This window comes from Epinephelus lanceolatus, chromosome 18, assembly GCF_041903045.1.
Source record: "Epinephelus lanceolatus isolate andai-2023 chromosome 18, ASM4190304v1, whole genome shotgun sequence".
NCBI lineage: Eukaryota > Metazoa > Chordata > Actinopteri > Perciformes > Serranidae > Epinephelus > Epinephelus lanceolatus.
The window spans coordinates 33,161,961-33,306,139 of NC_135751.1; the positions used below are offsets into that span (position 1 = coordinate 33,161,961).

The following is a 144,179-nucleotide window of genomic DNA, read 5'->3' on the forward strand; positions in this document are numbered from 1 at the left end:
GCTCATTTTACAAAGCTGTGCATTTGAGCGTGCTGATGCTGCTGATAGAGGAGAGGAGAGGAGAGGAGAGGAGAGGAGAGGAGAGGAGAGGAGAGGAGAGGAGAGCGATGGAGCCTAAAGGGGCTGTAAGTGGAAAGGTTAGAAGAGAGAGAGCAAGCCTGAGGAGAAATCAATAGACCAAACGTTGACATAACCTTCTACTGATCCTATATTAACCACACCCTGGTGGCCTGTATTTGGGAACGCACACACACGCACATGAACACACACTCACAAGGTCGAGTGCACTCTGTGATGTATCATCTGGGAGTTCACAAGGGACTGTTAAAAGTTAAAAGGGAACATGTGTTGTAGCTCAGTGACTGCTGAGTGTGTGTGTGTGTGTGTGTGTCACTGCTCCTTCCCCTCTGTGCACTTACTGTAAAACATGGATAGTGCTGTAATTACAGTTGCTCCTCCATCTCTCTCATCTATCCCCTCCATCTGCCCTCTGCTTTCTTCTTGTCCTTCCTTTGACCATTCTCTCCTTGTTATTCTACATATTTGTCTTCCTCCATTCATCACACACTCTCATTTACCATCCTTTCTTTATCTTTTCCCATTCCACGTATTTGCAAAATCATTTAAAAGCAGCCTTTGCATTAAAACAACTGGTTAACTATTCACACATGGCCTTGCTTTAACCTCAATACCTAATGCCTCGCACATGTTGATATATTATTGAGCAGCAGCATCAATATGTTGCATTTCCATACTACAGTTTACATGAAGCTCACACACTTTAAATCATGCATGCCTTCAGTGTTTGCTCCTATTCACAGGTGTAGTCACACACACCCACACACACTGCTCCCAAAACTCTGTACAACCGTCTGGCAATATGCCACATGCTCCGATGACGGCAGAGGAAGTGTGTGAATCTCAGGGTGCATTCTTAATGCATAAGTGTTTGTTCGTAATAATATATGTATACTCATGAATTTAAGATAGGTGCGGGAGCTTAAATCACACATGATAAAAGAGTTAAGTGTTTTCTTATGGCATGGGGCCTCACAAATGTTTTACAAAATGCAAACGCACAATATGACCTCTGTGAATACACACACACTAACATAGCTAAAGTAGGTTAGGTGACAGGAGGTTTAAAATAACACCCCTGATACATGGCACTGCAGCTGATGTGAATTAAGCCTGTTCTGTACGCAGTTTTTCCCGTTTCCACTGTGAAAAGTTGTGGATGGTACCAATGGAACCGTTCCGTACTGTCCCCATGTTTGGTCCCCCTCTGTTGGAGTACCTAGCACATAGATCTGGTACTAAAAGGTGGAGCTGTGAACACTGCAGTCTGTTGATTGTTGGTGTATAGAGGACGGTCACTCTGCTCAGAGATGTGGCTGGTTTTGAGGCTCATGTAACCACTGTTCATACTGTGGAGAGTTTTACATATATTAGTAAACTGTAACTATAAAATGAAAGGATGTTTTGCTGCCTCTCACAGCAGCTGGAGTCTGAGAAAAAAGAACTTAATTCACAGAGCCGACTGCCGACGACTTTTAAGGTGGAACGTTCACTTGTAATGTTACTCAGTGCGAGTTAACGACGTGAATCGATCAACACATCTTAAAGGGCCAGTGTGTAATATTTGGCATGGTTTATTGTCAATCTGAATCTGAATCTGAATATTCTACCCATTAATATGTTTATACAAGTGTATGATCGCTATAAAATAAAATTCGTTTGGTTTTCATAGCCTTATAATTATGCTTTTATATATATATATATATATATATATATATATATACAGTACAGGCCAAAAGTTTGGACACACCTTCTCATTCAATGCGTTTTCTTTATTTTCATGACTATTTACATTGTAGATTCTCACTGAAGGCATCAAAACTATGAATGAACACATGTGGAGTTATGTACTTAACAAAAAAAGGTGAAATAACTGAAAACATGTTTTATATTCTAGTTTCTTCAAAATAGCCACCCTTTGCTCTGATTACTGCTTTGCACACTCTTGGCATTCTCTCCATGAGCTTCAAGAGGTAGTCACCTGAAATGGTTTTCCAACAGTCTTGAAGGAGTTCCCAGAGGTGTTTAGCACTTGTTGGCCCCTTTGCCTTCACTCTGCGGTCCAGCTCACCCCAAACCATCTGGATTGGGTTCAGGTCCGGTGACTGTGGAGGCCAGGTCATCTGCCGCAGCACTCCATCACTCTCCTTCTTGGTCAAATAGCCCTTACACAGCCTGGAGGTGTGTTTGGGGTCATTGTCCTGTTGAAAAATAAATGATCGTCCAACTTAACGCAAACCGGATGGGATGGCATGTCGCTGCAGGATGCTGTGGTAGCCATGCTGGTTCAGTGTGCCTTCAATTTTGAATAAATCCCCAACAGTGTCACCAGCAAAACACCCCCACACCATCACACCTCCTCCTCCATGCTTCACAGTGGGAACCAGGCATGTGGAATCCATCCGTTCACCTTTTCTGCGTCTCACAAAGACACGGCGGTTGGAACCAAAGATCTCAAATTTGGACTCATCAGACCAAAGCACAGATTTCCACTGGTCTAATGTCCATTCCTTGTGTTTCTTGGCCCAAACAAATCTCTTCTGCTTGTTGCCTCTCCTTAGCAGTGGTTTCCTAGCAGCTATTTGACCATGAAGGCCTGATTGGCACAGTCTCCTCTTAACAGTTGTTCTAGAGATGGGTCTGCTGCTAGAACTCTGTGTGGCATTCATCTGGTCTCTGATCTGAGCTGCTGTTAACTTGCCATTTCTGAGGCTGGTGACTCGGATGAACTTATCCTCAGAAGCAGAGGTGACTCTTGGTCTTCCTTTCCTGGGTCGGTCCTCATGTGTGCCAGTTTCGTTGTAGCGCTTGATGGTTTTTGCGACTCCACTTGGGGACACATTTAAAGTTTTTGCAATTTTCCGGACTGACTGACCTTCATTTCTTAAAGTAATGATGGCCACTCGTTTTTCTTTAGTTAGCTGATTGGTTCTTGCCATAATATGAATTTTAACAGTTGTCCAATAGGGCTGTCGGCTGTGTATTAACCTGACTTCTGCACAACACAACTGATGGTCCCAACCCCATTGATAAAGCAAGAAATTCCACTAATTAACCCTGATAAGGCACACCTGTGAAGTGGAAACCATTTCAGGTGACTACCTCTTGAAGCTCATGGAGAGAATGCCAAGAGTGTGCAAAGCAGTAATCAGAGCAAAGGGTGGCTATTTTGAAGAAACTAGAATATAAAACATGTTTTCAGTTATTTCACCTTTTTTTGTTAAGTACATAACTCCACATGTGTTCATTCATAGTTTTGATGCCTTCAGTGAGAATCTACAATGTAAATAGTCATGAAAATAAAGAAAACGCATTGAATGAGAAGGTGTGTCCAAACTTTTGGCCTGTACTGTATATATATATATATAGTAAGGGCCTTGCTTTAGAGAGATCGCCATCTTGCGCTGCCATGTATGTATGGCAGACCAAGTGGACAATCCAGCCAGCCAGAGAACGCGTTTCGCGTGTATAAATGAACCAACGAAGACAGCGGAAGGAAGGAAGAAGGAGGAGGAGGAAACAGCAGAGAGTGTTAGTAGCTCGTTGATAGAGAGTAGTGAAAAATTTTTTTAGTTATAAAGTTTGCCAATGGACCACACTTACCACGCAACAGGAGAGAATGAACCTGAACCGTCATCTGCGAGGAAAAGAAGACGTAATTTCACTCCTTGTGATGCACTCTCTGCAGCGCTTTTCCTCCTGATGATCTATCTCCCCAACGATGGCAGCAGTAGCACCGAATCCCATTCTGTGCATTCAGCCTCTCTTCTCGCCCGCTCAGCATCAAACACATGGAGTTCCTCATCTGTATGCTCCGGCTCAAACAGGTATGGCTCTGGGTCTGTGTCCGCTACAAGAAACTCTTCAAAATCGCGTTCAAAGTCGTCCATTGCAGCTACTATAGTCCGGAGATATTGCTAGGCTAAATAAACAGCTGAGCACTGTTTACCGGCTACGCTGTCAGTCAGTGTGCGGGCTGGAGATTGGTGGAGCAGAGAGGGGAGGGGGGTCCCCACTTAGAATCGTAAACGAGTATGTGTGTAAAGTTAGAAGTGTGTCTGTTACACCAGAAGAGTCAGAGTTTGGGACGGAGTGGAGTGTTACCGGAGTTTCTGGAGTGCTCAAATAAACGGGCCTTTTTCCCGAACGCTCCTCTGGTCTCCTGCTCGTGAGGGATTCATTACAATATTGTAACATGGTTTAGAGTTCTAAATAAACATTCACCTCGTCGCTAGATAGACCTACTCCTGAAAAACTCGTGCGCAAGGCTTTATGTCCCTACGAGGCCACCGTCATTTACCCGACGGGAGGGGTGAGCGAGTGAGCCCTGCAATCTAGAATTTGACCACTGATGTCACTGTTTCCAACGGTTTTTAACCCATTTTACACACTGACCCTTTAAATTTCACTGTGACAACTTTGACCATTACTTTAGTTTTTATATGACATACACTTTTAGTAATGAGTGGATCTTCAAGTTTTATATGTATAATTTTTGACCAGGTTATGTGAACTGCAAATATTCTAATCCTCACTCGAAGAAAAAAATGCATCATGGAGCGTTGTTCCTGTGGGCTATGGCAACACTAAACCCCTGAGAAGGACTAAATGCACAGACTCTGTATTTTTAAATATTTTAAATATTAAATATATATATGGAGAGAGACTGTTTTATTTTGCTCTGAAAATGTCGGCATGCAGCCTTGTGCTGTGGACAACAAACGAGACGTAGACTTCCATCTGTGTCACCGGTAATGAGGAAATAAATGTGAAAGGCGAGGCTTAAAAAGTGTCCTTACTTTCCTCACATTCACTGTGTCTTTATGTTGTTTATAAAGTGTCCACCATTCAATCTTGTTACCGTTAGCGACGGGATCTTTTGTGCAGTATTTGTAAGAAAAAATCAGCACCAACATCCTCCTACCAGCAGTGTGATTTCAGCAGCAGTCCTACAGACTTGAGGATTTTGCATTGCTTCAGGGGATTTGGGCCAAAATTCTGTATGTCTATATGTGGTAAGAGCTGCTGTAGCAATTTAGAGACCAGGACCTCACTATCTGCCAAGTATAATAAATACACGGGAATGTGTGTTGGTGACATTGCTGCAGGAACAAAAATGACAAGTCACAGTGACATCTCTGACACGTTGCACAGGAACAACAGCACTAAGTGTCCAGTGGATGGGGACAGCAGTCTATAAATATCACCCTACATTTTTACATTTAGCATGCCGTCAATATTGTGCATAACGGTGTGGTAAAGGTGGCAGCTTCAGCAGATTCTGACAGTTGCTGGGTAGAAGACAGGTGTGTGAACAAATGTGCTCCATTTTGATGACATATAGCTCCTTTGGAGATAAAATGGAATTGTTGTAGATCAGTGAACACCCTAGTGAGGCTGCCAGACTATCACAGGGCTGACATATAGAGACAGACAACCATTCACACTCACATTCACACCTATGGACAATTTAGGACTTTGGACTGTGGGAGGAAGCCGGAGTACCCAGAGAAAACCCATGATGACACGAGGAGAACATAAAAACTCCACACAGAAGGCTCCAGCTGGCCAGCAGCCTCTTGTTGGGAGGCGACAGTGCTAACCACTGCACCACTGTGCCGCCTCTCAGTAACTCAAATAACGATTAAATGATTTTAACCCTTTGAAACTTAAAGCAACATCACTTTTCTTGTGCTGCTTTCAGACGCCTTTCACACGTATTCAAACCTTTGAACTTTGAGCAAATTGGTGCAATATCTTTCAAAAACATGAGGGAAAAAGGCAATGAGCAACTTGGCATAAATGTTCCATACATTTGAAAAAAATGATTGATTTGGAAAATTTTCATTATTATACATTTAAAATTATGTTCCATTATAATAATGATTATAATTTTTAAGGTCTTTCTCTAGGTCATTTCCTTGTTTGCATATTGTACATTTGTTTTTCCATTTGTTTTTTTGTTTTTTTACTAATTTCTTGCTAATTTTTTGGGTAATTTCAGCTTTTGTTGCTCATAGCCTTCTTCCCATGCTTTTGAAAGAACCCAAGCCAATTTGCTCTGGTTTCAAAGGGTTAAAAAATAATCTATCAGTGACACAATAATATAAAAAGATCAATAAAACTAAAACCTGCGGTATTTAGTTTTTTGTTGTTGTTTTTTTGGCCACTTGGGGGCAGTACAACAAGCTTTATAGAAAACATTGACATATTATCATCTCCTAATAATTGTGTGTTGGAAAACAGTGCCTATTTACACATCCATCAGACCTGAAGCAACATTTGCATCCTGTTTTTTTAGCCTGTTGTATACAAATGACAATTTGTATATCAGTTACTCACCCTGGGTTACGCTGAACTCATAAAGAAAGTTTCATTTTTCTTGCTTCCCTTTGGTGACCAAGAATCTAAAATCGAAGTCTAATCTAAGTCTCATTAATCTAGTCATATGGTCAGTACCTCCCAAACAGACAGCTCTTTCCAATGGAAAATTAAACTGAGACTCAACTGATAAAAACAGTAATTTTCACTGAACACAGGAGCTGCCTGTCTATCACTGCCTTGATTCGTAGCTTTGGTGAATCCTAACTAATGCTTTAAAACACCAAAGTCACACAGTAACACAAACTTACTGATCACTCTTTTTTAGCTCTGGTTTGGTCTCTACAAACTCCTGAAGGAAATATTTGTTCTTTAACCGCTCAATTCTCCACTATGTCCACCAGCGAGTGAAACAAAACAGTGAAATTGCGGCTGTAAAATCAAAACAAGCTAAAATATGTTAAAATACTAAGAAGAGGAGAGAAGAACTGCAGGGTCTGGTGAACACCGTCAGTGAGTTTGGCACTACAAGCGATCCCTGTCACATTAGACAGTCATTTGATCAGTATAAAAATTCTGATTAGAGCAGCCTTACAAACGGATATTAGAAATCACAAAACAGCAGGAGAAGCACAGGTGTTAGTCACAACATTAACAAAAGCTCTGTTAAAGTGTCCCAGTAAACTGTGACAGTGAGCCAGCATGAACAACACCAGGACATGCCAAAATGTTTTCAGAAAATCAGTGTTGCGGTGCCACCCACACTGTTTGAATGATAAATGATCTCCCACAGGAGCAGACACGCCCTTGCAATTAGTACAGAAGATGTCACCAACCTCTGTTTGCCATTTAAAGTGTCCCCTTTCTGGTGATGAAAGCTGGTGGCACTGTCTGTGTGTGGTTTTCCGTGACATGTTAGATGGCATTCTTAAAAAGATCAGGGGCACTGTCCCCTCACTGCACTGCACATGAACTTGATACATAGTGAGAGCCAGTGTTTGGTGACATTACTGTTGCGTAGCACTTTCTGGAAGACCGCTGCTTTTAATTACCAACAGCTGCAAGAACCTTTTATAATGAGGGGCTCTCTCAGACCTAATTACTCTGCTTTACTGTTGCACATACGAGCTGGCACACACACATGCAACCACACATCTCTCTACTTCAGACCAATTAAAGATTCAACACTTAGCCCCAGTTTCTATCTCTCCTGTTTCCTGCTCGCTCTTCCTCTCTGGTGATTTCATCTAATTGGTCGTCTTGGGTTCTGTGTTGTTCTGTGAGAACCTACTATTTGTTTTGGTTTCTAATATTTAATTTTTAGGTTTATCACGTATTTACCTACTGTCTTGTGACACCCTGCAGGCTCTAACGTTAAGCAGCGTCTGAAATTCATGACTCACCCAGTATGTGTTGGCTTTTCCCTAAATCTCATTTTACGTCCTTGGTGGTCTAGACAGGTTTGTTTTCCTCTAAATTTGGCCTCTAATTCAATGTGGCTGGTTCAAGTCAGCAAGACCAGCTGTCTCATTAGCCTATTGTTGTTTGTACAAATGGTCGGGCCCTAATGAATTGATGTGAATTTGTGGCCACAGTCAAGCTGCAATAAGGCACTAATTATAATATATATCCGGGGGGGACACATCTCCCCCAATATTCTAATATGCTCAAAATTTTGGTTCCACCTGCAAAATGTCCCTCAAAGAGACACATATTGATCAGGAAGAGACTCGAAATAACCACAAAGAAAGAAAACGACTACAATAGACAGTTGAGTGAAACTCTTTTTTCGAGAAGTGTTGAATTCTGCTGACAGAGATATCTCCAGCTGTACTGGCACAACTGCTAACATGACTAGCGCGCATGCTACAGAACAGCTAGCAAAAGTGTGGTCGCAATAACTGTGCACAGGGCAGTAATGTAATCTGAACACAAATGGTCAGTTGGAGATGCATGCTGGGCACAGGTGTTAACAGTGATGTATCTCGGATGTCCACTTGTGTTCGGATCACTGAAACACATGTTAATACCAGGTCTGAACTACTACTACTACTACTACAACTACAAAGAGATACAAAACAACTACAAAGAGGCACAGTTTGCCCACAAAGATACACAGAACAACTACAGAGAGGCACAAAATGAGCACAGAGACATCAAACAACTACAAAGAGGCACAATTTGCCCACGAAGAGACACAAAACAACTACAAAGAGGCACAAAATGAGCACAAAGAGACATCAAACAACTACAAAGAGGCACAATATAACCACAAAGCAACACAAAACAAATACAAAGAGGGACAAAATGACCACAAAGAGACACAAAACAACTAACAATTGTCAAATGAGCACAAAGAGACAAAAACAACTACAAAGAGGCACAAAATGGGCACAAAATGGCACAAAACAACTACAAAGAGGCATAAAATGAGCATAGAAAAATCAAACAACTACAAAGAGGTACAAAATTACCACAAAGAGACATAAAACAACTACAAAGAGGCACAAAATGAGCACAAAGGGACATCAAACAACTACAAAGAGGCACAATATAACCACAAAGAGACACAAAACAAATACAAAGAGGGACAAAATGACCACAAAGAGACACAAAACAACTACAAAGCGGCACAAAATGGGCACAAATGGCACAGAACAACTACAAAGAGGCATAAAATGAGCATAGAGACATAAAACAACTACAAAGAGGCACAAAATGAGCACAAAGGGACATCAAACAACTACAAAGAGGCACAAAATGAAGAGGCACAAAATGAGCACAAAGGGACATCAAACAACTACAAAGAGGTACAAAATTACCACAAAGAGACATGAAACAACTACAAAGAGGTACAAAATTACCACAAAGAGACATAAAACAACTACAAAGAGGCACAAAATGAGCACAAAGGGACATCAAACAACTACAAAGAGGCACAATATAACCACAAAGAGACACAAAACAAATACAAAGAGGCACAAAATGAGCACAAAGGGACATCAAACAACTACAAAGAGGTACAAAATGAGCACAAAGAGACACCAAACAACTACAAAGAGGCACAAAATGAGCACAAAGGGACATCAAACAACTACAAAGAGGCACAAAATGAAGAGGCACAAAATGAGCACAAAGGGACATCAAACAACTACAAAGAGGTACAAAATTACCACAAAGAGACACAAAACAACTACAAAGAGGCACAAAATGAGCACAAAGGGACATCAAACAACTACAAAGAGGCACAATATAACCACAAAGAGACACAAAACAAATACAAAGAGGGACAAAATGACCACAAAGAGACACAAAACAACTACAAAGGGGCACAAAATGGGCACAAATGGCACAGAACAACTACAAAGAGGCATAAAATGAGCATAGAGACATAAAACAACTACAAAGAGGCAAAAAATGAGCACAAAGGGACATCAAACAACTACAAAGAGGCACAAAATGAAGAGGCACAAAATGAGCACAAAGGGACATCAAACAACTACAAAGAGGTACAAAATGAGCACAAAGAGACACCAAACAACTACAAAGAGGCACAAAATGAGCACAAAGGGACATCAAACAACTACAAAGAGGTACAAAATGAAGAGGCACAAAATGAGCACAAAGGGACATCAAACAACTACAAAGAGGTACAAAATTACCACAAAGAGACACAAAACAACTACAAAGAGGCACAAAATGAGCACAAAGGGACATTAAACAACTACAAAGAGGTGCAATATAACCACAAAGAGACACAAAACAAATACAAAGAGGGACAAAATGACCACAAAGATACACAAAACAACTACAAAGAGGCACAAAATGGGCACAAAATGGCACAAAACAACTACAAAGAGGCATAAAATGAGCACAGAGACATAAAACAACTACAAAGAGGCACACAATGACCACAAAGAGATACAAAACCACAAAATGATGCATAACAACTACAAAGAGGCCTTAAGCCACAACAAAAGGAGGCTAAACGTCTATACAATCTGTGTGTCTTGCTCCAATATAGGAGCGGCGGGCCTTTTGCGTGTCTGTGCTCAGGGGCCCACTGTCTCATAATCCACCCATGCCCCATAATGATGACTCCATGGCTACAGCCTTAAGGTGCAATATCACCTGCACTAAATGTGGATGTAAATTCATATAATCTTTGTACAGGGTCACCACACAACAGGAAGGAATCACTCCTCTTGTTGTGTTATCATAAAATGTTGAGGCCTGTGATTCAGTCAGTGATTACTTAAATGCATGCAGTCAATACTCATTGCATAAACAACAATCAAAATGTCATGCAAACATGAATATAAAGCCTTAACAGAGTTAGCATTTGCCCATTTCAACTATTTTTCTAAAGCCGGATAGTTTTTGTGTTGTCTCTTCTGTGACAAGTATCGACTCACTGATATTTTTTATGCCTGCTGAAGGTCAGTTCATTCATACTCATGCATAAATTCGGCCCTCTAAATGTTAGCTTATCCCCCTGATATTTAAGGCTCTAATGGACTGTTCGACTCAGACATTGTCAGGATGAGCGTTGGGTCTGCTGTGCAGTAGTCTGCTGTGCTTGACCTTTTAACTCCCCTCTCACAATTATTAGAAATACAGATACATGCAGAGAGGGAAAAAGGAAATAACTAGGAAATAAAGTAATTCACAAAAGCAGGACACACTTGAGGAGTTCCTTCAAACCAAAGTTTATGATATTGTCTACAACATTTCTTTTAAACATTTGATACAAGCCAACAGGTGGGTGTTGTTTCACATAAGCACATTCTTTACTAATGGTCTTTTCTTCCTACTAGCAATCACACTGGAGGAGAGCTTAAGAGATAATTGATCTACTGTCCAGTATCCCCAGGAATTGTATTTCATTAAAACTTTCCACACCTCATGATTTACATGCAATGCCAGTCTAAGTTCATGCACTCTACTTCAATTATCCATCTACTGGGTCACAACGTTGATCTTTAAGTTGTGACATACTGTCTTACTCAGGGAAATCGCCGCTGCACTTAAATAAAAATGACCAAAGTCACACAAAAATGTCAGTTACAGTATCATTAGGTTATATAACGTGACAGATTTTCCTGTAAAATACAAGCGGCAACCTCCAGGGCTGAAAAATGTAGCCAACGCAGAAGTACCCAAAACTGCAGTTCCTCTAATGGCCACCTGAGGCTGGCTCCCAGTGCGAGTCAATCCCCATAGACCCTCATGTTACAACTACAGTCTAAGGTAAAATAGAGTATGTGAGAGGTGTAGACACACAAGAGGAATTTAAAGCAAATCCTTCACATTTCAGGGCTGTACTCAACCAAAGAAAACTTCTCTTCAACCAATGGACAGGTCGATGGGGTAAAAAGATGTGCATGTTATCTCTAGATTAACGAAATCTGCCACAATACACTGAGTGCACTCTACCTGGTAGCACAGTGTGTCCCAGAATAAAGGAATACTACTTCACACATCTATTTCCAAACAGGTGTGTAGAAGAGGGACGAGGAGAGCACAACTTGCAGAAAAACTCCCGTACACAATCTGACTTGCAAAAATAAGGATTTTAATGCTGCAACACTTCAGTAACTAGACGGCATCAGGCAAACAGTTTGTGCATTGTGTTCACCAAAGCATTTTTTTTTTCTGTCACAGTGCTTGAAATTAACACTTCCCCTGGGCAACTAAACTCTGTGTTCAGACAAGTGGAATGTCCCAAGGGAAAAATAAATGTGTTATCTGACAATACGCTGCTACTCCTGAGCTTTGTGCACCAGTCCACCTCACCACTTGATGCTGAACAGAACTTTTGAGACGTAAAATGCTGAACTGGTCTTTATCACCAGCTGTCCAATCACCATGGAGAAGGGGAGGGACAAATACCACAAATACCAACCATCACAAAAGGACAAATACAAGTGCCGTTTACAGCGGGAAAAATAAATGGACCTGCATTTGTATAGCGCCTTTCTAGTCATCCGACCACTCAAAGCGAGTCACATTCACCCATTCACACACACATTCATATGTATGTTGTTTAAGCGTACTTCAACATGCAGACGGGAGGAGCCAGGAATAGAACCACTGATCTTCCGATTGGTGGATGACCCCCGACTCCACCTCTGAGCCACAGCTGCCATTGGTGGACACACACCATTATTAAAGTAACACCAGCCATTGTACGACCAGTGCGAATTTGGTTAGACAAGAGCACATCGACCAACTGACCGAAAGTTGACAGCACTACAGATTTTACTGGCTCACTCAAAGTGGGCATGGCTTAGTGACAGTGGTAGCAGACTGTTAACTTCAACCTCCACCTTCCTCACCAGTGTTGGTAGATCAGCAGGTGGAGGAGGTGAGGAAGAATTGATACATTAGAACATAAACCATGCTCTTTTGCAAATGTAGACAAAGTTTTCGCCATCTGACACCCAAACTCCTCTGACCCATGATATCACTCTGCTAGCTACAACCCATAAGCTAGCTATCAAATGATCAGTAGTGGGGTTTCCATCCAAATGTATCGAAATTTTTGAGCGAATTTTGTGAAAATACGCAAAAGAAAATGCGAATTTATGCCTGTTTCCATTCGTTATTGTTTTGCAATTATTGGGAGTCAACAGAGCAGTAGGTGGCGCTTCTCGTGAAAAATGAACAAAATAAAAACATCCCCGTAGAAGAAGAGTGCACCATGAGATGATGTCATAAGAGAGCATCTTATGCCCACTGTAAACAACAACACACTCAACTGACACTCAACAACTGACCATAGACAGATTCCTGACAAACCTGTGGGCTCTTGGGAGAACTCTGGTTAGCATTTTGTCAGCGTTCACAGCGTACCTAACCATCTTGAAGAAGAGACGACAAAGAAGAAGTTTAATGTTAAGAGTACTGTTATAAATAGCTGATAGGAGACCACCGTGTCGTTCTCCGTGTGTATGGGAACGTAGGCATGTGAAGGACTTTTGGGAAGTAGTCGTCCAGCAGCATTTCACTCACAAACTCTGGTTGAAACATTTCCGTATGTCAAGGGCCACATTTGAGGATCTGTGTGCCGGTACGTCATCGTTTATTCGCAAAACATGTTTCCATAGCAAAAACTCTCATTTTGCTTTTATCGATACGCTGACAAATCCACCCTCTCCAAGTGTAAAAACTTTTTTGCGAATTTTCGGCCTTTTTTCGAATTTCTGGCGTTTCCATCCAATTTTTTTTTTCGCAATTTTTGAAAATGCGAATAAAAATAGGTGGATGGACACCCCACTAGTTAGCTGGTCAAACTAAATCAAAAATATTGTAACATTTTCTTGGAGAGAAAAAAGAGGGACATGTATTTAGCATTCATGTAAATGGTTTCCATCACAACACATCAAAGTTATTATGGAAGCATGAGAGGCAAAATAATAAAAGAAGGTTGCAGATCAACTGCTGCATTTTGGTACAGTGTTCTTCCCTCGGACCAACACCTAGCAACTACCATGTGACAGTATTTGTTCCTATATTGGTGTTGGAGAAAAGAATGTGGTTACTATATTTGTATCATGGTACTTTTAAGAACATTCGCTTCACTTAGTGAATCTGGATCTCTCCCAGTTCCACCACCTCCTTTCCACTATTGATTGTCCTTCATCTGCTCAGCATTGCATTTAAGCTACACTTAAGGCACCTAAACGGTTCAGAAATCTCACTTCTGTGGGTTGTGGTTTTTAAGGAAAAAAAAAAAAAAAGTCTGACGCTGCATTCTGCCATGGCCTCAGGAGTGGGATGAGAAATATCCCAATTAATCAGTATAGGGGGAGAAAAAAAGAAAAGAAAAATAAACCCTTGAGTCAGGTCCACTCCACGTCCCCTTTAATCAAATCCACCCCAACTTCCCTTTAATCACAGCACTTTTCTCTAATGCTAAATACTAAATAAAGCCTGGAGGGCACAAGGGGGCGAGAAAATCCCCGGGAGATGTTCTGTCATCAGTTGAGCGTGGTACTGGAGTGGAAAATTAACCTCTTCATTCACCTGACGCAGAAATGGAGCGAGGAAGAGCCATAGGTCCATCAAGCACGGACAGTACATCCTGTCATTTGTATGTATTGCTGCACCAGACCAAGTTAGAAACCACGTGACTGTGCATTTTGTTTGAGCTCACTCTCCCCCCCCCCCCCCAAATAAGCCTCAGCCTTACTCCTCTCTCTTTTTCTCTCTTGCACAGAATGAAAAAAAAAAGATAAATAAACCATATTTGTTGATTAGCCGACATCTTGTTCTGTCTGTATACATCTTGTCTCTATCACTGCGATAGAGTTCCTCTTTCCAAGAAATTTGAAAGCAAGAGAGGATCTCTGCAAAACTGACGTGTGTTAAGACTCCAGATACTCAGGCCTTTGGTCCTCTGTGAGGCTTTACTCCATCTCAATGATGAAAGCTCTGGCAATTGGCTTTTCGTAGCAAAAATCCTCCCTTTCCCTTTCACACACACACACACGGACACACACTTGCCACCAGCGTCCTCATTAGGGCTTCCTGCCACTTCAGCACTTCGTATCCTGTCTGGTTTTAGCAGAGCCAATTTAAATGTCTTGCTTGTAGATTTGAATCATTTATGGGTGATGTTTGGCATTTTTGAGCCATTCCAGGATTTCCATGTAGCTCAGTAAATGTATGTGGTGATCGTAAGATGTATGTCTGACTGGTTTTGACTCTGCTTTCCTGCTTAGTCCTCTTAAACTGCTGTCTCTGCATCACGTAAGTAAGAGAGGTGTAACTGTTACTTTTTAGACAATGCCGTATCTCAGCATTCGTGTCACCAAGACACATGATTGTGATTGCAAAGTTTGTAGTCAGGCCTTTCCATCTCTGTGTCCCTGCTTACGCAGTGGAAACTGTGTGACAAATGACAAGTTCATAAATGGATGGAGTTGGGCTCTCATTACATTATCAATACATCACAGGAGGACTGACACCAAAATCATTCTAATGTCTGTGAGGAACAACTTTGTACAAGCAAATGTTAAAAGAGCACTGCAGTGATTCAGTCCAGATTTACATAATGTTGGGGTACTCATGAAAGGCGGATTGGCAAACAGCCATGTCTTTTAAACTCTATGCCAGCAGACTGTAATGCAGGGTTTCCATCAAGACTGGCTTATGCACCCATGTGATGTCACTAGAGTTGTTTTCTCTGACTTTGCTTCTTTTTTTTTGGTAAGTCTGTAATCTCAGATTCCTAATATCCACACAGTATTACACGAGACAGATTTTTTTTAAATCGCAGACTATGTTTTTCTTCCTCCTTCTAGTGTTCTTAATGGCATCTGAACAAAAACAAATGATCAGAGTCGAGGAATCTATAACGCAGCTGTCAATATGTCAATCACCGCTAGGCAGCAGCGAATCAAGATTCTGTTATCGCATTGCCTATGGACCCTTTTAGAGCTGACGTCACAATGACGGTTTGTTAGCTGGAGGCAAAACACGACTCTCCACCACAGGGCTGTAGCCTACACAGGAGTCTTAAAATGTCATCTCGTTGTGTTATTGGGAGCCAGAATAGGAGTCATGGCTCAAAACTGAAATTTCAATTCTGTCAAATCATCCATCCACTGAGTGAGAGCATACAGGTTCTCGTTGGTCAGTGTTTACTTATTCAAGTAATATTCGCAGTCCCGGAGAGTGAGTGACCTGACATGCTGCGTCATTAATTCAGTCTGATGCTCTACACTAAAATGAGAGTCCTGTTGGTCGAAGAAACAGAGCGTTATATTTCTGTATGAATTAACGAGCTGTTAAATTAATCACACATTCACTCCACTCAGTGCTCTGCTGCCCAGAAAGCACTCTGCTACTCCAAGAGTGCGGTGCTCTGGGTAACCAAATGGTACATTAAAACAGTGCTCTGAATACAAACAGTCCAGTTTGTGCCAGAGTGCACTCTGACACTTAAAATGAATATTTCAGAAAGCATCACTCTTATCATCTTCCTCCATTGTCTAAAACAAGCCAACAGAACTTGCTAGCTAGCGTTAACTAATGTCTGTGGAGAACTGTTTTGCCTTCAGCTAAGCCCCGCCCACCAAAAAACGACACTGTTTACTAACAGTAAAAGGGTCTATGCGCCGCCTCCGATGTTGTCAGAAACATATTTTGGTGTACTGTTTGGCTGTAAATTGAGTTTGCTTCGCCAACTGAGCGTTGTTTGGTTTTGGTACAACTGTTTTCAAAACACCGCCTGGGACACAGGCTCCTTCATTTTACAGCTAAACTGTACACTAAAATATGTTTCTGAAGACATTTGAGGTGAGAAATAGGCAATGCCATATTTTTCGCATTTGATCAGCGCTGCCTAGCTTGACCTCAGTTCAAAAGCAGTGATTGACAGCTGTGTTAGAGAATCCTCGGCTGTGACTGGTTGTTTTTGTTCAGGCGAGGTAGATTCTTGCAAATGCCATCAGAAGCACTTGGAGGAGACAGAGACAATAAAATATATTTTTGTGTAAGTTATCAGCTACTGCTTTTTGGTAAATTAGGTTAATAAACAACTTTTTAAGTTACTATTTTGCTAGCTTATACAAAAGGTGACGAGGCAGTCCAATGCAAAATGACAAGAAAGTGCATCCCACAGACGACAGTCCTGTCCCATACAGGACGTTAGGGGCTGCCCCAAGGGTGAAATGACAAGTTGTTAGGTTGTCATAGGTGTACTCATGGGTGTGTCAGTACATTGTGACATCACTGCTGGTTATGGTTACTGGTTCAACAGAGCACACTTCTGACCAGACCCAACTGTGACGCTAGGTGTTATCAGAGGTGAAACAGGTTTGAAATTTTCAAACTGGAGAATGCAACAGACCCCCGCTTTGCAGCCTGGTGTTGAGTTACTGGTTAGCCCTGCCATAACTGATTTTTTCTGCCCACTTTAGGATACTGAAAGTGAACTCTATACAAAAAATTACATATATTCAAATCATAAGGTTGATATGGCAAACTTGTTAGCAGAAGCATCAGCACTCATTTGTGTTTCTGACCACATGATGAATTTAAGTTCAATATTCACTCTCTTTCAGCTCTGTTTTTGGTCTCCACTAACCCACTGATGTAATATCTGGCTCTTTAGCTGCTAAATGCTTCACTATTTTCACCGGCTTGTCACTTACTCAGTCTGTCTGTTATTTGGTGGTGGGCATGTAGCATACAATTGATTGTTAGAGTGAACCAAAACAGTAAAGTTGCGAGCCGAAAAAACAAAACAATGCGATGAAAGCATACAGTGTATAAAATAATGGATGTAGCCCCCATGACATCACTCAGTTTGTGGACTCCTGTTTTTAAGCCTCGAGTTTGGCATGTTGGCCGTCGCCATCTTGGTTTTTCATAACCTTAACACTAGCTGCTAGCTTAGTTAGCATTGTGCGTTTATGGCTATAATTAACTGCGGTAATATTAATGCTAATGCTAATGTTTCAAAACAGGCTGCAAAAACAGGCTTAAAACCATTAAAACAACATTTCCAGTGGGACTACTTACCAGAAAAACTGGTGTTCGATTCTAGGAGGGTCTTAGTACAACCAAATCCTGAGCAAGATTTTTTTTTAGGCAACCAAAACCTTACAGTTAACTTTCAAGAACTGAAAACACACTGAAATAGCAGCAGCTACGGCTACAACTTTAGTTTGAATCTGGGGTTCCACCATGGCTAAGTTGCCTACTCAGTGTTGTCGTAGTAGGAACTTGTCAACGGATGGCTCTCACCTGTCACTCAAAGCCGACACGCCCTTAATTATGCAGAATTTTAAGCCTTAATAGAATTGAAACGAGTGATTAATTCATTCATTAATTTTCCGTAACCGCTTATCCTGTTAGGGGTCACTGGGGACAGCTGACACAGGGCAAGAGGTAGGGTACACCCTGGACAGGTCACCAGACTATCACAGGGCTGACACATAGAGACAGACAACCATTCACACTCACATTCACACCTACGGACAATTTAGAGTAACCAATTAACCTGCATGTCTTTGGACTGTGGGAGGAAGCTGGAGTACCTGGAGAAAACCCACGCTGACATGAGGAGAACATGCAAACTCAGGTTTTGAACCCAAGGTGGGGGATTCAAACAAGGAACCTTTTTGCTTCCTCACTCTTGGAGCAGGGCCTCAACTGCTGTTTCTAGCACTTCTGCGTTTGCTTCATTTTTCAGCCCTAGAGGTTGAAAGGCGGCTAGAAAATGCTATGAAGCCCACCCTTACACATACAAGAACTCATGTGATTATTGTTGATGTAAAAATATTGATTCTTACAGTTTTAATGAGCCAGTTAATGTGTGTATCTAATATGAATAAAAATCCACTGAACGTACACATGTTCAAGGATCAATACTGTGATGATGTTAAGAGTCAAATAGGCAGAATCGTTGCAGTAACTAATAACTTCTCCTCCTATCTCTATTGCTTTTCTGTCTTTTACCATCTCTCTGCATTTGACTTGAAACTGTCCGTCTCTGTTGCCCGGTATTTTTTCCCTCCCTGTTCCTCCTTTGGGAAATGAATCACTGCTAATGTTTAAGACACTATCTTGGAGTGTACTTAACCTCTGCCCCAACCCTCCACCACTGATTCCTATCCCTCTTTCTTCTCCCTCTCTCCCATTCACACAGTAGAAGTGAGTCATACACAGAACGTAATACACACATTTACAGAAATATGCATACATGCAGACACCCAATGCAAAACTCATTTCTTTCCTACTCTTGATACAGATTATGTCTGGCACGTGTCTCCGTGTATCCACATCACTCTGTTAATATGGGTTTGTGCCTCTGTGCGGATGTGTGTGATACTGCAATTTACAGGGCATAGCTTTAATTTTGTCATCCCTTTGTGAGTGTGTCACCTCGGTTTTTACTGATGTTGTTTGTGTATGTGGGTGGGTCTCTGTCTGAGTGTGTGCGTGTGTGTGTGTGTGTGTGTGGGCTAGTTTAATCTGACGTTGCAAAGTATGTTTGACATTAATGAAATGTTTAATGAAGCCGTGGCCAGAGGGCAGGTGCAAGGAGCCACGTGCACATAAGCACACACACAGACACACACTTACCAAAGCATCTACCGGAGTGCATTCACACACACACACAAGTACAGCCACACATGCACGTACATTTTGCACACACATGCACACAAAAAAGCATTATAAAAAAGGTCCCTGTCACATTAAACAAAGGTGACAGAAAACCACTGTCTCTGACATCCCTTCCTCCATCCCTTCATCCTCCATCCCTTCACCCTGAGGCTTTCAGCCCCAGAAAAGAAGAAAAAAGCATATACTGACCTGTGTTTGTGAGCTTCTGACTTGTTTTCCAAATTTTCATTTTTCAATGTTTTGTGTTTCTCCACAAATGAAGGCGATGGTGTTGGCAGAACTTACGACACGCTTGACACCAAAACTATCTGCACATCTAGCTACCACCAATCACAAGTGAGTTTTGTTGTGCTTTGGGTGAACTGACGCTTCAATTTGAGTCACAGAGCAATTCATGCCCTGAGCCTCTCCCATTCAAATATGTTGCGTTAGCTTGCAGATGTATTTAGCACTTGTTTTAACCTTTCACACCGCCTGGGCTCACAGGGTCAGAATTCTGTGATTTGCAGAGACCTGAGCAGCTGGAGAGCAGCCAGGGCTCCTCAGGCATGGCACCTTTGGTTTGTCTGAATCACCAGTCCACAAATCAGGTCCTCGGGGCCACGGTGCTGCCGCATTTTTTATTCTGCTGAGTTGTTTTCATTTTGGCTGTCTAATCAGGGATGGTTCAACCAGGACAACAGGTTAATGGAATTAGCCACCGCACAGAATTAAAAACCAGCAATGCACTGAACCCTAAATGCCGTGATTGTGTGGCTTTCAGAAAATAATGCATAACAGGCTGAGTTCCTCTATGCTGAGTGCACTTTCTTTTATAGTGGATCAGACTGCTTATATTTGATAACTTGACTTCTATTAGAATATGACAAATTTTTTCTTCAATGCTCAGATGCATTATTATAAATAAAGACTAGAATTACCGCCTTGGGGAGATCTATACAATCAGCACAGTTTCAAGGTGGGCACCCAAGAATAGGTCACCAATTCAGTATCTGACCAAATGTCTCCACTTCTGTTCCTGAGATATGATGCTGCATACGGCCAGAGAAGTGTTTTTGCAGAACATTATGATGCCAAAGTGAAGCTGACCATTGACCTCTTGGATATAAAATGTCACCACTTCATAATTGAATCATACTGTTTGTGTGAAATGTTGTCATAATTTCATATGAATTCTTGTGCTATGGCCAAAAACATGTTTTGTGAGGTCACAGTGACCTTGACCTTTGACCACCAAATTTTAATCGTTCGTTCTTGAGTCCAAGTGAACATTTGTTCTAAGTTTGGGAAACTCCTTTAAGGCCTTCTTGAGATATTGCGTTCACATGAATGGGAAACACGAGGTCACAGTGACCCTGACCTTTGACCACCAGAATCTAATCAGTTCATCATTGAGTCCAAGTGTACGTTTGTGCCAGATTTGAAGAAATTCCCAAAAGGCATTCTTGAGATGTCACATTCATGAGAATGGGATGGATGGACAGACGGACAGACAACCCTGAATACATAATGCTCCCAGCCACAGCTAACTCCAGTGCGTGGCTAAAAGATTTGACATAAATATCCAAAACAGAGTTCCAGTTTATGAAATCATATATACAATCTCCAAATGATGCTTTGTTCTCAAAACTCCTCAAACTGTACAATCAACAAAATCACAAACTAGTGTCTAAATAGAAATTGCTGTAACCAAAAACTAATTTTAGCCAAAGAAACGATACAGCTTCACCCTACATTTGGTGCCTCTTTCTATTTTTTTCTGTACTTATTGAGTTGAAAGTTTTTCATCTCTTCATATATTGTCAGCCAGTGCACGTGGTGACACAGCAAAAAAAAAAAAATCCCCTCATTAAGAATACAATACTGAAAATGAGCAAAAAAGGTTCTCAGGTGAACTCTGTACTAGTGTTAAATGTTCTTGCCAACCCAGTCGCCAGAAAAAAGTTGGCATTGTACATATCTGCAAAACATTGATATGTTTGCTCATTATTATGTAGCAGATACATTACAAATGTATGTTTCCATAATGCTATGGCTAACTTGTGGCTAGGTTTAGGGACAAAAACCTCTTGGTTATGGTTAGGAAAACATCATTCATTCAGTAATTCATTCATTTTCCGTAACCGATTATCCTGTTAGGAGTCATAAGGGGGCTGGAGCCTATCCCAGCTGACATTGGGTGAGAGGAAAGGTACACCCTGGACAGGTCGCCAGACTATCACAGGGCTGACACATAGAGACAGACAACCATTCACACTCACATTCACACCTACAGACAATTTAGAGTCACCAATTAACCTGCATGTCTTTGGACTGTGGGAGGAAGCCGGAGTACCCAAAAAAACCCAAGCTGACATGGGAGGACTTGCAGGACATGAGGGGCTTCTCCACCCTGAACCCCCCTCACCAGACTCGAACCAGAACCCTATTTGCTGTGAGGCAACAATGCTAACCACTGCACCATCATTTCACCCTGGAAATGTTTTGGCTTAGAATACCTGGTTGGGTGGGCACAATCCTAGCAGGAAAAACAGCAATGTTTCAAAAAAAATCAACTGTGTTTCGTGGCACTATCCCTGCTGGAAAAATAGTGATGGGTCGCTACAAAACATCCATGTCTGGGGCCTCAAGAGCTGCTGGAAAAACACAGATGGATCACCACAGACACCTGCATTTAGAGCCTAAAAAGCTGCTGGATAAACACTGATGGGTCAGTTCAAACACCCACGTACAGTAACGCCTAAAAAGCTGATGGAAAAACAAAGATGGGTTGCTACAGAACACTCATGTTCAGAGCCTTAAAAGCTGCTAGAAATACAGACAGGTTGCAACACAACACACTCATGTGGTGCCTAAAATGCTGATGGAAACTCATTGATGGTTCACTACTAAATGCCCACATTTGGAGCCCTAAAAGCCTCTGGAATGACGAAGATAGGGTGATACAAAACACCCACATTTGGAGCCTTTAAAGCTGCTGGATCAACAAAGATAGGGCAACGCAATACACCCACATTTGAAGCCTGTAAAGATGGTAGAAACATAGGTACAGTAAAACAGCCTGTTTTGTTCTTTGTTGGTCTAATGGAAACACACTGATGGGTCACTACTAAATGCGTACATTTGGAGCCTTTAAAGCCTCTGGAATGACAACGATAGGGTGATACAAAACACCCACATTTAGAGCCTTAAAAGCCACTGGAAACACACCAATGGGCTACAAACCACCCACATTTGGAGCCTTTAAAGTCACGGGATCAACAAAGATAGGGCAATGCAATACACCCACATTTGAAGCCTATAAAGATGGTGGAAACATAGGTAAAACAGCCTGTTTTGTTGTTTGTTGGTCTAATGGAAACACACTGATGGGTCACTACTAAATGCCCACATTTGGAGCCTTTATAGCCACTGGAAACACACCAACAGGTCACTACAAACCACCCACATTTGGAGCCCTAAAAGCCACGGGATCAACAAAGATAGGGTGATACAAAACACCTACATTTGGAGCCTTTAAAGCTACTGGTACTACAAAGACAGGGCAATGCAATACACCCACATTTGAAGCCTATAAAGTTGATGGAAACACAGCTAAAACAGCTTCTTTTGTTGTTTGTTGGTCTCGAGCAATGGTCTGCAATGCAGCTTTGCAGGCATCTCACCAAGGTGACACACCATCCACCATCCCCACTGCCTCCTGATTACAGAATCAGCTTATATACTACATAACTTTTATATGCCCCATATGAAATGTGCAAATGTACTGTATTCATGGTTTGCAGAGATGTGCAATGCAGACATTTTCATCCTGTGTCTGGGCTGGTTTTTGCATACTGTGTGAAGAGACCCAGAAAGGATTGCGTCACTGAACATCGCTCATCCAATTTCAATGTGTCCAAATAAATGGTTAGAGCAATCAGGTTGTGATTTGAATGCAGTGCTGCAAGTTCAAGGAAAACAGCCACTGGCTGCACAAAACGTCACCATTAGTTTCCAGATATAGTAATACCCAAAGGAGATTTTCCTTGCCCTCAGATGAGGGTCTAAGCTTGTTTTCATGTATTATTTTCATAATGTGAGCCCTGAGTATAACAGAGAATAAAGGCTATATAAACAGAAATTGCTGGAGGATTGCCAGTTTGAATCCTGTGTGTGCGTGTTTGTGTCTGTGTGTGTGGGGGGGCATCCTTTCCTCTCCCCGCCTGCCCCCGTGTTGTTTAGGTGCCTTTGAGTGAAGCACTTAGCTCTGAACTGCTCCAGCTGAGCAACTTGTTATTAACAGTGAGGTGCAGCTCCCAGGTGTGAATGTGTCTGTCTATGAGTGCGAAAAAAGGCAGGCTACATGCTCAGCAAACCTTGCCTGAGTAAATCAAATTTTAGAAAGAAAAAAGAAAGTTCTAGCAGGGGGGGAAATGTGTTGTGGAAAGAATTAGAAGATTAACATCTTATTTGTCCTTGCAATCAGCAGCGATGTGAGTGCAGCCGTATAGGAAAGTAGAGAAGAGACTGTATAGAGAATTGGTTTTGAATCACGAGGAAATTGCCTATCGCAGTAACTGCATTTACCATGAGACCATCACACACACACAGACACACAGATATACACAAAGACAATAGGAGAGAGGGAGGCAGTCAGAGTGCTGGGAGAACACAAAAAGAGTGAGCGAGATAGCAAAATGGAGCAGGTGGGAGGAAAGAGAGGAGATAAGACGGATAGAACAAAAAGTAGTAAAATGCATGCAGAGAGGAGTCATTAATCTTTGAGATGCCCCTTCCTCTTTTGTTCTAAATTGCCTGCTATTTATAGGCTGTCGTCGGGGCTGCACCCCGGTGTCGAGGATGTTCTCATTGGTCCAGAGAGAGGTCAGAGGTCAAGTGATTTAACTCCAATCGCAGACTGTGTGTCTCCTATGCATGTGTATGTGTGCGAGAGAGAGTGTGAAATGATTTAACTGTGCTCTGAATGTGTGTCTCCTGCGGCTTCATTATCCAAGCTGGAGAATCACACACTGAGGCAGCAGAATCACCTTTTAATGGGACTATTTTCAGCAAAATGGAAAGGAATGAGATAAGGCAACACATACACACACACACACACACACACACACACATATGCACTCAAGTGATAGAAGACATTTACAATCAGCAATAATGCAACACATTCTTTACAGAGGCATCAGGACAACTTTTCAGCTGGTTGTGCTGTTGGTAAAGTAACGAGTGGACACTTTTGCCCCAAAAATACAGCAGAATTTGTCGGATAAAGCCCAGTGGATGGTCATTGTGGATCTTATAAAGGAAGAGATGGATTTAATATATAATATATCAACTTTTAATAAGGGCAGAACACTTCCCACGACCAGTCCAAGACTGGGAAAAAGATTTAGCTGTCTCCTTTGATATCAATTCCTGGTTCTTCTCAATGACCCATAACTCTGAACTGCAATTTACTCAATACAAAGTTCTACATATAGTGCGTTTACATGGACATTTTAATTCCCTTTTCATTCGGAATGAAAGTTCATTCCTATTAAAAGTGATCTTGTAAACACCTAATTCGGAATGAAAATGGCCAATGCGATTGAATATTCATTCCGATGTAAGGGGCTGGAATATTCCGTTTCTAATTCGCACTTGTATACACTCATTCCTCTTTAAGTTCATTCCAGTCTTTCTGCACATGCTTGTTTCCTTGCCCTTCTGACGCGATGACGTATATAGCGTGCGCGCGACAAGATGGCAGACATGGTCCCGTGGAAGCATTATTTTTAATATCTACGTTAGAAGACTTGAAAATCTTGACAAGATTGGATGGTCAGAAATACAAAAACTCTGAGATTTACCTAGCGGTGGCAGAAAAAATTCAGGAAGACGGGTTCGTCGACAGAGACAGAACGAGGACTACAGTATTTCCTTCCGGTAAACATAAACATGTAACATCCACCCCGCCCCCTATCCAATCAGAAACCTTCCCTGCCCTAACAATTGCTAAAAATGCACAATAATTCACTCATGCACACTTTTAATTTGGTAACTACCTCCTTCTACTGCCGGTGACATCGATGCCCCCCTGTACACACACCTACGCATCCCTCAATTATAGAACGGCCAGATCACAACATCTGCCAGACTCTATTTTATTTCTATGCATTTTCTCATTTCTCCCCAGTCAACACATTCATTTCTTACTTTTTAATATGTACATGTATTATAATTTCTATGATTTGTTTCTTTAGAATTATCCTTATTTGGTTTGCTATGTTTTTTACATTCATACCTAGTCAAGCTCTGTATGAATGTTACCATATTTTCTTTTTCTGTCCTTGTGTTTTTGTATACACTTTTTTTTTTTTGCAGTAATAAAAAAGTAAAAAAAAAAGTTGTCCACTTACAAAACTTGACAAGGTGAAGAGAGTTATGGTCCGAAAGCTGCATATACATTACTAGTGATAGTCGTGTAAAAGTACATGGGAGGACAACCTACTGTATTTAACTGTTCCAAATGCTCCCCGTTTTTTTAAATCGACATGGATTTGTGTGACTGAAAGAAATAGTCACATACGTTGTGGCATCTAACAGCCAACCTTTTCTATACTCCTATGAATTAACTAAATATTAAGCAACTTGTATAAAGATATTAGTTTCTTTGTTTTATGTTTATTACTGCACACTCTGCTCATTTTGCTCATCTGGAAACTGTGAAAAGGGTCACATAGAAGACTCATGATTGTTTGCCGATGACTGGAAAAACTTATTGCACAACAACAGTTTTAATCTCCAGCCCATTATTTTATGTATGTTTGAGTGCTTGCAGACACATTTTCAAGACACTTCCTCTGTCTCCCTCCTCTCAGGCACCCAGGAAATGGTGTCTGACCATGACCAAGGCCCTGCTCCTCATAAGTGTAATTTACTTTGAATGATGACACTGCTCAAGTTAAAAGCTGAGCAAGCTTTGATGAGAGATATGGGAGTTCACCAAACCCATTGCACTGATAAGAGTTATAGTTATTTTGTCCCGCCCTAATGTCTGCAACAAAACTAAAAAGGAGGCTGAGGGAGGTGTCAATCACACACATCTATTAACATCCACACAGTCCTGAGAAAAGTTTTAACTAGCCAAAAGAAGTGGAAACACCTGTGTAGGTGAACTGTGTAGGGCCATCAACTTAATGACTCATCAACTCTGTAGGGCTTACAAAGAAAAACAGTATTATACCTAAACTAATAATGAAGTTACAGATCTTTCATTGGGACTACTAGCTACTACTGAAGAAATACCCCAATTACACCTCCATGGTGTGTTCCTTAGAGTAAAGAGGACACTATTTAGGGGTTCAAGCAGGGTTGCTTACTGCATTGTTTTCTCATTATTCTTTCTTCTATTATAATTATTTTCCCCCTCTAAAAGGTGTTCATGCAGCAAAAAACAAAACACCAAAAGTCACCAAAACTGGCAGGTGGGTTGCAAATTCCACCCACTACTCACATATGACACACACTGACCTCAAGGTGACGCTGTATTAATCAAGTTCACATTTTCACAATTATCTCAAAAATGGCTTAGCTGAGAGAATTATTTCATCATTTTAATTATGTAAAAAAATGTCAAATTTGGTGATTAGCTTCTCAAATTTCTCAAAATTCTATTTTCGATATCTAGTCAGTGTTCGCTTGGCCATTCATCGGAAAGCTTAGTCAGGATCATCTTCAGACCTCACTGATCTTAAAGGTCTTGTGTGTAGGATTTAGTGGCATCTAGTGGTGAGGTTGCAGATTGCAGCCAACTGAAACTTCTCCCGTGTGCTAAATGTGCAGCAGAACTGTAGTGGCTGATGCAAAGACGTAAAAAATACCTGTCTAGAGCCAGTGTTTGGTTTGTGCATTCTGAAGCTATGGAAGAAACCAGTGCTGAAGAGTAACTACTTACATATTGTTAGTATGTATCTTTACATCTCCACTGACCAGTGAATACTTGGTCAAGACCCCTGGCGATCATGTTCCAACATGGCAGACAAAATGGCATCAGAAGTGCTAGGCTTACTGATGAATGGACAAGTTAGACTGATTTTAGTTGGCCCAAGGTCAAGTTAAATGTGTCAAGGCACCATTTTAGGTAATAGTATACATGCCACCATCCCATATAAGCTGTGTCTCTCTCTCTCTGTTCACACCTATCACGTAGCTTCTGCATGTAGCCATGTTGATCCAAGCTCGTAATTAAACGTGCATTAAGAAAGAACTCTGTGATCAGCCTTGTCCTTGAATACTCTCACATATAATGGATATAAAGTCTCTCTTTTAGCAAGAGACTGAGGAGATGATGTGAGTGCTTTTTCTGAGTTATGCGAGACAGCTTTTGCTTGAGAGGGGTGAGCCGAGCTTTTAGAGACGTCGTTGTGCTTGGCTTGAGAAGCTGGACGGTGAGTTTTATTTGCGTGTTTCCGACCTGCAGTTATTGCCAGAGGTTTCACGAGGCTCATCCCAGACTGGAGTAGTTTCACAGACAACATTGGTAGCCAAAGTCTGAAGCTGAGAGAGCTCCAAGCCTGGAGCAGCAGTGATGCCGTGAGGTTTTAACAGTTCCAGAATCTCTGCGTTTTAACCTTCATGACGGGCAGCTATCCATGCACTGTGCCGGGTGTTCGACGGTGTAGAGGACTGCTCCAGTAAATCGGCCTCAAACAGTTCAGATTCACAGCCTGACATCATGAAACAAGATGACAGCCTGAAAATTAACAGCAACACCAAATGTATACTCACCATAAGCAGCAGGGGCGGTGACAGATGTACACACAGCTGCAGCATCAAAGGACTGCGAGCAGGAAAAGAGCCATATTTAAAATGAGTAGCAGTAAGATCATAGGAGTTGTTAAAGCAATCCCACTCTCTCTTTCAAGTATACAAGCCAATCAGTTTTGATCAAAATAGCCACAAAGCGTCGTGAAACATGTCTTCACTGAAGGTCATAAGCTACTTCAAATGGTACTGAAATTAGATTCACATACCTCAGAGCGTGAGCATTTAGTGACGACCATGACAAATTACTTTTAAGAAAATCAAGAGCTTTACTTTTTGTCGTCTTTAACCATTTGAAACCTGGAGCGACATTGCTTTTCTTGTGTTGCTTTCAGATGTCTTTCACAAGTATTGAAACGCATGAACCCTGAGCAAATCGGTGCATTTTATTTTAAAAAAAAACATGCCGGAAAAAAAAGGCAATGACCAACTTGATTAGAAATTTTCCAAAAATTGCAAAAAATTAATAGATTTAGAAAATGATTTAAACAAAAAAATAAGCTTGGGAAAAGCTGCATTTATAATTATCATTATCATATATCTAAAGTTATGTTACAGAATTATTATAATTTTTTAAGCTATTTTTTCAGGTCATTTCCTTTGTTTTAAAGTTTCTTTTTTTCCCTATTTTAAAAATTATTTTCTTTTTTTTTTTTTTACTAATTTCTTGCAATTTTTTAGGGGCCATTTCTTCTTTTGTTGCTCATTGCCTTCTTCCCAGGCCAAAATGCTCAGGTTTCATGGGGTTAATATGAAACAAGCATCCAAAATGCTTGAAAATTTGCTTAGCCCCAATTACTGCCATTTGCAGCTATCTAGTTTTTGAATGACATCTTTCTAGGTTGTCTTTCACATCTAAGAAATTGTTGAGAATGATGTATCCTAATCTTGTCAAATGTCCAGTAAGGCTGAGGTCCTAAAGGGAGATATTTCTTTAAACAGTGGGTAAAAATGAATTTCAAGTAGTGAAGGCTGCAAAAGTTTCCAGCTCCCTCATCAGTGTCACAGCTTGGTTCCATGCCAAGCTCGGCCTGCTAGTGTCCTGCAGGGACAGACGTTGTTGCGACAACTGGAGTGCATGTGAAGGCCAATCAGATGAAAACCCCCGGCCCACGTCAGAACCCATGATGTCTGTGCTTCACTTGCAGTAAATTGTTTGTGAGCGGGTGTGTGTGTGTGTGTGTGATTGTGTGTGTGCATGTATGTTGGGTAACAGCATGCCTGCTGGCTGTGGTGTCCATCTTGGCTGTGTCATTGTACGCTGACCTGTCTGTGGTGATGGTTTGTGACACCCCTCTCTCTTCTGCCTGTGTGTGTGTGTGTGTGTGTTCTTTATTTCATGTCACATTAACACTTTTATAGACTTCTCATGCATTAAATTATCTCTCAGTAGTTGAAAGAGGTGTGTGACTGCGCAAATGTGGGCAATCTTAGGCTCACGTGTAAATATCAGTGTGTGTGTGTGTGTGTGTGTGTGTGTGTGTGTGTGTGTGTGTGTGTGTAAGTGTGTTTCCAAGCCCGCAGGACCTGTGGAAAGTGGGAGCTTGTTTGTTTTGTGGTTGTCATTGATTATGTGGACGATGATGTTGCTTTAATTGCATCTATGAAAATGTATCCTGACAGCATGACTGTGTGTGTGTGTGTGTGTGTGTGTGTGTGTGTGTGTGTGTGTGCGTGTGTGTGTGTTTGTGTGTGCTTGCATGCCTGTGGGTATTATTCTTCTTTACACGATGTGGAAACTTTGCTCCTTATTTGACCTCAAAGACTGCAAGGCAAAAACTAGGACACCGCAGTGAGTACACATTAGCTCACACACAAACGCGGACACACACACACACACTCAGCAGATTCTTATGAACACGGCTAAAACAAACGCACATGTTTGATGTGTGAAATCACAGTGCTTTGTAAACAGGTTAAGACAAACCTCCTGGATTTAAAGGGTCCTGCTTTTATTTTCCACACCAGACACAGCAAATCTAAGAGATACTATTTTATGCATCAGGATTCTAAAACTTAATCATACCGAGAAACCAAGAATTCAGCTGCAGACGGTCTTAACACTAATGAATATTTTCTACTTTTTGAGGACATCCAGATGTCTACATCCCAAGGACCTCACACTCAGAGCCAGACCGAGGATATTTTGCGCCCTAGGCAACCTCCCCTTGTCCCCCTAGGGGAAAAAAATCTTTATTATTAGCCAAAACAAACAAGAACAAAAGCGAATGAGAAACACCACAAATATACAACTTCACCTTCTTCTCTCTTTTTTGTACCGCGCCCTAGATGGCTTTTTCGTTTTTATTTCCTTACTCTAATTCTCTACACACACACCCCACTACACCATATCCGTTAATGCTGTAGCACAGGGGTGTCAAACATATGCCCCGGGGGCCAGAACCAGCCCGCCAAAGGGTTCGACCCAGCCCACTAGGTGACTTTGCACACCTTATGTTCATGCACTTGTGAAGACTGAGAGGTTTCAGGAGCAATCTAAACAGTGAGCAGATACTTCATGTAAAATACTGCTTCAGAGGCTTTTCCACCCTGACCAAAATACAGCTCTCTGAAATAACAATAAGTACTTTTTGTGGTCATATTTTAAGTAGCGTTGTGTCGTTTGCGAACAAATCTGTTGAGGGAACGTACTGAACTGAATCACTTCCGGAACTCATTCGTTCATTTCTCAGTTCAGTTGAGCTCAGCAGCGAGTGTGCAGGCCGGGAGTGGAACTGCAGATTCGATCCCTGCGAACGATGAATCACTCATGAGGCGCGAGGCAGCCAGGGTCCAGGGAGGGACTGCCCACCACGTGACGAGTCACTCAGTGAACGAATCACTCAGTGAATGAATCACTCGGTGAACGACGTAACCTCGTTCCCTGAGTGATTCAAATCATTCTTCTCAGCGATAAACTTTCATAGGGACCGTTTTCTCCAAGCTAACGGCTAATGTAGCCAGGAGTCAAGCCACATGACCACAATCACACACCTCCCCATTGTTTGAACAGACTTAGTTTCCAGATAAACAAACTTAAAATGTTAGGCTGGCCAGTAATGAGACTCACCAGTGCAGGGCAGACGCAGCAGCAGCAGTCAGACAGAGTCGGACTACGCAGTACACCGTCAGGGCTCCTCCCGCCAAGCACTGAACAATTCGGTGAACAAATCTTTTGAACGAATCTTTCCAATGAACTGATTCTAGTGATTCAGTAACATCTAAAGAACTGCTTTGCCCGTCACTAATTTTAAGACATTGAACAATATGGTAAAACTGTCAACCAGCAGCTTCAGTACAAAAGAATCTGTATCAGACTTCTGTCTTAAAATGATAAGGGTGGAGCCCTGCTGCTGAGGCACTGACAAAACTTCAGTTTGTAAGGCAGGGGATGAATTAACCTGCGTTTTTAATAGCTTCCACTTCAGTTGGAAGTTATGACAAAAAGTCACATGTAATGAAAGTGAGCATCAGACTGACTGAATGTGGAAAAACTGAGACATACTGTTGAATGTGCATATAATTTATATCTGCTTCAGCTAACGTTTGCTTCACAGAGTGACAGCTGCGAACTCGGGAGGTCCTGATTCAGAGCTTAATGAGAGATTCTACGTGTTGAGTGTTCCACCAGCAGCTGATCATTTACACAAGATTCATAGCTGTTAATGAGGTCTCTGAGAATCATGAGACAAGATCATTTAGACTCAGAAAGCCACAGTGACTCAATTTCCCTGAGCACCACATGATAAGCATGTACTTATGGGGACACCTGAGCAGTAAACCCACATGTGACTTTTTATGTGACTCATATTACTAGGCCGTGGGAAGTAATATACTGCTGTAACAGTCCCCTGGGAAGGCTCTCCACCAGACTTTGGAACCTAGCTGCAGGGGTTTGCTCCCATTCAGCCACAAGAGTGTTAATTCCCAAGGAAGTCAAGTTCTCCCAAAACAAACTTATAACAATCAGCTGACCTTTAAAGCCTAGTTATGAATTAAATTCAAAAGCTACAGTGATTACTTACTTGGTTAGAGGGGGGTTGACAAAATAAAGGGCGTGCCTTTGGCTCCCTACAGACACCAGCAGAAGATGGTACTAACGGAAATTTAAATAGGCTCAAACATGATTTATTTATATATTATTCCCCTCCCCAAATGAAAATACAGGGAAAAAAAAAATCAATAAAAAAAGGTAATCAGAGGAATTTCCGCTTTAACAATTATCTACTTTGTCCAATTTAAGATAATCCAAGTGAGAAGGAAATGTCCAGTATTTGAAATGAAAAACAGGAACCAGGAAAAAGCAATGCACTGCAAAAAATAATCAGGCTGTCCAGGGTGGAATCAAAAAAAGAAACAATCTGGTCCTACTTGTTAGTTTGCTCAGTCCTTTACAGTGCTCCACACACCTGGTCGAGGAATAGAGTGGATAACTATTAAATAGCAAGTGTAAATGCATCCAAGAAGCGTTAGAAAGGGACTGAATTTCAACACATTTTAGCTCGATGTTAAACAGGTGTAAATGCACCTGTATGTATAAGGGGAATTTCACATCAGGGACCCAGGCCCAGATCCGAGTACACCTGACCCCAAAGTCCAGATTAGTGTGAACACTGTATACAGACTGAAAACGTGGTCTTAAGTATGGTTCATGTGTACTCCGGCATGATACGCATCAGGTGTGAACACCAACCATATTAAAACACAGAAGTGGATTTCTATTTCACGTGAGTAGAAGGACTTTTTAACCAATTTTCTAACAGTCCCAATTTAATACTGATGTCTCTGTATCTCACGGCAGTGCAGACCCAGATCTGGCTTTGCTGCTGACTTTGACATGCAGGCAAAGCTACGGCAGGAGGTGGAGAGCCCCACGCCCAACAGCAGCAGCTCCTCAATTCACCTTGCTGCTCTGACGGTCCGACAGTCCCCGGGTCAGCGGTGTCCGTATGGCATAGGGTTCTGCTTGGGCGCAAAAAGATGGAGCCCGAACCTACATGAACCTGCAAAGTTTCTCTCCAAGGTTGACCCATGCCTGAACCACTGCACCAGTTTTGTGCCAGGGCCCAATTAAAAACCTGAATTTCAATTGTAAAGCATGTTATTTCTTATATACACTATATATTTTTTTAATAAGATAACATTTATTACGAGCTAAGGGCTGACGTGTTTCCTCACATCACTTCTCCTTCTCTTTCTTCGTCTCATGCACGACAGGTTCGGCACAGCGGGCTCTAGTGCACATGGCGATTCATGACGATGCAGCATGCAGATGATGATCACTGCTCTTTGCTACGTGTTACACACATCTCTCCCAGTGCTGAGGAGGCAGAAGCAAACACCTCCAAACAAGTCGCCTTGCAGCCCCTCTGTCTTTTCTGTCCCTCTCTCGCGCATGTGCACTATTTCTCTCGCCCCGTTCTCCACTGTAATGCTCTGTCGTTCCGTCAGTTTCCCTTTCTGTCTTGATTCAATCCATTAAAACTCCTGCAATGTACAGCCAGTATCATTAAAAAACAAAAACAAAAAGAAAGCACACAAATTACAAATTACAGCCAGCTGGGGCTGAACATGGTGGGTCTGGGCGGGCCTAGTCGAGCTGAGGCAGAAAATCAGAGCTCTACACTGTAGCACAACAAAGTATCATGTAGATGATGACATAAGTGCACTTGGGTATGGACCAACATTTCTAATGTGAAAGCTGAGAGTCAGGGGAGTGGAGAGGAGGGTGGCAAATGAACTTGGGCACAGTACGAATCAATCACACCGGATATAAAAACGCCCAAAGACACAAATGTAATCTTCACCTTTCCCAGGTGTTATGTGCACCCCTACGATAAGGCCAGCTGAAGTGACACTAAAATACAGGACAAAAGCAGCTTCTGCAGTTTCAACACAAATGGCTTGCAGAAGGTGTAACATGATGTTGCAGCATTTATTTGATCCCTGATAAGTTCAGGCCACTGAATGATCTGTGTAAGTGAGGGAGCGATGCTTTGGCTGTCTACAGAACACGAACCAACTCTAGGCAATTATACAAGTTTGTGACAAAATTAGTCCCTGATTCAGACCAAAGGAGACAACTCTAGGTCTGAAAGCAGCCTTAAACTCTTCTTCCACACTAAATCATTCTCGTTCACACCCTGCAATTTAAGCCCCGCGTGGAGCTTTTGGTTTCTCTCTTCTAAAACAAGTTCTATACACATACACACCAAACAAACACTATCCTGTATGAATGTAAGCAACACACACAAACATGATCAGCAAGCACATGTCATGCATGTATGCATGTACTCGCACGCTTGCACGACTATAGGAGGTACGGCACCGCCCCTGAATGCTCCTGTCTTTACTATCTTCCTTTTATCTTTGATGTCATTATCCAGCCTCCACTGCTCCTCTTACCTCTCTTACCCTCCATTTTCTGAGTGTGTGTGTGTTTCTATATGACAGCAGATACTCCACTTATACCACTACTCATCAAAATGCAATGTGGTCATGTCACTTCTTTCTTCATATTTCTAGATGTGTCTTTGTCCTCCTCACTATTCTGCTATTTCTTCCAACTACTCTCTCATGCTAGAAAGGGTGAGTGACAGGAGGAGCAATGGAAGTTCCTAGCGCGCGCACACACACACACACACACACACACACAACCCCTTGTCAGGCTATAGGTGATTGGTTGCATGTTCTCACAGCGGCTGCTGCTGTCCCTGTTCTTGTAGTTGTTGTTGGAGCTATTATTTTAGCTTTCATTTGGATGGAACCTTCTGGGGATGGTGAGCTGAATCAAATATTCATGACAGCAAAGAAAAGAAACATCAAACTCTACAAGCCTACTTCCAGCACCACAGTGTACACACACACACACACACACACACACTACTGTGTGGTAGGGAATAGAGAATGAGGGAAAAAATAAAACCCTATATGTGCATAACCCCTATATGTCTTAACAGTATAGTCTTCTGTGACTGCTGCTGTTTCTAAGTCTTAAAAGGAGGAAATGCAGGATATTTTCTGTGGATTGACCTCAGGAAAACAAGCATGTTCCTTCCTTCCATAAGTAATAAACTGGAATAATGCTGATGATTCATTCATTCATTTTGTTCACTGTGCTGTCACAGATTGTGTTTTCTTAGCACAACTACAGAACTCAATCACTGGTTTCTCCTCTGTGTATTATCTGTCAGGAACCCAGCTTGACATTTTGATTTCCATGCCCATGTCTCTTTGCTCAGGGAACCTGAAAAAATAAGGCTTTTACATTTACCGTTTTAACTTTTGAAAGCTCACTTTTTGAAATATTAATGCCAAATCTTGTCAAACAAGGATGTTGCATTAACACTCTTAACAGAGTCACCTTCGGAGCCTGCTGCTGCCCACTGCCTCTCGTCTTCCCACTGTTTGTGTTTTACTTTTTCTCAAAGCAGGTAGGGTATTGCAGGATTAAAATAGACCACCAGATGATTCCCTGTAGGCATCTAAAGAGCTCCATTTCTAAAATGAGATACAACTATAACAACTCAGAAGAGGGGATACACAGCCCATTTTGAAAAATAATAAAGCTCACAAAATTAAATGCAATAAAAAGTAACAGATAAATCCAACACGTTCTCACTCCCAACTCATCAAATACCACACTGCAGCTTGCAACCCTACAGTTCAGACTATGATGCTTGAGTTGTTCCTTTTGTAACACCCAAGTTCACTTTCATATAACTACAGGTAAACTTCAATAACGAAGCCAACAGTCAGTGTGGGTCAAAATGCCAGAACAGGCTTTTATTAAATTCAGGGTAGTTGGAGTGTCTTGCTGCAAAGGTTGTGGCGCATCAACCTATAGGCCAGTGCACTGGAAATGTACTATACTTGGATAACCAAAACTAGTCCATACCCATTGGTAGCTTTGTCCCCTTCTACCTATGCCAATCCTCAATGCCTATGTGCAGTTTCACATAGATTGACCACGTCAGTGAGTAGAAAAACATGGGACAGACAGAATGACACACTGACAGTTTCCATGATTATGTACAGCATACCATACCATGACTTAGTCATACCAAAAATTAGAACAAAACCCAAACATTGGCCCACAGGGGGAGCCACAGCGATCAGTTGCATTTTAGCCATGTTTAAGCATTTTTCTGTTGTTATAGCGCCACCCAGTTGCCAATTAGAGTTACATTTCTCCAGTCACCTTGAGGCGTCCTGTTCTACATATCTACCAAGTTTAGTAAAAATCCATATGGCGGTTAGGCCTAGATAAGAAATGAGCTCTCTAGCGCCCCCATTTTGTTTGATGGGGTCAATAATGGAGGGGTCCCCTCAGATTATGTGTGGTCATATGCCTACAAAGTTGCGTGGTGATGGGTGAAACCCTTGAGATGTTATACACCTTTATGTGATGAGCCACGCCCTCCGCAATATTCATTGCCTTATAGAAGCTCAGTTTTAGTAAGTTTTCCAACTTTTGCCAAGAGGGAACTTTAGATATTGGTCCCTAGATTATGTTCACCCAGTTTCATGCAGATCGCTCAAACTTCATAGGAAGAGATCGATTCGAAGTATTTTTCAAAAAATTCAAAATGGCAGAAAATCTCTATAACCAGAAGTTATGGGTTCTTGAGGCAAATGTGTTCCTCATGAGGAGAGGCATCTCTGTGCAAAGTTTCATGTCTCTACGACATACGGGGCATGAGATATGCCCATTCAAAGTTTGCCATTTCAATTGGTTGCTATAGCGCCCCCCTTTGACCAACTGATGTAATATTGCTTCATTCACATCCTCCCATGACCCTCTACCACTGTGCCAAATTTCACATGGATTGACCAAGTCAGTGAGGAGAAAAACGTGGAACAGACACACAGACAGAGTTTTTGTCATTATATAGTAAGACTACACAAAACATAATCACCCAAACCACTACCAGTGCCACACCAAACCTTAAATCATATCACCACAACTCAACAATCAGCACTTTCCCTGTGAACACAACACATGTTAATCCTCATCCAACCACAGGCAAACATTGTTTAATATTAAGAGAAACTCACATCTCTCCTCTCCCTCTACTCCTGGACTGTTAGGAGCCTTTACAAAAAGAAACATTGTTGGCAGACCCATATTTTGTAAATGTCATTTTTGCAATTAAAAATACAACAAATTCAATATTACCACTTAAAAAACCAATACCTCAGGGTGTGTTTGCGCCCCTACACTACCTTAACGATAAAATCGATTTAAAACTGCAAGGTTTGTTCAGCTTACCAGGCAAACATGTGCACAGGAGTTGCCACAGAAGTTTGCCTGGGTCCTAGTGTCTCCCTGCTACACTTAAGCGGGACTGCTTGCCAATTTCTGCTTGATACATGCATAGCGTCCTATCAAAATAAACTTGTAGGTTTCGGTACCAAAATTACTTCATAATGGTTTGGGCTAAAATAAGTAGGTTTTTTACTCATCTGAAAGTGATAGTTCATTTTTTAAAGTGGGGTTGTATGAGGTACTTACCCACAGACAGTGTATTAAATACAATTGATGTCAGACAGCATGTCCCAGTTTGGAAAAGCAGGCTGGAGTGTGACATGGAAGCTAAGCAATGCACTGCTGTGGACAGGGGGTCATTAATAAAAGGTATTTTAGCCACCTTAAATAAGTCCCACGTAAGTTGAGGTGTATGCTACATTGAGAGTATTTTCACCACTTTACCTTTCCATCAGACAGCCCATTTGGACAGGGAAACCATTAACGGCCTCAGTTCCCCATCTATGCTATCGTCAAAGCCACCAGACTCCATTGAGAAAAACAGTAATTTTACCTCACTGTATGCGAGAGCTGCTGGTCTACTGCAGCTTCAGTCAGTTCGTTAGTGTGATTTTGGTGAATCCAAACGAACTCTTTTATACACCAAAGTCACACAACAACACAAACAAAACAACTGATTGAGGCAGTGGTAGACCAGCAGCTGCTGTGTTCAGCAATGTCAAATTACTCTTTTTCTCAATGGAGTCTGGCTTTGAAGAGAGAGAACGGCTTCATTTTCCTGAGCCCCTCCACAGCAGTAGTTGCATAGCTTCCACGTCAGACTTCAGCCTCCTTCTGTCCGCCGTCCACTGAACGTAATATACTGCCTATGGATAAGAATCCTGTTGTGGCAGAAATGAACAAATAACCAGTGAAACGATCAAGTTGTCTTTTGTGTTACTTGATAAAGTGATAAAACAGAAGAATAAGAGTTCTAACAGATTCAGTGTATTTCAACTGAAAGGTCAGAGCTCTGACACACAGATTCAGTCACATAATATAATCAAATCTTAGAAGTGCACAGGAAAAGGGAGGCAAAGGGAGGCAAAGGGAGGCCTCCAGTTAAAGGAGAAGTCCAGTATTTTGTACTTTGAGCCCCATTTCTGGGTTGTTTATGATGAAATATAGTGGTTAAGACCAAAATAGTGAGGATTACTCATTTTCGGAGAATTTGGCTTTCCCCTGCCTGGCTTAACACTGCTGCCTATGGCCATGTGTGAACCTGACCTAAACCACCCTCAACGTTCGTTTTCAAAGCCATGAAACTCACCGAGTGGTCAGTGGTGTTCGTTGATGTTCTGACATAAAAATCATAGCAAACTGTGGTTTCCATCCGTGTTTTCGCTGTTCATCTCGATTGTGGAACTATTTTTTCAGTTGCCTCACACCCGTGTGTAAACTTCCGCTTGATCGTTCATTTGATCCTGAAGTGTTATTCACTCCAGCCCACTTGATGGCCGTAATGCTCCTTTACATGGGTGTCGCCAACCTCCAGGAAACCATTGCAATGTAATGGGACACAGAGAAGAAGCAGAAGAAGAAGGTTAGCATGGATTACACAAAATGTCAAATAAATCATCACGGAAACCACAGTTTGCTACGATTTTTATGTCAGAACATCAACGAACACCACTGACCACTCAGTGAGTTTCATGGCTTTGACAACAACTGCTTAGGGTGGTTTTAGGACAGGTTCACACATGGCCATAGACAGCAGGGGACCAGGCAGGGGAAAGCCAAATTCTCCGCAAATGAGCAATCGTCACTATTTCAGTCTTAGCCACTATATTTCATCATAAACAGCCCAGAAATGGGGTTCAAAGTGCAAAATACCGGACGTCTCCTTTAAGTGATAACTGTCATGAGAGCAGCTACAAAGCAAGCTTCTCATACACAAATGAAAACTATCCAAGGGCACAGTTTGCTTCAGGTATAATGACGCCTTATACACATAAGGAAGCAGAATATTACATGCCTATATACGGCAATGATTAATTTTATTCCTACAAATCTCATATAACCCCACTTCAAAAAAACTCAACTGTCCCTTTAAGTTGGTTAACGAGTATGTCCCATAATGTGCGACATAACATTGCTTTCTTCAGTCCACCGAATGTAAACCAAAATCCGTTTTCACTGCTGACGAGTATGGCCTCTGTCTGTCTGTTTCCCTCTGCATGGATGTCTAAAGTATAAATGTGTGAGAGTGACCTATCCTCATTCATAATTATAAATATGGCCCACAGTATATTACAGCCTAATGAAGCAGCAACGGATCATCAGCAGCAGTGAAAATAAGATTGTAGTGCCAATGGCTCATATGGCTCACTGGGTGGCCGTAAAAAATGTGCCCTGAGAGAGGAGCCTGATGCATGAAGAATTAACCATTTCCTGTTACACACACACACACATACACACACACGCACACACACACACACACACACAAACACATCCCTATACACAAATACACACGCACAAAATACTTTAATTATATTCAAAACCTCTGCACACTCAATTAATGATTTGCAAAACACACACAACACACAATTTTCCCCAAACGACCAATGCTTTTTAACAGATTAGATTTTTCAAAAATAATTACATCCGCTTGTGTTACAGTAAATTGTTCCAGAGGCAGAATGGAGGAGGTGCGAGAACAACACAATAAAAAGAAATTTAAATGAAAATGAGTTGGACGGGAATTACTCAGCAGCTAAATGCTGCATGATGGCTGATGTGTGAAAAGATGAGTTGGCAGAATGTTCAAAAAAAAAAAAGACAATGAAAGCTAATTTGTGAGAAAACACTAAATCGTGTGTGTTAGCATGTCAGCGTATGTGTGTGTGAAGAGACATTGTATGTGTGCATGTGCAGGTAAAAGGTGAAATGAGCCATATGATTTGGGTTTCAGATGCGGTTGCTGTGAATGCTGTATTGCCGATAGTCAGCCTGTTGCTCTAAATAATGCACAAGCGCATGTAAAAATACACAACTGCTCCCCTCTCAAACTCGTCACCTGTCTCCACAGTGTGCACGACATGATCAAGTTATAAACATGAGAGGAAGCGATATATGCCCCATTAAAAAATCATGAGAGCCAACTTTAAAGTACTTCCACTTAAAGTCAGCCACACACAGGCATAAAAGTACAATACACACACACACGCACACACACACACACATACACAGCCCCTATCTGAAACCAGACATGGAAAGTAGTGTCGTGGCAAGTATAAGCTATATAAAAGAAACTCTCTTTTCAAATCCAAGCCAGAGCACTTGGATGTGAAAGCAAATAAGAGATAATGACAGGGAGAAAAATAACATGTAAGAGAGGATAGTTTGTGTGTAAGCAAGTGTGTGTGCGGCTGGGGATCGCGTCGGAGAACCCTGCACACTAAACATGATACATAGACGATGGGCACTTGCTCACACAAAGAATTAGACGAGACCCAAGACTTTTCCTCAACTCCAAAAGAAGTAAAAAGACTAGATAGTAAGTGGGCTAAAGGTGGTTAGCTTAGCTTAGTATAAAGACAAATCTACCTGCACCTTCACTAATTAACTGGGTGAAAATACCTTGTTGATGCCAGAGGTCAGAGGAGAATGGCCAGACTGGTTCAAGATGATAGAAAGGCAACAGTAACTCAAATAACCACTGGTTACAACCAAGGTCTGCAGAAGACCATCTCTGAAGCAACAACACGTCCAACCTTGAAGCAGATGGGCTACAGCAGCAGAAGACCACACCAGGTGCCACTCCTGTCAGCTAACAACAGGAAACTGAGGCTACAATTCACACAGGCTCACCAAAACTGGACAATAGAAGATTGGAAAAACGTTGCCTGGTCTGATGAGTCTGAATTTCTGCTGCCACATTCAGATGGTAGGGTCAGAATTTGGCGTCATGGATCCATCCTGCCTTGTATCAACGGTTCAGGCTGCTGCTGGTGGTGTAATGGTGTGGGGGAGATTTTCTTAGTACCAGCTGAGCATGGTTTAAACACCACAGCCTACCTGAGTATTGTTGCTGACCGTGTCCATCCCTTTATGACCACAGTGTACCCATCTTCTGATGGCTACTTCCAGCAGGATAACGCACCATGTCACAAAGCTCAAATCATCTCAAACTGGTTTCTTGAACATGACAATGAGTTCACTGTACTCCAATGGCCTCCACAGTCACCAGATCTCAGTCCAATAGAGCACCTTTGGGATATGGTGGAACGGGAGATTCTCATCATGGATGTGCAGCCGACAAATCAGCAGCAACTGTGTGATGTCATCATGTCAATATGGACCAACATCTCTGAGGAGTGTTTCCAGCACCTTGTTGGATCTATGACACCAAGATTTAAGGCAGCTCTGAAGGCAGAAGGGGTCCAACCTGGTACTAGCAAGGTGTACCTAATAAAGTGGCTGGGGAGTGTACGTGTTAATGCATTTATTAAAATCACCTTCTGTGGGCAGCCACAAGTGATCGCGGCCCACTAAACAAAACATGACAATATAGTAAAACACTGTTGTAATAATATAAAACACGTCTTCGTAGGTGAAGTTACAAGTGCAGCCCAGTTAACTACTGAGTTTCAGCTCATTAAACCTCCGTTCAGACTTGCCCTGCTTACTGTGATCACCTATGCTGCGTCTTTATACAGCTGAACTCATTTAGCTGTTCTCATTTACATATTTTATTGTCTAGGAAGCATAAATTTAATTGTGGCTCATAAATGCTACCTTAATGTTACCCCAAGGTAAACAGTTATTCCTGTGCTGCTGCACTCAGGTGTCAATCAAATCATTATTTCACGATTGCAAAGTCTACAGCTTAGTAGCAACACCTGCATTGTGTAGTTTGCTTTAACGATTTTTTTGTTTGTTTTTTATAAATGAGCACTTACAGAGAAACCTAAAGGCAACAGACTTGTTTTCTTGACCTCCCTCCCACTCCCACCTGTCACCTTGCTGGGAAGGGTACACGTTTGGGAGTCATTTTCGCAACCCCATTCCTTTCACTTTGCACACAACTGCCACTGCAGGTGTAACCATTTGGAAAAACTGAAGGACTGAATTTATATAACAGGCAGTAAGCAACAGTTGTTATCATGGCATTGCAGAGGGTTTTTTAAGAACCATGAATCAGGAAATCCTGATTGCATAAATAGCATAACCTGACTAGAAATGCCAGATGTTCAACCTCAGGCAGGTACACATGACTGTCTGGTGATGAAAGCAACTACTGTCAACAGCCAAATACAAAGAGGCTGATGAGTAAAGCAGCTGCAGCTTAATATTTGGCCACACCTGTGGCGTTGCTCCAGGGAAGAGAGTGCCGCTTTGTTGGTCTGTTGGTTAGTCCAGCTGATTATCTTTATACATCAGTGGGGTCACAGTGGGCTGGTGCCCAGCGGCAGTGCTGGGTCTAACCTCTCTAGAAAGAGTGGAATTTTAAATGGTACCATTAAAGTCACACAATAACCTGGCAGCTGGCAAGTTTCTGTTTTTGTCATTGAAGTCTGGTGGCTTTGAAGACAGTGACATAATGCCTCTTTCTGGTTTAACAAAGGATATCTTTCTTTTTTTTAATTCCCTTTTTATTTCAAGGTCCATCAGACAGTTTAATCATGCTCAAAGGACTAATAGCCCCATATTTCCAGCAGGGCCTTCTGTAGGACACAGTTACAGCAGAAAGTAACATACAAGTGAGTTACGGTGAAGTTACACAAGCCAAAATGGACTGATCAAGTAGGTATGAACACGGAAAAACTCTTACTCCCGTATTCGTCGTCCTCTGCTTATCCGGGTCCAGGTCGCGGGCCATAGAAAAACTAATACAAAAAAAGAAACTGAACTCCATATATGAACCAGAATGTTGGGGTGTGTTTTCATGATACTCTAATCACTTATCAAACAAAGATTAAAAAGGACAAAAGGACATAAATTCACCTTAAACAAATGAAGAACGTACAGGCTAAATGTACACCATCCAATTTTCCCATCTTTCCAAAAACTTGTCTAGTTGCAGACTAATAGAAGAAGTAATCCTTTCCATCCTAAAGATGTCATATAATGTCAATCCACTCCTCACCTGTTGGTATTGCTGGCTTTAGCCACTTTCTGGGAATAGCTTTCCTGCTAGCCGCACCTATGATCTGAAATAGGTATCTCTCATAAGAGGTAACACTGTCCAAAGGCAAGGTGCCCAAAAATAGGGTCTCTAGTTTAAAGGGAATGTCTACCTGGAATACTGTATGAACCTCCTGCCAGAAAGGAATTAATGATGGAGAAGACCAGAATATGTGATAGGATATCTCACTCTTTAACAGCAATTCAAATGTTTCAATTCAGTTGTTATCTCTTGTGTCCCGGGCCGTTTTTAATGGAACTGGCTAGCATTGTAGATGAGGCTGTAGAGGGCACCTGTGAAGCTGAAGCCATGTATCTGTCTGTGATAATGTTTGCCTGAAAAGCAGGAACCTAATGGCTTGTGATGTTCACTGGTTTTCCACAGTGAGACAGTCATCAGTAGAATGGCACTAAAAAGGGATGGGCATGTGTAGTTTGGATGTCAGTATTCGCTCAACATATAGAGTACTTGCCGTAGGTGTGAATGTGAGTGTGAATGGTTGTCTGTCTCTGTGTGTCAGCGCTGTGATAGTCTGGCGACCTGTCCAGGGTGCACTGCGCCTCTCGCCAATGTCAGCTAGGATAAGCTCCAGTCCCCCCCAGCACCTGATGAGGATAAGCGGTTACGAATGAATGCTTAGGATGGCTGATACTAGATTTCGTACTGGCTAGATCATAGTGTCATACTTCTCGCAACAACATCTGTATAGATTAATCACATCTATAACATAAGATGGCAGCAACGCCTCAATAACGTCAAATTTCATTCAGTATTCTCAAGTTTCATCCCATATATTGGTTACTACACCCCATGTATACCTCCATAGCATGTGATAAGGCTATCACAACCTCTTCACACTATACACAGTTTCCAGATAATCTCAATACTTGTGGTGATGCCCTAACTTTTCTTAGGCTTCTAAAAACTGTTGATACACCCTGACCTTTACAACATATGGGTAAATCAAGATGAGACTATGAATAAATAATATGCATAAATAATTTCAAACAGAAGGTGACTCATGCGTGAAGGATTTGGTCCTGTCTTTTCTAAAAGGGTGCTTAACTTCATTTATTGCTCCTGTGTTTTACTTCACCTGTTCAAAGTTCCCCGTGTCCTTAAGATATATGAGGTAAGGAATGTTCTTATAATTTAATTAAGCTGCATTCTTCCTGAAAAATCATCAACACAATACTGCAGAAACACTGCTTTCACAGAGGCAACCCTGAAATTTTAATGGGAGAATGGAAGTAGGGCATTGTGAGGCCACGTGTCTCCTTCTAATCAAGGTACAAATATGCAGAGGATATGCCTTGAAATGCCATTTATACAAACACACGCACATTGACACAACAAACCAACATGCCTGCTCCATCGGCAGGCCCTGGCATGCCATATCCTGTTAAACATCCCCCTCTAGTGTTGCACAGTTAGAATGCAGCAGCAGTGGCACAAGGTATGAAGTGCAGCAATAGGCCTTTTTCACATAAGACATTTTGACATGTCACAGTGGGAAAAGCACAGGTGTCGAAAATGAAATTAATTATATAAAATACCTCTTAGCTGCTCTGATTTCAGGGTCCTGGTACTTTGCATGCCGGCTCAATATCACTGTCACTGGGACCGTTTTGGAAAGGAGCCATTGTCAGTGTTATTAGCAACACCTGTGCTTTTACTACTATGACAAGTCAAAATGTCTGCTGTGAAAAGGGTCTGTGTGAGATTAGGCGGTGTCCTGTCACCTTCATGTCTGTCCAGGACTACACACACACTACACAGCAACACTGTTGTATTACACATCACACTTCTTTGGCTTCTGTAAAGCCAGCTTGCTATCTAAAATCACACACTGAGGAAACATTAAGCTAGTATTGTTTGGCTCAGTGTGAAAAAGCAAAGCCAGCGTAATGGCGGGTCTTCTTTACAGCAGTATTGCAGAATCTCTGTGTAAAAGGGAATACCGTGTAGACATCCATCCATCCATCCATTTTCATCCACTTATCTGGGGCTGGGTCGCAGGGGCAACAGGTCAAGCAAAGCAGATACAGTAAGATAAGGAAGAACTGTGAGAACTGTGGGAAGAAATGCAGACAAACAAGATCATTTTTACAGAGCGTGAGTCATACAGTGTATGAGTAGACAAATCCTCATTTTGCCAGTGTGAACCTACTCTGATGTACTACGTGGCGTCTCTCTCTTGTTTCAGTTGTTTTATTAACCAGATTTCCTTTTTTTGTGTGTATCTGCTGTGCAAGGACAAGGGGAAACCTTATTATTTTTGGCCAAACTTTTATTATTATTATAACACTTTGACTTCTGTACATAATTTTTTCAAAAAAACATACACACGTGTAAAAAAAGAGAAAAAAAAGAGATGGACTGAGAAGGAAAGATGTGCTTGACATGAAAATTGCTTAAAAAAAACAACAACAAGATCTTTGGTATACTATGGTATTTACAAAGTCACAGTTTATGTTTTATGCTTTCTTAAGATCTTTTCAGATCCTGTAATGACTGTGTGTTGTTTGGAATCTTTAGACCCTTATGTTATAAACTGTATTTTATTCAGTCTTATCACTGACAATGGTAATACAGTATGTACTGCATGTAGCCAGAAGGCAGTATAGCTCTTTTCAGTTGTACATAGGACATCTTCACAAACATTTTTGGTTATTTTAGTTTTAGGAGGTGAATTGACCCGTTGGAAAAACTGAAACCAGGATGGAGCGGTTCACTGAAAGTTGTGTGGACAGTGTACAAGTGGGTCAGTGCATCAGGAAAGACCTCAAAAAAGGACAAAATACCCGCTGGCCAGTCCAGATACACTCCTATGGTACTTTGGTATGTTCTGCGGTCCAGGAAGTTCCGATGGGAATAGTTGTGATAAAAGCAGCCGTCATAACACCAGCACCAAGACTTTTCATTTCGTCCCAAAGAAAATTCACTTGAACAGTCTCCTGCCCTGTCTATACTTTTGTACGCCACTCCAACATCGGCTGAATCACAATCAACCTCCCAGTAATGTCGACCAGTCAGACCCTCTTCACACAGTACTTGACAGCTGTCAAATCTGTCTGGATGATCAGAATATGGCTGTTTCTCATGAACATATGTTGCCTTTTTGTTCTCCTCTGTCAAAATTGCATTCACGCCTGCTGTGTTAGGGTCCAGTGTCAGATCACAGGCATCTGCAATCAAAACAGACGAAATAATTCATTAGTGCAGTGCAATTGCTCCATAAGTGTGGGTCTTGATCTCTGATTGTTTGAGTACCATCAAATTAGAAATGTGCTACATCATGATCAAACCCCACAACATAATATGAAAATGTTCCATCACCAAACTGGAAACAAGGTTGTGTTATATAGCATGTGATGATTTTTAGTCAATAGCCCTATTCGAACGGGATTAGTTTTACAGGTTTTTTAGGTACGTGGGGTAAAGTAATAATTACCAGAGATTTTAGTCCCATCCGAATGCCATGTCAGTAATCATTACCGCACGATGTCAGTAAAGATTACTGCGACTTTTACCTTCTGTAAAAGGGTCCTGGAAGATTACCTCAGGTAATACTAATCCCGTGCAAATAGACCAGCAGTAAATATGCGTGTGTAGATATTTCGTCATATCCTGTTTACAAGTGGTTTTTCGCAGATTTTCAAGCGCGGAGGCTCTTGAAGAAACACTCAGTTTTGCATGTACTTCACAGTCGGACAAGTCCGTGTGAAACCTCAGGTACTGTGGGCCTATGACGAACACGATTCAACTGTGTTCGAGTGTGGTACGCACAGGAAGCAACGTCATACGCACATGACGACAGGAGGGGACGGCGGTACGTGAATGGATTTGCCCCTCCCACTTGTGGTAGTTTTACTGATATTTCTTATCCTGTGCGAATCGGCCATTAATATTACCGACGTCCTGTGGTAAAGTGACATTACCCCACGTGCCTATGTAAAACTAACCCTGTCCGAATAGTGCTAATGACTGCACTATTCATTTGGCATGCTGTTCAGATTGGTTAAGTATTTTTGCAGGTGTGATACATGTTTAAAGTGAAATGCTGTAACTGCAGTGGGGAAGGAAAGCAGACCAGACTGCACAGGATGCTAAGTACCTGATTATCTCCATCAGTCATTCATCACATTTTAAGTTGAGTAACGCAGAGTGGGAAGAACTGCACATCTCTTCTTAAGAAGAGCATATGCCATAGCCACAGAAAATACTCATTCCTGAGTGGCTGAGAAATGTCAGTGGGGACAAACCCAATGTCATTTTTTTCCTGTACATCCAAAGCTTCTATTTAGGTTTCTCCGAATGAAGCTTTGAAGGCTTAAGGCCTGGTTTTTGGACAGTCAGACGTGAACATTTCTAATCAACACAGTACTACCTACCTACCTACACTGCTCACCGAAACATTGTTGTTATTTCTGGCTAACTTGCCACTAACTTGCTTTACATCCTTTGCCTGTTAGCAGGCAGCCAACTCAGCATGAGTATGTATGCAATATCTATTTTAGGAACGACATGGCTAACTTTGTGTCACATGGCTTGTGTATTTGTGCACATGAACATATTCCCCCAATCCCAAATGGATCCCTTACAGACTCATTGACTTAAGCCCTAAGCCCTTACAGACCTAGGACCAATTCCATTTCTTCCCCTTAGCCCTTGTCTTGGCCCTCAGCTAGTCAACGAGTCTGTAAGTGATCCATTTGGGATTGGGGGATTGCTAACCTGTGACTGCATGTTTTGACATTTTATTAACACCTTCATAATGACTATTGTATTTTATCTATGTTTACTTTAGGCCCGTTTCCACTGCAGGAACTTCGGGGAAATTTTATGGGGCCGGGGCCGTTGGTGCGTGTCTCCACCGCAGGAACCACCGCCGAAGGACAGAGTTCCGGAACTTTTACAGGGGCTAAACAAGTCCCTGCCACGGAGTAGGTACTCGGAACGGCCCCGAGAAACTCCTGACTGGGGCTTGGGGATTACTTGGTGCTGATTGGATATACTCAAGGGGGGATGTGACGTTTTGTAATTAATAACATGGTTATCGTAGATTAGCTGGGCTAACCGTAAGCTGTTAGCGGTGTCTGTAATAACTCAATAAACGGTCTGTGAAGAAAATATTTTTTTCAGCGGATATCTTAGTTACAACATGATTGAGCTAGCAAAGCAGTTTTGTGTTGCTATGTGTGGTATTTATTCAGTTTTGGGAAATCACGATGTCTAGAAAGCATCAGCTGACAGGGACAGCTAACAGCAGCAGCAAAGCTAATATCAGGACGTCATCTATTAAAAGCCTCCCGTTGTCGGATACGACATGAAACTACTCCAGTTAGCTCAATCATGTTGTAACTAAGACACCCGCTGGAAAAAATATTTTTGTCACGGACCGTGACCGGAGTTATTACAGACACCGCTAACAGCTAACGGCGTTCCTACGCCCCTACGTCGCCCCGGTCAAAATGGTCGCACAACGATTACGTCACATACAGAGCCCAGTAACTTTACAGGAACCTTCCTCCTACTCCGCTCTTGTGGAGACACGGCGGTTGAGAGGGCCGAGCGAGAGGACGTTCCTGTAGTAGTTCCTGCCCCCCAAATAGTACCAGGAACTTCTTCAGTGGAAACGGGCCTTTTGTATTGCTGCTCCGCATGTCGAATGCATGTTGGCCTGGCTGCCTAGAGAAGACAGGCTGTGTTAGCGCTGTCCACAGAGACAGAGCAACATTTCTTGCTAAACTGTAGCACATCTGAAGACATGAGAACAAAGCTCTTTACAAAAATTAAATGTAAACTCCAAGACATTGATTCACTCTATGACCATACTAAAATGCAACATGGAAAAAACAGTGTCAGTGCCATACGTGCAGCAAGATATGACAGCGTTAAGAGACAACCAACACAACAACATATAGTCCATCTCATCACAGATCACACTCTGCCTTTTAATTTCTGGCTATAATTTTGTAATAATACATTGTTGTTCATTTCTTTAGTTATATTTATATTATATTTTAAGCCTTTAAAAAACTTGCAGACATTCTGCGACATACATGCATGTTACAACACCACAACGTTAGCATTCCATTAAAAATAATTATATGCTTACACTGTCTCAGTAGCTTCAGGTCAAACCAGCATTCTTCATTTTGGTCCACACTGATGGGAAATAGAGGGACAGCAGACAACAACATTGAAAATATTTTCACACACCAAATCAAACAAAGTGAATTTTGGAGATCTGACTTGGAATAATGGTAGAAATGAGTAGACTGCCTGTTTGAGCATACTTGAGTGTCTTTAGACTGTAGCGTGAATCCATCTGTATTTCAGTCAGGAGCTTGGCTCCTTGATCTGTCAGGTGATTAAAGCTCAGGTCCAGGTCCCTGAGGGTGCAGTGGTCAGACCTCAGAGCTGAGGCCAAGGCGGCACATCCATCTCCTGTCACTTTACAGAATGACAGCCTACAGAAACCAAACAACTGACATTTTAGGCGTGTGGTACATGCCCTTATCAGCAGCAATTTTCACTTGCTAACATGACACAAACCCTATTTGATTAGTCATTTATCAGGCTCTCCCTTTGGACTTGCTGACATGTAGCACCAGGAATCACACTAGTTGACATTTTCAGAGCAGGGGGCAGACCAAAAGACGGAGAGGCAAAGCACTTGTACCCATAACACAGTAAAATGATTTTTAGAGGTAAATTTGCATGTGACAGTCATCCTCCAATACACTGTATGTATTTACCTCATCCTTATTGATAAGTAAAAAGGGTGCATAAAATATCTGAAACACTGTTAAGGAGGATGCAATATGACTCCACAGCAGCCCAACCACCTATGCTGATTAAACACCTCTCTAAAACAGTTCCAGAAAGCTGAGCATGATAAAATCCATGACTGCTATAAAACACCATAATATTAAAAAAACAAAGCTGTATATTAAATTGGTAAAGTCAAAATCAATGAGCTATTTATTACGCTAACCTGAGTGTTTGCAAACAACAGTGTGGCTTTGTCAGTGCATCACAGAGTGCCATCACTCCTGAGTCCTGCAGGTCATTGTAGCTCAGGTCCAGCTTTGTAAGGCAGGAAGATTCAGAGCTGAGTGCTGAGGCCAATGTCTTACAGCCATTCTCAGTAAGGCTGTTATGACTGAGACTGAAAGACAAATGTAGAAATATCATTCAATTGCTTAACAGAATGTTTACAATACTTACTTTGTGTGGCATGTTGTACATATTAGAATTTATTATTTATATATCCTAAACGTTCCCATTCACTTTGACGTTATTAAAATTAACCTTGTCAGACATTTTTAGCGTACTTACAACATGTTCTTATAAATATAAATAATGATATTTTTCCTGTATTGGATAGGAAAAGCATTAGCGTGTAAGAGGGAGGGAAAGAGGGGATGACATGCGGCAAAGGGCTATGAGTTGGGACTGAACCCGCTGCTGCTGCACCAAGGACATAGCCTTTGTGCATGCTGCGCACACTGTACCAGGTGAGCTGGGGTTGCGCCACTTCTTTCTTCTATTTTGAATGATATTACAGTCTCTTACATACCTAAATACCTCAAGAGTGCAGTTTGCACTCATCAGCCAAGTAGACAGGATCTCCATTTCCGAATCTTTCAAACTGGTATCATTCAGCTCCAGCTCTCTCAGGTTGCTTGGGTTTGATGTGAGCACATTCACCAACACCTCACAGATTTTTGCAATCCTAGAATTTCTGTTCAGTCTTTTGATACAGAGATGACAAAACATGGGGTGTTTAGCAAACAATTTTACATTGCAAAATAATTAAATTTAGTGTTCATATGTTAAATATTGCTTACAGAGACAGAGCTTTAACAACAACGAAGGTATCAAGAAGTTTCAATAAAAGACAAAAGGACTGCAGCTATTCTGACGATGTCGATGATGCCTTTGTAGCCAAATACGTAATGTCTGCCATATTACACAGCCAAGAAGTTAGATGTAGAACCTTTTAGGGACGGGAGGATGAGAATAGAGGGAGAGAGGAATAGGAAAGAAAGAAGAATTTTGTGTTGTTGCTGTTTTTTTTTGTTTTTGTTTTTTTCTCCCTTTTTTTCTTGTTTTTTCTTTATACCATTTTTAGAGCATTTTGCTTGTTTTGTTTTATGTTGATTATGTAAAGATGTATCTAATTGAAAGCATCAATCAGAAAGAAAATGAATAAATAAAAAGTATTAAAAAAAAAAGATGTAGAACCTTTTATCCATACTACAGTTTTGGAGGGAGTGGTAAAATGTGAGCAGTAGTAAATTGAGACTGACCTGAGCTTCTCCAGTGTAGGGCTGCCCAGCACAACAGAAAGCACAGAGCACAATGAACCTCCCAGTACATCGGCACTCAGCTCCAGTTCCCTTAGATGTGAGATGAATGATTTGATAGCTGATGCCAACTTTTCACACTGTGATTGTGAGTGTCCCGTACCTGAAAGACTACACAAAAGCAGGCCAAAAATGTCACATGAGTGCAGGGTTAAATGTTTCGGTCTGGACAGAAGTGGTTAAAAGATCAACTGAAAGGTCGATGAGGATGAAGTGTTGAGTTAGTGTCCCTCTTTGTTAGGGCTCATATTGTGGGGCTAATCCTTGATTGGCTGGCACATTACGCAATTTTTAGTGTATTAATCCTCGAGGATGAGAGGCAAAGCCCACTTAAATATGGCAAAATTACCTAGCTTTTTATGTATTTCACTTCTTATACAAATGCATAACTAGAATGTGCTGAAAAAGAAGAAGAAAACAAATAGCAACACAATAAAATTAATGACAGTTTTACTCACCTCAAAGCTTCTAGTTTACACTGAGGGTTTAGCAGTCCCTCAAGGAAGCTCTCAAGAGTGTTCTCATAAAAGGTACTGTTTGTCAGGTGCAGTTCAGTTAGCACAGAGTTTGGCATTCGAAGACCTGAGGAGATTGTTTCACAAAGCCAAGATGTAAGATCCACCCCTGAGATTCTGCAGAAATTAAAAAAGACAATCATGCAAGCTAAAGAGTACCAACTTGTGTACATAAGTAATCCTACCTTTCTGCTCATATGGCACACAACATCATTTTATTATCTTTTTTTATGTAAAGTGAATGACAAATTGATCGCATGCAATCCAGATATACCACAGTTTAAGTAACCAACTCACCTTACTTTTCTGCTGTTCCTCACAGCTGGGACAAGCCTAAAAATACCCTTTACTGATGGTCTGTATTTCTTCAGGTTGAATTCATCTAGAGGCGTATTTGACATGAGAATTGAGTCGGCCAGGGCTGAGCACTGAACAGGGGAGAGCTGCGTTTCTGGAGCTTGATCTGGTTTCAGATACTTCTGTACAGTATCATGTAGAGAGCTATCTTTCAGCTCGATCAGGCAGTGAACAAGGTTCAGACATCTTTCAGGTGAGCAGTCACCCAAATCGATTTCTAAGAGACTTGTCCTAATTTCCTCAACAACTGTAGAGTGTTCCTCTTCCTGTTGAATCAGGCCTTGAAGCAGTTCTTGTGTTGATTGTAGCGACATGCCAATAAGGAACCTGAGGAACATGTCCAGTTCTCCTGTCTTTCTCAGAGTTGAATTAGCTACTGAAATTTCCATCAGCTCATCCAAAGGTAAATCAACTGGATCTGCATCCAGGATAGGCTTGAGTTCTTCGTCAGATCCTTTGAGCAGGAAATCCTTGAGGCTTAGAGAATCTATTTTCTTTCTTGCAAAACTGTGGTACACAAACAGAGCAGCAAAGTACTCCTGGACTGTCAGATGCACAAAGCAGTAGAGTTTCTTTGTGTTGAACACACTCTCTTCTTTGAATATCTCTGTGCACAACCCACAGTAAACTCCAGCTTTGTGTATGTCGATGTCATAGTTTTTCAGGTCATTGGCGGTAAATATAATTTTGCCTTCATTCAGATGTTCAAATGCCATCCTGCCTAACTGAAAAATGAATCCTTCGTTCGACTTAAAGATCGCCTCTGTATCTGATTCATTTTGTTTGTCGTACTTTTCAGTGGCTACCTGCATTTGAATGCAAAGGAAGTGCGTGTACATCTCAGTGAGAGTTGTGGGTATCTTTATGTCTTCATCTTGAGTTTTGTCCATTTTTAGCAGCAAGTGTGCAAGAACTTTTGCTGCAAGCCAACAGAAGATAGGTATGTGACACATGATGTATAAGCTCCGGGACTTCATAATGTTGTTGATAATTCTCTCAGCAACCGCCTTGTCCTCAACTCTCTTTCTGAAGTACTGTATTTTTTGTGGATCATTAAATCCTCTGACCTCAGTCCACTGGTATATATACTGGCGAGGGATGCGCTGAATGGCTCCTGGTCTTGAGGTTATCCAGACAAGAGCAGACGGAAGAAGATGCTCCCGGATGAGGTTGGTCACCAGAGTGTCCACTGATGATTCCTTTGTGACATCTACCAATCTTTTGGCTGTTTTGAAATTCAGTTGAAGCTGGCTTTCATCGAGACCATCAAAAATGAACAGAACGTTGTGATTAGTGAATATTCTTGCAACTGATATATTCTTAAGTTCTGGATGGAATTCTCTCACAAGTGTCTCAAGGCTAAACTGATCATCTATGACCAGATTTAGCTCTCTGAATGGTAGCACAAAGATGAAGTCCAGGTCCCGATTGGCGCTCCCATCTGCCCAGTCAAGGATGAACTTCTTCACTGAGACAGTTTTTCCAATGCCAGCAATTCCTTTGGTCATCACGGTCCTGATAGCTCTTACTCCTCCTCTGTCTTGCTCAGATGACACGCTATCTTCTAGTGTGCTTTTAAAGATGTCATTGCAGTTGATTTTAGTGCCCTCAGCTGTTTGACACCTTGCCTTATCTTCAATCTCCCAGATCTCATGTTCTACATTGACACGTTCACTCTCTCCCTGTATAATGTGAAGCTCTGTGTAAATTTTGTCCAGTGATTTTGCATCCATGGGATCTTTCTCAGTGCCTTCAAACTCATATCTGAACCTTTTCCTCAGATATGCTTTGTGCTTTTTGATGACTTCCTTGACAACTTCTTCAGCTGCAATGAAAGAGTGCAGTGATGTCAGAGCATAATCAAAGTAGTTTCTTGAGGACCACCGCAAAATTTTGAACAGTGTAGTAGTGATGGGTGAAAATGACCGAACAAATCTTTTTGAACAACTCTTTTTAATATCTTTTATGTACCATTCAGCCTGTCAAACATCTGAGTGCTCATGAATCTGTAATGTGTTGTAAGGTGGTGCAGCAAAGGCACTGAATGAACAAGTGAGGACTGATTAAATCAGATTTGAGTCGAGACCTCCGCCAGCCAAGGCCAATGACGCATTCAAATGCTCCTCAAATGATAATTATTCTGACTTCGGTGTGCTGATGAACTTTAAGTTGTACTGCTGAAGCAACATGGACACTACAAACAAGATGTGTTGGATTTTATTGCTCAGTGTTTAAACAACACGTTAATAACAAAGAGCAGAGGGAAACAGATCAGCTGAGCCATGAAATATGATCAGGAATTAATTTTGTCAGACTATTCCCAGAACACATCAATAGCATAAGGCTGCGGGGGTAACACAGACGTCTGCTTCTTAACCCTGAGAGAAAGGCAGATTGTGGGCTTACATGACCTACCTATATACAAGCCAGATTTGGAATCAATGCATTAAAATTAATGTTTTATCTCATTAATTTTTGTGGAGTGGGCGGCACTAGCTGTCAAACATGCATGGACTGTCACTGAGAAACTGACACCATATTTTGCAAAAAGTTTCAAAACTCAAAAGGTTCAAAGAGTTCGATACATTTACATGTATGAACTCAGGCTGTTCTCATGCACTGTTCGCACATTTTCCAATGAAAAGGAATGCACCAAATTTCCCACATATCTTACATAATGATGAGCCAGTATATTGTACATACCCTACGTATTTTGTAAGGCTGTAACCACGTGACCACTGCGCCAATGGGAATAGAGAAAATAGAGGGCATTTGTCTCGTAAGAGGGCAGTTTGGGGTAGCGGATGAGTCTTTGTGTCCACAGGAGACCAGTGTTCAGAACAGTGTGGAGTTGTTTGAACTTTGAGTCATTTTAAGGTACGTCGCCACCACGTTTCTTTTCCTAAATCTTACCACAGTATCTTTACTTGCTTAAACCTGAAGATGCCCACCATTTTCCTTTTCCCAAACCCAACTTTAGTAACTTTAAATGAAGTGTGTAACTTTACGATACCGTCATTTGTGGGGCACCAATTCGTAGGATATCATACAAACTATTATGTGAGCATTTTCGTAGGATATCATATGCAGCGTTGTATGAGGATACGTTAATCAACTTGAAGGAATCGATACAGTAAAAAGAACTGGTCCGCCCATCACTACTGTGTAGTACATTTGATCTACTAATAATGTTTTATCACCAAGCTATACCATAGCTGAATATGGTGTCCTCGGTTTCTTACCACACAAACCATTCTAACATTCTATTATTACCATGTTTTAGACAAAGATCTCAACAGAGGTCAACATATCAAAAAAACATCTCACGTACTTTCACATGTCTCTGGCTGAACCTCCCGAAGGATGTTATAGAAGGCAGATTTGGCTTTTACAGATGTGAGGGTCCTGTAGAGCAGCCTCATCTGCTCCTGGCTGGTCCGGGCAGCCTCGATGTTGTTGTACATCTCTTTCTGCATTATGTTCCTCTGGAGCATCTCATCCGCTATTTTTATCACTAAAGTGACGTTCTGAATCAGCTTGGCCCTGTTGTTGTCCACCCAGTTAGCCTCTTTAAAAATGATGACAAACACACAATGGCACATGTAATCATCTTTTCAAAGCAGAGTACCTGGGCTACAAGCATGCAGCAGAATGAGAGGCTTTTTTTGTGATGTGGCTTTTTATGATGACCAAATCAAGATTTGCGCCTCAAACTTAAACTCACCTTTCTCCTCCGTATTGGCTGAAGCAAGTTCATGGGTTTCAGAGAGGCAAGGACTGAAAAGTGGCAAAAACAACATAAAAGTCATCAATTAATACTGCTTAGAACTATTAGTATTTGTGGTAACTTTTATTTATGTACACATAATAGTGTTTTAGTGTCAATGCAAGTCTTACCTTTGGCTGTTAACTTCAACGACAGTGTATTCATGTGCCAGAGTGCTGCTCTTATTATTACAACTACATTTTTCAGAGGAAGTTTCCTCTTCTTGCCTCCTTAAAGTCCCCTCCTCTGTTGTCTCCTTTAAGGCTCCTCCCTCCTCCTGCTGAGACGACTTTCTCTGCAGGAGAGGAGACGCCTCTCTACTTTTCACTGTGGTGGAAACCTCATCTTTCTTTTGGTCACACTCATTTTCCTTTTTACAGAGTGCAGAGCACTGGCTCCCCATGATGTTGTGTCCTCGGTGTCAGCTCAGTAAATCTGTCATTTGGAAAGTATTTAAATGTCAACAAGTTCTTTTTGGACATGCTTCCCTACAAACATAGCTGTGCTCAGAACAGCCAAACTTGCTTTCATTGTTGTAGGGGGTTTACAACAAATCAAACTGCCCTTAAAAGTGAAAATAAAAACATTTTTGATCTGCATCCATTTTTTATTTATTAATTTGACACATATTAGCAGTGATGTAGTGGAGGGTATACGCAGGTATATGGACTATACCCACCTTTTTTTCTGACTGTTTACAGCATCTCTTCCTATCAACCAAGAATCCATTGGAATATATAGTAGAGCGGTGGTTCCCAACTGGTGGGTCACAGTCCAAAAGTGGTCACAGGTCCATTCTGAATGGACCACAAGTGACTCACAAACACACTTTCTTACTAAGTGAAGTGAATTTCTGGCACAGAGCTTTTACTTTGAAGGTGTTTTTTTTACAGGCAAATTCATGCATTAACAAACTGTTTAACTGTGTCTAAAGTAAAAGCAATGTCTGAGCTGTATTTTTCTTTATCAAGACTCTAAAAACAACTCTTGACGCTTTTGATTTTACCAAAACAATATGTAAGATATATGACTGGACTATTCATCTGCATTTTTTGGTATACATTTAAATATCTATTTCCACACAAACAGGCACAGACGCATTCCAATGTGTTGTTTTACCTTTGAGTCTGAGTCCCTGCGGTAAGCTGCAGCAGGAAATGTGAGCGTGTTGCATTTTCAACAGGGTGTATCAGCTTGTGAACGATACTAAGAAAGACAGCTTTTATCAGACACAGGAAGCCCAAAATTTGGTAGGCGGACCCAACTGAGTGTGAGTGAAGTTTGTGTGTGTGTGTGTGTGTGTGTGTGTGCGTGTGTGTGTGTGTGTGTGTGTGTGTGTGGCAGGAAGGGAGTGGGGCGGGACAAAGAGAAAGGAAAGGCTCTTGCTGCTCCACAGAAACTCCAAAACAGTTTAATACCTTTTCTTTTTTATTCTTTTAAGTGGCACAGCTCTCGCACATCAGACCACATCACCAATTTTAGTGCAAGATCCAACAGCCTCCAAGTCCATTCAGGCTGTTTCATGTGTCCATGTTTTTGAGTCCAGACTCACTGCAGGTTGACTGGTTGTCTAACTCAGATATCATACATTTAAGCCAGACAGTTGGCAGCTTTCCTTTGTTAATAATTAACCAGAGTTTCACTGTACTGGGCTACATTTTAGTCCAGGGATATTGTGGCTTGTTTAATCACAGTGTGGTGCATGGTCCAAGTTAGTACTGTATGTGGTAACTACAGTATGAATGTCCATCTAAACAGTCATCCGACATAAACAGAAATGACGGCACACAACTTGAATGGCACACGAGGCAGGTATCTTTGAGACAGGAAGTTAAATGACACAAGACTTGTGCAGCAACCCAAACCAGCACCCACTTCTTCAGAGGTTTCGGTGTACAGGAAAATGGGCTACAGTCAGTGAGTGCTGACAGTCAGTCACCAACCACAGGTCTCTGTATTACTGTTAGCTGTCCTTTTGGCTTCAGGTCGGGGATCTTGGCATTTGCTGTCCTGTATAGTTATCCGCTGTGACAACATCCTGATGGCTAGCGTTGTTTTCACCTCATGAGCGTGTGTATGTGTCATCATGGTAATATGTGGTCCTGGTGACACCAGTTGCTGTGGGGACTACCACAGAAGCCATTTTGAGGACTTTGCCGGGTGTTTTTGTGCCTGTATAATTGATCCTTCGCTAAGCACCGCCCCTTTGTGATGGTCAGACAAGCTGGCGAAGCAAGCATGGAGCCCACACTGTAACTAACTGCACTCCCTGAAGAAATAATATCATATTTTTAGAGAAATGAAAGAGTGATTCCAGAGAGAAGCAGACAGAGGGGTCTACAGTCTGTGTTTGAAGGATATATCCAGGATGTCAAACTGACTCAGCAGCAACAACAGGTTAAAAAGACAAAGATAGTTAGAAGCTAAAGCCCAACTATAGGCTACAGATCACAGTGTAAAAGTGAACCACCACATCACTGCTGATCGCCACACAAGACAATGAATATAAAGGGAAACTTTGCTGATATTGAACCAGCTGTGTGGCATCACAGTGTGTGCAGATGAACTGTGTTTGGCTTCACCCCTGTGCCGCTGCCAGCACCTGGACCTCCGCTGGCAGACGGGCAGGGATCTCCGTAGGAAGTCAAACAACGTTCATCTGCACACACTGTGATGCCACACAGCTGGTTCAATATCAACAAAGTTTCCCTGCTTCCCTTCACTGGTTCCTGTACAGCAGGGTCAGTCTTTGTTTCACTGTTATAATCATTAAAAAGCAAAAGCAGCATGTGTATACATTCAGTAGGCTATATCTTCAGTAGCTAGCTAGCTAACCCTACACTTTTCAGGGTTTGATTTTGGTTTTGGAACAGGGGAGAAACGTATATCTTTTTCCAACCTCTCCAGGTAACGAGTATCATTAATACACGACGTGCCCCAGACACAACATTTAGCTCCAAATCCACAAAACCAGCCTGAAAATGAAGGAAATCTGAAACGACTGCATTAGAGTCAATGGAGCACAGCTGTGTTGTTGTCGGACCCTGGTCTGAACCGGTCTGATGCTATGTTATGATTGGCCACTCTGCATCCGGGGTGGGACTTAGCAAAGGGGCGATTATTTTTGTCAGGGCAGGCCAGTTGGTGGGGACAGTTTTATCAAGGGAGTCAAATGATTGCATTGCTGTTGTGCTGTTGTCGGACCCTGGTCTGAGCCAGCCTGGTGCTACATTATAATTGGCCAGTCTGTGTCCCAGGTGGGACTTTGCCCCCCACTTTACACCCCTGGCTCACAAAACTTTAGAGTTGTGTAATGAAGATCTCGATGATGGCCAAGTTCAAAGATGGGTGTGACCCGAGTAAGGGCACCAGGAAATAGGGAAGGGGCCACTGGCCCCCCGACTTCACACCCTGGCCAACATTTGCTTTAAATCACATATTGCTATTTATGTGCGTTTAAAAACCATTAGGTCATCTTGTGTTTGTTCCGCTAAGCAGATTTTAAAGAAGGTAAGAGGAAAGATCATGCCATCTTATGATCACAGATTTACAAATGCTTATAAAATGTACCCCCCCCCCCCCCCCCACCCCCACCTTTAAGACTTTGTCATGCTTTATGATTTTACAACATTAAACTGCAGTAGACGTTCAAGATTATAATGTCACCCTTGTATTATATGATATAGCTACAGTCCAATAAATTATCAGTGGTGCAGCCAACGGCTAAAAGAAGTTTCAAAATGTTTACTGCAAATAGATTAATCATTTGTAGAGGTAAAGTGAAACTATTCAGCATAGACCAATGGCCATCTGTGTGTTTATCTTTGTTTATTTGTATATAGAGCCAGGGAGTAAGATCTGATCACAAATGGTCACTCAAGACGCACGTGGAGATGCAATTAATGCAGAACAGACAGACTTAGAGCTGTCCTCTTGTGATCCAGTCACCCAAGACACATGTTCATACCAAATGTAACCACGGCTTACTCCTTACAAGTTCCTCAGGCCCTAACTTTGGGGTTTGAGCTCCTGTCTGTCAGTCAACAAATGCTGCACCACTGTTTGTGAATCAAACCTTGAGCGGCTCTCTTTTGATCCTTTTAACCAATCTGAGAATTTAAACAATTATGTAACAGAAACTACATTCATTTTCATATAAAAAAGTAGAGTTTAAAGGTACAAACTTAAATGTAAATGCTCACAAAATTAAGATGACAACACATTTATGGAAGGGGTAATTCCATACGCATCATCCATTTTACAGGAGGCAAGGGACCGAGGAAGCAGGTCACCATTCTGCCAACACTTCACTTTAAAACTTTAAAGAACACATTTGCTCCCTAATCACTCTCTCTGCTCCACCTCTGCTTTTTCTACCCGGCTTCTCTGCACCATTCTTTTCCTCGCCCTCTTTTCATAAGCTCTCTCTCCTCTGCTGTCAGCTCTAATTAGGCCACTGTGTGCGCCCGTACGTGTGTGTCAGTGTGATTGTGGGTTTGTGTTTTTAAGTGGTCTTCCGAGGCCCATCACTCTGCTGTGCTTCCCCACTGGGACCTGCTGGTCCAGGGGAGACACACACATACACACAGACTATTGCTGATGCTGGGAGCAGGATTTCGCTGAGGGTCTAATGACTCCCTTTACAGTTGCACTCCCACTCCTTCATATACGGCATTATATCAGACTGTGGCAGACCAACAGCACAAACGCAAAGGCAGACCTTCTTTGAAACATATAAGCCTAAATGGTTCCACATTTAGCAGTCTGTACAGACTGTATACACACATTCTGGCCTGTGGGAGAGACAATAACTCTGCAGTCATATGTGCTGCGAAGGGTAATGCTGGTAAGACCAAAGTAACCCATTGCCAGGTAAGTGCATCTCATTCTATGTTGGGAGGAGCTAAGGGTTGAACGTAATGACCACAAATGCAACACAAGTTAAATCAGCGTACTGGAAATAAGTAATACTTTACTTAAAGGTATCTACATAAGGGGGACATGACACTGTCATGAACTTGTCATAAACGTTTATAACTGCTGTCATTAAGTGTCATTCGGTTTTTGTAATGACAAGTTGACATTGTTTGGGTTGTCTTGATTATGACAACTTGACATTAATTAAAGTGACATTACCAGAAGTTGTCTTTGACATGACAAGTTGACATTAAATTTGTTTGGGATGTTCTTATAATGACAACTTGACATTAGCCAGGACGACATTACCGGAAGATATCTTTGTCATAACAATAATAATCATTATGTCAACTTGTCATAAACACAAAAACAGGTGCATTTCTTGTTAATGTCAGCTCTTTCAGTAATGTCATCCTGGTTAATGTCAAGTTGTCATTATAAGAACATCCCAAACAAATTTAATGTCAACTTGTCATCACAAAGACAACTTCTGGTAATGTCACTTTAATTAATGCCAAGTTGTCATAATCAAGACAACCCAAACAATGTCAACTTGACATTACAAAAAACCGAATGACATTTAATGACAGCAGTCATAAACGTTTATGACATGTACATAATGTTTAAGTTCATGACAGTGTCATGTCATAGCTATGACAGTGTCATGTCACCCTTATGTAGATTCATTCAAGTAAAGAGTTACCCTATCTTTTTACTATACCTGCTTATCCTGTTCAGGGTTGCAGGCAAGTCTGGGGCCATTAAAGGTCGACTCGTGCCAGTATACAAGCACCTCAGTACATGGTCAGCCACAGACATTCAATGGGTGTGCTCCAAAATAATGAAAAACCAACCTGACTTTATAGAAAAATAAAGAAAAAATTATCAAATACATTGAGGAAAAAAAGAAAAAAAATTGCACAAAAAAAATTGAAAAAAAAAAATTCATGCACACAAAATGAGAAATAAATGTAAAATAATTGAATTTTACATTACTTATTTTATCTCCAAGTATCAGTTCAGAACATTTCATGTCCAGTGGGTAGGATTCCGTGGGATTTATTGGCAGAAACATAATATAGAAGCATAAAATTTTCTTTAGTGTATAATCACCTGAAAAAAAAAGTACTGTGGTGTTTTCTAGAATGAGCCATTTATATCTATATAGGAATAGGGTCCTTATCCACGAAGATCGCCATGTGGTACTGCCATGTTTCTAGCATAGCCAAACCAAACACTGGCTCTATAGGGCCATTCACGTTTTCGCATCAGCCACCGCCCCTCTGCAATGAGCAGCATCATAGCATAATTGTTTTAACATGAAACTGCTTTATTCAGTGTTTTTACCAGATTAAATCGCCTGTCCATTTGTTTTAGAGAGAAAGAAACCTCTGTGGATAATTCGGCTCCTGGTAAAAACCTCTTTTATGCCTGGATCTTAAGCTGTCAGAGAAAAAAGGTGAGCACACATTAGCAGGTGCTGGGCTAGCAGGCTGTCTGCGACGTGCCAAACAGCAGCAGAGAAACACTGATTTTTAATGCAAGACTGCTTTATTCGGTGTTTACTGGTTTAAATCAGATGATTGGGCTCCTGGTCAAACCTCTTGATCTTGATCAATCAACACTGAAGGAATTCTAAATATAAAACAGTTCTTTTAACGCTAACTTCCGTCATGGATTCATATGCTGACTAGATGCTAACTATCATTATTTAGAGGTTTATCCTGGAGAAGAATGTAAGGGTGGGTAGCACTGTGTGTGATTCTACGTGAACCGGCCCTTTAAGGTCTAGCCAGGTCGGGCACACAAGTCTCCCAAATTCTGAGTGACTATGCCAAGCCTCTGTTGTGACTGATAGGAATTGTGGCCTGTCGTCTTCACTTACACGTACTGAATGTGAGAGCTGGAGGCAGAGCAGGAGAGTGAGGAGACTGTTGACTGCTGCCAGCTGGCAAGAAAGCAGAGCTCGATCAAGCAGGAAAAGGAAACATCTGGAGCAGCAAGTAAGAACACGACCATAGCTTTGTGTGTACATGTGAAGTACAAGAGGGCCTGCGTTCTTTGTAAAGAATGTAAAGACCGGCATGAGGGTGTCATCAGAGAGGAGAGGTAATGGTGTTACCCAAAAAAACAGCTGTACATCATCAGCCTCAGCTTGATTTAGCTGGTGAAAAGCCAAAAAAAGAGAGCCCACGCCTCCCTCTGTCGGCCTCTTGTGGCTGAATGAATGTGAATGAATAAGTATTCCATTCATATGAAAAAGGGAGAAGCAGAAGCAGTTGGAACCAAGTTGTATCCAATGTTTGAGATTTTTACAAGAGATGCTCCTAAATGTTTTTGTTCCTGTCCAAATACGGACTCTGATAACTTGGAATTGGAATTTCTCAGTCCACCTTAAATGTTGCATAACACCTGTAGATGGCGGTATTCAGTCATTTTCAAGCTAATTCATGAACTGAAAAATTGAACAAATACGGGGAAGATGAAATGAGAATAATCAGTGCAATTGTACTAAATTTAGAGCATTTTACCTGTAGCATATTTTTCTTACTGTCCTTACTCATGGTCAAGATCACTGTAGATCTACCAGAGCCTTTGACGGCAATGGCGATGTTACAGAGCCAAAGTTATGTTTTACGTTGCGGCAACAAGCGCATAATCCTTGGGACTCCAAAACAGTCATAATAAATGACAGCCTACTATCAGTATCAGACAGTAAATTAAGTATGCGCTAGGCTGAATAACTTCCAGGGCACAAAATGAGAGAGATTAAATATCAAAATAAAAAAAAGGGATCAAGACCGTTTTTTAAATGTTCTATTTTGGACCTGCGCACTAAATGAAATATTTGAAAAAGTAGTCGAAATCTGTTTTTTGTTGAACATTGAAAAACATATAATGAAATAAATCGCTTTTCCATTTTATTGTTTTTTCATTCTCAACTGAAATTCAAATGAACGAATGGTACATGTTAAACCCATGTACAAATACATGCAGAGACATACTGCTAACGGTTATCTTTTTACCATTTACCAGAAATCAATTCTTCTTTGTCGCTCTAAAACAGCAGCCCTGAAAATACGCAAAACTGTTTTATCCAGGTGGGAAACCACTTTAAAGCTAATTAATAAATTACATGGTATCTGATCAGTGTATAGACTTGCAGACTCCCCGAAAGCCGATCCAAAATTTTACGCAATTGGAGGCATATCGGAAAAACTCAAACCAAAATATGAAGGAAAATCACACAAAGCATACATTAAAACATTGTCATCTTTATTACCTTATTTAAAAACTTCATCATTTGTTATACATTCCTAACACTGCGTGAACTACTTTTTCACAGTGAAATGCACCTCATGGTTGTCTGTTTATTTAAGGCTTAAGCGACTGCTCCATTATAACAGCAGATAACCAAACAGAGACAGAAGTGCTTCAAACATGGCTATTTACTCTACTTCCTTTGGAACCGTAATCAATGAGTCTGTTTACATGAACATGAATAATCATCAGTAATCTGGATATGACGACTAAGTAGGGAAAGGCAAATAATAGAACAGCTAGAACAGTCTGGTATGTTCAGAAAACGATAACCAAGGTCTAAGACAATATCAAGTCTCATATCACAATATTGGTGATAACATAAATATACTGCCCAGCCCTAACTGGAGTACTCTGAAAGACACTGGATTACTGTTCCATGAATACACCTTATCCTGGTTATTGAGCACCGCTGACTTCCTACACAGGAGCAGCTTCAGTCATGTGACTTTACAGAAATACAAACAATAGTGGTGGTGAAAACGTCTCACTTCTGGAGCAATGAAGTGAAACTGAGTTTTGTCTTTTGGTAGGAGGCTGCGTGTCTTCATCCACTGCTTCCCTACACAGTGGTAGTGGCAGCTGGCACAAGTCAAAATGGAGGAGTGTTATAAGAGTAGTGTAACTCCTTTCAAGAACAGTACAGTGTGGAGTGAAAGTGTGTGTGGTTGAGACAGAGAATAGGATTTTTATGTATGCGAGGGATACGAAAAACCTGATTCGTCTGTGCTCATGTAAACACTGTATCCCAAATACGATCATAACCATGATAAGTGGGTTATTCATGTCCATGTAAATGCACTAATTGCTGGAGGGCATAAATAAAGTACCTGTTAATGTTTGGCTGCAGTTTCACTCAATTTTAAAGTACACCAAATAATCTTCCTGACATTCCCCACATTATCAACCTTAAGGCACTTCATGAGAAAACTGGGCAAATCCAGGTGGAGGTAGCCTCACGTGTTATCTCTCCCTTGACACCATGTCCTCCTCCCAACTAGTCCGGTATGGCTCTGGTTTCAACTTTACTGTAAGGTCCGTATCGGCCAAACTTGTCTTTGCCTATTACAGCGACACACACCTTGTGTCCGGGCTTGTACCTGCTGACCATCACACACATGGGCAGAGGGTTGGCCGGCACCTCACCAAGGGTGGTCCAATCTCGAAAGACGCCGGTGCCCTTCTGCTTCTCCATGGTCATGAAGATGCTGCAGCACAGACAGACAGAGAAATGAGAAAGCGTGACTAAAGCAACGGAACAACTAAAAGAACAAAGACTACAAAGGGAAGGAGAGCTGTGGTGAAGACCACTAACTGGCTGAATCTGCCTCCATCTGGTGGTCATGTGTTGACATAAGCAGTGTATTCCTCAGGTAGATGTGTAAAAGATATCAGTCCTGTAAACAACCTGGCTGAGTGTGACTGCTTGTCTCAGAGGAAGAGCAATGATAATTCAGTTGTGTCACGTGCCGCACACCGCTTGCATCAGATATCAGCATCTAAAATCTTGTAACTCTACTAAAAATAAAACCATTAGTCGATAAATCAATTTGTCTACTGACACAGTAATAATCTGCAATGCTTTCAATGATCGATTGACCAAAATTGTAAAAAAAAAAAAAAAAAGAGATAAATAAAGTTTAAAGATAAATACTTACACACTTCTCAACTATCTGACATTTCCGCTGTGCTTATTTCATATACTTTGTTGTTTTGCTATCATCTGTGATAAACCAAATATACTGTCATGGAGGCTACGCACTGTACTGCTGTGGACAGGGCTGCAGCAAAATGTATTTTAGCCACCTAAAAAAAAAAAAATCAACAACTGTTGAAAAAGGCTGTCTGACAGCAAGGTGAGGCTGCGAACGAAGATATTCTAAATATAGTGTAGACTCAAAGTGATAGATCTTTTATTTTGGTGGGCCTTTTTAGGTGACTAAAATCTCATTGGGGTGCCCAGTATCTCAGTGGGTAGAGCAGGCACCCCATGTACAAAGGTAATGTCCTTGCTACAGCTGCCATGGGTTAGATTCCAGCCTGTGGCCCTTTGCTCCATGTTGTCCCTTCTCTCTCCCCCTTCACGCTTCTAACTTTCCTGTCATTAAAGCCCAAAAGCCCGACAAACTAATTGGGCAAAGTTTGCTCAGCGCCATTTGATTTCATGTACATGACATGAGGATTTTCTACCTGAAAGTTTTTGTATACAGACAGTGTGATTCGGTCTACACATTCTCAGGTTCAAGTTTCTATAATGGCAGGATTTGCTGCGCCTCTTTGTGATCAATCACAACATTAAAACCACTGTCAAGTGTAGGGACACCAGTATTCTAAACTCCAGTGTTGCCAAGTCTGCTTATTATAAGCGACTTTGGGCTTGTTTTTCTGTAAAGTCGCTTACAAATTTTGGTAGTTGCAGGTTTTTTTTGGGCTTGTTTCTAAAGCGTAGTTGCTTATTTTGGCTTGTTCCCAGCTCCATAATAAGTTGTCAAGCAGATATTTTTGATATGTTATTTAAACGTAGGATAGTTTGTCTTGCCTGTTCCCTCTGTCCCTCCCCTTTCCCCATACACACAGGAGACAGCAGAGTTTTTTCCCACCCGCATCCTGCTTCTAATTGGCTCTGACCCTGATGGCAACGAGTACTAGCCAATCAGAGGCAGAGCAGGGTAATGTGTTTTTTTCTGGTTAGGAAAACGTCAGTCCTGTAACTAAAAGAAAAAAGATGAGTGCATAAAAAGCAATAATAAATAAAGAATTTGTGAATTCAGGATGATATTTATTTGAGTGTGCAAATTTTAATTATCAGAGGTTTACTGTGTATATAATGTACTTGGAACATCAGTCTATATTTGATATCCCATCTGTTTTCTCATGTTAAATAATGTTAAAAGGTGGTTTAACTCCCTCTTGTAGTCATTGTCCTGAAGCTCAGGGGGGAGAAAAATAAATAAACTGTGTACCGTGGCTACAGTTTTGCAAAACTGCACACAGTTTACTAATCTGTCCACATGGATGTAAATTGACAATCTGTACCCACAGTTTAAAATCTGTCCCCACGGATTGTAAAACCGTGCACACAGTTTATTTAATTTTCTCTCACCGGAACCTAGGGGGGCTCCGTAGAAAAAGTCGCTTGTTTTGGGCTCATTTTCACAGGCCTGGTTGCTTATTTGTCTCACGAGATCTGGCAACACTGCTAAACTCTCCAGATTGGACTACAATAGACAACGAGAGACCACCGGAGGGTCAAATGTTTAGGACTCGACCCCGTAATCACCCCCAGTCCTGACAAATGCTCCTTTCAGCCATCCTAGGATCTTAAGACAATGCTTCTTTTCTCAACCACATCCTGTCCATTCCTGTCACCCCGGGGAATCACACCCCTCCCCTTTCTCACCAAATGTTCCTGAGCAGAAACTTCGTATATCTCTGGATGTGAAATTATACAGTTGTTTCCCTTGTTGTTTTCTTTTCCATATCCTAAACTTGTACATGTGCATAATCCATGTTTGTTATCTGAATTATATTTTTCTTTAATCCTGTAAAACAAAAGATTAATGAGTTGCAAATTCAGTTTCTTTTAATCCCTCATTTAACATGGAGCTATACTGCCATCTTGTGACGGTAGTTAAAGTGGGTTCCCATATGGAGCCCCATATTATATTTAGAATTAAAATATAGTTGGATTTATTAATCAACCTGTTGGCATGAATATGTGCTTCCTCATTGTGTTTTTCTTTATATATTGTAACTATAGGTTAGTCTAGAGTGTGTGTATTTGAAGCAGTTTAGGCTATACATGTACTTTGCTGATACATGCGGTATAATAACAAGTAAGTGCAGCACGTCTGCTCTTACTCTCTTCTTCTTCTTGTCCTCTTGCTCTTCTTTTCGCCTCTTAATCTCTTCTATGTCATTTTCCGTACTCTTCGTCTCTTTTGGATTTTTTTTTTTTGCCTTTTTCGTTTTGGTCCACGTGCTTTTGCCGTATCTTATGTTTTAGCCAGTTACGGTTCCTACGTAACTCTTACTTGCTCACAATCTTGCTCAAACTTTTAAAGTTTTACTTATCCAGTTTTTCTTTTACCTCCAGTGCCTTCAGTAACATTATACATTATACAATTTTTACATTTTCATGCGCGTTAATAGTAACTTTGATAACAAGATCGAACGGCCAACGAGATTGTTTTCAACTTTATCTGTCCATTATTATAAGTGAGTAATCATAACAAAGTAGACAAGTGCCTTTTCGACCTGCCTCGTCACACCAGATTCATCGGAGCCAGCAGCTGCCAGCCACTTGTCACAGTGGTTCTGTTGCCAGACTGTTATAAAAATTATGATCACACTGCGTATGCGTGCTACTATTTTGCACAAGTCATGAAGAATTGTTCCTGTTTCGTACTGCAACACAGCAACATCAGCAGACTCAACAGCTACGGTTAAGGGAAGTTCAGCACCATATCTGTAAGAGCAAGACGGAGAAACCAAGGGCCGGAGACATGTCGAGAGCATGTAATCTGTGGGCCAGTGTAACAGGGTGTCACTCCAACAGAAGGACTGAAGACAGTTGTTATCTATGAAGTCTGTACTTGATAGATTAGGAGAGGAACTGAAACAGTTATGACGTTATCTATGAAGTCTAACGCCCACCTGTGCTGTATAAAAACTTGCAGTAGATGCTCCTCAAGGAGCCTTTTCTCTGTAACCTCATCTTGTGTGTTGCACTGTGAAACGCTCTTTCTTGTACAAGAAAATAAATTCTGTTAAACTTTGATATTTTGGCTCTGGTCTCTGTTGCTTGAAGGGTCATTACGAAGAGATTCTTTTGACACAACCCCAGAGATTTTCTGCAGCTTAAGAGAAGCAACGTTTGAGGGTCACCCGAAGGACATCACAGTCAGACTCAACCGCTCCTCAACCACTGTTTTGCAGCTGGTTTCATTCTGCTGGGAAGTCCGGGAGCTGCCAAGCGACAGTCCGGGTGGCCCTCGGAAAGAAACGTCCGCCTGAATCAACGCTGCTAAGAAAGTAGGAAAAGAAGTTCTCTAACTCCAGGCCGCCGCTGTGTGGTAAAAGAGCTGATGCCGAATAGGAGGCTTAATTATTCTGGTCCTAAGTTAGATTTCCTTAGGTGAATGGTTTTGCGCATCCCTGCATTTCCAATCTATCTATAGTCACATACTCTCTCACTATCGGCAAACTTAATAACTCACACGAGTGTTACCTCTCATTTCAATCCATATATACTGTGTATGTGTGTGTATATATATATATATATATATATATATATATATATATATATACACACACACACACACACACACACTATTGTTTTTGTGTTATTTCATATCATTATCATTTGGTATTTATTTACTCAATTATTACACATTTAGCTTAAATAAATCTGGATTTATCACCATGTCGTTGTCTGTGTATACAGTGCCCTCCAAAAGTATTGGAACAGTGAGGCCAATTCCTTTATTTTTGTTGTAGACTGAAAATATTTGGGTTTGACATTAAAAGATGAATATGGGACAAGAGATCAACATTTCAGCTTTCATTTCCAGGTATTTACATCTGGATCTGATACACAACTTAGAAGATAGCATTATTTGTAATGGAACACAAAATTTTTGGGTGAGCAAAAGTATTGGAACATATAAATTTAAAATAGATTAAAGTGAATGAGACTTAATATTTAGTTGCAAATCCTTTGCTTTCAATAACTGCATCAAGCCTGTGACCCATTGACATCACCAAACTTTTGCATTCTTCTTTTGTGATGCTTTCCCAGGCTTTCACCGCAGCCTCTTTCAGTTGTCTTTCAGTCTCCTCTTCAGCAGGTAAAATGCATGCTCTATTGGGTTTAAGTCTGGAGACTGACTTGGCCAGTCTAAAACCTTCCACTTCTTGCCCCTGATGAACTCCTTTGTTGTTTTGGCAGTGTGTTTTGGGTCGTTATCTTGCTGCATGATGAAGGATCTCCCAATCAGTTTGGTTGCATCTTTCTTTAAATTAGCAGACAAAATGTTTCTGTAGACTTCTGAGTTCATTTTGCTGCTGCCATCATGTGTTACATCATCAATGAAGATGAAAGAGACCGTCCCAGAAGAAGTCATGCAAGCCCAAGCCATGACATTACCTCCACCGTGTTTCACAGATGAGCTTGTATGTTTGGGATCATGAGCAGATCCTTTCTTTCTCCAAACTTTCACCTTTCCATCACTTTGGAAAAAGTTAATCTTTGTCTCATCAGTCCATAAAACTTTTTCCCAGAATTTTTGAGGCTCATCTCTGCACCTTTTGGCAAATTCCAGCCTGGCCTTTCTATTCTTCTTGCTAATGAGTGGTTTGCATCTTCTGGTGTAGCCTCTGTACTTTTGTTCATGAAGCCTTCTGCGAACAGTAGATTGTGATACCTTCACTCCTGCCCTCTGGAGGTTGTTGCTGATGTCACTAACAGTTGTTTTAGGGTCTTTCTTGACAGCTCTCACAATGTTTCTGTCATCAACTGCTGATGTTTTCCTTGGTGTACCTGTTCGACGTCTGTTGCTTAGTACACCAGTGGTTTCTTTCTTCTTCAGGACATTCCAAATGGTTGTACTGGCTATGGGCAATGTTTGTGCAATGGCTCTGATTGATTGTCCATCTTCTCTCAGATTCACAATTGCTTCTTTTTCACCCATAGACAGCTCTCTGGTTTTCATGTTGGTTCCACCTCTAAATGCAGTCTGCACAGGAAAAACCTATCGTACCCAATCTGAAACTGAGCTCAGACATTCAGTGCTATTTATTGTTTGAATAATCAATGTAATTGGGAAACACCTGGGCAACAAAACACACCTGTCAGTCACATGTTCCAATACTTTTGCTCACATGAAAAATGGGTGGGTTCAAACAAAAGGTGCTATCTTCTAAGTTTTGTATCAGATCCAGATGTAAATACCTGGAAATGAAAGCTGAAATGTTGATCTCTTGTCCCATATTCATCTTTTAATGTCAAACCCAAATATTTTCAGTCTACAACAAAAATAAAGGAATTGGCCTCACTGTTCCAATACTTTTGGAGGGCACTGTATCTCTTTTGAACAGGAACTAAGATCCCTGTATAGAGAATTCATAAACCAGATATTGAGATTGATTCATTATTGATAAGCGTGCTAACGAATTAATAATTGGTTTACAGAGCTATTAGTTTGATTAGTTGCTTTCATCATTAGGAGGGTGGTGCCCCAAACTTTATTACGAGTGCAAACATTCCCCTACACAAGTGAGGTGAAGCAGGACAACGCATCATGTCACACTGCAGGGAATGGCCTGAGAAACATGACAAAGAGCCAAAGGCATCAACCTGGCCTCTAAATTCCCCAGATCCCAATCGGGTGATTTTATCCAGTGGGTAGCCCGGCTCAAACCTGCCTTCTCAACACATAATGTCTCACTCTCTGCTGCTTCTCACCTGTAACTCTCCATTGGTGGCTCAGAGGGGTCTTTCTCCTCCACATCCCACATTACAGACAGGCCAGGAGGGTTCCTGATGAGAGCCAGGAGCACCTTTGGTCTCTGGGGAATGTTGTATGAGGCTGCTTCCATGCTCAGGATGGAGGGGAAAGTGGTGGAGGGAAGAGGAGGGTACAGGTACTTGGCCTTAGGGTCAGAAAAGCAGGGAGGCAGTGGGGGTTAACGTTAGTAACAAACAGTCGAGTGAATTACTACAGTGGGTTAGTTTGGGAGTGTGTATTACCTGCTCTGAGTCTGTGTACAGGGCTGTTACCAGGTTATTATGGACAGTTGAGAGACCTTCTACGTTCACCCTCCCGGCCTTTGGTTCCTCACGCTGCTTGGACTCCTCAACATTGTTCTTTGTTTCCTGCTCATTTTCTGGCTCTTTCTTTATTGACGTGATGAGCCCCTGCATTACACAACGTAACACTGTGAGTAAATAAAGGCATGACTCAAAATATTAACGATGAGAATTAACTCAAAAGGATAAGTGATGTAGGGTTTTAGCGAAAACTCCCAATTTTTTTTTTTCACGTGCATGAGTAGCTTGTCATTTGCTACACGTTACATATTTATGCGTGGCATGTTTCGAAGAGGATGTATTAAAAAAATGAGGCATCCTACCTCACAGTCAGGAGAGCCGTCAGGGGTAAGAACCGGATGAGGCAGCTCCTCACTTAAATCTGCTATGGCAGCCTTCAAAACTTAACATGGATTATGTGCAATGACAAGTAGCAGGGAAAGGGACAGGGAAGAGTAGAAATAAAGGATGTGGTTATTAATCCATGTGCTCACTGACTCATATTATTTAATTTGGGTCATTATAGCAGCTTATCGTGTCAGTTTTTCTCACTGCGTGGTGAGATGATGTCACCAGAAGCTACATTAGACAGTTTAAACTTTCAGCTATTCAAACATCCACTTGTATATACAGTGTATAACCACCTCACCTTCATTATCATCATGCATCTTCTTAAGTGCCTTTTTTGTGATTTCCTGGACAGAAAAAAATCGACCAACTTCAACATAAGTGTTTACACTGTTTTTAGTTCATACGAAACAGTGTAAGCCACCACATTAAAGGGTAATTTCTGTATTTTTTCAACCTGGACCCTCTGTTCTCGTGTTTTTGTGTCTACATGACTAATAGAGACAGCAATTTTCAAAATTGGTCCACGATTGAGTAAGATTGCTGCAGCTGTAAAACAGGCTGCAATGTAACCACTCTGAGCAATTGTGCACCCTCAATGTATGTCCTCTGAATTTTTGCCACTGACAGGCTTGTTATTCTAAGTGTCTGCCAACATTATAGAAAGGATTCCTACAGAGAAGGAACTTTTTGTTTAAGACTAAGATCATTTTTGTTTAAACAGAAACAGCCCTGAAATCGCTATCACCAAAGCCACCAGACTTTATTTAAATCAGCGGTGTCACACCCATAGCTCGCAAGAGGGTCCAATCCCGCCCACTGGATGACTTTGCACACCTGATATGAATACACCTGTGAAGGCTGAGAGGCGTCACAGAAAATGCTGCTTCAGAGTCTTTCCGCCCCAAACAGTGTACAGCTCTCTGAAATAACGATGAATACTTCCTGTGGTCAGTGAGATTTCTCATCATGTGCTTATTCGTGAGAGTTCAGAAATCTAAACTTCAGCGACTGATTTGCGCTGCAATAGCCAATCAGCATTGAGATCCTCTGGGGACATAGGACGCCTAGGACATACCGGCGGAACTTCATTGATTCAGCGATTTCATGCACATATGAAGCGAGTCGACACAAAATAGTCAATCGTTGCGTCGCATTTGGTGTGAACACGTCACACTGACAAAACTGTTAGGCGGGGGACGACGTAACCTGCTTCTTCAGTAGCTTCCATTTTAGTGGAGAAAGATGAAAAACATTCACGTGTTGAAAGAGAGTTGTAGAAAAACTGTTGAATTTGCACATATTTTTCTTCAGACATCTCGGGCTGTTCATCATTAGTTTTTTAAATGGATCGACGTTTTCAGAATGACCAACTTTACACTTAAAAAAAGGGGGACATTTTGAAGGGGTTACTATTTATAGGGTATTATGTAAAGGTTTTACTGGTGTGGCCCACTGGCTGTATGTGGCCCCTGAACTAAAATGAGTTTGAGACCCCTGATTTGAATTAACAGAAATTTTATCATTATAAAACACACTTCATTTAGAAACAAAATAACACACACAAAAAGCATCTTGTTTTGTCTTTACATTGTTCAAACAATCACCAGCTCTGGTTTGGTTGGAATAAACAATTCGACTAGTTAGATGTGTAGGTGTGGTGGGTGGTGGCAATTTCAGGACTGTTTCTGATGAAGAAAAAGGCTTCTACTTTTTCACAAAATAAGTCTGTCTCTGTAGGGATCCTTTCCCTAATGTTGTCAAACACTTAAAATAACAATCTGAGCCTGTCAGTGGCAAAAACAAGCCCTTTTCGTGGTCGTCAAATGACAAAAATGCCCACAGTGATTACACTGAAGCCTGTTTTGTGGCTGCTTGCTGCAGCACCCTTGCTCAATACTGGACCAGTTACAAAAAATTGTCTCCAGTGGTCACTTAGACACAAAAACATGGGAAAATATTTTTTGCCAATTAAACAAGGAGACATTTTTCTGATTTATACACTTGTATTGAACCCATTCATTCCAAGATATAACTGCATATTTACTGTCATTCTGAAGAGCTCTCCACTCTTGTCCATGCAATCTGTGCTCTTTCTGTCAGCTGCAAAAAATAAATTGCATAGAATTAACACTCGTGCAATCCCAAAATGCAAATATTCAATAGCATGCACACACTCAGTGGATTCTTACTCTGTGACGTGGCCTCTGTGGTTTCATTCTCAGAGTCTTCTCTGCAGAGTTGGACATTAAATCATATTATCTCAAAGTGCAAATAAATACCAAGTACAAATTTACATCAACATCTCCATCATTTTAACTGACGACAAACACGACTGAACCTGATTCTACATACCTCATGATCTCGTTATCAACAGGAGATGGCAGGAGGCCCTGAGAGGAAAATCAGTTTTGTTCAGATCACATGTGGCAGAGTTTAAATCTCAAACTGAACATCATTATCTCGTGTACCTATCATCACATTTTTTACTTAGTTACTTTACAAAAGTGGACAACAAGATTATTATATCAAGAATCTTTTCACTGTTGTGTGTTTGAGCATACTTTCTACAAATTGTAACTGCATGTGTTGGCTGCATCAAACCTTTTTCTGTGTCTTTGTTATGTAGGCAATAGCTGCTTCTGCTCTCTTGGTTATGGTGTTAATTTGAGCCTGAGGAAGACAGGAACATTCTGTAAAGATTCATTTGGATTAAGGTATCCTTTATCACTGATTTGGCTTTGAAACAAACACCAGTAGATTCATGTTTAGTTCTTTTGGTTTAAAGTGATAAGAAATGGGAGTATAAAATTAACAGAGTTGTTAATTTGTGGTTGAAACCCTGTCCATTTCAATGCCTAGCTAGTTAAAAATGCGCACCACTACTTTCACCAACCTCCAGTTTCTGCATGGAGCTTTCATAGTCGACCTTGCGATCCAGCTGTTGAATAGTACCTATCAAACCCTGCAGCTTGTTTTCCCTCTTTTTAAATACAGTGTCAACCTCCTGCTCGATCAGTGTCTCCAGCTGTTGACGCACAATCACACAAAATAAGGACATGGAAGAGCTGCATTCGGGTGATAGTTACAGTACAGCATATTCATTTGCAAATGGAACTATGTACAGAAAAACGTATGTCTAATAATCACACAATACTGTCACTTACTTCAGATTGGGAGAATATCATCTTTGTATTACTGTCATTGGAGGGAGCTGGACTGGAGGGCAAATTCTTCATTCTTCATGCATAAATACAGAGGAAAAACACACACAAAGAATGTCAACATTCACTTGGTATTCAACTGATAATGTGTGTAACTCTACACTGGAGAACTTACAACCTGCTTTTTTTATCTTTTGTACTCTGTTATTTGTGGAAATATGTCGCAAAGCAAAGCAAGAATGACACATCACTTTGCATAGTAACACTAACATCTGCCATATCTGGCAACATAAAAGATTAGCACATTGTGCCTAAAGCAGCCATCCATCTCTTTGCTCTAGATCCATCTCCAAAACAAGCACCAAAGAGGAGTTCTCATATAAAAGCCGTGCATTAAAGTGTTTTGAATCTAAGAATAGTGGGTGACAGAGGTTAAGTATGAGCCTGAGAGCACGACACTACATACAACACATTTATAACTCCAGAAATATTCAATTATACTATTCAAAAACACTGAACTCTACTCTGTTGTGGTACGAACCTGGAACAACTTTTGGATACAGTTGAGAGGGAACTGAAATCTTTAAAGAGATGGTTTGATTATAATAAATTAACACTGAACCTGAGTAAAACGAAATTTATAATTTTTGGAAAATCACTCAACAAACTCCATAAGAAAACTCATGGCAAACAATGTTGAAATTGAAAGAGTGTCTGAAAACAATTTTTTTTGAAATATTAATAGATAATAAATTGTGCTGGAAGCCACATATAAACTACATCAAAACCAAAATATCAAAGTCAATTGCAATACTATTCAAAGTCACAGATTTTTTGAATCAAACATTATTATACACCTTGTACTGCTCCTTTATTCTTCCATACATAAGCTACTGTGACACAAATCCAATCTATATTCTTCAAAAAAGAGCCATAAGAACTGTAAATAAAACCACTTACAGAGAAACAACAAACCCACTCTTTATCAAATCAAAAGCTCTAAAATTTAAAGATCTGGTTGACTTCAAAACAGCTCAAATCATGTATAAAGCTAAAAATAAACTATTACCTAACGGTATCCAAAAGTTGTTTCAAATAAGAGAAAACCAGCACGACCTGAGGGGAACCAGTATATTTACCAAACAATTAGTGAGAACAAATACAAAATATCACTGTATTACAGTTAAAGGAGTCACCTTGTGGAATAATTGCAACAAGGAACTGAAAGCATGTTCATCATTAAATAAGTTCAAACGAATGTTCAAAAACAACATACTGAAGGGATATATGATGGAACAGGACATGTAGGTTGTCCTGTTGTTGAAGTATGTCTCATTCTGATTGCAGTGTTATTTTTATGGATTTCTTGCCTGATTTGTTTGAGTTGTATATGTTAAACGAAGCAGGAAGCTTAAAAATTTAGGTTCAACATAAAGTTTAAAGATAAAATATAGAAAAAAAAGGGGGGATAGGACTAGATAAGTTCACACTTCCTTCCTGCTCTTTTTCAGACGTGAAATATGCAAATATGTTTCCGAGTTGTATTTCTTTGTTTGATTGTTTTTTTGTTTGTTTTTGTTTTCTTTGGTTTGTCTTTGTGACTTGCTGAATGGCTGACCTTTACGCAACTTCATTATTCATGCCTTTCATTTTTTATTTCTTTATTATTATTTTTTTTTTTTCTAACCAAAGCTTGTTTGTTTCTTTTAGACATGTCCGAATAAACATTATTCTATTCTATTCTGAACAGTTAAATACACTTTGAGCAACCTGCTGTAAAGAGAGGACGCAAAATGCAGTGTGATATAACAAGCATAGCCACTACAGCATAAAAGAAAACAGCCAGAAAATACCACAAAGCAGGGTGTGCAGCATTTCAATCATTATAAGCCATTAGTGGAAGCATCACAAAAAAGATTTCATTAAGATGTACATGCGCTGAGTGCCAAGAGGAAAAATGTGCTCAAGCAACAAACATGAGAGGTCAGCAGCAAAGCAAAGCTGGTCACAGAGTAAATGTATTTCAGGGAATACTTCTCCCCCAAAATGATCATTTGAGTGTCAATTACTCATCTGGTGCTAAAGTGAATTCATGTAGAAAGGTTTGTTCTTCTAATATGCCAAATGCAGCGCTCAGAGATAGTTGGTACTGACTTTTATTTGAACACAGAGTAAGCAAACTTGAACTCACAAAGGTATCCAGGTAATAGTTCATTCCACACACAGTCTCTGGGTATAAGGGTCGACGTGTAGGTGAAAGGAGGACACACGCACAAGGCAGTGTGTGGTGTCTCACAGAGCTGCACCAGGCAACTGACAAAAACAAGGAACACTCACGCTGAAACGCCGTGGCAGGAAGATACCACACAGCCACAGGCAGACAGAAACCAGACACGCTGAGGGAGAACTCGTGGTCAGGGACAGAAGGCTGGTGAGTTTACTGGGAAACAGACGACGTAGGCAGGTCAGAGGGAGGCAGGGTCCATAACAGGAGATCAGGCAGGTAAGGAGTGCTGGAAAGTCTTGCACGAGGTTGAAGAACAATCTGGCAAAGAGTGTGTGTGCTGGAGAGGCTTATTGTTCAAATGTTGGTGTGGAAACTGAACAAGGGTGGAGCAAGGGACCTCTGGCAGAAGGCCCAGAGGGCTGGACGGGGGCGGAGCAGAGAACCTCGGGTGGAGAGACTGAGGGCTGGACATCTGAGCAGAGCCAACCAGGAGGATGATCAGGATGCTGTAGCAATCTGAAGGGCAGCCAGGAGGCTGACATGATAGGCGAATCAGCCTGGAGGCTGACTAGTGGGCTGAGCAGACAGGTGGAGGAGAGTGGGAGGGCGGCCAGCAGATCTGGAAGACGGGCAGGAGGATGACTGGAAAGGTGGAGCAGATCTGGGGGTTGGCCAGGAGGTCGACCAGGTGGACAGAACACCTCTGAAGGCTGACCATGAAGCTGATCAGAGGGTGAAGCAGATCCGGAGGGTGGCCAGGAGGTCAACCAGACAGGCGGAGCAAATTTGGAGGGCAGCCAGGAGGCAGAGCAGATGGCCAAGGCCGATCCAGAGGGCGACCAGCAGGTTGACTCGAGAGGTGAAGCAGATCTGGGGGGCTGCCGGGAGGCCGACGTGACAGGCGGAGTGGAGCTGGAGGCCAGCCGGGAGGCCGACGTGACAGGCAGTCGTTCCCAAACAGACTTTGGGAAGAACTCTTTGCGACAAGGGACCTACCTGAAAGTGAAACTTATCTATGCTCTATTCATAGCCAAACTCTAGTGACGAAAACAGTGATTTCCCTTTGCTGAACACAGGAGCTGTTGGTCTACCACTGCCTTAGTGATAGTTTGCTACTATTATTGTGTGACTTTGGTGAGTCCAAACGAACCCCTGACCTTCACCTGAGCCTCCCTCGGCATATGGGTGAGTAGATAATGGCTGAATTTTCATTTTTGGGTGCACTATCCCTTTAAAACACCAAAGTCACACATTAAGACAAACAAACTAACTGATCGAGGCAGTGGCAGACCAGCAGCTGTTGTGTCCAGTGAGACAAATATTACTGTTCTTGTTACTGGAGTCCGGCTTTACAGAGAGCATAAATACGCTTAATTTTTAGTTAAGTCCCCTGTTGGAAAGAGATGTCTGTTTGGAAAATACTGCAACTGGATAGATGAGACTTGTACTGCACCAGTTGTGTGAGAGTTTGTAAAGGGATGTTTCGAAAAAGCTTTGCTGTTTTCCTCCGGAATTCAACTTAACACAGGGTGAGTAACTGATATACATATGGTCATTTGGGGGGGGTGGGGGGGCATTCTTTTAATGTGCTGAATGCACATCCTGAGCCAAACAACATGCTTATAAATGGGTATTTCATCTCTGAAGTGGCTGTCTGTGGTCTCACAACGCATACAAGGAGGGTTCAAACTTAACTTTTTGGCTTACTAGCCAAGTGGCTAGTAAGCTTTAAAAATCTACTGGCCAGAAATTTTTTTTCACTAGCCAAAAATCATAAATAGCATTTTGGTATATTTTCAATGTGTTATTACTATAATAAACTCAAGCAATTCTCAAAATACAATATTAGCATAATTTTGTGTGGAATTAAGGAATGAGTAAAATTTGATTGTTTAAAATACTTTATTAAAACATACTTTGCTCATTGTTATATACTGGCGCATCTCAATAAATCACAATATTGTGAAAAACTTCAATATTTTTGGTCAGTTATTTCTAGGGCTGTACCCAAATATTCGGATATTCGAATATTCGTTTCTATGGGTAGGTATTCGTTATGAAAATTTGGTATTCGATATTCGTTTTTTTATTTACTTTTTTTTTTTTTTTTTACATATTTTTTGGTGCTAAATGTAGACTTTTTGTTGTTGGTAAATGTACAGTACAGGCCAAAAGTTTGGACACACCTTCTCATTCAATGCGTTTTCTTTATTTTCATGACTATTTACATTGTAGATTCTCACTGAAGGCATCAAAACTATGAATGAACACATGTGGAGTTATGTACTTAACAAAAAAAGGTGAAATAACTGAAAACATGTTTTATATTCTAGTTTCTTCAAAATAGCCACCCTTTGCTCTGATTACTGCTTTGCACACTCTTGGCATTCTCTCGAGGAGCTTCAAGAGGTAGTCACCTGAAATGGTTTTCCAACAGTCTTGAAGGAGTTCCCAGAGGTGTTTAGCACTTGTTGGCCCCTTTGCCTTCACTCTGCGGTCCAGCTCACCCCAAACCATCTGGATTGGGTTCAGGTCCGGTGACTGTGGAGGCCAGGTCATCTGCCGCAGCACTCCATCACTCTCCTTCTTGGTCAAATAGCCCTTACACAGCCTGGAGGTGTGTTTGGGGTCATTGTCCTGTTGAAAAATAAATGATCGTCCAACTAAACGCAAACCAGATGGGATGGCATGTCGCTGCAGGATGCTGTGGTAGCCATGCTGGTTCAGTGTGCCTTCAATTTTGAATAAATCCCCAACAGTGTCACCAGCAAAACACCCCCACACCATCACACCTCCTCCTCCATGCTTCACAGTGGGAACCAGGCATGTGGAATCCATCCGTTCACCTTTTCTGCGTCTCACAAAGACACGGCGGTTGGAACCAAAGATCTCAAATTTGGACTCATCAGACCAAAGCACAGATTTCCACTGGTCTAATGTCCATTCCTTGTGTTTCTTGGCCCAAACAAATCTCTTCTGCTTGTTGCCTCTCCTTAGCAGTGGTTTCCTAGCAGCTATTTGACCATGAAGGCCTGATTGGCGCAGTCTCCTCTTAACAGTTGTTCTAGAGATGGGTCTGCTGCTAGAACTCTGTGTGGCATTCATCTGGTCTCTGATCTGAGCTGCTGTTAACTTGCCATTTCTGAGGCTGATGACTTGGATGAACTTATCCTCAGAAGCAGAGGTGACTCTTGGTCTTCCTTTCCTGGGTCGGTCCTCATGTGTGCCAGTTTCGTTGTAGCGCTTGATGGTTTTTGCGACTCCACTTGGGGACACATTTAAAGTTTTTGCAATTTTCCGGACTGACTGACCTTCATTTCTTAAAGTAATGATGGCCACTCGTTTTTCTTTAGTTAGCTAATTGGTTCTTGCCATAATATGAATTTTAACAGTTGTCCAATAGGGCTGAGGGCTGTGTATTAACCTGACTTCTGCACAACACAACTGATGGTCCCAACCCCATTGATAAAGCAAGAAATTCCACTAATTAACCCTGATAAGGCACACCTGTGAAGTGGAAACCATTTCAGGTGACTACCTCTTGAAGCTCATCGAGAGAATGCCAAGAGTGTGCAAAGCAGTAATCAGAGCAAAGGCCATTTTGAAGAAACTAGAATATAAAACATGTTTTCAGTTATTTCACCTTTTTTTCTTAAGTACATAACTAAGAATCTACAATGTAAATAGTCATGAAAATAAAGAAAACGCATTGAATGAGAAGGTGTGTCCAAACTTTTGGCCTGTACTGTAGGTTATCAATAAAAATCAAAACTTTTAAATTGCATTGTTAAAAATGTGAAAATATAGTATCCTATGTTGGGAATAGAATGATTTTATGTGTTTTACTATAAGTTGTGTTTCACTATATAAGTTTTAGATGTGTGAACAATGAGAATACTGAGATGATTTCAGCTGATCTGAATGTGTTTGCTTTGCAGAAGTGGAGAAGTACAGGAGAGGAAGAGACATGAAGTCTGAGGAGCACATACCGCAATGCTTAGATAATTAGTTTCATATATGGTAAAAAGAATAGAAAGTGATATACAGATAGTAAGGTACAGCACGTGTAGGGAGTTGTGTTGTTCTCTTGTCTTTCAAAACAGGAACCACGCCCCCACCGCCAGCGGGAAGAAGTCAGATTAACACGAGGCAGGGGCGTGGTGTGGTGAAGGAGGAAGTGGAACTGCCAATGAGAAGAGGACAACGCCTTGCGTGCACAATGACACTCTGTTACGCTCAAATATACTGGGTCAGGGAAAGGACAGGAGGTCAGACTTCGTGAACTGACACACCTTTGTTGTTCGTCAGGGACGTGAAGTTGAGACCCAGAGCTCTGTAATTTTATTCCTTTACTGCTTAATAAACTACATTAACTGAGACCGAATATCTTCTCCTATTGCTTCATTAAAGAACACGCAGGACTGAGCTCACACATAGCACATTGGAGAGTAGGATGAGACTCTTAGTCCAACACCTACCAATTGAGCTTGTGCATGACACGCTTGAGCGCATCCGTCTGAGGCTGTGGATCAAGTTTTACCACTTTATCATTATTCCCTCTAACTTGTAGCTGTTTTTTCGTTATCTTTTGAATTTAATATGAATTATAGAACCGTTTTTGTCAACGTTTGTTTCCCCCGTTTTGTACAATAAATTATTGTTTAAAGTTTCAACAAGTTTCTTTTGAAGTGCGTGACACAAGTGTGTTTAAAAAACAGCCGCGGACTGTCACCTGCTCAACGCATCAGTACCTTCGGATGCCATGACAGTAATAGCCAATAATGTCAAAATATTATTTACAGACCGATTTAACAGACAATCACTGCTGCCCGACCCACAGGTCCATTTGCGGGTCCCGCAGGTTACGGGTTGACCCGTGCATCACTACTCAGCTCAGTCTATAAATGCTGTACACAACAGTAGACATTAGAATCTATTCAGGCCGGCAGAACCAGCAGCGCATTGGCTCTACAGTGCACGACACTGCTGGTTAACCATTTAATTGCAGCACAGAGTGTCTGCCAGCAACCAATTACTTGCAGAGGTTTCCTACAACTTGTTTCAACGGTTCCGATTTAATCAGAAGACAAATTAAACAGGATGACTAGCCAATGTGAAAATCAAAAGAAAGCATAGAATAATGTACTGAAGGAGACTGTTGTGCCATCACATTTTTTTTTGTGGTTTGAGAGCAAAGATCCGGTCGCTGGAGTGCTTCGCAAGGAGTCTTTGAAAGGAGCCGAGCCTGGCGTAAAACCGGAGAGAGCAGGCAGCACGGCCACAGCACCCCCTTATCAGCCTTTCTAGGGCGTGGAAATGGCGGACCGCGGATCTCCAACTACACGCTCACGTTCTAGCTCCCACTTTGCGGCATGTTGTGGGCTTGAAGATCTGTTGTACGACACCGGCGCGCAACCAATGACATCACATAGCCTACACACAGCCAGGGGCGGGAGAAACAACAATAACAGTAGTTTGGCCCTATTTTTTTCACTCGCCAGAGTGGCTGGTTAGGTGACTTCATTTACTGGCCAAAGGGTTAAAATTAGTCGCCTCTGGCGACTGCTAATTTTGATCCCTGCATACAAGGCTTTACAAATATGGATAGGCAATACCCTATAGGTTGATTTTTAAATTGTATGACAATGTAAGGACTGGATTAACCAGACACAATTTCTATTTGCTGTGATTTATCATTTATTTTCAGGTTTATAGGACTGTTTGGTCACTGGTCCAATACAGTACTTGTCACAACTAGCTCCCTCTGTTGGCCAGAGGATGGTGTAAACAGACAACAATTTAGCTCAGCTGACACTTTTCTCTTGCCAGCAAAGAGAGTCACAACACTTTCAGAGACTCACAGCATCCATCCCCCTCATATCCATCTTTTACACAACACTGAAATCATTTGCTTGACTGGACCAGCTCATAGGAAAGTACGCAGCAAAGCACATTGATGCCAGATGAACAAAAACCACCGTTTGCCTGTAAGCAATAATATTAGTCAAGCCATAAGCCACTTTAAATGAACATTTATGAAGCTGTTGGAGGTGAACTCACACATCCAGCAGTCTCTGGGCCACCTCTGCATCAGATCCATATCCATTTCTTTGTTTCAGTTCACGCCACCTTTCAAATGCCACACCAATGTTCACTCGAGCTCTCTGTGTGCCGGTTCCCCCCTGAGAACAAAGTCTCCTTCTCTTGGGTTGAGTGGAAGGCTTTACCTTCTTTTCAGCTTTCCTTTTGGAGCTCTTGCAACCATGAGCTTGATCTTGAGCGTCTGCCATATTTTACCACACGTGCAGCGTGCTGTCAAGACAGAGGCTGCAGGGAGACCATTTTGTTGAGTGAGGTATCGTCAAAGAATGTAAAAGTTGAGAGGGGTGGCTGATACTGTCATCAGTGCATCACCTGGCAATAACAACAGCCACTGTTATTTTGTTTCACTCCTGTATCAATGGACTCTTTGTTTCAGAGCTCAGTAACTCTGATGTGATGCAATGCAATTACTATATAATATCCTGCCCACAATGACAAGATCATGGCACAAACAATCTTTTGTTGTGTATACTAAATTGTAGGACAGTCTTCTAATGTCCAGATATCTGTGTAACAAAACAGGTAGAAGTAACCATTAAAATGGAAAGATTTTTTACAGAAAGGAGTGAATTATGTAACTTAAAAATAAATTCCTTCCATTGGGATTTTAGATTTACAAGATTTTAATGAATGTCCGGATAACAAACTGCTGAGTTTTAGTCTTCTTGACACACACAACATGAAGAACATAACGTGTGCTTGTATTCAAATGTAAAAAGACCATTCTAGAGAGTGCCACATTTCAGAATTAAAATGTTTGAAGTAAACAAACAATTCACATTTATCACTGCATCATGAGAAGCTACTGCGGTTCGCACCAATTAGCCAAACCATCACAACCACTGGGTGACATGAATAACATTGATCATGTTGTTACAATGCAATGTTGTGCTGGGAAACCTTGGGCTGGCATTCATGTGGATGCCACTTGATGTGCTCCACCCACCACCCACCCTGCAGGGCAACGTACCATGCAACACCGTTAATACCGCTCAGCAACAGCCACAGGAACTCCACGAAGAACTCAAGGCGTCGTCCTTGCCTCCAAATTCCCCAGATCAACACCCAACTGAGTATCTGTGGGATATGCTGGTACCATACCTCACAACCAACAAGATTCAAAAGGATCTACTGCCGGTGTCCTGGTGCCAGACATAGCAGGACACCCCCCAGAGGTCCTGTGTCCATGACTCAAATGGTTAGAGACAAACCCAACCCAAGGAGGCCTCCCTTTGGATAGGGGTACCTCTGGGTTAAGCCTAGTTCACATTACATGATTTTCACCCAGATTCTGACGCCGCAGATCTTGGATCTTGAGAGCCACCTTGGGTCGGAGGTGAGTCAGCAGATAGTCTGCCACGACGAGTCTTCGTGTGTGAACAAGCCTACGAGCAAGTCGCCCCCTCATCTGCAACTGGGACTGGATACCTGGCATGCTAGAAAACTGGAGAAGTCTGAAACGACTGACAAAGCGCATCAGCCAATGAGAGGCGGGACATGTCCCACGTCAGCACGCAGGAGGATGAAAGAAATGTGAGGAGGACAAGCCGGCAAGCAACAACAACAATGCCGGCGTCCATAGGATCACAGGGAGCGCGTTGTGTTTGGACCCAGGCCCTGGAGGCAGATCTGATTCAACACTGGGAAGAATAGCCATGCCTTTACGATGTCACCACGTTATCTGAGGCAGATATGAACACTCAAAAGATTACGATAGTCTCCGCGACTCAAGACTGGTCGGCCAGTCGTGTAATGTGAACTCGCCTTTACCGGCACGTCCCACAGATGCTCAATCAAATTGGGATCTGGGGAATTTGGAGGCCAGGTCAAGACCTTGAGCTCCATGTCAGTAGAGTAGTTTTAACGGTGTGGCATGGTGCTTTGTCCTGCCTGGGGGGGCACTGCCATCGGGGAGTGCTGTTGCCATGATACTTGATCTGCAACAGTGTTTGGATGGTTGGTGTGTGTGGCGTTGCATCAACATGAATGCCAGGCCCAAAGGTTTCCCAGCAGAGCATTGCACTGTAACAAGATGATTAATGTTATAATTCACTCGCCAGTGGATTTAATGTTTTAGTTGATTGGTGTAGATGAACTAATCAATGAGGCCACAAGATGTGAAATCTCCACAGTATAATTTGCTGCCATATTGATTATTTGTCTCACCTCTGCCTTGTACTACACTCCTCTTTGCTGAGCTTTGTCTGACCTGTAATGAAGTCCTTAACGTCTTTGCAATGTTGCAAACTGCTCTGTAGACAGAAACACAGGACACAGAAAAATGCACAAATTTTAAATAAAACCAACTTGCAATGCAAATTCCCCATTCCAATATATGTCAAGTGACTGTGAATGAAAAGCTGATGATGAAGTTACACCCGTTTGTTTCCTAACTTACATGACCATTTTAAAACATATCACTTTAATAAGAAAATGTATATCTGCGGGGTTCGACTTAATATGCTAAATGAGAATTCAACTACACAAATCAGTGTGATGCAGTGATGGACAAAGTACACATATATTTTACTTAAGTAAAACTTTCAATACCACGGCATATAAATACTCTGTCACAAATAAAAGTTCTGCATTCACAATTTTACCTAAGTAAAAGTACATAAGTGTTGGCAACAAAATTAGGCTAAGTGCTCATTATGCTATCAAAACTAAACATGTATCACATTACTGATTTAGATTTATTGATGCACTATTGTATCCTTAATCTTAATGTTGCTGTCAGTAAAACTCATTTGAATAACTTTGTATGCTGCTGGGCAGTTAATAACACATCCTAATTCATGCGTTGATTCATATTTTGTAAATGTACAACATAACTTATAAGATATCAAATAAATGTAGCGGAGTAAAAAGCATAATATTTCCCTGTAAGATGTACTGAATTAGATGTATAAAGCAGCAGGAACTGGAAATACTGAGGTAATATATATTTTCACAAAATTGACTGTTTTCTTAGCAGGCTTACTTGTTAAAAATATATATAAAGCAGCATTGACTGACAGCATAACACGTTGACTTGTAATTAGAAAACAATGACTTAAAACATCAGGGGCTAAAATAGGTTTTTCTGTTTTAAAAGAGCAACAAGCTAAAGGATGCGCACTGCTAAGACGGTTAGCTAACAGTTAGCTTACATTTTTAACAAAGTATTCGTATATTCAAGCTACCGTAGAAATTGTAAGCGAGTAACTGGTGAGCTATCTAACGTTAGCGCACAAAACATGCCGGAACCAGACAGTTCCTACCTTATAAAAGATTTTAAATGCTCCAAAAATATAATTTATGACCACAAAGACTCGCACATAGCTGCATTCCACACTAACTCATGCTCTTCCGGTTATACTTCCGCCCAGCTGTGCTCAATCTTTTAACACTTCCGGCCCACGTTTCTTTAAAATAAAAGCGCCATTTCAATGAAATGTGAGATCCGGAAAAGAAAATTCTCAAAAACTAAGCAAATATATTTCAAAATAGTCTGACCCGTAATTTCATATTATTTTATTCATAGATCTGCAAAATGGAACAAATGAATTTAAAATTACCCATAATGTACCATGGTGACCATGTTTTTTTATTGCTAAAGCCAAAATTGTGTTTTTATTAGAGGCCAGGCAGGCAGTCCCCAAGTCCTGCCAGGACCCTCTTGTTTTCCTGCTCGTTCTTTCTTCTTCTTCCGAGGAAACAACTTTCACCAAAATGTAGCCCCAATACTGAAACTTTTGTACATTTAAACCTATTGCAAATTATGAAGTCAATGACTCTATTTTCTTTTCAAAAACTGTAAAACTTCTTAAACCTATCTCCTCCCACAATTTTTGCTCAGTTGACACCAAACTTGCTACAGAGCATCTTCATACTGTCCTCCACAAACTGTCCTCAGATTTTTGATTTATGTTCATGAAAAAAATGACAAAATTCTAGAGTCATGGTAGATGATGTGTGGCAAATTTCAGAATTTTATATTAAAAACTGAGTTTTTGACAGCATTTTGAATTCTGTCCTCATGTGAACCATGGAGTATGGAGTAAATCAAACATTGTTACAAACAAATTAACAACATCTCCATGCTGTCTAGATGCAAGATGTGTATTTTCAGATTTTTGTCTTGATAACTAAATTTATGGCAGCAGTTTGAAATCTGCCTTGACAGCTGCTGTCATCCTGTTGGCTTAGTCAATTATGAAGCCATAGATGACTTGTCACCTGTTAATTATCTCTGTCAAATAGAAGATGCTCCTTGGTGTCAGAGGTTGTGAGTTCAAGCCTCAACTGATGCAAAATGTACAGCAATGTTATGGCAACTTTCTTGTTGTCTTCCTATTCTGCCTCTTGTTGCTCAGAATTGCCTAAAATTGCCCGGCCTTGACCATTGCTGCGCAGCACCTAAAATATTTAATTATTTTAGGCTATTTCAGGTATTTAGGCACATCACTGTTTTTTAATTTGCAGTTCAAGTTATATGATAAAAATACCAACAAACAAAATGAGCTCAACGATAACATTGCAGGTGGCATAAATAGTAAACTTCCTCATTGCAATTATAGCAAATTAGTCTCATTACATACAGTGAAATTGCTGTGAATGTCAGCCAGACTTTTCCCACTGCCAGATTATTTTAGCTGGTGGTGATCTTGCATTGCAGCATGGAAGAGAGGGAAATAGCCTATTGATATTTTCCGCAGGCAAGTGGATGTGGGGCGACAATAGCAAGCAAGCACTAACAGTGTGTATTTAGTATTGATGGATACTTGACTCAATTACAGATTTGGCACACACAAAGAAAATTTATTCATTGTAAAATACATTTATTGAGATCTACATCTGATTGGTGGGTCAACAGTAAAAAATAAGCACCTATAAATCCTTGCAGGGGAGATGAGTCTTTCCTGAATCTGATGGAAGTTTGCCCAATCTGTTGAGATTAGAGCAGCAGGATTCACCAAGCTAAAACAAGTTTGTTTTTAGGAGTGCTGAGCGGTCTGTTCTGGAGCTCGAAACCATAAAACTGTCGCCGAAACATTGTGTAGTTTTCTATCACTCCACTGGGTGTCAATAGCAGACAAACATTGTAGTTTTATGATGTGAATACATGCAAACAGAGAGGACTTAAAGATTACAGAAGAAGCCACTGATGTGATGAATGAGGTCAAAATGAATAGCATGCTGTGATTTAGTTTGTATTAAATAGTGAAAGCAAGGGAGCCTTCAATATGCAGACACACTCCCAAAAACTTGGATGAATCCTATGCAGGAAAGGAAACTATTAAATTTAAGCTACTTCAACATTGACAATTTCATCTTGTCTCCATTATAAAGCAACATTAGACTCTGAATCAGTGTGGAATTAATACTTCATAAAGCATTGGAAACATTTCAACTGCCAAAAAAAACATGTTTAAAAAACAAATCCCCATAAATACAGATTTGGCTTCAACAACTCATGCTCATTTGTCACTGTGGTCCTGTGGTTATTTGTATGGATCTACATTGACTAAGATACAGTACATCTACACTGACATAAAAACACACAACAGGAAAATTATCACAAACCATAAACCAAAAACATTCTGACTCCAAATCAAGAGTGGCTCTGATGACTCAGCTCTTAGAGGTGATTCCTGTGGCTTCTGTTGAATATCTGCAACAGCTTGCACAGAACTTTAGCTCAGATATTCCAAATTTAGATTTGTTTTTTAACTCATCAAAGCTAAAACGAATAGTTTCAAAGACTACATAATCTGTTATTAACTAAAGAATCTCACTTTTAAACTTACTTTTCATTTCAATAAAAGTTAACAAGGGATCTGCTGAAAGACAAGAACTATTTAGTGAAACACTTTTAAGATGAAAACTTCACAAAAACGTATGAACAAACATCACAATCTTGGCCTCCGATATGCTGTTTTGATCATTTTCAAGTATCATCTTGAGATAACAGAGGAAAATCTTCACTTCCATTTCTTTTCCCTGAATCTTCAATATCGGTGAGTTGGTCAGTTACCAGGCTCTGTGGTCCAAACATTGCCAGACACGACCATATTCCCATCCCAAAACCACCCAGTGCAGCACCTCTGAAGGATTCATCAAGTCCAAGATATGTGCATTAATACCCCGCTGGTCTACCTTAACTGTTTAACCCCTAAACTAACACAGAGAAAGCGGAAAACAGACTACACAGTGCTGCTACGGTATGAGATCAAACATTATCTCTATATTACCGCAAAGGCTGACATTAGAAGTAATTCCGTGAATTGGTGGCGGGTACACTGTAAATCATGCAAGTTGATTTACTTAAAAAAGTCGAGGAAATCAATTACCTCAAAAAGGTAAGTAAATGTGGCTACAAGCCTTAATTTAAGTTTACTGTATATCTAGCTGTTTAGTTGTAGTTGTATTTACTTAATTTTTGTAGTTGTTGCAGCTTATAAAATGAAAAGTGAAGTTAACTTGTTTGACAAAGAGGAGTTTTGTTTTGGTGACATGTTTAAGAACATACAAATATGTTTAACTAGTTTGCAACAAGCAGTAATGCGGTTTACTGAGGTTTCTAACCCTTAAAAAAGATCAAGCTAATTTTCACTTAAGAATTGAGTTGTTGCAACTTAAAAATGACAAGTTAGAACGAGCTAGATGAAAAGGTAGAACAAGCTGATTTCACTTGTCATTTTTAAAATGCAATAACTTAACTCTAACTTACACAACATTAAGTTTTTGCAACTTAAAAAAGACAAGTAAAATTAACTTGATCTTTCTAGCAACTTCAGTGAACCGAGTTAGTCTGACTTGGCGTCATCATGACAGAAAGCATTGTAGCATATGAAGGAGATGGAATATATTTAGGTTCTGTTTAGGTGACATTTTTAAGAATATACAAATATGACTGACTAGTTTGCAACGAGCAGTAATGTGGTTTACTGAAGTTGCTAACCCTTAGAATGATTAAGTTAATTTCACTTGTCATTTGTAAGTTGCAACAACTTCACAATATTAAGTTGTTGCGATTTAAAAAAAAAAAAAAAAAGACAAGTTAGAACAAGTTAGAACAAGTTAAACAAGTTAGACAATAAGGTAGGACAAGTTGATTTGTCATTTTAAGCAACAAACTTATAATATTAAGTTGTTGCAACTTAAACTTGTCATTTTTAAGTTGCAACAACCTCAAAATATGACGTTGCAATTTAAAAATGACAAATTTAAGTTGCAACAACTTCATATTATAAGTTTGTTGCAAATTAAAAATGACAAATGAACTTGTCCTACCTTATCGTCTAACTTGTTCTAACTTCTTGTTCTAATGTGGTTCACTGAAGTTGCTAACCCTTAGAAAGTTTAAGTGAATTTCACTTGTCATTTGTAAGTTGGAGCAGCTTCACTATATTATGTTGTTGCAACTTAAAAACGACAACAAGTTAGAACAAGCTAAACAAGTTAGACAATAATGTAGAGCAAGTTAATTTCACATGTCATTTTTAAGTTGCAACAAATTCATAATATGAAGTTGTTGCAACTTAAACTTGTCATTTTTAAGTTGCAACAACGTTGTTGCAACTTTAAGTTAGAATAAGCTAAACAAGTAGGTTTCACTTGTCGTTTTTAAAATGTAAAAACTTAAAAAGACAAGTAAAATTAAGTTGATCTTTCTAGCAGCCTTGGTGAACCAGTTTAGTCTGAAATAACATAATCATGTCAGAGAGGATTTGGCATATGATGGAGCTCGGATAACTCCATGCAGCAACTTCACAAAATTAAGTTGTTGCAACTTAAAATGATGTGTGAATAAAACTACATTTTAAGGAAACTTAACAATTTAGTATAGATTTTAGATAGATTTATAGTTATGTTTACTTACCTTTTTTTAAAGACATTAGATTACCTAGAGTTTTTTAAAGTAAGATCAACTTCTCAGATTTTACAGTGTACAGTACAATGGCACATTTATTGTTGTTAAATTCCAGAGCACACATGTGCATAGGGTTGATAGAGATGTTTCACTAATGGACCAAATAAACAGTAGCCCGGCGAGAGAGGGAAAAAATATGGCAAGCCTTAATTACTTTATACATCCTCAGTCACATGATGCTAAAATACACAACAGTGGTTTTAAACAATAAATAGCTTTGTCTTTTTCTCAGTGGAGCTGTGAACAAAGAAGCATAATAGTAACAAAGAAATTCTTATTTCAAGTTTGCATGATCCTACGTTGTCATTTCAAATCCCGAATATCACAGCACATCATTGGTTCCTTTTTCACCATTAAAACACAAGTCAGTAACAGAAGAATACAAACAACGAGTTAAAATCCTGCATATTATACCTAAACTAGTGCCTCACTACACATCCTGTATGCTATGGTTAACATAAGATTCTCTTTTTTTTGTCTTTTTTATATATATAATTTTAGTATTTCAGTCTTAGAAATAAGCTTTTGGCAGTAACCTTAACTATACAGACACAGCAAATATGTACAAAATGAATTCAGTTAACTATAGATTCACAAAAAAAGAGTATGGACCTCTTGGAAAGTCCCAGTAAGACAAATTTCCCCACTTGTCTTCGACTGTTATCCTTTGTCATCAGATATTTCAGACAGGTTCCTTCCTATGAATAGGAAGCAGGACGAGGAGACAAATCAGTATGTTGGAACACTGCTCATGTCCTGTGTAGTGGCTAGGGGGCAAAGGGAGGAGAGGACTGAGAGGGCATGTTCTCACAAAACACAGCAAGGAGCCTCAGGGACCTTCTTCTATCCAGAGCAGTGAGTGTGTGCTGAATGCAGCAGGGTGCATGTGTGGTGCTGATCTGTAATGCTTAGATTTGACCTCAACTTCCTGTAAATGAATCTATCCGGCACGTAGCTGGCAAAAGTATGATTTAACTTTTCAAACAAAATATGAATCATGAGCCCCTTTCACACGTGCCCTGCAAACCTGAAATTATCAAGACATCACGCAGACATTATGTGAGAAGGCAAATGCCCAAATCAATTGAACTGGACATCAAACTGACTTTATCCTGCCAGCTCCCTACAAAGACAGTGTGATGTCAGATTGAGCCCATGTGTAAATAAAGCGAATTCACAGCGAGCAAGTGGGCATGTGAAAGACGTTTCTATCTTGAGGCTCATGCGAAACCATCTTAGGATGAAGAAGAAGGTCATTTACATGAAGACAGCAACGAGAGATGACGAGATAAGGGAACTTCTTCTAGCAAGGGCCGAGGCCAAAATTGTCAGACGAATTCAAGGAACAGCAAGAGACTCTGCTGTTTATGATCAAATTGCGAAGCCAGCTACGTGACTGCAGTGTGATCCGTGTCATGCCCTGCCTCCTGCACGCTCTACCCAGGCGCCACCCCTCGCCTAAACCAAACTGAGTATAGGTAGGTGAGAATGCCTCTGACACGGACAACTCCTGTTGTGTGCCACATGTGTGAAAGTCAATGTCTGGACCTGATTCTCCTGACACCGTCTGGCGTTCGTATGAGACAACGTTCACAGCAACATATTTTAGTGGCTGTCACAGAGGGTCTCTCCAGTCAACCATCAGCTGTGTTTCTGATGCTCTAATAGAAATAAAGTATACAGTGCAGCCTGACAACTTAACACACTCTGTGTTTAGAGAGTCCTTGTGCACCTTTGCTACATTCAGTGAGAACAATGTGCCATCAGGAAGGAGAAGGGTGTGTGACTACTTGGGGTTTTGAGTGTGTATGGTGTACAAAATGTGTTGCTGAATGCTTTTTTCTTTGGTGAATTGTCTAGTTCTGAACCTGAGATTTGAAGTTATTGTGGATTTGTGGTGTATTTCCTTATCTCCAATGGTATTATAACATCTAATGGTTAGTGAGAGAATGTATGCATGCATGGTTGTTGAGGAAAAGTGTATGTCTTTACGCATGTGTGTCCAAGTGTTCCTGTTTGTATTCTATAAAATCTTCATGCCCGTGCGTCAAGCTTATCACATCTATTTGCGCTTCCTGAGCACCAGGTACATGAGGCCGCTGATGAGAGTCATGGGGAAGGTGATCCAGGCCAGGATATAGGAGGAGCCGTAGGAGCCTTTCTTAAGATCGCTCGAGTGGAAGCTGTCTTTCTGAGCCGTGTACATGGAAGCTGCCATCATCACACATAGAGCTGGGAGGAGGAGGAGAAGAAGAAGAGAACCAGGGAAATTATAGTTGAGTTGAAGAAGGGATTTCACGTGAAAGCACTATTCACACAGGACGACAGGACCTTATGTGATTTGTGATAATTGCAGGGATCGACTGTGATCATTTGTGGATCTGCCATGTCTGTAAATTGTCAACACTGAGGCTGTGTGATAATATTAGCCCAGTGTGAATCAGCATCTCTGTTATTTGGGGTCATATGTAGGTTTTTTGTTTGCCTCTTTCCTGGTCGAGAGTAATGGAGGCTGCACTGGTAATAATAAATGAAAGTTTTGATAGCATTAAGGGTGCAGGAGGTTCATGTCGCTGCACAGTATGCACACCCATTCACAAAAAGAGCAAGCTCAAATACACCAGAGACGTGATGTGACATGTGATCATTTGGGGCAGAATCAGTTTTGTTTAATAATAATACATAAATGTTTTTCCCTGTTTCCAGTCTTTGTGCTTAGCTATACTAACCTGAAATACAGTTTTGACAATTTTTCATGACATTAAAGATATTACGATATATTCTTTTCTATTTTAACAAAATAAATAATCTGCTATCTTTCCATCAATGTGAGGTGAAATTAGGAGAACAGATTTACCTAACACTTTCTGGTACTGTTCTGTAAGAGTAACTAAACCCCAGAGTTTTGGCTGCAGTGCTTCTGCCCTGAATTTTATTTTTGAAATGCCTCTAAAACAGGAAAAAAGTATTGACATGGGTATAGGCTAAGAGTCACTAGTCACGTCTTCATGCTGTCGACAAGTAGAGGGGGGAGGGTGGAGGGACGGTGATAACAGATGCGACCAAATGTGTCACCTGTCCTCAGATAAGCCAGTAGCAAAATTAAATTGCAGTGGCCATTTTCAACCACTAGAGGGCAGCCGCTATGCAAATTTATAACACAATGGATAGAATTCAAATACTTTGCACTAAAATGTGAAGATGTGGACCTGAATCTGTCATCATCACTACTAAATATGCACACACATTGGTATTCAGTTGAAAAAAGTGGTTTGGGCATTTAGTTATGACTAAAATCCAGCAGATGTTCCCATGTTTTGGGACTGTTACTGTTCTTACACTGTGAGGTGTGAAATATCATACAAAGCCATATGTGTATGCCCTCAAGCAATGTGAGGAAGGTTACAATTGAAATGAAATAGGTTACAGATTACTAGTTACCTTAAAATGTAATAAGTAATGCAACTATTTTAATTACTTCATCAAAGTAATGTAACTCATAACATTTGATTCTTTTTGATTTCTTTTCTAAGATGATGCAGAACAACAACCACTCCGCTCAGCTTGGTCTTGGCAAGGGGCTGTACACATCAATAAGTGTGTGTGTGTGTGTGTGTGTGTGTGTGTGTGTGTGTGTCACTCACAGGCCAGTAGCTGGATAATAGCGGTGAAAATGAATCTTTCTCCCTGTTGGAGCCTGAAGAGCTGGAGGATGAAGACGAAGAAGCTGACGCAACATAAAATGACGGCCAGGATCATGGTAGCCTGGACCGCCTGCAGATATGCTGAGGAGAGAGGAGAGAGAGAGGGTGTTATATACACAGAGACAAGACTTACAGTAACCACACATAAGCTACATACAGACGTGACAAATTTAAGAAAAAACGTAAATTGTGAAACGTGACAAATGCAGATGCTTCTACACAGGTGCACTGCATGGTATAATTAAGCAGTTAACATCCAGTCACGCTCTGTGGCATGTATAGACATACTGAAAATGGAATTTTGGACTGAAGTGTTAGACAGCGCTCTCCAACACCATCATCCAGTGTGTAAGATTTAGGCAGATTTAGTGGAATCTAGCAACGAGGACTGCAGATTGCAACCAGCTGCAACTTCTCCTGTTTAGAATTCCTTCAGTGTTTATTGTTCAGTTGGTTTTTACTGGGAGCTGAATTATCTGCAAAGGTCTCTTCCTGTGTAAAACAAATGTACCCGGTGATTCAAACTGGTAAAAACACTGAGTAAAACAGTTTCCCGCAGTTTCTCCGATGCTGCTGGGCATGTCGCAGATGGGCCACAAGCCCAGCACCTGGAAATCTGTGCTCACCGTTTTTCTCTGATAACTTAAGATCCGGACATTCAGGACATTTTCACCAGGAGTGTAAGTATCCACAGAGGTCTCTTCCTCTCTAAAACAAACTGACTGTGATTCAAACCAGTAAAAACACTGACTAAAGCAGCTTCATGTTTAAAAATCTGTATTCTTCTGATGCTGCTTGTCGTGGAGGGGCTGCTAACCATGGTGGCCTAAACGAAAATGCGAACGGCTCTATCTAGAGTCAGTGTTTGCTTTGTCCGTTTTGGGCTACTGTAGAAACATGGCGGTGAACATGGCAATCTCCATAAACAAGGTCGAGCTCCCTATGTTCAAATTAATGGCTCATTCTAAGGTAACGAAAACACACAGTGATTTTTATTTTCAGGTGATTATACACTAAAGAAAACACTTCCTATATTACCTTTAATTTCTGCCAATATATCCCCTACATCCTACACACTGGACCTTTCCACATGCTGTCTTACCTGCATCAGAAGTATGGCTGTTCTGCAGAGGATAGCAGGTGGAGTTGCAGGAGTACCACAGGTCAGCGTGTATCACTTCCTGTCCGACTGGCGTCACCACCCACCACGCCTACATCAGGGACAGACACAGACATGGTTAAAATGCTGGAAATATCCCATGCTGCCCAGCTCTGTTGACTGTATGATCATTCCAGTTTATACTCACATTGTGAATGGTTGCAACAAAGAGGAGGATGGCCGCAGCCAGGTGGAAGAGGACGATGAAGGCTAAGATGATCAACATGGCTGCCCCTCTGTCTGGTCAGGCCCGTAAAATATGCGTCTCTCACTGGCTGATTGCTTCAGCTTTTGGTGGATGACGGTGCTGCTGGATGTTTGCTTGTGTGTGTCTATGCTGGCTGTCACAAAGGCTGGTTCGCAGGTGTGGATCAAGGTCCTTCACATGAAAGGAGTCTGTTGGGAACAACATATATGTAATACTTTAATAACACACACAAATACAGGAGAGGTTAATCCCTTGTGTGTCATCAGCATACATCAAACACACAGATAAAGCTATCACAAAGGACCTATTTTCCGGTGCTTGGCAGCGTCAAATGTTCTATATAAATGTGCACATATACCCACAGCTCATAAAGAACTGCAAGAAGCATATTCTTATGTACCAATTTGACTTTCCTGGATTAATTTGGAACACCACAGCACTAAATGGTTTGAAAAAGACTGCTAAAATAACAACAGCAGTATAATATTCAACTAGTGGCCTGTGGGCCAAATCTGGCCTGTGACAGTGGGTCATGTGGCCCTCCATTTTCTAATTCACAACTAAAATAAATTGATTTACGATGGGATTATTTTGAACTTTTAATACAAATAAGGTGCATAAAAAGCATGAAAATGGAGCTTTTTATGAAAAATGTGCCAGGCAAGAACCCACAGATCCCCAACCGAGGTCCAGGCTGTGCCCCAAGTGTCCTTAAATTGTAAAAACGCCCCTGCATAAACCTGTGCAGGACTTCAGCGACTGGCCCCTGGCCACCTGTCATTTTGCATAAGTGGCCCCCAGACAAAGCAACCTGAATATCCCTGATCCACTGTAAGCATGCATCATTACTGAACTGTATCAGCTTTAACAGAGAGATGGAAACAGTGTACAGGCAATCCAAGTAGAGCTGATATGCACCAACAGCAACTATTACATCTGCAACCAATTACCAAAATGCAACCTTTCTAAACAACTGTGAAGGATGCAGGGTTAATGAAACAGCCAGAGAAATATTTGTAGTCTCAAGGTCTTCCCTCAAATTACAGAAAATGCTACTTAGACGTGAGACGAAGCTTGTATGTTGTGTCTATATGTATGTGTGTGTTTGACAGTGTGTATGGAAGTGTGTGCAAGAGGACAGTTTGTGGGAGTGGGGTGTTTACTCTGCAGTGACTGAAGGCCTTAATCCTGACTATGACTTGCTGATGGAAGCGAGGAGTTGACTGTTTACATCTTGAAATGGTCAGTCTGTGCTGTTCAGTCAGAGCAGACCAAACTACATCATGCTATGTTAGCATAACGGCATTAGCAGACAATTTCTGTTTCTGCTAGTATATTGAGATGTCAGAAATGACGCATAAGAGTTTAAGGGTCACTGTAAATTAACCAAAAACACTAAGGGTCAGTACCCCTTTTTGACAGTCATAGGCTGGCTTGGCTTGGTATGGGCCGTCAGCCCAGCACAGCAGGGATTTGGATTTTCATTACAACAGGACTACCTTCTTGAAGGTGTTACTTAAGCCTAGTTCACATTGCATGATTTTCACTGTGATTTTGATGGCGCAGAGGATCTTGAGAGCCCCCTTGGGTCGGAGGTGAGTCGGCAGATAGTCTGCCACGACAAGTCCTCATGTGTGAACAAGCCTACGAGCAAGTTGCTCCCTCGTCTGCGACTGGGACTGGATATCTGGCATGCCAGAAAACTGGAGAAGTCTGACACGACTGACAAAGAGCATCAGCCAATGAGAGGCGGGACATTTCCCACGTCAGCACGCAGGAGGACGGAAGAAATGTGAGGAGGACAAGCCTCAGGGTTGCCAGGTCTAGTCTTCTTTTGGGCTTGTTTCCATAGCCCTGGTTGCTTGTTTCTCTCCCAAGATCTGGCAACACTGACAAGCCGGCAAGCAACAACAACAACAATGGCGGCGTCCACAGGATCACAGGGAGCACGTTGTGTTTGGACCCAGGCCCTGGAGGCAGATCTGATTTAACACTGGGAAGAATATCCATGCCTTTACGATGTGTCATCTCCAAGTTTGGTGACGTCACCGCGTTATCTGGGGCTCTGTCAGCGAGGGCTCGGTGGAGAAATCTTGTGATGTGCACACACAGGTGGTAATGTAGTTGGCGAGACTCCCACTGACAGAAACACACATCGCGTAATGTGAACTAGGCTTTAAACTGATGATGGCTGGTCTTGAGTGATGATGTTTAAAAGCAGCAGGCCGATCCACGGCTAAAGTCCCCTGTAATTTTTGCTGAGTTCTTCCACAGCAGGGCAGGTAAAAGAAGTTTACCTGTTGGAGGTGAGCTGTTTGCAGAGGTGCAGTAAGAGCCTGTTGTCTGCAGCTCTTCATCAACATCTCACTGTGGCTGTTTCTGCTTTCACTTTCCTCCCTGCCATATTATTAGACCTGCCTTTATTGAAGAGAAGTTGCTAACAAAGTCCTGCTAATGCAGTAATAACACATTTCGTTTCCTATAGATTCTTCACAATAAAAGTCCCTCATTATTTTGTTATGTATAAACTTTTATTGTGAAGCAGCACAATAAGGAAACGTTGAGTTTTTGAGCAGCAACCTCACACAACTTCTAATACAGCTGATAGCGAACAGGAAACAGTAAAATAAAGCAGATATCTAAAGTACAACCAGGACGCAGGAGAGAAACTAAACTCCAAACCACAGTCAGAAGCTACAAAAGTACAAAAGAGACCTTTAAAAACGTCCTTTTGTTTGGTCTCCTGCAGACAGAGGTGAGTACAGTCTCGCAACACACTTGTTTGTTTGAGGAGGAGAAGCAGGGTCGTCTAGGGTTGGCTGCAGTCGGCAAGACGTCACCGCTACCCGCTTGAGGGCGTGCAGCCCTACTTTTGGACCTACTCCTGAGAAGGTCCATCCCTGGCGCGCTTTGACATGGCACAGCGCGTCTAAACTGACAATGGAAACACAAAACGCTGCGGCGTGGCTTTACTCAACACGGCCAAGAGTGAGAGTGAGAGTTCTTTTTGCAGCATGACCTTGGTATCTGTAGCATTACAACACAAACCAAATGCCCAGAAGTGTATGGCTTCAGACAACACTGTTGACAGTCATAACAGGTGTGTGTGTGTGTGTGTGTGTTCGTGAGCCTCCGCTTAAGATATGATCTTCTACTGAGGCCTTGATTTTATGTGTGCACCCTTTCCGTAAGGATATCCAGTATTTTTGTTTGTTTGTGTGTTGCTTTCCTGTTTATGTTAACATACACTTAAAGGAATTGTCTTGAAAGGAAAATCCATTACAAATACTAAATACATCCAGAAACCCATTAGGTTTGTTTGTCCAGGAAAATGCTTTTTCAGCATCGTTCTGTTTAGTTTAACGTTCATACCGCTACAAATAATAACACAAGACAGGAGTTTGATATCTACAAAATGTTTCCAGCACCACTTTAAAGGCTGTTTTACAGCTTCACATGGATGTAGAGTAAAGACTACTGTGTACACTGTACACATCAAACTTAGCCAAAATACCCTGTGGGGACAATGCACATCAAAAACCGTATGTGCACACACATACACACATGAACTCCCACCAAAGAAGCTGAGAAAGCAGAGACACAAACATGTTTAAAAGTACATGTGAGTGCAGGCAGACACACACACACACACACACACACACACACACACAAAGCCAGACAGCAGAGGAATTAGCCCTCTCCGCCAAAATGGAGTCGCAGTAAAAACAACCTCTCCCCGCTGACAGGAAGCAGGCCACAGTTTTGTGTGTGAGCATGTGGCTGTGGGGTGTGCCAGAGGATAGGCCCTGTCTGAGGTGGGGGAGGGGGTACATAGTAAAATAAAAATAATTTAAAAAAGAGGAAACAAAATGAGCTATACTCTAGATTATGAGACATGAGGGTTGGGTTTAGACAGGAATGTAAACAGCAACATTTTTCTCTGGTCAAATGCTCCTGATCATAATGCTCAGAAAATGAAACTGGAGTGTGCATTAACCTGCCGACACACACTTAAATTTGCACCTGAACCTTGTGAGGGAAATATGAATATCACACAAGTGGAGCGAAAATTGTGCACATGCAGACCTGCATTCGATATGGATGACATTTTTTTACCATTTACAATGTGTAGCTTCATGCTGTATGGTTTGTATAAGGCAGTTTAAAGCACTGGTTCCCAAACTGGGGGTCGCAACCCCCACTCAGGGTCACCAAAGCCTCTGGAGGGGTGGGTTGCGGAGCCCTCTTGACTCTAAGGGGTGTAAGAAAACATTGTGAAATAATATAAAGTAGGCCTATATTTCAGCCTTTTATTCATTCCTATTGAGAAGACTAAATTAAATTGTTAATCTTAAAGTTTAGATTTTTATTCAATACATACCTACATTTACAAAGATTTCGGCACAGTGAAGATCTGAACACAAAGTATATTCACAGAGCCTTTAAGCCTAGTTCACATTACACAATTTTCACCCAGATTTTGACGTCGCAGAGGATCTTGAGAGCCACCTTGGGTCGGAGGTGAGTCGGCAGATAGTCTGCCACGACAAGTCCTCATGTGTGAACAAGCCTACGAGCAAGTCGCCCCCTTGTCTGTGACTGGGACTGGATATCTGGCATGCTAGAAAACTGGAGAAGTCTGACACGACTGACAAAGAGCATCAGCCAATGAGAGGTGGGATACGTCCCACGTCAGCACGCAGGAGGACGGAAGAAATGTGAGGAGGACAAGCCGCAGGGTTGCCAGGTCCGCTTATTAGCCGCGACTTTGGGCATCATGAGAACGCATGATAGTTGCTTCTTTTGGGCTTGTTTCCATAGCCCTGGTTGCTTGTTTCTCTCCCAAGATCTGGCAACACTGACAAGCTGGCAAGCAACAACAACAATGGCGGCGTCCACAGGATCACGGGGACGCGTTGTGTTTGGACTAAGGCCCTGGAGGCAGATCTGTGTAATGTGAACTAGGCTTTACTCTCTGCTTAACAGCCTCATCCTGCATTAGAAAAGTATGCAGTTAAGACAAGCAAAGAGCTAACAGTGGCCATGCAAAAGGGAAAGGAAAATACTTTATTTCTCAAAAAAGAAGCCTTTTACATATGTATAACTGCTAAAAAAAACCCATAAATAATGGAACGAATTCTATAAAAAGCTCCCATAAATATCAGGAAAACTCATCTCTGATGCAATTTTTACAGGATATAATCTGCTAAAAAATCATCATAATCACTCATCTAACTAAAACCTAGGCAGTTAAGCATTTTGGATTTATTAGCTGTTCTGTACTGTAACTGTTATGCATTGACTATAAAATGGGATATCCCTAAATATGTCACTTAGTTAGGGGTCGTCAGTTACTCAGTGATAGGAAAGGGGTCCCTGAAGTAAAAAAAAAGCTTTGGAATCACTGGAAAGACTAAACAAATACAGCTGCAGATTTTAAAACATTTCATTCTGTGCAGGATGTGTGCGAACATACAGTGTAATGGTGTGACAGGTCACACTGGGTGGAAATGTGAGACTCAAGCTTATTTTTAGGACTGGCAACAGCATGCTGGAGGTCTAACTGTTGCAGCTTCGGAGCTTTAAAGATTCTTAGAAAACTGGCCTATTATAACATTACAATCACGGTGTCTCTAGGGTGGCCAATCAGACGTCAGGTTTGACCTTATAGAACAATTGTAGCGCAGCGTGAGACAAACAAAAATGGCGGGGACGGAGTTGGAAAGACAAAATAGCCAAGGTAAATACCAACAGTTCATTCACTGCATCCACTGCACGGCACCTTTCTGGTATTTGAATCTAATCTGACCTGCAGGAACATTCTTTGGAGCGGCAAGTAATCTCTGAGACATGCACACACACACACACGCACACATACAGACACACACACAGCTGGATCTGATTCCATCTGCAGCTGCTTTCTCGTATCAGTGGAGAGAGGTTGAGGGGAGGATCGAGGGAGGGAAGGAGGGAGGAGACAGAGGGAGAAGGAAGGGAACCCCATTGGAGGGAAATGGAGGGAAGCGAGAAAAACAAAAACAAGAGCGTAAACGTGCACACACACACACACACACACATACACACACACTGATGTACACGCATACACATAAACTACTCAAAACCGCAAATATATAGCCTGCCAAGACACTCACACAAATGAGAGACTCACAGACACAGTTGAGATGATTAAAGTAAATCCAAACCATGTAGACCTCAGACATGAAGGCCTGGTGATGACTGACAGAACAGACACAATATATACCACTTGTGTAAATTATATGTATACATGCTCCTTTGTGTGTGTTTCTATTTATAGAGTTACCACTTTGATTGTCCAAACCGTAATGATCGTATACAAGGGTAATTACCCAAAACTACAATTATGCTGATTTATCATTGTCATCACTTTTCGTCTCTCACATTCAAATGTAAAAAGAGATTTATTTTATAATGTATTTGTAACATTTCAACAGCCCATTAGATGAGATTCAACAATTCAACTGTTTTGCTTTATTGTGTAGATGTTAACCAGATTATCTAGAGTATATGTGACAGCTCGCTGCATATTCTCAGAATAATTTAGCTGAGCTTGAACTATTGACTCCTTTGCTGCTTGGGCTGGGTGAACAGTTCAAGTCCAAGTCAATTCTTCTAGGAACATGTTGGTATGTTCATGAACTGTCAGATATGCTCTATAGATGATATGTTTAGTATCTACAGAAAAAAATGAACTGCTGTATAATAATTAGGGATGCACTGATTGTGAAATGCTGATACCTATGTTTAAAATAACACTTGGCCAATAGCGGTTTGTGTTATTTTTGTTGTTGTTTATTCTATTTTTGTTGTTATACAACTGCGCTGTGAAAACCTCAATAGATTTCATATTTAAACAACTGTATTGATTAGAGTACTTATTCAAGTTTCTCATGAAAAACTAAGATTTACAAGATTACATTTGAACACATCATGTTAGTGTTTTAATTTACCTTCACACAATACTCATTTTTACTGAACAGAGTTTGAATGCATCATAAGCCCCTTTTACACTGCCAGAATTTCGGCGAATGTTGGGCTGTTTTGCCGGCAAGCTGCGAGCGATTAGACACCCAGAGCCGGATTGGCGAGTTGATCCGAGGTGCCAAATTTTCAGCCTTGTAGGGGTAAACATATTGGTGGAACCTTTTTTGTTTAAAAAGGACGAGGTGCCCTTCTGCCACAGGAGGAGCTGTCGAAGACTTGTGGGAGGAGCTGTTGATGACACTGCACGTGTGACCCACTGGCAGTGGATAAACAGGAAACAGCTGATAGCAGGAATTAGCGAGCAGCTAGTAGCAAGAGGGAAACGCAAACCTGACAGACACTGTAAAGATGAGCAACTGGGGAGACAAAGAATTGCGCGCCCTCCTTGCCCTCGCAAACGAAGAGGCCATTAACCGTCAGATGACGGGGACGGTGAAGAACGGGCCGACTTACAAGAGAATTGCTGAAGGACTGACCAGCCGCAGTCTGCCTTGGAGTTCGTCACTGTTTACGTCACACGCTGAGCTACATGTTTTGTTACTTGCTCACGCCCCCCATTGCCCCGAAAAAGGCGCATTCTGTATAAACAAAAGTAGGTAGGCGGCATTTTGCTGCACTCCCCGATTTTGTTTTTATACTGCCAATGCTGAAAAAAGACTGATTGGGCTTTCCTGTAAATTCGCACAATTCCTATTTAAAAGGGGCTATAGGTTAACTCAATGCAACCTCCATGAGCTGTAGGCTCCAGCCACCAGCTGCTAACAGCTAACAGCTAACATTCACTAGCTCCCCTCCTGCCAATGTCAATGCAGATTTGTTTTTCAAAATGTAGCATTATCAGGAAAAAAAAAGAGAAAAAAAATACTGATTGTGAGTTTTCAGCATCCTTCGTCCTGAAGGCCTTGTTTGTCCCAAACACATTTTCTATTGTCCCTGGGATGACAGAATGCCTTTAGGTACAAGCCCTGCTTTTTAGCCTGCTCAAAATTAATCTGACTCCACCGACAAATATCGGCCACTGCCATCAGTGAGTGTTTGATGATGTGAACACATCATGAGATCGTTACAATTAACCTTCATCTATACTCATTTTTACAAATAGAGAATGAGCCCATCATAATGTAACTCAATGCAACTTCAATGAGCTGTTAGTAGCAACCAGTGGCTGCTTGGAGCTAACGCTAACTAGCTCTCCTCCTGTCGATTTCAATATGCATTCATTGTTCACAATGTAGCATAATCAGGCAAACAATAGGGTGCTTCCCTTGTTGAGACTATAGTGAGTTTACTACGCCCTTTCATCCTGAACCAGAAGATCTCTGTTCTGATCTCTGATTTTCTGTTCTCCTTAGGTGGAGCAGACGCCAGCTGCTACTAGTCATCTTGTCACCCATAGGTGAGATCACAGAGCCCATTTGTCAAACAGTAATTGTATTCCTGCTCATTAATTTAAGTTTGTGGCCGTTAGGTTCGAGCCCTGCCTTTAAGCCAGCACAAAATTGATGTGACACTTCCATCGGTGAATGTCATCTTATTTGCCGATAGGCCGACGGCAGTAAACCAGGCAAATCTCAGCCGATAAATCCAAATTGAATCCTTTTAAAATGAGTGATGTGTCTAATTTTGCAGAGTAATAAACCACATATTCTCTATTGAAAACATGTCCGTAACAGTAATACACTCTTTCTCCCTCTCTTTTTCACTGCCATTTCACACACACACACACACACACACACACACACACACACACACAAACATCAAACTAAACATGGAGCCCTGTGTTCCCCAGGGGTCCTTGGGAACGGTGTTGCCTTGCAGACGTGTCACTCAGAGCTCACAGTAAAGTGTGAAGGCATTGATACTCACCTCTGACACCAGGCAACAGCTGCACACACACACACACACACACACACACACACACACACACAGCACATGCATGCTGTATACATTAGCTCCGCTACGTCTGGTATGCATAACACAGACATTTCATGCCTTATCTATCATAATAGACCCTCAGCTGTGGTGTGTCAATCAGCAGAACAACAGAGTACTCATCACCAAGTTAGAGATGATCCAATTATTCACCGTACATCGAGCAATATGGATTTCGCGGCACTGATGTCTCACCAAAACTTCTTTCTTAAGATAAATCAAAGACACTAAACCTGAGGCAGTGCTTTTATATCCATTACACCACATCATGTCACTTTACCGTTAGCATATCACCCTAGGTTTTTGTTTATACAGGATGTCACAGAAATCTTACTCTTTCTCCTAATCTTACTTAGCAATACCTCAGTTTTGTGTTATCACATAAATAGACTGATTCTGTCAGACTGCAGCCACCTCGCCTGACGTACACACTGACAAACAGGCTGCCATTCCTCCTCTCCACTCAGCCTTATAATAGGAGGCTGGGGGACTGCTGTGCAAGAGTGCAAGTGTGTGTGCGCCGACTGATTCCCTTGCCTGGTGGAAAATGCTGACTTTTAATGTCCTTTTTTTTTTTTTTTTTTTTACTCTTTTCATAAAACACAAAGCCACAGACTTAACTGGGCCTCCGAATCTCACTCCCCCGTCTCTCTCACTGTCCCACTCTCTCTTTCTGTGTACGTCTCTCTTTCTGTCTTTGGCCATGGAAAAACTAATTGAGGAAGAGAAAAGGCAAAAAGGCTTCCAGTGGAGCCCTCTGGCCCCTGATGAGGTCGTACAGTGGAAACACTACATGCAACATTTCCTCTTCCGAACCCTCACTCTGACAGACTTGGGATTCACCAGTAGAGGATACTTAGTCCTGAATGCCTCGTTTGTTTTTCATGAACCCTGACAGCATAATACATTCATCACACCAGTTTAAACTAATGCAGTATTTTTACTGACATCTTGCTTTGTTCCTTGAGGTCAAAACAGTTGGGAAAAGCAAATCCTGATGGAATTTATTAAATCTAATAAACAGTCCATCTTTGAAGAATGAGAATGTCATTCTTTTACAGGTTGAGTTCAAGCATTCTGCGGTAGCAACAAACCGTTCTGGTGGGAACAACAATTAAAGTGACAAGGCTCAGACATGGGTCAAATTTGTCCTCTTTCAAGATAATTTGCATGGTGGTGGTTTTCAGTTGCATCATGCGTCGACTACTGATGTATAAATAGAACAAGATACAGCATTGGAGGTGGGGCGCCATTTATTCTAATCAAAGTTGCTTAGTGGCACATGAAGCCATAAAAGCTCAACTTCCCGGATCTTATGCATCATGGGGGCCACAGAGCAAGCACACTTAAGACTTAAGACTTCTGGTTTAGCCCTCTGCTGACTCAAATGGGGTTGAAATGATTCAATCATGCAGCTTTTTCAGACTTCAGAAATGTTATCAGACCAAATGAATCAATTTCTGATAGTGTAACAAGACATTTCCAGGGGTTGTGATGCTCAAAAACATTATCCGCTGATTTATAGAAGTCTCTTTCACATTGTAAGTCTATGGGAAAAGTCTTCTTGGGCCCCATTGCATCACATGATAGACTCAGAACTTGTAGTTCCACAGTTTGGCCACTATAGGCCCGTTTCCACCTCAGGAACTTCAGGGTAATTTTACGGGCCTGGGGCCGTTGGTGCGTGTCTCCACCGCAGGAACCACCCCTGAAGGACAGAGTTCTGGAACTTTTACAGGGGCTAAACAAGTCCCTGCCTCGGAGTAGGTACTCAGAACGGCCCCGAGAAACTCCTGGCTGGGGCTTGAGGATTACTTGGTGCTGATTGGATATACTCAAGGGGGGATGTGACATCATCAGAAAGCAACAAAATAGCCGGCATTTTTAAAACTCAGCAGACGAGGGTTAGCACATTCATATAGCTTCCGCCATCATGTACCATATAGTGAGTTTAGTGAGTTATTACAGACACCGCTATCAGCTAACAGCTAACAGCGTCCCTACGTCGCCCCGGTCAAAGTGGTCGCGCAGCGATTACGTCACATCCAGAGCCCGGTAACTTTACAGGAACCTTCCTCCGACTCCGCTCTCTCAGTGGAGATACAGCTGTTGAGAGGGCTGAGCAAGAGGACGTTCCTGTAGTAGTTCCTGCCCCCCAAATAGTACCAGGAACTTCTTCAGTGGAAACGGGCCTAATGTCAAATTGGCTTCAAAGCCCGGCTCGGTTCCTCGGGGCTTGGTGTTGACACTGAGCCAACACATACAAACACTATTTACTGATGATGACGGTGAGGTCGAAAAGGCTAAGTGCCAATCTGATGTTCCAGATGGTTTGTTACCATGAACCATCTGAGAGGCCGTTTTTGGAATCTGTTTGGAAAAGGGCAGGCACTTTCAAAAAATACTTGGTAGGTGATTGGATAAAACGTCTGTCAATCACCGTCAGATGCCAGTTAGGAGAAGAGCAAAAAACATTTTTTCCCATTGAGAAAAGCCTTCAGTGCCGTTCTTTGCGCTTCTTTCAATGAAGATATACTCTCCAGCCTTGATATAACTGAAGGTACACCATGTCCACTGATAAGTCCATTAGTGCATTGCCCATTTTTTTATACAGTCAATGGGACTGTATATAAAGATGGACGATGCATCTCCACTTCCTCCCACTGTACAAAGATAAAGCCAAAATATCCTGGATACAGGCCCTGCCATCTTGTGCTGGGGACGTCATTTGGAGCCAGAGTCTGCGCAGTAGCAATCATGAATTGGAGCCACCCATACACCCACTGACTCAATCTGAGCGTCATACCGACAGACAACATGGCTGACATTCATGACATCATAGGTCTTTTTGACAGCATCAAATCTGATTAAAACCAAACTCATCAAAACAATTAAGAGTTGAAATTGATTTTTTAGTTTGGCTCATGCCCCATCCGCTAATATGGCATGGGCAAGGTTCCTGACCTATACTTCAGCCAGCCATCAGGGCACTTTATGTCTGAGAAAGTATCATGCTGTCTGTTTTTATATACAGTTACTGGTTCAGTTCAAATGCCTTACTTAAAGCTTGACAAGATGAATTTTCGTATGATTCTTGCATGATCTCATAATAATGTGCAAGGTAAAGCAAGTGCACCTTGAGTTAAGACTCAGTTTCTAAGGTTAAGAATGAACCCTCATGCTCATTTTTGCTTTTTGTTTGCCCCAGGAATTGTCTGTGTTGATTCCCCCAGGAATGGTCTTATTTTTAGGGAAAACACAAAAGGCACATCTTCCCTGGAGCGAAGCCAGAGACCAAACAAAGCTTTGCTAAGGAAGAGCACAACAAAACCTGTGGACACCCACAGGCACAGATGTACACACACAGTTTGCTTTTAAAATGTATGCGGAGTCATCTAAGTGGCAGTGGAGCAAGTACAGAATTATAAATATAACCAGATTGCCCAGTGTGACAGCTATAATCCTTTACATTGCGGATTTACTAGAGCCATTTTACAAACAACAAGTGGCTGCCTGTAAACTCTGAAATGAGCTAGTAGCCTCGTGAGGCAGAGAGCAAAACTGGATGAAAGATGCAGAGACAAGTTTGCTATTTGCACATCTTTATTGCCAGTCAGCCACATATTTGGCAGTTTGGCTTGAAAGTGTCACCAGAAGATAAGCCATATTGGATTTGTTCCAATTAAGGGGCTGGATCCACCACAGGTCAAATTTCTGGGCCATATATGGCTGTCCAATTCCATCCATCTCCTTCAAATACAAACAAGAAATGCAGGTTGTTTTTTTTTTTTACTAAATTTGGAGAACAAAACCAGTGTATTCTAAATGCAGTTGGTTAGGATCATCTCCTGTGGGAAGGAGGCTCAAACTGACTCTGACTTTGTCTTTTAGAGCTTCCAGCCCCTGAACAGACCCACAGCTGTTGCTCCCAAAGATTTATCGTTCATGCAGTGGCATTTTAGAGCATCTCTGTCTAACATAGCTTAGCTCTTACAGTCTAAGTTTTTCAGAATTTGCCGTACATAAGCTTAGCCACTGGATGAAGGGGAAACATCACGTAAATTAAGAATTCCAGTATATTTTTACCATGACCTAGGATGGTTCAATTAATATTTGTCAGCTCCAAAAATAAATAAAGTATTTCTGAAAACAGAAAATGTACCCACATAATCTTTTAGGGATGCACCGATCCGATACCTGGATTGAATATCAGCCCCGATATCATCAAAATAGATGGATTGGGTATCGGAAAATGCAACCTATACCTGAGGCGATCCGTTCCCTTTAAATCTATTGCAACGCAAGCTACGTCATACGTCATGGAGCACAGGAGAGAATCTGCTGTGTGGAGGTATTTCACACTATTTCAGCTGTTGTTGCACAATAGTTTATTTTTGTTAAAAATAAAAAGTTCATCATTGCATTAATCCATTTCATCTTGGTTCAATTTATCTTAGGAGAGAACTGTGTAGCCATCAATGCCTGATGCCTCTAGTCTTTTCTGTTCTACATGTAAAGGTATATAGCTTTTTAGGTCAACCATGGTATCGGATCGGTATCGGGTATCGGCTGATACTCAAAGCCACAGCATCGGGATCGAAACTGGAAAAGCTGGATCGGTGCAGAAGAAGATAGCGCAACAAGATGACGTCATTAAAAATATTACAACAAGGTGCTCTTGGAAGAGTTCTGGTAACATCCCTGTATAAACTTGCAGTGGCATACGCAGTGACAATATGTTAAGACTGTTTGTCATCATTTATTCATTGAATCTTTTTCCATTGCACTTATCAGCATTTACCTTTTGTCATTATCCCAACTTTTCCAACTTCCCATTGCATTTAAACATTTTTGCAATATTTCAAGAGTTTTTTTTATTTGTGCTGGTGCCAGTCAGGTTTTTACAGCACAAATTAAAAATGTGCACAAAAATAGTCGGATGGAAACGCACCCTATAGAGCAGTTCCAGTCTTAAATTTAAGTTTAGGACTCCTTTTTTCAGATATGCGAGAGTGATGTTTAAGTTCCCAATTTTTTTTTTGATCATCTTCAACCCTGGGAATAACATGTATGAGTTTTGGAAATAGGCGTACTTCCCCTTTAATGCGAACATGCGCTCATACTCACAATTAACATGCTAATGTTTGGGTGGAGACAAAAACCAAACATTATGTGTTTGTCAAGCTGAAATCACACCCAATACAAAACAGCGTCTCATAAAGCCGACCATTTTATTAGGACACTCACATCCTGATGCTACACAGTCACTTTACTTCTCACGCCACACTCTAAATAAGAGAGGAACGGACTGTCCTTTCTAAAAAGAGAAGGGTACATTTTAAATTGAAATTCAACGTGTGGAAAATGGGTTATAAGTGTGCACAAATGATGCATTCAGAGTCCAAATCGACGACAACACTGTCGCTTCAAACTGATGTTTTTTTACATTGGTCATGAGACTTTTTATTGCTGGCGACACAAGCCTAATAACTTGACATTTTCTAGACCTTTTGCCCTAACCCCAAAATCATGTCTCTTCATAAAAAGGTTATAAAACACTGGCTGCTTTGATACTTTGAAATAAATATGTGAGTTATGTTGAGTTTTGCTGAATACCAGGAGAGGAAGAAGAATCATTGTTCTGCACAATGACGCCTACATTGTTGCAAAGGCATACAGTGTGTGTGTGAAGGTGTGTGTGTACGACATGCCTGTTCGGGAATCAGGAGCCTAACAAATTGACAAATGCACACACAGACACACACATGCACACAACTGTTTTCCTGCTGGGTTTAAAGACTTCCCCCTGACGCAGGAATTCTTTCATGTTGGACACTAACATGGTTTGTTAGGTAAGTGTGTGAGAGGGTACGTTTTCACACACATTCCTGAAGTGACAGCGCTGAGTAATGACTCCCACATGGTGGAGACAAGTTGGGGCTAACACCTGATGGAGAGGTAAAAAAAAAAAAAAAAACAAGACACCTTCATCCTCATCTGTTTATCATCCCTTCATCCTCTTCCATCTTTCTGCTCTACTCTCAGTCACTTCACACTTGTTCGCTGATAGTTTTCATCTGTCAGCAGCTTTTAAAACCTCACACCCCCGACTAATCCCCCTCCGATCAAATATCACACACCTCTCTCCTCATGCTGCATTCAGTGACTGAAAATACTTTCAAATTAACACTGACACTCTGCCATGAAAACGTTCGGGCATTGTGTCACATCACAGCCGAAACAGTGAGGGCAAAGAGGGCAAAGGATTGCAGCTGTGTCCTAATACTTCAGATAGAAAAATTACATCTGCTTGAGGAGAATTTGGCCACTGTGTGCATCAAACTTCAGTTACAGTCCAGTGTGTAGGATTTAGGGGAATATATCTGCAGAAATGGAATCAAAACAGTGTTTTCTTTAGTGTATAATCACTTGAAAATAAGAGTCACTGTGTTTTTGTTGCCTTAGAATGAGCCATTTACATCTACATAGGGAGCGGGTCCTCGTCTAAGGAGATGGCCGTGTTGCACCGCCATGTTTCTACAGCGGCCAAGACACACGCTTTATTCATTTTGTAGTGGTTTAAATCACCAGGTCTGTTTGTTTTGGAGAGGAAGAGACCTCTGCGGGGTTGCCTCCCAGTAAAAACCTCCTGAGTATCTCACTACTCTGACTGCCGGACAGGCCGATATAGTGCCGTATGCGTCTCTATGAGCTCGTCGCAGAATTTTGCTAGACTGGAAGTCCCCTAACATCATCATCCTGTCTGGCTTAAAGGATGTTTGTTCAGAAAAGAAAAGATGGAAGGAAAAACATTGTTTCAATTGTAATTTTTGTATGATTTGCAATTATCCTTCAATAAAAATATCATTAAAAAACCTCCTGAGTGTCTGGATCTTGAGTTATCAAAGAAAAAAGGTGAGGACACACGTGCTAGGCTAGCAGCCAGTTTCCGACACGCCAAACATCATCAGAGAAACACTGATTTGTAATGTGAAACTGCTTATTCAATGTCTTTACTGGGTTAAATCACCACATCTGTTTGCTTTGGAGAAGAGGAGACCTGCAGATAAATAAATTCATGGTGAAACCTCCCAGAAATGTGGATCAGAAAAAAGGTGAGCATACATTAGCAGGTGCTGTGCTAGCGGCCTGTCTCTGATGTGCCAAACAGCGTCAGAGAAACACTGACTTGTAACCTGAAACTGCACCTGATCAATGTGTTTTGGAGAGGAGGAGACCTCTGTGGATAATTCCAAACAATTCCAAACCCTGAAGGAATTCTGACCAGGAGAAGTTTCAGCTGGTTACAATCTGCAATCCTCACTGCTGGATGCTGCTAAATCCCCCGAAGCCTTACCCACTGCAACAAGACTACCTTCCGTAAAGTGTGGGGAAAAGCTTTCACGTTACACACTGCGAGTTTTAAATGTCATTCATTCAGCTGCTAATTTGTGGCTCTTTAACACATTACTTCACACATTTGATGACTGCAGGGCTCATTAAACTAAATTAAAAGCTGGGTGAGGAGAGAGGAGAGGATGGGCTGCAGTGTTTCAGACTGGCTCTGTTCTTTCTTCAGTTACAGTTCATAAAACAAAACATTTGACCTTTGAAACTCAGAGTGAATTTAATGTAATATTAAAGGGATTTGGAGGTTTTTCATTTCTTGTTTTCATAAAGCGTCTCCTGCAGATGTAGACCCCCAGCGTCACAAGAGCAGCATGTATGAAATCAGTGTTGGAGCCAGTTTCATGTTCAGCACTGGTTTCCTAGAGCAGGTTGAGGGAGTCCAAGTTTAGGTTTAGCCGTCCACCTGTTATCCTTTTCTCTGCCTTTTTCCATGCATTGTGTGCAACGGTTTATAACTGCATGTTAGCCAGGGTGGATTAGCACCAGCCACCAGCAAAATGCAGGTAAAATAATGCAGATTTGCCACAGAGTGGGTGGTAGATATTGAAATCCACCTGTCAACCCTGATGCCAACAGGGGCATGCAAATTAGTCTCCGACACATTGTTGTATCTTTGTAACCTTAACTCTCCAAATGACATTTAATCTTCAGACCACTGCTGGACTGCATTATCCATCATGCAAACATTGCCTTAGGAGTCTCCATTTCTGCATCCTACTCCTAAAAGACTCCTCCAACCTTTGCAAACCAGGGCCAAGCTGTTGCTGTTCTCAACCACAAGAGGGCGCCCCCAATGAAGGGAGAATGCAGGAGTTATCACCTGCCTCATCAGTCAACAATGCATGACATGGGCAGCTGGATTCAGCATTGTAGTCCAAGTAATACGCTTATATGGAGCCTGAGCTGATTTTAAGCAGATTTAATCAGCTCAATAAAACACTGACACTCATATATTACCACAGCAGCATCTAGTGTGACCATATGTGCAGGTTTACAGATGCAAAGCACCACAAGTTCAGGACAAACTCTAAGTAATGAAGCAGATACGCTTAAAGCCCCTATGAGGCACGCACACACGCACATTTCCTGTATCCATTGAAAAAAAAAGTAATTTATCTTCCCTCTCAGGGCAGAAAACACTCATTCACAGCACACACACACACACACACACACACACACACACACACACACACATTGGTGGCTGACAACGCCCCTTTCATTTCCAACGTCTGAAAGTTGGAGCCACTCAGCAGAAGTTATGATGTGTATAAATACCCACAGGGGGAAACACGGCAGCAAAGGCGAAGTAAAACGAGTCTATTATGAATTATAAAGCTAAATAAACGTATCATAGTTATTAAATATAAATTATAGAAATATCCAACAGTTATTTAAGGAATATTTTAGGCTGGATTAAATATTCCAGAGCAGTAAATAAGAACAGTTAGGCTCAAGACTCACCATAAAGTCACAATAATGTTGTTAATGGGATATTTATTATATATTTCAGAGTCGCATTGGATTTGAATGGGACATGATCCCTCAGAGAAAGTTCCGTGTAGCATTCAAACAACATGCAAACTACAAAAATACAAAGTTTACTCACCGAGTTTTGACTGAGGAGGAAGCAAAGCTGTGAGGAGCTCCAGGTGTTGTGTGTTAATGGGAAATTAAAGGTAAATTGAGGGATGATAAAATAAAAAAGTTTTGGAAATAAAGCCTCCAAACGTGACAAAACGGCAGCCGGAGATCTCACTGCTAGTCCCGCAGAAAAGTTAAAGACGCACGCTCTGTGGACCGGCTGTCGTGAGCGCGCGTGGGAGGGCCCGAGGGCTGGAGATGGGTGTGGTTTGGGGGATTTAATATGCTGGGAGGTGTGTGTGTGTGTGTGTGTGTGTGTGTGTGAATGGTGACAAGGAGTTAAGACTCGGCGGGAAAAGTAACTATAACGAAATAATTATGGCAGGCAGTCAAAGGGGAAGTTTAAAAAGTCCTTTTCCTCACATGGCAGACAGACTGAGCGAGAGAAAGGAAAACAAACGACAGACAGAGGTCAGACTGGAGAGAGAGGGAGACACAAAGGAAATGAAAGGGATAAAAGGGGATGAGAAGTCACCATGAGGAAGGCATGAAGGCTGGAGGGAGTAGTGAAAAGGAGCAAGAAATGGAAGGGTGAAAAGGAGCAATGAATCAATGAATTTTCTCCTTGTTCCACCTTTTCAGTCACATTCCAGGTCCAAGCGGAGTAGTCATTTCCCTGTGTAAAATTAGGTAAATTGGGATAGTTTTTGGTGAATTACCGAATAAAAAAGCACCTAAAAATCTTAACTGTGTCACTTTTGGAGCTTGTTATGTAGCTTTGTTATATTTCTATAAAGAAATTATGTTGCCAAGTAAAATACATGTCACTCCGATAACATGTTCAGGTAACACGGGACAGTCATGTTTGTTTTTCAAATGGTTTAATCCATTTATCAGTTAAATTATTAATTCATTAAATCATGTATGTCACCTAATTATTCATCCATCTTTTCTGCTCTGCTCTCCCTGTTCCTTTGCTGCCTGTTTCCTTGGTGCCATGAGCCCCGTTTCCACCGAGCAGTACGGCACAGTTCAGTGTGGTAGCTTTTTTCCCGTTTCCACTGTGAAAAGTTGTGGATGGTACCAATAGAACCGTTCTGTACTGTCCCCATGTTTGGTCCCCCTCTGTTGGAGTACCTAGCACACAGATCTGGTACTAAAAGGTGGAGCTGTGAACACTGCAGTCTGATTGGTCAGTAGAGGACGGTCACTCTGCTCAGGGCTGAGTTGTGGCTGGTTTTGAGGCTCCTGTAACCACTGTTCATACTGTGGAGAGTTTTATTAGTGAACTGTAACTATAAAATGAAAGGATGTTTTGCTGCCTCTCGCAGAGAAGGTGGAAAGTGAACTTGTAATGTTACTCAGTGCATGAGTTGACGACGTGAATCCATCAGCACACCTTAAATTTCAATGTGACAACTTTTAGTTTTTGCATGACAGACACTTTTAGTAATGAGTGGATCTTCAAGTGTTTATATGTATTAGTTTCGGCGGGGTTATGTGAACTGCATATATTCTAATCCTCACTTAGAAAAAAAAAGCGTTGTGGAGTGTAGTTCCTGTGGGCTACAGCAACACTAAACCCCTGAGCTTGCCTGAGAAGGACTAAATGCACAAACCCATTATTTTTTAAATATCTCATGGAGAGAGACTCTCACTGCAGCCTATTCTGTTTTGTTGTGAAAATGTCGGCGTGCAGCCTCGTTCTGTAGACGATAAACAAGGTGCAGACTTCCATCTGTGTCAAAGGTAATAAGGTAATGCAGTAAGTGCTGGATGGAGCAGTCAGTGACAACAACCCCACCCACATGTAAGAGTACTGTTTGCAGTGGAAGCCCTAGTGTCTAGGTCTGAAGGGTTACTTTAGGTTCCAAAGGTACCATACTGAAAAGTGTTTGGTGGAAATGGTGCTTTATTGTCTACAATGAAAATGTGTGCGCTTGTGTGCCTGATGACTAATACTGATCTGTTGTGGCTGACATGGACTCACTGTATCATCTTTAACATTTTTAAGTGACAAAAAATACAGAAAATGTGTGTAATATTAAAGGATGGCATACAGTCGCATAAGTCGTGATTATACGGCACATGGTAGCTTAAAAACGTGCTGATTTTACTTCAGAAAAATGTCTCATTTTAGCTTATTTTTTGTCCCATTTTATCTGAATGCATTAAGCACTCAATCAAAACCCTTTCCCATAAAACAGTTAATAAAACAGTTAATAAAATGCAACATTCTGCATTCATTTTTTGTTGTTGCACCCTTTTTATTAGCTGCAACTCTCTTCTGAACAAAAAGAGAAAATCAACATGGTTTTTCTGTTGATTCATTGTAGGTTTCTGAAGATGGCACTCTTTTCTTGGCTGGCTGTCACAGCTCATTATACATAAAACAGTTTTCTTTTCAACTGCTGCCAGAAATGCAAGACACACCATTTCTTAGATTCCACATGGTTATGCTATCATGTCAACAACAAAAAGCATTCATGAAAAAGGCCGGAATGATCGGCAATCAAGATATTAGAGAAAATATTTTCTGTCACTCTTTTGCTTTCATCTTGCTGCTTTTCTGTGAAGAAAGTTCTGCCCTCTGTCCTCTACATGTCAGACCTCACCAGCTGTTGCACTTAACTTATTTTACAGCATTTTCTGCTGACATTCTGACACACAAGAGCATATTTGGTCTCATTACCATCATTTTACCTCTCTGAAACGTCACAGTTTTGTAGTTTTTGTACAGTCGGCTATGCATTTCCTCTGTGCCATTTGAGGTAATTAAAAGGATATTTTGACACTTTAGTAAATATAGTTATTGGCTTTCTCGCTTCTTGCCACTCTCTTGTTAGTTTTGTAAAGCTAAAGCTATCTTAGCTTAGCATTAAAACTGGAAACTGGCTTTTTCCAAAGTTAGAAAAATCAGCCTGCCACCATGACAAGACTCCAGGAAGTCACAGTGCTAGGGCCAAGAAAAGTCTAGTTTGTACTAATTTACAGTTGAATGTGTAAAAGGCCTGTGTTTATACAATGCCACACCCATCTCTAAAGGCATATCAGCTCTGGGGCTGAGTCGACAAACAACTCTCCCATTAAGGCCTTTCATTTGCAAATAACTCATAACTGAAAAATCAACACTTGACTTGAAACCTCAACAACTATACAACATGTGAATGTTTGCTGTGATCACATTTATAACTGAATAAGGTCACATTATGACGTCCTCAGGTTCTTTGTTTTCCCCATGTGCTCAGTGGTCCGATGTTACCATTGTGAAGGGATGGGATTCCTTTGTGGGGTCATAAGGAGACAGTTAGTTAGGACAGGCACGAGGTAATGAAGAGGGCATTGTCAAGCCTTGGTATGCAACACATAATTCTTTGCATTTTCCAGGCGGCCAAGACATGGGACTGCCATCACTGCTGGAATAAATAGAAATCCATCCAGCCTCATGTAAACAGTTTGACATAACATCGAAGGTAAATGTTTGCTTGTGCTTACAATTTGCCCGTTTAACGTCTTGGCGTGTATAGCCTATGTACTGCAATTTAAATTAAAATTATTTTATATGGGACATACACTGGGTGTGTGAGGGCGGCTGAGACTCAGTGGTGTTTAAGTGACAGCCACACAAAGTAGGTCCAATGCTGAATTCCATTTAGCTTGGAAGTCAGAGGTCAGAGATGGGAATGAAGTCACACTGACTTCAGAAGGTGTTCCAGTTGAAATATCATGCTGGAAACTTAGAAATTCCAATTCCAAATTCAAATGGGAACATTTAGAGCGAGCCAGTGCTAATGCTAACAGCTAAGCTAACAAGGCTACGCTTTCCAAGTATAAGCTAGTTAGCCTAGTTTGAGAGTTTAAAATTTCCCAACATAACAGCTTGATTGGTCCAATAATCAAAGCTATGTATGCTTGTTTAAAAAAGACAAAAATAAAAAACGTTAATAGGCTGTATGGAACTATGACGTGCTCCTGTAGATGGCACGCTGTGGAAATTAGCAACACTGGCCCTCTTATGTCTTCTTTTAAATACACAATATCCTCAGTATCGTTATATATTTCCTTACACAAGTACAAAAGGAAATATAATTCCAGATTAATTTGGACAGGTAACTGTTTTAAAGCAAATATGACAAATAATAATTTATTTTTATAACTGTCATTTGACTGTTTTCAACATTGCAACTCAAATTCAAAATACTGCCGCGAGTCGTGTCCGCCCCCCCTCTCCTACAGATTCAAGGTTGCTGGACATTGGCACACTGGAGACTGATTTGTTTGCCCACGGGCGGCTGCCGTGGCAGGGCTGCGTCGCCGCGTCGCCGCATCCTTGATCTTCGGTTTCCGAGCGGACCGTTCGTGCAAGTCCAGCTTCTCTGCTGCTAACGCTGCTGCCGGGATACAGCTGAGGAGACTGCTAATGCTGCTTGCCATGCTGCTGTAGCTCAGTCGTAACTGTAACTGATGCTGAGACTCTACTGACTGCATGACTGGTAGACGGTGGTGGGTGCCGCAACAGGCCAAAACACAAATTCAAAACATAAACATGATTTGCAGACTGCAAAAAATTTTTTAGATGCAAATATTCTGGCTGTACTATTGTTGTCGGTGAGATCAGTATGTTATATGAACATTATTCCTTAGTCTCTTTGACATATTAGGATGATTTTACGACTATTTGCTTTAGATTTCTTACATATAGCTCCTTTAACAGTGCACTAAAATATGTTCCTGAAAACATGAGGTGAGAAATAGATAATATTGCAGAATCTTGATTCATATAAGATCAGTGCTGCCTAGTTTGACATCTTGACTGCAGTTCATGAGCAGAGATCGACGTGATTGATAGCTGCTTTCGAGACTCCTCAGCTCTGATAGGTTGTTTCAATGATTCTTGCAAATGCCATTATGTTTTATGTATTCCCTTCACCTTTAGTATAAGAAAAAATGAAGCGATCATGAGGCTATCGTGCAATTAACATTTCAATTTCCATGGTGTGCCACCCACTGGAGTAAGTCATAGTTCCGTGTAGCCTGTGAAAGTCTCTGGAAATGACCGTTGGCCTATGATTGGCGAAAGTTTTCCGCCATCGGCTAGATTTTCTAAATCCTGAAGAAAGCTAAGTGGAGATGCAGTGCTCTCTTAAGCCACTTTAATTACAATATGGTCAAAGATTAATGTAGGATTTTTGCCTGATGATGCCGGAACGAAATTGCCTACCCAAGCTTTGAATTAAAAAAGGAACAAAATAAGGGACATTTTGCCAAAGTTTGTCTTGAAAGGATAACAGAGTGCAGAATGAAAGTTAAGCTCCAATGTTGGATTCAAAATTAAACTTTAAGGCTTTAAAAAAAACAGTTCACCAATCACTATAATACTGCTTGACCCCTCCGTGTGTTCTCATAGCCGACAGCCATTAGGATTCTTTTAGGAAGCCTCAGGATGCCCTGCTCCTGTTGCCGTGTGAGAACAGCAGGTTACCATGGACAAAAATTCTCGTTAGACCACAAATTACTCTCGGAGTGTTTGCACACATTCACGTTTGCACAGTGTGCACGCGCTCATACGCATTCACAGGAGTTATTTCATAACATATGCATATTCCCAAGATCCCACGCACATGAAGCGTTGTGCAGGCTGGAGAGGAATGGGTGGAATCTGTATGTTGAGATGATGCCTTATTGTAACACTTAATACAATGGACTCTCTCTCAGCTGATGTTTGTTTTTTTCCTCATTGGATTCCTTGCTAGTAGACAAGCATGCACACACACACACACAACCACATTTTTCTTGCATTTTCTGTTTACCTTCCGTGTGTTTTTATATGTTAACCTATGTTTTATCACAGCCGAAGACTAGTAAATATCCATAACATGGTACAAGATTGCATGTTTTTCTCTAGTCTGGAGGATCATACCTCAAAATGTGGAGTGGAGGTTTAACTAGACATCTTAGCACCACTCTTGGTGTGTCTTTAATTTTGTCCGTCACCCGTGTGTCACCCTTGTGTTGTACATTTCAACATCTCATCTCTGCACATAACAGCAATCACACACACACACACAGACCAGCAGCCAGCGCTTGTTTAAACAACAAAGCAATCCCATCATCCTCAGCTCCTCGGGCATCTGACCCCACGTATCACCGCTCTCACCCAAACACACTTTTACGCACAGGGACACACACAGGAGTCTTGGGAACAGGTTCAACCTCTCTGCCAGGTGTCAGGTGTCCACCACACAGGTTAACACACTACAAACACTGGAGACCCACTCACACTGTACGTCATGTAGACACATATCAGTTACCTGCTATTGTTAAAGACCTATAGGTGGAAACAATAAGGTGTGCACAGCTCCACCCTGTAATAAGGCTATTTAGTACAGACCAGTATCTCACCTGAGGCAGAGATAGGTCATGGCTGCCTCGTGCTATTCTGTCTATGTCTTCACCTTCAAGAAAATTTATAAATATGTCTTATTTTGCTGGCCATGAGTCGTACTGTGGGGAAACTGTTCTACATGAAAGAAAAGAAAAGATGTTAATGATGAAAAAGAAACTCTGAGAATAACCTTAGTCTCAGAAGCAAGTCAGAGCCAACCCACATTGTGAAACACAGTGTTTCAGACATGCTTTCCCATTTCTGGAGTATATGACCCTGAGGCAAAGAGTATTGCGTAATAAAAGTGGAAGAGGCCCAACTGCTGCAAATCTGCATGAACACATCAAACATTAGCAGTGCTGTAGGAAGTATTCAAAACCATTATTTAAGAAAATGCTCTGTTACATGGACGAGCCATGTAATCAGAATTATACCATTAACTACTTCAAAGGGAAAGTTCACCCAATTCCTCCTCTTACCTGTAGTGCTATTTGTCAGTCTAGAATGTTGGTGAGTTGCCGAGTGTTGTAGATATCAGGCGTAGAGATGTCTGCCATCTTCCAAATATAATGGAACTAGATGGCACTTGATTTGTGGTGCTCAAAGCGACAAAAAATACATTTGAAAAACTCAACAGCAATGTCTCTTTCCAGAAATCATGACCCGATTATTCAAGATAATCCACAGACCTTGTTGTGAGTGGTTTCATGTGGGAACTATTTTCTCTCTACCGAACCACACCTGCTAATTGTATCACAGCGCAGAAGGAAGTGTGCGTCTACTCATGGATGAGTGGCTTGTGCCTGGATGTAAACATTAATGGCGTCCCCCTTGGCTGAGCAGCAGGGGTGATTGCTCTGAGACAACAAGGGAGGCTGAACTTCCCCTAAAATTTCATAGAAGAAATGGTCAAATATGCACTATTGAATTTACATTAAAATAAGAATTTACATTGCATTAAACGTGCGCTAGGATGTGTTTAACATCACGACTATGATGCTCAAACGTCAGCTGTTTATCACCAGTTTTCAAACGCGACCTCCCTGTCATACATTCTCGTGTCAGCACGGTGGACGCAGAGCCTCCAAGCATTCCTATGAGACAGCACTGAGCAGGTTTTTTTCATGCAGCAGAGCGAGACGGTCATTGGATAAATACATCAAAATCGTCACTTCCAGGGAGGCTCAGCTTCCCTGGGACCTAATGGAGCAGTAGGTGGGAGAGGACGCTCGGTGTATGCATGATGATTGGAGGAATTGTCTAAAAGGCTGAACCCCTTTGTGACTGACAGCGCTTTGGAAATACAGACCGGCATTGTCGCATTTCGAGCTCAGTCCCATGCAGATATTTGCAAGTGGAGTCTTCTGACAGAGTGCCATCCGGAGTTCCTTATTTCCATAAGCGATATAGCTCATTTTCATCGTTTGTACAACCCATCTGAAAATCTTCGAGGTGTGTGTTGCTGTGGTTCTATGTCATCAGTATGGTTGAAAAACAATTTCAAATAAATGGTCCTTTTATAAGTTACTGCCTCGCTACAATATGACAAATTTTATGATGTAAACTTAAAGTGAGCTTCCCCTGTTTGAAAGACCAGCAGCCGCCACTGCTGAGCTGTAACATTAGCTCATCGGTGCTAGGTGAGCTAGCAGCAGATGACATGCTTTGCTCTATGTAGTGATACAGTTAGCAGGTGTAGTTTGGTAGAAAGAAAATAAAATAATTCCTACATGAAACTGCTCACAACAAGGTCTGTGGATTATCTTGAGTAACTGGGTCATGATTTCTGGAAAGAGACATTGCTGTTGAGTCTTTCTCAAGTAATTTCTTGGCACTTTGAGCACCACAAGTCGATTGCCATCTAGTTCCATTATACTGGAGAGAAGGCAGACATATGATACGATGCGATTCTGTGCAATATTATTTATTAGTCCATAGCCATTGAGTACAGCATACCATACCATGACTTAGTCATACCAAAAATTAGAAAAAAACAACAACATTGGTCCACAGGGGGAGCCACAGCGATCGGTCGCATTTTAGCCATTTTTAAGCATTTTTCTGTTGTTATAGCGCCACCCAGTTGCCAATTAGAGTTAAATTTCTCCAGTCACCTTGAAGCGTCCTGTTCTACATATCTACCAAGTTTAGTAAAAATCCATATGGCGGTTAGGCCTAGATAAGAAATTAGCTCTCTAGCGCCCCCATTTTGTTTGATGGGGTCAATAATGGAGGGGTCCCCTCAGATTATGTGTGGTCATATGCCTACAAAGTTGCGTGGTGATGGGTGAAACCCTTGAGATGTTATACACCTTAATGTGATGAGCCACGCCCTCCGCAATATTCATTGCCTTATAGAAGCTCAGTTTTCCAACTTTTGCCAAGAGGGAACTTTAGATATTGGTCCCTAGATTATGTTCACCCAGTTTCATGCAGATCGCTCAAACTTCCTAGGAAAAGATTGGTTTTAAGGGTTTTTAAAAAAAATTCAAAATGGCAGAAAATCTATATAACCAGAAGTTATGGGTTCTTGAGGCAAATGTGTTCCTCATGAGGAGAGGCATCTCTGTGCAAAGTTTCATGTCTCTACGACATACAGAGCATGAGATATGCCCATTCAAAGTTTGCAATTTCAATCGGTTGCTATAGCGCCCCCCTTTGGCCAATTGATGTAATATTGCTTCATTCACATCCTCCCATGACCCTCTACCACTGTGCCAAATTTCACATGGATTGACCAAGTCAGTGAGGAGAAAAACGTGGAACAGACACACACACAGACAGTTTTTGTCATTATATAGTAAGATTGTGCACATAGGGAAATTTGTCTTGGACTCAGGAGCTGCACAATTATTGCTGCTTTACAATAATTGTCCAGAAGAAATGAAAAGCATACATCATAAAAAAGACACAGAAAAGACACGTACTAAACATTACAGTATTGCACATCACATCTCTACGGCTGATATCTCCAACACCCGGTAATATACACCAAACTATGTAGACTGATAACTATAGGGAAGAGAAACAAGATGTATTTTTAACTTTGGGGTGGACTGTTCCTTAAACGTTGGGTAGTTTCATCTATAACGATGCACTATGCATGAAATTATTACGTTTTGTGAAAAATCTTAATCTGCAAAGCGACTCTAGCTGTCATGGAAATGGAAATGGGAAGCACACAGTGGGATCCTTCACTCATGTGTTCTGCATTAGTCACTGAGTTTTAAAGTTCCTCCTGTGGGGACATCCTGTGTGGAGCAGCAGTTCAGCAGGCATGTATAAATCTGACTTGTCATATGCATAGTAGTCAGTCATTTAGAAATATATGTACCTTGTGCACCCTTAAGGCAATTAAGACATTTTTCTTTCCTTTGACACAGAGCCCCTTCGGAGCTTCACCAGTTTAAAAGAAATGTATTTTCATGAAACTGCACACTAGCAATAACTGGAGTCTGCTGCTGAAGTTCTTTCATCTACAGTAGTGCCTCCTGTGTGACCATTAAAAAATCTCCCCTCCGTCTCTCCTTCTCCAGCACTTCTCCCACCTGGATGCATGCCAGCCACACACACACACACACACACACACACACACACACGAAAACACACACAGAGATCTGCAGCCAGACAGGAAGCAACCCCCCGCCTCCCCTGTTCCTGTTTCTCACAGCATTCATGTGTGAGTGTGTGTCTGTGTCCATGCTCGCTGTGCGGAGCCCTGCTACTGTAGGCAATCAGCAGGAGGCAGATTGCACAGCACAGGAAAAAAAAACGACACAATGACACGAGATAGAAGATAGTGGAGGATAGAAGAAATATTACTGGAGAGGAAAAAATATACAGAAAATTATATAGCGAGGAAGAAACCGAGATAGTGACCGAGTCTGAAAGATGTGATTGTGGAACAATGCTGGCGGTCAAAGTGTTTTCTACACCTCTCTCCTCCCTCCCTTCCTCTCCTCTGGCAGTGGGAGGGAGCGAGTCAGGCCAGTGGTCACACTGATGGAGATAAATGTGAAAACACAGTTCACATTTTTTGGACATTTTCTGAACGCTTTCCATTCGCACTGCAAGGCTTTGCACAATTTCAGTTTAATGACAGTTGTGTATTTATGCTATCATGTATAAGTCTTTTGGACAAACAAAATGTGAAACAGAGGCCTCATCAAACATTGTTCTGTTGTTGTTGTCAGTCGGCTGCATGAGTTTGAAATACTGATTTTATGAGGGACTGTAAATACTACAGCACTGGGATCCATCAGAGTCAGCTGAAAGTCACATACCAACCCAACATCAGCATCCATGTTGGTATTGTACATTTCTGCAAACCACGGATACGTTACATTTGTGCTTTATTGTGTAACGTATACATTGAGAATCTAGGTTTCTTTACATTCCAATAACACTGTCGTTAAAAAACACTTGGTTACGGTTAGGAAAAGATCCTGTTTGGCTTAAAATACCCAGTTTGGGTGGCACAGTCCCCGCTAGAAATGCAGTGAAAAGCAACTCCTTTTTGTGGCACCGTCCTAGCAGAATTTGGAGCTATGTCTTGGTAAAAAAACGACATAATTTTTTTTCTACACTTTAATGTTCTCAAAAGTGCTGTTGTTATGTATCACAGTAACAGCAGACTTTATTCTTGTTATTTAACTTTTTCATCTTTTTACTGTTCTTATAATTCTTAATAGTTTTCTCAGGGTACTCCAGCTTCCTCCCACAGTCCAAAGACACGCAGGTTAATTGGTGACTCTAAATTGTCCGTAGGTGTGAATGTGAGTGTGAATGGTTGTCTGTCTCTATGTGTCAGCCCTGTGATAGTCTGGTGATCTGTCCAGGGTGAACCCTGCCTCTCACCCAGTGTCAGCTGGGATAGGCTCTAGCACCCCCGTGACCCTCGAGAGGATAAGCGGTTAGAAAATGGATGGATGGATAATTCTTGATAGACATTGCTGCTAGTTATTTGTTTCTCTGAACTTTTTCCATCATTTTATTGCAGTTGCTATTACACATTTGTATCCCTCTAGTCCATTGAATGTGAACTCGGGCATTGCTGTAAAAGAGCTCAATGCTCAGTAAATTTTACCCAAATAAACACTGGTTTGATGATGAAAAAACAAACTTTTTCATGGCAAAATAATGTCTGCAAATGCAGCAATGTCTTATTGAAAACAACCGTTTTTAAAGGAACTATCTCTGCCAGAAATGCAGCAGTGTCTTGGTAGAAACTAGTCCCCTTTCATGGCACAATCACATCTGGAAGCTCAGCAACGTGTCAGTAAAAACAATCGACTTTTGTGCTATCATTCAGGCAAGAAATGCAGCGATATCTCTGTAAAAACAGCCACTTTCTGTGGCAGTATCCTGGCAGAAAATACAGCAATGTCTTGGTAAAAAAAACAACAACAACAATCACTTTTCATGGCACAATCAAATCTAGAAAAGCAGCTATGGCATGTAAAAAACAAACGCTTTTCATGGCACCACCCCAACAGGAAGTCCACCAATGGCACTGTAAGAAACACAACTGGTTTTCATGGCACTATCCTGGCACAAAATGCAGCAATGTCTCGATAAAATAATAGCTTTTTGTGGCACCATCTTGACAGGAAACGCAGCAATGTCTCGGTAAAAACTAGTCACTTTTCGTGGCACAATCACATCTGGAAGTGCAGCAAGGTCTCAGTAAAAAACAATCGCTTTTTGTGCCACTACTCAGACAGGAAATGCAGCAATATCTCTGCATAAAAGCCACTTTCTGTGGCAGTATCCTGGCAGAAAATATAGCAATGTCTTAGTAAAAACCAATCGCTTTATGTGGCACAATACCATCTAGAAAAGCAGCAATGGCACGTAAAAAACAACCACTTTTTCTGGCACTATCCTGGCAGAAAATGCAGTGATGTCTTGACAAACCAACAGCATGGCACCGTAAAAAAATAACTGCTTTTGTGGCTTCGTCCCGGTGCGAAAACACAGCGATGTCTCATTAAAAAACAACTGCTTTTTGTGGCACTGTCCTGGTAGAAAATGCAGCGATGTCTCCACAAACCAATAGCTTTTCATGGAACCATCCCGGCAGTAAATGCAGCATGGCACCATAAAAAACAGCTTTTTGTGGTGCTACCCTGGCATTAAAAGGCAAAGATGTTTTGGTAAGAAACAACTGTTTTTCATGACTAAAAAGCAGCTGGAAATACAACAATGACTTGCAGCCACAACTACATACAGTGATGTAAGAGTGTTTTCAGTAGGTGTGGTTTTCCCAACACATGACAACACTAGAGGCGTTTTTATCCACTTTTCTGGTGGTCAAAGTTAATCTCTGTAGGTGTGAAATGTTGGCTAAAAAAGAGGCTGAGAGAGGAAGAAAAATGCTCTAAAATGACGTGCATTAAGATAAACAAAAAAAAGAACATTGAGCTGATCTTATTTAACCAGGTGACAAAGTTGTTATTCGTGTTTGTATCAACAGCCTGGAGGAGACTAAAGGTTGCTAGGTGCAAACACAAAGTAAAAAGTTCAGCACTAGTTCTGCTTCCACCTTCCCTTTCTCCTTTTCTCTCCACCCCCAACCCTGGTCACCTCTGTGTGCATGCGTGTGTGTGTGTGTGTGTGTGTGTGTGTGTGTGTAACCACACCGGTGTGGTAAAGATAAAAGATCACACACACACAGTCACACAAACACATGCTACTTTCCATTGCATTTGCATCCCCAGATTTTCATTTCATCCATTTGCTTAAGCACCCACCCACATGAGACAATGCTGGACAGAGGAAGAGCCGACAGAAGCACGCTGGAATTAAACTGAAAATTTCATTTAAGAAAGAAATGAAACTGGGAGGGGAGTGTAACATTTTAGGTCAGGAGTAATTTCAGGGTTTGTCCCTGGCAAACACACTGACGCAAAGAGGGCAGAGCCACCCAAACCCTACAAGTCAACAAGGAAATGACCACTGGCACAAGAACCATACTGATAAGAAGGCTGCCATTAGGGATCTGTAGTTTACACTGCCAGTGTGGTTTATCAGCACTTTCTCTCTGAGCTGATGAACACACAAACACAGATGCACCTACAATAAACACATGCACAGATTAAGCCATGTGCACACTCATGAAGACACACACTGTTTAATCACGTAGACTAAATCAAATATTTTATGATCAAGATAAGATTGGTAACCGCGAGTGTGTATGACATGTTTTTCATCAGCATATTTTCAGCATTTTTTTGGCGGTACAAAAAAGAGAAGACAGTAAAATTATACTTATTCCTCAGGTGAAGGGCTCGTTGCATGGGTCAAACAGTCTCAGTAAAAAATCAAAAAATGCAAGGCTCCTTCAAAAACACACCAAGGCACACTGTAAAGTCTGTAAAGTTAAAATGCCTTTATTTTACATGGCAGAATGAATCAAAAAAGAGTTAAAAAATGACCAACACGTATCGACCAACATAGGTCTTCATCAGGGTCAGACAGGAGTAACTTGGAGTAACAGTAAAATTATATTTATTAGGTTTGTGAAGACATTTATATACGGAGGCCCAGAGAGGCAAGCAAAATATTTTTATCCTTTTTACCCGTTTAAAAAAAAAAAAAATTAAATTAAATTAAATTTAATTTAAAAAATAATAATAACGTAATTCCAGGGAAAAAAGTCACCTGTTTTCACAGATGAAAGAAAAGTCAGTAAAAAAAAAAAAAAAACTCACTTGCCTCTCACGGTTTCCATATTTCATACACTTTCTTGAAACTGACATTATTTTGGTTGCCAATAATGAGTTGATAGTTAGCAATGAAAACGCATTGGCCATATACATTATTATAGGGAGGTGGAGCGGGTCATCCACTAATCGAAAGTGGATCCTGATCCACTGACCACACTCTTTGGTATTAAAGGTTCTGTTCTTGTGTTAACCAGCTCCCAAAATAATATGACACTAGTCCATACCCATTGAGTGCACAGTTGCCCACGTACAGTTTCACATGGTGTGTGTTTGGGATACAGGTCATAGGAAATTGCAGATTAAATAGTCAACTGAACCCATGAAGAAGAGCAATGTATTCAGACAGAGTTTTTGTGAATTTGATAGTACGATTGCTTTATTGAAAGTACAGTAGTATCATTGCAAATAGTGGGATAGTTAGTGGGCTAAAACTGTACATTAGTAGTTAAGGTAGCACGTTGAAAGGCAGATAGTTAAAGTGTTTATATGTTGTATTGACTTAAAAGTGGGGCGCACTGGTAGTTCACATGGGAAAGGTGCGGCTAGCCTTTGTTGCAGCAGCATACCATACCATGACTTAGTCATACCAAAAATTAGGAAAACAACAACAACATTGGTCCACAGGGGGAGCCACAGCGATCGGTCGCATTTTAGCCATGTTTAAGCATTTTTCTGTTGTTATAGCGCCACCCAGTTGCCAATTAGAGTTACATTTCTCCAGTCACCTTGAGGCGTCCTGTTCTACATATCTACCAAGTTTAGTAAAAATCCATATGGCGGTTAGGCCTAGATAAGAAATTAGCTCTCTAGCGCCCCCATTTTGTTTGATGGGGTCAATAATGGAGGGGTCCCCTCAGATTATGTGTGGTCATATGCCTACAAAGTTGCGTGCTGATGGGTGAAACCCTTGAGATGTTATACAGCTTTATGTGATGAGCCACGCCCTCTGCAATATTCATTACCTTATAGAAGCTCAGTTTTAGTAAGTTTTCCAACTTTTGCCAAGAGGGAACTTTAGATATTGGTCCCTAGATTATGTTCACCCAGTTTCATGCAGATCGCTCAAACTTCCTAGGAAGAGATCAGTTTGAAGTGTTTTTCAAAAAAGAAGTTGTGTGTTCTTGAGGCAAATTTGTTCCTCATGAGGAGAGGCATCTCTGTGCAAAGTTTCATGTCTCTCCCTCCCATCCTCCCATGACCCTCTACCACTGTGCCAAATTTCACATGGATTGACCAAGTCAGTGAGGAGAAAAATGTGGAACAGACACACACACACACACACACAGTTTTCATTATTATATAGTAAGATTATTCGCAACCCTACGAGCACGTAGATTGATATTATTAAATTGGAAGCAAACACAGGCCCCTGCCCATTCTGCCTTCATGACGAATGTGATGCACCACCTGCATTTGGAAAAGATTAATATCTCCTTATCCAAATTCTACCAGATCTGGCAACCCTTTATAGACTACTTTTAGAAAGACGCACCAAGTTCTTCTCCTAACTAGGCCACTTTAACTGACATAAAACATGGTCAATCTGACCAAAACTTGTGTCTTTTTCTATACATGTATGACAAATCACCCTTTAGAGTTTGACTTATTGAATATTTTCTATATTGTATCAGAAATTGTGAAAACCCCAGTAAAAGTAGTTGCAACAAAAACAGTCTTGACTTTACGGCTGATTAACTAATATCTCCATGTTTTACTGATCTGAACATGTGATGTCCCCAAACAAAACGTGTCGAGTCACATCTGGGCAACATATAAGGCTAAAAAGAAAAAAAAAGAATAATTAAATTTAGGATACATAGCCTTAATTTCCTGTGTGTGTATCTCTTGACGTCAGAGTTATCGCTCGGTAAAGTACAGCAAATATTTCTATGGTAGGAAATACTGTGTAGTTTTTTTCTCTTGTCCACTGCGGAGGAAAACACTTGTATCTAATACTATGTGACCAAAAATAGACTGCTAGCTTCGCTAATCTTCCTTCCTTTACATAAACACTCTGGCAGTTGAGGACACACACAACTGGCTTCCCTTCCTTGGAACAAAGATATTTTCATTGTCATCACAACTGCCCCTCCGACTGTCGATTCGCAAAGTCAAACACATGCACACACACACAAACACCCTCACACACCCAGACAGAAAGATAACGATGGTTATTTTGGGGTTATTCTGTTCAGGCGGTGAGTCAGGACAGCTGCGAGGGAGCAGGGGACGCCGCTCAGCCTCCCATCAGCCAACACCCAACCTTCCCCCTCTACTGACCTCAGACGTCTTCAGATTGCGTGTATGCGTGTTTGTTCACATGTACACAGGCTTGTCATGGAAGCTGTTTGAAGTGTAAAGATTATAGCAGGTCAAAGGTCAAGTAAGGATACAATCCCCGCACAAACACGCCACTATCTCACACTCACACACACCAGCATCACACTGTCCTCCTCTTTAAAACAACATCAACACATTCATCAGTCATGGCAGCATTCAGAGGCTGAGTTTAGTTTCTGTAGAGTGAAGGGCGGCTGTTTGATTAGTTTAGTTGGGGGGAGCAGGGTGAAGTGTGGTCAGTGGTTGGAGTTGCTGGGGCTGTGAGGTGGAGGCTGGGGGATGGAGGCATGAAGATAGACTTGATGTCTGGGATTCCTTTGGCTGCAGCCTGACCAGAATAACAGCAAGGAATATCTAAAATTCCACTTGGACTGCATGTGTGTGCACATATTCTTTTGCAAACATACTGCACCATAGCAATTCAACAGATATTTGATTGTGTTTATAAGGCAGTTAAATAAAATTGATATAAAAAAAACAGAGAACATGCACAAAAGAGCAGAAAAGCACACTGAAAGTGCAGATCTCCACAAATGCCAAATGCCCTAATCTTGCAATGTTAATGAAAGTGAAAAAAATAATTCATCATTCACCAAAATTTAGTTTTAATGAAAATCAAGCCAGTAGCTTTTCTGTAATTCTGCTGACCAACATAAATAAATAAATAAATAAATAAAAAGACATCAGACAAACAAACTGAATCAAAAACATAACCTATAGATCAAGTCCACTGCCAAGAAGAGCAAAAGCTTCTTCTTACCTTTCAGATTTTGAAAGGTGTGCCAGCAGACTGGATTTTGTGGGGCTGCAGTGTGTGGGAACCTGGTGAGGGATCATATGCTTGTCACTGCTTTAATGACTCCTGGTTTGGTTGAAGGGAAACCTGTGTGGAGGGAACTGCTGATCTCCCACATGCTCTGACTCAAGAAATGAATCAATATGAGTGCAATTTTAATTCTTTTAGACCTAAGTGCAGCCTTTGATACTGTAGATCATGCCATTTTAATTGACCACCTTAAAACCTGGGCTGGCATCAGGGACACTGCACTTAGTTGGTTTTATTCTTATCTTTTAGAAAGAACCTTTGCGGTCACCATAGGTAATCACTCATCTTCATCAGCTCACATTACCTGTGGTGTACCGCAAGGTTCGATTTTAGGTCCAGTTTTATTTTCTATTTCTATGCTTCCTGTCGGTGATATCATTCAGTGGCACAATGTCTCTTTTCATTGTTATGCGGACGACACACAGATATATCTCCTGCTGAGACCCGGTGATCCCAGAAGCCTAGCTGCTGTCGTAGACTGTATCAAAAATATCAACTGTCGGATGCCACAAAATTTTCTTCAACTCAACAACTCAAAATCAGAAATTCTGCTGTTCAGTTCCCCAAATTCAATCAGCCTCATCAAAAACAATCTTGGTCCATTATCCTTAAATGTTCAGCCCAAATTATCCACGCATTCATCTTCTCCAGACTAGACTACTGTAACTCCCTCCTTTCCAGCATCAACCATAAATCACTCTCCTGCTTCCAACTAGTTCAGAACGCAGCAGCTAGGCTTCTCACTAGTTTTAACAGACGACATCACATCACCCCTATTTTTGCATTCTTGCTTCCCTTCATTGGCTCCCTGTCTGTTTTAGAGTTGATTTTAAGATTTTACTGATCACTTTTAAAGCATGTCTGGGTCTGGCCCCTAGCTATATAACAGAACTGTTGACCCCATATGAGCCTGTGCACAGCCTTAGATCCTCGGGCAGGGGCCTTTTGGTTGTTCCAGAGTCGAGGCTGAAGTCTAAGGGCGACCGAGCTTTTTCCATCAGGGCTCCTCGGCTTTGGAACGACCTGCCCGAGGATATAAGGTTTGCAGAATCAGTAACTTCTTTCAAATCACTTCTTAAAACCCATTTTTATAGACTTGCTTTTATGTGATGTCGTCGTTCTCCTCTTTTTTTTTCTTGTATTATTTATTTATTAGTGTTTTAGTTGTATTGTATTTACTTATTTTATTCCCTTTGCTGTTTTCTCCTGTACTCCTTGCTGCTACCTTAATGCTGCCATGTTGTATATGTCTGCCTCTGCTATATTGTGTGTTGTTGCTGTATTACCTGCTGCTGTCATATTGTTGATTGTACTGATTTTGCTTTGTTTGTCAAAGCACTTTGTAAACTTTGTTTTAAAAAGGTACTATATAAATAAAGTTATTATTAATATTTAGTGAAATCATAGAAATAGAATGAATAGAAAGGACAATGAGATATTGTCATTTTAATGGCACAAAAGAAAATGGTGATTGTCATTAGTTGTTATGGTGACGCCACATGTCAGTGGGGTAGAGCTTAGATTCTCTGCCCGGGCCCGAACCCAACCCGTGGACCGGGTCGGGCCGTAATTTCCCGCCACTATCCTTGGGCTCGGACGGGTCAGGCTCCTCATAATAGACCTAGGCTATGGAACCAACTACTTAGCCTTGATGGCGCCATTGGCAGCACACATGTGAGTTGTCGATGGTGACAACGTGTGTGTCGGATTCGTCGAGTGTACCAAGTGCAGCACGATGCTGGTATATGACAGCAAAAAGACAGAGACCTCGACACTTAAAGGACAACTTCGGTTTTTTTCAACCTGGGCCCTATTTCCCCATGTGTATGTGTGCATATGATTCATGGGTATAACTTGTTCTAAAATTGGTTCAGTATTGAGGGAGGCGAATGCAACCGGCAGCCGCGAAACGAGCTAAAACAGTAACGGGGGCAAATGCGTCCCGTATAAGTTTGCAGATTTAAAGAGCTTTTTTCCGCCACTGACTGGTTCAGATCGCCAGTGCTATCTCTGTAAATAGCATACTAAGCGTTTCCCTTACCTCTGGGCTGTGTGACGTCATCTCGTGAGAGCTTTGCTTGTTGCCGGAACAAAACAGAGGAGCCATTCGCTGCTCAGAGTGGCGCTGGTTGTCCCGGAGTACAGCTGAGAGTTTTACTGCATTGATTGAAAACAATGGTTCAGCCGTGCACCAATCAAAGTTTCTCTCTTACACTAAACGAAGACCAACGCTAGCTAGCTAGCATTGTTAACTCATTGTAAAACATACTTCATTCAAACTTGATAGAAACAAAATAAAACTCAGGAAAACCGTTGTAGTTAGTTGTGTTTATCATTTAGTTATTTAGTTCACCATTTTAACAGTCAGCAACACTGGTCTGGTCGAAATTAACCCCTAATTCACTAAGTAAGATGTGAAAATATGCTGATCTGCACGCTGTTTATCCTGCGGACTGCCCAAAATTCTGAAAGCCATAGACTGTAAAAACAATGGCGGTAGCTACTTGTTTGTGGACTCATGTTCTGAAGGCTCGAGTTCGGCATTTCAGCTGTTGCCATGTTGTTTTTGTTGGAGCCAGAAGTGACCATATTAGAAGATGGAGCTGTGGAGGATCTGACAGAGAAGCCTGAGGACACCATCTGCAGTCAGCCTGTCACTCAGTGTGGCCTGCCCTTAATTATGCCTGACTTTAAGTGAGTTACAAAAACATTCACACCAGTACAGTTGTCATTAATTTGGAAATTATCTTTAGAGATCAAAACCATTTTTGTACCCGGTGGTGAACATGGTTATTTCTGCTGTAAAGTTGGACGTTATAACATGGGGGTCTATGGTGATTGACTCACTTTTGGAGCCAGCCTCAAGTGGTCATTCAAAGAACTGCAGTTTTTGACACTTCCATGTTAGCTTCATTTTTCAGCCCCGGAGGTTGCTGCTTGCTGAAGAGCCATTTCTATTTCTTTTCATTGAAGACTACAGCTGTAAGAAATATATTATGCATCAAAGCAGAAGAAGAAGAAGAAGTGGGACTCTTTCTTTTCACCTGATGAGCAGCGGTCAGTAAGGTTGGGCGAGTGCGCCACTTAGGAAGTAGCCTGTCTATGCAGCCCCTCAGTGGCTTTAAGTTTAGGTTAGTTTAGGGGTGACAATTTGAAACTTTATGTTTCTCAGCAACCCTGTGGTGAATGTGTGGTTAGGTATACGCACAAAAAATACTTGGTTGTATAGGCACAAAAAACACTTGGTTGTGGCTTAAAACACCCAAGTGTGGTGGCACAAAACTGCTACAACAGTTGCAATGGCAACAGTACACATAAAAATGGCCGCCGCTGTGACCATTGTGCCTTGTTGATTTGAATGGGAATGTCTGTTTTACTCTTATTCTGTTTATATGTGAGAAATATTCCTATTCCGTTCCTTTCCGAGAATTATACAAGAATATTGATATTGCTTGCAGACATAATATCAATCTTCTCATCTGACTCTCAACAAGCAAGTGAAGAAATGGATTTCCAAAAATGTTGAACTACTCCTTTAAAGCTTCTCACAGGCAGCATGAGGGGAAGCATGTTGCTTTCTGCATATTCCAACAGAGGGAGTTAGCATGCAGCAAAAGGGATTAAATAGAGAAAATTAGTATTACTTTTTTGTTTTCTTTGCATTACATCTGTGATACTGTCAGAACACTGTGAAAGTGACCCAATTTTAAGCTGATAGTCTCATCTGAGTGCCTGATGACTTTTATATCACTTTCATACCCATATTTCATAGTACTTCTTTGTCTGTGTGCATCCTCAGCAGTTTGTTTCTCTAACCCTTCATCTGTGGAAAAATAAGCACAGAATAAACACTCTTAAGTATGATCTGGATGGGTGACTAATAGAGATTTGCATGTGTTATCACGCAGGGAGTGTCCACACACAAAAGCACGAACAAAAATGCATGCACGCACATGTACACAATGTGTTCCTTATGATGTGAGCAATATTTTTGCATAGTCTGTGTATGGTGGGCGGGAGTTACTTTGCATTATCATTGGGTGTGGACCGTGTAACAAACACTCCTGTTTCTAGGGGAAAACTGAACTTAAATGTCAAACACAAATGTCAAGATCTTTGTCACTGTCTACACACACACACACACACATATTGTGCGGTCACACACCGGAGTGTCGGCCAGCAAGGTGCAGTTAAAACAGTTAAAATAGTCTCCCAGGGGATGACCCGACGTGACCGGAGCAGCTGAGAATTTCATGGGAGAGGGAGGAAAGAGGAAGATGGGAGGAAGAGGGGAGGATCAGAGGCAAGAGAACGATGGAGGAGTAACCCAAACCACACAGAAGTGGTTGTTAAAAGAACTGAACCTGTGACATTCTGTCACGCTGCTTCTGGAGCAGTTTCTGTAACCACCAGGCCACCCTGACTGTCATTCATTACGATACTCTGTTGGCACAGCAGGGCGCTGTCGTAGAGATCTCAGCCCAAAAACTGCCCTAGATTAAACAAGTAGTTGCAATCCAGAATGTCACATACAAAGGTTTTCTTATCTGACATCCCTGTTGACATCATTTGACTTTGTGAGTTATCGCCTTACAATGCTGTGGTTAAGGTTTGGTTAGATTGAGGCACAGAAACACCTTTATTAGGGCTAGGGACAGATTATGGTTTTGGTCAAATTAAATGAACAGTGAATAAGATTTAGGGTGATTTAGTGTGGTGGGGACTGCAGATCGCAACCATATGAAAGTTCTTCTGGTTAGAAGTCCCTAAGATCCAGATATTTAGGAGGTTTTTACTAGGAGACAAATTATCCGCAGAGGTCTCTTCCTCTCCAGAACAACCAGACCAGGTGATTAAAACAGCTAAAAACACTGAGGGTGCTTTCAGACCTAGAGTTGTCTTGCTTTGGTCTGAATCAGGGACTCATTTTGTTTCAAAGTTGTATAATTGTCTAGAGTTGGTTCGTGTTCTCACGGCAGCATTTACAAGCGGACCAGATCAAATGCCTTGCGTGAGAAAGCTGCTCCATGTGGGAAAAATCCAGGAAGTAAAGCAAACGTTGAAGAAGAGTACACTTGCAAGATAAATGTGACACTTTCTAATGTCACAATGGAGGGACAACTACGCAGGTTGATTTTAGCGCTGCTCATCGTGGACTATATTGCTGTCATTGTTCATTTTAGTCAAACCATACAGTTTGAAAACGAGGCGCGGCTCCAACTACAAAACGATGTTTTGATGCATTGGATGTGCTGAATGTGCATATTAAGGCAGTACAGGAGGAGGTGCACATTAATAATCCTCCAAGACTGTAACATGCTCATGCTTGTCTTGATCTGACCGAGACCACCTCTTCAAGAAGGTCTCGGTCCGGTCATTTTGGTGCACATCTGAGTGTGATTGCTGTGTTCACACCTGCCCAAACGAACTGCACTTAGGGGGCAAACGAAATTAAGTTCGATTGAACAGAACCAAACGGGGCAGGTGTGAAAGCACCCTGAATAAAGCAGTTTCATGTTACAAATCTATGTTTCTTCAACGCTGTTTTGCAGACTCAAGATTCAGACGTTCAGGAGGTTTTTTTCCTGGAGTGGAATTATCCACAGAGGTCTCCTCCTCTCCAAAACAAATGGACCTGGTGATTCAAACCGGTAATGACACTGAATAAAGTAGTTTCACGTTTAGAAGTGAGTATTTTTCCAATGCTCTAGTTGCGGAGGGGCTGCTGACTATGGTGGCCGATGCTAAAATGTGAATGGCCCTAGAGCCAGTGTTTGGTTTGTCTGCTCTGTGCTACTGTAGAAATATGGCAGTGCAACATTTTCAGATGATTATGCACTAAAGAAAACATACTTATGGAGTCAGTGTCTGCCAATATATCCCCCTATATCATATACACTGAACCTTTAAGCACTTATTTAAAGTTAGAAAAATATCTAGGTCTAAGTACAGGAACAAATGCTGTTATAGTTTCAAAAACATTGACTGTTTATAGGAAATCAGTCTCCCATGTCGTTGTCCTGCTGATCTACCCCAACGTCCCTTTGTGAACTTTGTGGCTCTCCAACGTCATCTGACTTCCTCTTTTTCCTCCCAGAAAGACAAGAATCATAATTACCACAGTCGCTAGAGGGCTTTGTCACTTCAACATAAACAAATGTTGTTTTGGGGCATCTGCTGACTGATACTGTCATTCTTCTCATTTCAACCTGCAAAAAAGTTGAAAATCAACTTTTACTGCTGTGCAAATAAGTCAAACTGCACATTCAAGTTACTTTATAGTGCACACCCATATAAGCTGCAGCATTTTTCACACGTCTAAGACACCTGAGTGATGTATGAACATGAAGATCAAAGATACTGTATCAGTAAAATGAAATCAAATACACAAATAATTTGTTTCTGTACTTCATTTCTTTATCATATGTAGCTGGTTAGCAGCAACATGTCCAGATCACACCCATCTTTTTTCCATAAACGACTCACTTCCTCTTTCCTCTTCAGTTGTGTGACATCTCTGCCCTGCCATGCGCTTTCTCTCAAGCACACACACACACACACACTTCCTATGGTAATCCTTATAGAAAAAGTGTGAGTTATGTTAAGGCTAGTGTGTGTGTGCATGAGTGTGTGTCTGTGTGTATGTGGCATTGTTCCCAGTGTGATGACTGCTTGTGCAGCCAAGGCTTAACTTTTGTGCTGAGTAACTCTGTGGCCAAATTCTGACCTGAGTCTATTAGTGTGTGTGTGTGTGTGTGTGTGTGTGTGTGTGTAGACCACTTGCTGAATGGACAGAATGTGCCTGACTTCATGATGGACTATCTAGTCTAGCGTGAGTGTGAATGTGTGTGTGCATGTGTGCGTTTGTGCCTCTGTGTGTGTGTGTGTGTGTGTGTGACAGATTGACAGATGATGTCATTGCTCTAATGAACTGCGTGTACTTGCACAAAACTGACGAAATGTCTACATCAGTGAAGGTTAATAATACACAGTAATTTTGCAACATGTGCACTTTTGCACATTTTCCGCGTCCCAACAGCCCTAAAATGTATCAAATAGAAACATTTCATATCCAGACTCCACCGTGTGTGTGTGTGTGTGTGTGTGTGTGTGTGTGTGTCTCTGTGCGTGTGTGTGTGTGTGTGTGTGAGTTCTCCCTTACTGCATTATACTTCCTCCATGACTACTGCACCAGAGAAGAAGACAAAGAACAGTGTTTTAAAGGTGCAGCTCAACCTTTCTGATCCAACCTCTTGATTTATTACAGAGAATAAATGATGAGCAATTTATTCACATACACAAATGTTTGCCATGCTTGTGGCGTGACTGAAGGGATGGCAATAGTGACAGAGCACAATTAAGTCCAGCCCACACCTGAGGAAAAAGTTCATCACTCTTCATTGACTTTGTAATGCATGAAGGTGCTTTCTTGTCACTTAGGTCTGCACTATCAACAGATAAAAGAACCCAGAACTATGTTTTTATAAACTGCTGAACCAAAAACTTTTAAGCCTATAAGAAGACAAAAGTTAATATTACATTGGGGTGTTTCTTTATTTTAACTGGGACTATGTGCCCAAATATTTGCTATATAAGTTACGTTTTCTAATTTTGGAAGACAGACTGTAGAGGGTAAGGCTAACAAATCTATGCAAGACCTGGTTTTGATCTTCCATCCATCCATCCATTTTCATCCGCTCATCCGAGGCTGGGTCACGAGGGCAGCAGGCCCAGCAAAGCACCCCAGACATCCCTCTCCCCAGCAACACTTTCCAGCTCCTCCTGGGGGACCCCAAGGCGTTCCCAGGCCAGATGAGATATGTAATCCCTCCAGTATGTTCTGGGTCTGCCCCGGGGCCTCCTACCAGTGGGACATGCCCGGGACACCTCCAGTGGGAGGTGCCCAGGAGGCATCATGATCAGATGCCCAAACCACCTCAACTGACCCCTTTTGACGCGAAGGAGCAGCGGGTCTACTCCGAGCTCCCTCTGGATGTCAAAGCTCCTTACCCTATCTCTAAGGCTGAGCCCAGCCACCCCACAGAGGAAACTCATTTCCACCGCTTGTATCTGCGATCTCATTCTTTCGGTCACTACCCAGAGTTCATGACCATAGGTGAGGGTTGGGACGTAGATGGACCAGTAAATTGAAAGCTTTGCTTTCCGGCTCAGCTCCCTCTTCACCACGATGGACCGGCACAGCGCCCGCATCACTGCAGAAGCTGCACCGGTCAAATGTTAGGTCAAATGATGATGGTACCTGGTTGATTTGATCCAGTGGTTGTAAATGATATGGAGAGAGACGTCTGGAATACCTTGCTCAGCCTGCTGCCCCCATGACCCAGCTTCAGATAAGTGGTTGAAAATAGATGGATACATCTATCCATCTATGGATGGATGGATGGATAGATAAAGGTGACATTTAAAATTTAATAAAAGTATTAATATCCTGATTGCCGACTGGTGCTCATTTTATTACATCATCTCACTGTACCTTCTTCTGCACTGGTGTTGGGAGAAGTTTGCCTAGAGGGCTTTCTGCCAGCAAAGGAGTTCTTGGTTAAAGTTAGGGGAAAGTCATAATTGGGGTTAACATTAATAGATTTCTGCCAGAAATCTCTAGGGCTCTGCAGTGGCACCTGACTGACTCCACCTACTGCTTTTTTTCAATGAACAAACTCCCAGTATTCACATAACTGTAGTGGATGGGGGCGGCAGGTTCTCCGCCTTCCTCCCATATGCAGGTTTGGGTAATTGGCGACTTTAAATTGCCCGTAGATGTGAAGCAAGTAAACATGAATGGTTGCCTGTCTCTATGTGGCAACCTGTCCAGGGGAGGACCCCACCTCTTACTCAATGTCAACTGGAATAGGCTCCAGCCCCCCCACAACTGAATAGGTTAAGTGATTATGGATAATGAATGTAATGGATGGAAAAGCACATAAGTTCACTTTTTCTCTTGCCAATTTGGCGCCACATTTGGATGGAAATCCAGCTTATGTCTGCAGGAGGGTCGGTCCACCTCTTTTGCTAAAGAGAATAGAGAATGGATTACTATGTACAGACATTCAAGCCCCCCTCAGGATGAATGGTAATCATTTCGATGAGTCCTTAACTTTTCAACTTGTACAATCATCAGGTGAGCCCCAGCTGTACTTTTTAGGCTATTTACTGCTAACAGGCAAATGTTAGCATGTGTTTCTTGTAAGAATTAAACAAAGAAGATATAAGGTGTTAATGTGAGCTTCTTGTTACCTTTGGTTTCCAACAGTTTCCAGTCTCTGTGCTGTCATAAAGACCTGAGGGTAGTCGATCTTCTCGCCTAACTCTCAGCAAGAAAGTGAATACGCTCTCAATACAGTGTCAACACTGATCTCCACCCTGCACTCAGGTTGGGCACATATCAAACACATGCTAGTTCTAAAGGAAAATCTAGTTTCTTTATTGTTTTCATTGTCATTTGTTTATTTTCTCCTTGTATTCTAGCAGAGCATTGTACACAGGGTTATGTCAGCTTTGTCTTTTCTCTCCATTCAAAGAGCTAATTGGACCTCTTTAGCACTTCCATTAAAGGGTGTGGAGAGGCATGGGAGGGAATAGCGAGAGGAAAGGAAGGACATTACGGCCATTTCACAAACTACGCTTTCAAACTTAAATCTCCAGCTGCACTGTTGTTTTTCTCTGCGTAGACTTTCATGTAGCCTCGAGGGACCAGTTGCACACCTAATGACACCCCTGACTTTGCTCTCTATCTCTCTCTGTGCTGCACCCCTCTCTTTGTGTCTTTGTACGTGTCTGTGTCTGTCTCTATCTTTTACATGTCTATTTTTATCTCACATTTCCCCCTATGTGTCACTCAAGGACTTTTCATCAATAGCATCACCTCCTCCATGTCCATTTATAACAGCCTCCTCATCTGTATCTACAAGTCCAAGGCAAGTTCATACAGCCATGACACATCAGACATATGTTATGTATTCTCTTTAATGTCTTTAAAACCTATGAAATCCCATTAAATGTCCAATGTATTTTAATTTCTTTATGGACAATGTGTGTCCTCAAATCTGGCCAACTGTTGGTTGACAACCAACCATGTATGTAAGAGCAGTGGTGAGTAAAGCTTTTTTAAAAGGTTTGTGTGAATGCGTTTGTCAGTTAATGACGGATGGGCCAACACAAAGAAAATATCACATTACACACTCTCGACACGGCAAACAATTGGGGGAAGGGTAGGCACACACTCACACAGCAGACGCAAACACACATACACACACTTCCCCTAGTTCTTCGATTGCAAATGCCGACAAATGATATTCTGTCGGCCAATCACCTTTTCCAATAACGCCAGTGAGCCAATAAAACAGCTTGGTCCCGAAGTTTAAATTTGTTTGAACAGACACAACTGTGGGCTACACAGACTTCCCTAACACACACACACACACACACACACACACACATATACACACACCTGTTGTATGAGCTCCCACAGTGAGAAAAGGTTGGAGAGGTGGAGATAGATTTCACCACAGCAACAACCTAAAAAGATGATAGAGCATTGACAGAGCATTGTCTTGTCACGGTAACTGTCACCTTGGTCTAGTTACCATATATAGTTTTTAAATTGTTTACACAACGATATGGTGTTACTCATGTCAACTGCACTGCTGATGCCTCCTTGGAATATTTGCACCCACTGCACTTTTACGGCCCTCCTGAATCACTGAACTACTCACCTTTGTTATGTGTTACATGGAAATCCTGATTAGATACCAGATGCAGTGCACTTAATGACAACATACTTTGTTTTAGAAATGTCTTTAAAAGAATGTGCATTATATGAAACCAATCACTGTTTGAAACGAGTTCAGTTCAACTCAGTGTGTCTATAAGACTTTAACCTTTGGCTGGCATAACTTAAGCAACAGCACCACCTAGTGGACACAGTCAGTCATCTTAAACTCCAGTAATCACCCTGGTTTTAAACCAACTTCTGCGGCTAATTCAGGTTAATAATCATTATAACTGTGTTGAACACAACACTGAGAAATAGTGAATGCTACTCTTTCAGCTTATTGCAGTTCCCAAAGAAGTTGGGAAGAATTTCATTGTAGCAAAAAATTTGGCTTGGTTTAGGTGGACTGGGTCGTTATCTGTTTTTGGAAAATAAATAAATAGAAAATAAATAAATCTGCTTTTGTGAAAGGGCAAATAAATGAATATTTAACTACATTATTTTTTCCTACAAAGCTTAACTTTTTTATGTAACCTGCCTATTCTGTTGAGGTA

The 144,179-nt window shown here is 41.4% G+C and overlaps 3 protein-coding genes and 1 long non-coding RNA gene across 11 annotated transcripts; 1 reads left to right on the forward strand and 3 right to left on the reverse strand.

Annotated features, from left to right (window-relative positions):
- Nucleotides 1-45,848: 45,848 nt before the first annotated feature.
- On the reverse strand, nucleotides 45,849-58,041 carry LOC117267806 (NACHT, LRR and PYD domains-containing protein 3-like). Of its 4 annotated transcripts, none has more exons than XM_078161391.1 (13): nucleotides 57,911-58,041; nucleotides 56,923-57,226; nucleotides 56,750-56,802; nucleotides 56,357-56,593; nucleotides 52,966-54,850; nucleotides 52,612-52,785; nucleotides 52,097-52,264; nucleotides 51,364-51,537; nucleotides 50,779-50,952; nucleotides 50,078-50,251; nucleotides 49,897-49,946; nucleotides 49,394-49,462; nucleotides 45,849-46,963 (listed from the first exon to the last, which is right to left on the reverse strand). In XM_078161391.1, exons 2-13 carry the CDS (start codon nucleotides 57,192-57,194, stop codon nucleotides 46,446-46,448), a joined length of 3,948 nt encoding a protein of 1,315 aa, XP_078017517.1. In that variant the 5' UTR covers nucleotides 57,195-57,226; nucleotides 57,911-58,041; the 3' UTR covers nucleotides 45,849-46,445. The 4 variants fall into 4 exon arrangements, with proteins under 4 accessions (XP_078017517.1, XP_078017518.1, XP_033499714.2 ...); XM_078161392.1 differs by lacking the exon at nucleotides 57,911-58,041 and adding an exon at nucleotides 57,471-57,836; XM_078161393.1 differs by having other exon boundaries at nucleotides 46,827-46,963; nucleotides 49,394-49,466.
- Nucleotides 58,042-64,963: 6,922 nt separating this feature from the next.
- On the reverse strand, nucleotides 64,964-88,062 carry atf7ip2 (activating transcription factor 7 interacting protein 2). 5 transcript variants are annotated; one of them, XM_033644769.2, is made up of 14 exons: nucleotides 87,944-88,062; nucleotides 86,847-86,932; nucleotides 84,639-84,905; nucleotides 76,355-76,427; nucleotides 76,084-76,215; nucleotides 75,792-75,860; nucleotides 75,543-75,580; nucleotides 75,380-75,420; nucleotides 75,235-75,290; nucleotides 73,489-73,534; nucleotides 73,163-73,242; nucleotides 72,780-72,947; nucleotides 72,495-72,682; nucleotides 64,964-66,237 (listed from the first exon to the last, which is right to left on the reverse strand). In XM_033644769.2, exons 3-14 carry the CDS (start codon nucleotides 84,866-84,868, stop codon nucleotides 66,027-66,029), a joined length of 1,332 nt encoding a protein of 443 aa, XP_033500660.1. In that variant the 5' UTR covers nucleotides 84,869-84,905; nucleotides 86,847-86,932; nucleotides 87,944-88,062; the 3' UTR covers nucleotides 64,964-66,026. The 5 variants fall into 5 exon arrangements, with proteins under 5 accessions (XP_033500660.1, XP_033500659.1, XP_033500664.1 ...); XM_033644768.2 differs by having other exon boundaries at nucleotides 84,639-84,992; XM_033644773.2 differs by lacking the exon at nucleotides 84,639-84,905.
- LOC144458695 (uncharacterized) lies at nucleotides 79,971-82,959 on the forward strand. The gene is made up of 2 exons (XR_013488081.1): nucleotides 79,971-80,107; nucleotides 82,517-82,959. It is a non-coding gene; the product is annotated as an uncharacterized LOC144458695 (long non-coding RNA).
- A 1,419-nt stretch (nucleotides 88,063-89,481) lies between the features above and the next one.
- On the reverse strand, nucleotides 89,482-115,822 carry emp2 (epithelial membrane protein 2). Its single transcript, XM_033645184.2, has 5 exons — nucleotides 115,641-115,822; nucleotides 97,610-97,857; nucleotides 97,405-97,513; nucleotides 96,243-96,383; nucleotides 89,482-94,830 (listed from the first exon to the last, which is right to left on the reverse strand). The coding sequence occupies exons 2-5, from the start codon at nucleotides 97,685-97,687 to the stop codon at nucleotides 94,661-94,663; spliced, it is 498 nt and encodes a 165-aa protein (XP_033501075.1). The 5' UTR covers nucleotides 97,688-97,857; nucleotides 115,641-115,822; the 3' UTR covers nucleotides 89,482-94,660.
- Between the last annotated feature and the right edge of the window lie 28,357 nt (nucleotides 115,823-144,179).

Bases quoted from the DNA above. Each gene is read 5' to 3' on its own strand.
- LOC117267806 (XM_078161391.1), bottom strand. From the start codon at position 57,194: ATGGGGAGCCAGTGCTCTGCACTCTGTAAAAAGGAAAATGAGTGTGAC. The intron at 54,851-56,356 runs GTACGTGAGATG...CTTTCATTGCAG, and splicing joins TCAGCCAGAGACATGTGAAA to CTGAAGAAGTTGTCAAGGAA. The intron at 51,538-52,096 runs GTCAGTCTCAAT...CTGTATCAAAAG, and splicing joins CCTACACTGGAGAAGCTCAG to ACTGAACAGAAATTCTAGGA.
- atf7ip2 (XM_033644769.2), bottom strand. From the start codon at position 84,868: ATGGCAGACGCTCAAGATCAAGCTCATGGTTGCAAGAGCTCCAAAAGG. The intron at 75,861-76,083 runs GTTGGTGAAAGT...TGTCTTCCTCAG, and splicing joins GCTCCATGCAGAAACTGGAG to GCTCAAATTAACACCATAAC. The intron at 75,291-75,379 runs GTAAGAATCCAC...TATTTTTTGCAG, and splicing joins CACAGAGGCCACGTCACAGA to CTGACAGAAAGAGCACAGAT.
- emp2 (XM_033645184.2), bottom strand. From the start codon at position 97,687: ATGTTGATCATCTTAGCCTTCATCGTCCTCTTCCACCTGGCTGCGGCC. The intron at 97,514-97,609 runs GTGAGTATAAAC...TCCCTGATGTAG, and splicing joins TTGTTGCAACCATTCACAAT to GCGTGGTGGGTGGTGACGCC. The intron at 94,831-96,242 runs GTGAGTGACACA...TCCTCCTCCCAG, and splicing joins TATTATCCAGCTACTGGCCT to CTCTATGTGTGATGATGGCA.